This window comes from Salminus brasiliensis, chromosome 14 (assembly GCF_030463535.1).
Source record: "Salminus brasiliensis chromosome 14, fSalBra1.hap2, whole genome shotgun sequence".
NCBI classification, from domain to species: Eukaryota; Metazoa; Chordata; class Actinopteri; order Characiformes; family Bryconidae; genus Salminus; species Salminus brasiliensis.
Genome location: NC_132891.1, coordinates 16,447,892 through 16,562,980, shown reverse-complemented (window position 1 = coordinate 16,562,980; position 115,089 = coordinate 16,447,892). Strand labels below are relative to the sequence as shown.

At 39.4% G+C, this 115,089-nt stretch overlaps 7 protein-coding genes across 11 annotated transcripts; 6 read left to right on the top strand and 1 right to left on the bottom strand.

Annotated features, from left to right (window-relative positions):
- Positions 1–1,115: 1,115 nt before the first annotated feature.
- LOC140577461 (uncharacterized) lies at positions 1,116–17,462 on the top strand. Its single transcript, XM_072697448.1, is given in 24 exon segments — positions 1,116–1,227; positions 1,347–1,492; positions 2,263–2,373; positions 4,587–5,984; positions 6,374–6,453; positions 7,199–7,302; positions 7,415–7,524; positions 7,616–7,684; positions 7,806–7,949; positions 8,045–8,152; positions 9,288–9,428; positions 9,751–9,861; positions 9,976–10,042; positions 10,362–10,441; positions 10,975–11,087; positions 11,250–11,433; positions 12,560–12,644; positions 12,760–12,905; positions 13,085–13,175; positions 14,463–14,611; positions 14,772–14,857; positions 16,762–16,831; positions 16,954–17,075; positions 17,168–17,462. Coding segments are annotated over 24 exon segments (3,996 nt in total). The 3' UTR covers positions 17,337–17,462.
- Positions 17,463–18,394: 932 nt separating this feature from the next.
- cdc42l2 (cell division cycle 42 like 2) lies at positions 18,395–25,048 on the top strand. The gene is made up of 6 exons (XM_072697225.1): positions 18,395–18,482; positions 20,062–20,195; positions 20,346–20,418; positions 21,721–21,830; positions 21,934–22,131; positions 23,624–25,048. The coding sequence occupies exons 2-6, from the start codon at positions 20,091–20,093 to the stop codon at positions 23,711–23,713; spliced, it is 576 nt and encodes a 191-aa protein (XP_072553326.1). The 5' UTR covers positions 18,395–18,482; positions 20,062–20,090; the 3' UTR covers positions 23,714–25,048.
- Positions 25,049–25,798: 750 nt separating this feature from the next.
- On the bottom strand, positions 25,799–32,862 carry LOC140577307 (F-box only protein 6-like). 3 transcript variants are annotated; one of them, XM_072697223.1, is made up of 7 exons: positions 32,781–32,862; positions 32,336–32,481; positions 31,959–32,208; positions 30,763–30,877; positions 30,372–30,467; positions 30,156–30,291; positions 25,799–29,157 (listed from the first exon to the last, which is right to left on the bottom strand). In XM_072697223.1, the coding sequence occupies exons 2-7, from the start codon at positions 32,381–32,383 to the stop codon at positions 29,011–29,013; spliced, it is 792 nt and encodes a 263-aa protein (XP_072553324.1). In that variant the 5' UTR covers positions 32,384–32,481; positions 32,781–32,862; the 3' UTR covers positions 25,799–29,010. The 3 variants fall into 3 exon arrangements, with proteins under 3 accessions (XP_072553324.1, XP_072553325.1, XP_072553323.1); XM_072697224.1 differs by having other exon boundaries at positions 32,336–32,465; positions 32,781–32,836; XM_072697222.1 differs by having other exon boundaries at positions 32,336–32,857.
- A 7,328-nt stretch (positions 32,863–40,190) lies between these two features.
- LOC140577362 (sodium-dependent lysophosphatidylcholine symporter 1-like) lies at positions 40,191–58,583 on the top strand. Its single transcript, XM_072697301.1, has 14 exons — positions 40,191–40,387; positions 41,896–42,015; positions 44,452–44,576; positions 45,388–45,520; positions 45,906–45,984; positions 48,755–48,942; positions 51,014–51,104; positions 51,951–52,072; positions 54,013–54,096; positions 54,234–54,317; positions 54,467–54,579; positions 54,782–54,925; positions 57,907–58,083; positions 58,305–58,583. Exons 1-14 carry the CDS (start codon positions 40,316–40,318, stop codon positions 58,339–58,341), a joined length of 1,569 nt encoding a protein of 522 aa, XP_072553402.1. The 5' UTR covers positions 40,191–40,315; the 3' UTR covers positions 58,342–58,583.
- A 4,002-nt stretch (positions 58,584–62,585) lies between these two features.
- LOC140576894 (sodium-dependent lysophosphatidylcholine symporter 1-like) lies at positions 62,586–78,048 on the top strand. Of its 2 annotated transcripts, none has more exons than XM_072696576.1 (14): positions 62,586–62,909; positions 66,331–66,450; positions 67,535–67,659; positions 69,019–69,151; positions 69,611–69,689; positions 70,305–70,492; positions 70,986–71,076; positions 71,858–71,979; positions 72,141–72,224; positions 73,612–73,695; positions 73,844–73,956; positions 74,068–74,211; positions 74,673–74,849; positions 76,336–78,048. In XM_072696576.1, exons 1-14 carry the CDS (start codon positions 62,838–62,840, stop codon positions 76,385–76,387), a joined length of 1,584 nt encoding a protein of 527 aa, XP_072552677.1. In that variant the 5' UTR covers positions 62,586–62,837; the 3' UTR covers positions 76,388–78,048. The 2 variants fall into 2 exon arrangements, with proteins under 2 accessions (XP_072552677.1, XP_072552676.1); XM_072696575.1 differs by having other exon boundaries at positions 69,019–69,175.
- Positions 78,049–79,874: 1,826 nt separating this feature from the next.
- On the top strand, positions 79,875–88,113 carry fkbp1ab (FKBP prolyl isomerase 1Ab). Its single transcript, XM_072697141.1, has 5 exons — positions 79,875–80,025; positions 80,121–80,168; positions 82,458–82,570; positions 84,516–84,685; positions 86,500–88,113. Exons 1-4 carry the CDS (start codon positions 79,989–79,991, stop codon positions 84,642–84,644), a joined length of 327 nt encoding a protein of 108 aa, XP_072553242.1. The 5' UTR covers positions 79,875–79,988; the 3' UTR covers positions 84,645–84,685; positions 86,500–88,113.
- Positions 88,114–89,317: 1,204 nt separating this feature from the next.
- Positions 89,318–110,233, top strand: sdcbp2 (syndecan binding protein (syntenin) 2). 2 transcript variants are annotated; one of them, XM_072656356.1, is made up of 9 exons: positions 89,318–89,464; positions 98,593–98,644; positions 98,966–99,056; positions 102,861–102,961; positions 105,369–105,524; positions 105,684–105,859; positions 106,691–106,862; positions 107,316–107,407; positions 109,421–110,233. In XM_072656356.1, the coding sequence occupies exons 2-9, from the start codon at positions 98,594–98,596 to the stop codon at positions 109,473–109,475; spliced, it is 894 nt and encodes a 297-aa protein (XP_072512457.1). In that variant the 5' UTR covers positions 89,318–89,464; position 98,593; the 3' UTR covers positions 109,476–110,233. The 2 variants fall into 2 exon arrangements, with proteins under 2 accessions (XP_072512457.1, XP_072512456.1); XM_072656355.1 differs by having other exon boundaries at positions 89,320–89,464; positions 105,366–105,524.
- Positions 110,234–115,089: the final 4,856 nt, after the last annotated feature.

Below are 115,089 nucleotides of genomic sequence, written 5' to 3'. Positions count from 1 at the left end.
GCGGTGGTGGCGGCGCTTCAGTCAGACCTACCGTAAACAATAAGAAGTAGCTAGTACTAGTTAATCAACTAAAACTTGGCTGTTTGCCTTTAAACATATATATATATATATATATTTTATTTTGCTAAAGGCAGGTTAAGTGCCCAATAATGTAGCTAGTTACAACTAAACATAGCTAGCTAAATATAAACGGACACACCAACAAAACAAAGCGACTGTACGTACTTTGTACAGTATTTAGCTAGTGCTAGCTAGCTAGCCAACAAGCAGGACTTCACTGAGCTGGATGGCTAAATTAATTTACTATTTAGTTAAAAACAGCCCAAAAGACTGCTAGGTTTATTTTATTAAATGAAAAAAATGTTTTGTGAAATAATCAAGATATTTCAGTACATGCTGAAAGGAAATAGAGACGTTTAGTGAATCCAGTTTTCTCAGTTTTCATGCTTTCACTTTTCTAACTAAGCACATCATCCTTTTCGCTTGAGCCTCACTGTGACTTAAACAAAAGTGTTTTTAAAGCTTATTTAATCACGTTATTAAAACTGTAATCTAAACTGTCTTTTATAACTTTTTTTTGTTTAGTTTAGTTTTCTTACCTCACATCCATCTCTGCGAAGAGAATCAATTATCATCCGGGTCACCGGTCTGCCTCCCCCTGATTGGGTGAGGCTGAACCAGCGCTCCTTTTTTGTAACTTTTAGCGGTAAAGAGGCTCCAGTAAAGATACTGTGTTTTACAACCACGTCTGAAACCACAGATCAGATTTCTTAATATTAAAAGAAACCATAGAGAGTCCCGCTGCTCTCCCACTCAAAAGGATCTGGTACTAGTCACATGGCTGGTTGATCAACAGGACTAGCCATTCATTCAAGGATGAAGGACTTGCTGAGTGACTCGCACAACCTGCATTTCACACTGTTTGCAGATCATGAGTTAAGATCTATAATCTGAGATTATGGGAGTGTTTATTGAGTGATGGATAAATGACTTGACTGTACGTGTAAGTGTAGTTGTTCCTCTGGAGATTGACCCAGGGTGCTGGTGATCATTATTAGTGTGTAATGCTTATGTAAGTTGTGCATTTGTGTTTTTCTTTTTTAAGTTATGGAAAGATGGTGGTGAATAGAGGTCCTGGAGCAAAAGACCAGCATGTCTCTGAGCTGCTGGCCTGGCTCAATCAAACTTTACAATCCAGCTTTGTCAAAGTGGAGGAAACATGCTCAGGTATTGTTTAAATCACCAAATGTGTAAAAAAACAAAACAAAGAAAAAACAAACGATACAGTTAGTATCATCAACTCATCAACCTAAACATGGTCATCTATGTGTGTGTTATTTCGCCAGGTGCTGCTTACTGCCAGTTGATGGACTTGATCAACCATGGATGTATTGACCTAAAGAAAGTAAAGTTTAAAGCTGGAGATGAAAACGATATTCTTCACAATGTCAAGCTGCTTGAAGATGCATTCAGCAAGATATTCATGAAAACCGTGAGTTTCCTTGGATTATCAATGCAATATCATACAGTTGCAGTTGAAGTTATTAGGAAAATGTAATCACTAAAATTGTCATTGTATGTTGAACTGTTTGTGTTTAGCTATTTAAACTGTTGATTGTTTGATTGGGTTATTGCAAACAGCTAAAAGTTTGTACATTTTGGTAATAAACCTAATTTGCAATGAAGTCAAGTCAAATTTATTTGTATTGCGCTTTTTATAGCGCTTTTTTGTATAGTGTTGTCACAAAGCAGCTTTACATAATTAGTAATTAGTAAAAGACAGAGACAAAAAAAAGAAGTAACGTAAAACATAAAGGATCAAAGACCCCCAGGATGAATGAAGGATGAATTATTTCAGTCACAGCTGTATTTATTGAGAGATTGAATCCAGTTTAGTGCATTTTATTAGCTCCAACAGAAGTGATTCTACTTCATATTGGATGTTCTTTGTGTTTTGTGTTCTGGTGCTTGGTGGCAGATTGGCATGTTGTTGTAGGAAATAAAATATATGTAGGTTCACTGTGAATCAGCAACTGATATAAGCTTCAGCTATTTAACTGCTTATAATGAAATGTCTTTAGATATGCTGCTGAATTAAAAGAACCTATGCTCTTTGTAATTGTTGGCTGATGTTGGTGATGTATAGTTCTTAGTTCAGTTTTATTTGTTTATTATTATTATTAGTTTTTGATAAGACATTATTGCAACGCAATAGTCATTTTCACATAGCAATGTTTTTTGTTTGTTTTTCTTTCCCTACAGCCAATGAAGCTTGACCTGTTGGTCTGCGGCAACTTTGTAAAGACTTTCAAACTTCTGAAATGGTTCAAAACGTTTTTTGATCGAAATTTTGAGGGAAAGACTTATGATCCTGTGGTGGCACGAGGTGGACAGACCCTGGAGCCCTTCATTCATAAGAAACTAGAAGCTCACGCACAGCTGAACTTCTGTAAGTCTTTAAAGTTTCACTGTGTGGTTTATTTTTCACACTGCATTATTCTTCATTTAGGCACATATTTGACCTAATTTTCTGAAGGCATGTTACTTAGAAGCAAAATTGATTTATTTAATATGAATATTCAGTCATATAGTTATTATAGAGGATGATTAAATAATAAGTTGCTGTAATCATCACATAATGAGTTGTCTTGACCACCACAGTGTGTTCTATTATGGTTATTACAGACATCAACAAAGAGAAAGAAAGGGGGCAAACAAAACAAAACAAAGGAAATATACAAAAATACTCATATTTTAGTGCAATTATTTTTTTCTTAAACTATTTCTTAAACGTGGTGATTATTTAAAACTGATAGTTTTTTACTATTCACAAATAGTAATATGTTGGCTAAAGATGCCACATATTTTAAAGAATAAGTCTTGAAGTTCTGGTCATCAGAATATCAATGGTTTTGCCATGGCAGTTAAGCACCTGCACAGTAATAACTAGGGATGCTTGATTTATATTGAAATCATAGCAGCAGATAATTGCTTTAAAATGACATTAGACTCACATTTGGATTTGGATTATTTAAAAAACTATTATTTTAATAACATATTTGACATCTGAAGTATACATTGTACACACATGGCTTGATGTATAATAATATAATGCTTGGTTTTCACTGGGTTTTTGTTTTTTATGCATTTTGCTGCATTTGTAACATTAGAGAAAGCAATATGACAATATTTTATCGTATCGTGAAACATTTTGTTATCATGGTACACAAAATGCTTTTATAAGTGTATCGCATTTTGTCTACTTCACAAAATATTGCGACAAATATTGTATATAGTAAAAAATATCGTGATATAAAAAGGTACCATATCACCCAGCTGTAAATGTTATTTTTTAGTCTAATTGCAACAATTTTTAAAAGTTCATTTACCGACATTAAAAGATATGTACATAAAAGGATTTGGCTTACTGTGATAGTTCAGTCCTGTTAGTGAGACAGCAGAACTAACTTAGAAAAGTTACCAATTATACATATGAAAACCTTAATGATTTGATTTTTTTTATTACTTGTTGATGGAAAGTATAAAATAATACTTTGTATCACAAAAAGAAAAATCAGTCTGCTACTATGTTATTCTTTAAAATGCTTTCAGAAAAAAAAAATAGGGAATGATAGACAATCTATGCATATGTTAATGGATCGGGTATTGGCTATTTTAATCCTAATTCAGTTTTGAGTCTTTGTTTTAACCACGGTGTTCAGAGCGCCATTTGGTGTCCTCAAGGTGCCATTAACGAACATTATTGACAAGCTGGCAGCAGTGCGGACGCTCTCAAAAGGTTAATAAACAAGTTTAGAGGCTACAGCGAGCCACTGTTTAACAGCGGAACATGACAATAGACCATCACTGAAATGCTCTGTTTTACTAGTGGGAGAAATGCTAATGCTAATACACACATGCTATAAAAACCAATCACAGCAATTCACTCGCTATAAACCAGTTATTTCACATCAGTAGTCGACAAACAATAACAGATATCCGCTCAGATAGTGTACCACTATGTATCAGATTATCACTACTAGTGACTTGACTGCAGTGTTTTAGTGTAACAGGGAGCTGAATGATCAGGGAGGGAGTCAGACTCGTTAATAAGATGTGAAGCTATAAAATAAATCTCTACTAAACTAAATCAGCCAGTCCAGAATGTCTTATTTGCTATATTTTTATACAAACACAAAGATCAGATTGGAATCGGTTGACACTCAGTATAAAGAGACTGATCGGGAAGCAGACTATGCAAGTTAGGCTGGGCGATATGGCCAAAATTCTTATCACAGTGTATTTAAGTAGTAAAGTGTTGCAAAATGATCATTATAATCAGTATACTCAAAATGTCTGATTGCTTCAGTATTCATCACTGTATGTTTTACTATTTTTATTTTTTTCAAATGAATTAATTTTATTTCTATATGCAGGATGCTAGGTTAACCATGCTGTACACTGTACATAGACTGTTGCTGATCTCATTTTTTAATTTCTAATTACTTGATTCTTATTTCTCTGTAGCAAATGAAAGGGCAGATTGTCCTGAAGGTATGAATACTGCTGAAAACACAGATGGTGCAACGCTGCGTTTTATCAAAAGACACTGGCCGGCGTTCTCAGCCAGTGCCAACTCACTTGTTGCAAGCAATGCAACCAGACTAGTGCTGGGCCAGGCATACCCCACTGACATCACAACAGCCTGCATTCAGACTCCTTATTGTCTGTATCTGTACAACACAGTAGAGCTTGTGGAAGGGGAGAAGGGAAGTGTAATCCTAATAGGATATTTTGACCAAGTTGCTGGAAGGCATCAAGTCAAGCTGCTTGACGTCATCCAACCTATAGAAGAGACAAATGCTGCTTTGTTGACCTGCCTAATGGACACACTGAAGAAGTTTGAAATCCCTGTGGTGAATCTAGCAGCATTTTATTCCAATGAAGCAGATCCAGCGGAGCTTATTTCTGGCCTAAAAGCCCTGAATACCACAACTGTGTTTCTGTGTAGCCTCACCGATCTTGCAGGACGAGCATGTCGCAGTGGTATCATGGCAATGAAGCTGTCAGAACAGATCCAGGAACTTCTCAAAAACATCCACAAACACTTTACCTCTCTTCCAGCCTCTCTGAAGAAACAGCTCCGCAGTATGGAGGAGCACAACTTCACTGCATCCTTGACATCCAGTTGTCTTCTCTTGAGAACGGTAGTCCATAATGTGAGCATAGTTTGGTCAGACTTGGTGCAATACTTCAATTCTCTGGATGCTAGTGGCAATGTAAAGGCCATTTGTGGTCTCCTTAATGATCAGTGCCTAAAAGTGAGCTTCTTATTTCTTAGTCACGCTCTGCAGCCTCTCTGTGAGTTACAAGAGAGCATGGATCGTGATGAAGATTTGACAAAAGTCCTTCAAGATGCTTTTGGCTTAGTTCGGCTTTACACATCCAGCTTCTTGCAGCCTAAGGCCGTGGAAAACTTCCTCAGGAGAAGAAATGGGCTTTCCAGAAGCGACTTGAAACATCTCCCAAGAAAAGAGATGAAGCTTGGTGAACAGGTGTCTGAGTATCTTCGACAGAACAATGCCAAACTGACTGCCCATCTAGACCTCTTCTGTAAGAGCGCAGTTTCATTCTACATGGCAGCCTCCTCCTGTATTGTCAAGAGCTTGCCCTTGTCTGACACTGTCCTCAGAAACGTGGCTCTTATCTTGAACCCAGCGGGAAAACTGGAAGTCACTGGAAAATCCGTAATTGATTTAGGTGTCCAGTTTGGGGTTTGCCAATGTGCGGGTGATAGTAACTTGTTAACGGATGAGTTTTACGAGTACCAGTTTGCCGAGCGGGAAAACACAGCTGACCAATCAGTGGAGCAGTACTGGAAGACGGAGCTAAAAATTATGGGAAAGACGTCCATTTTTCGAAAGCTGATCCTGAGGCTCTTGGCCCTGCCTGTAACCTTGAGAATGGAAAGTGTTTTTGCACAGGTGAGTAGCTACACACTGAATAATCATCATGACATTACATGCTATGTTAAATCTGATGATGAGGCGATGGAAAATTAGGATGGATCTTGGGATGTATTACCAATTTGCTATACCTATACTATGAATATGATTGGCTAAATCCTGTAATCTAGTCATTCTTATACAAGCAGTAGTTTAAAATCAGATTCAGAAGCTGTGTTAACATTTTTAAATGAACAACCTACATTGATCTAATTACATCTGATACATTTGTCATTAATTCTAATGCTAAAGGTTGTTGTTGTTGGACTTGATCTCAGGTGTTTAGAGGTGCTGGTGATGATAGTCTGAAAAAGAGAGAAATCATTGAGAATAAGTGCTTGGAAGAGGAGGAGGAGGAGGGTGATGATGATGATGATGATGATGATGTCACTGACAGCAGCTCCTATAAGAGTGCCCCATCACACCCTCTCAGCCCAGAGACCAGTGAGTGTTTAACACCAAATATATGAAACTCCTACTAAAATGCATTATTGTGGGGCATTGCAATTTAGGCTAAGCGATATGGCCAAAATTCTTATCACAGTGTATGTTTAAAGTAGTAGATGGTATGTTGCAAAGTTGTCATGGTATAATCACAATTACCGATGGTATAGATCACCGTGTTTTTAATATTTGTATTTTCTTCTAAAAAGATTTACATGCATAAAGAACTTATACAGGATTTATCACTGGCCTTAGTTGCAGACAGTCAGCCAAGAGGTGTTTGATTGCTGACATGCTTCTTTAGTATATATCAGGAGATGCTAGTTTAACCATGCTAACAAACGCTGTACATGGACTAACGCTGTTTTATTTATTTATTTGGTAAATACATATTGAAATTAAAATTTACTTGCTTCATACATTGATTGAAAAATGTATTCAAATACCAAAAAAACTAAGTTGAGTACAACAACATGGACATACCTTATTTAAAAACATTAACACTAAACACTAAAACTGGAACAGTTATTTAAATTTCTGCTCCAACATTCTGTTGACAGAGAATTTATTTTAGTTTTTATGGATGGTTGGATTGGATTTCATGCAGTTCAGCAACTGATTTGTTGTACTTTTGCTTTTGTGAGCAGCCTAGCAGGCTGTGAAAGAGTCCATAGACCTAGATACTAAAGACATTGTTGGTGCTTTTAGAAAAGCTTTCTTTTTTACACCATTTCATGACCTAAACACAGAGTTTGATTTTCAGATGTTATTGACTTGACTGAAGTGGAGGAAATCATGGATACAAACACCAATGCCCCTGGTTCAGCTACAGAAGCGAAAAGGAAAACAAAAGGTTCAGTAAAATGACTACATTTGCCAAATAATGATTTCTCATTAATATGCTTTACACACCTTTGTCCTTTTAGTGCAAAGTCTTAAATTATTTATATTTTTATACTTGGCAGAAAAGCCTTGTTTTTCAGAATCAATCGTAATTGATGACGATGATACTGAAGATGATAATGATGACGATGATGGTACTGATGGTGATGTTATGTGGATTGATGATCCAGAGGTATCTAGTGGTTCAGTTTTTCTTTTCAGAATATGTACTGTATTTTTTTTATTGTTGAAACACATTGTTGAGTATAATTTCTTATTTGTAGCCAGTTAACAGCTTGGTGAAAAACATCATTCCAACATCTAACAAAAAGCAAATGGATCGCTCATGCCAGGTACACTGAATTCTTGTCTTTGCTTTAATTAGTGCACAATAAAGATTAGATTACTAAAGATTAAATTACACTGAGGTATTCCTTTAGGCACTCACCTACTGTGTCTTTTCTCTACCTGTAGGATGATGAGGGGTTTGCTCCAGGGGACATGGTGTGGGGAAAGGTGGAGGGCTTTGCTATTTGGCCTGGTCTGGTGCAGGAGTGGACTAGAAAGGAGGACAGAGAGTGTAAAATTTTGTGGTTTGGGGATGGTATGGTCTCCAAGGTAAGAAAAAGAAGAACCTGTATGTTATGTTCTGGACTCCTCCAGCTGCTAGGATTTGAGATGCTATTTTGTTTTTTTTTTTGCTGTCATTGCAGACCCGGACAGATGGTCTCCAGCCTTACTCTGCATTTTCACAGTGCTTCTGCACTAATTCCTTTGCAACTGTGACCACATACAAGGATGCCATCTTTCGATCTCTGCAGGTTAGATATACCATGTTGAAAAGGTCACTAAAGTCATTTTTTGTGTCTTAAAATGCCTTTAATCTCACTCTTTCCTATTGTGTAATTAATTACAATTCAATAAGATCCAGTCAGCAATTAATTGTCATTAAATTACAAGCACAATTACAATTCAGTAAATTTCAACAATATCTATTGTCAGTTCACACACAAAACTGAAAGAATTATGAATAACAAATACTAAATAAATGATCCTTATCCACTTCATTATCTCTTAACCTTCTGGTTGCTTTTTAAGAAAATTACAGAAACGAATCAGTGTTGAGTCAAGCTGTTATTAGATTGTTCAGTTTGTTGCATGAAGCTTTTATTTCATCATTATTATTATTTTTTTTTACTATTCTAATGGAAATGTACCTTTATGGCATTGTATATTGAACTGGCTCTCATATACAAAAACATTGTTTCTGTGCTTGTCAACCGACATCATTATATTGTGATCTCTGCCTAGTGAGAGGCTGAGTCACCTGACTGGAGGACCATGCGAAACTCTGTCATACTCGCAGGCAACAATGCGAGTCAATCCAAGCGCACCAATAACACCCAACATACTACTTCTCTAAACCCGAGTCTCTTTGGGTGGCAGAGTGCTCCTTCCAAGCTTCAGATTTAAAACACATCTTTGTAATTAATCACCTCAAGATAATTATGATAGATAAAAAATATCTCAAATCAAGTGATTAAGTGTGGCAGATGTTAACTAAATATCACTGTACTCCGAATGAGAGAGTATCTGAATAGTAGTTATTAAGAATCTGTCACTATTGATGTATTTTGTGTATGATTCCATGTATTTTGTTAAATATTGTGTGTCTTGAAAATGTCTTTACATTTTGTCACATAGTGTATGTGTATATAATTTTTGGTAGTGGATGTTGAGATTTTTGATTATTATGATTTTGATTATGATTTTGATTATTATTATCAGAATCAGAATCTCTTTATTTCACCAAGTATGTTACCCATACAAGGAATTTGTCTTGGTGAGAGCAACACGCATGACAAGTAACAAAGAAACACAGGACACAGTCTTAAACTAAAGGAAAATGACACTAAACAATAAAACAATAAAATTATAATTACTGTTTTCCTACAGGTGGCTGCTAACCGCAGTGAAAAAGTCTTTTCTCTTAAGTCGGACTCCAAGAATGAGCTACTAAGAGTTCTGCTGGACTGGGCTTTCGGAGGCTTTAAACCTGCAGGCCCAGTTGGATTTAAACTTCAAACAAAACAAAATGCAGCACCATCACTAGAAATCGGTACTTTACTTTAAACATCCCCACCTTCTTCCATTTTTTGGGGAACCCATCTGTCTAATGTCTGTCCTTTGCTGTTATTGTTATTTTTCAGAATGCAGTAAAGTTTTCAATTGGAGCCCAGAAGAAGAGAAAGCAGAGACACATGTGAACAAGACTCTACGTTGTGGGAAACCTAGAAAGTCATTCAGCTTGAAAAAGGCGTCTGTCTGCTTGAAGAACATATCCAAATCTGTGGACCTGCAGAATGGCTGGTTGAACCTAAAGGATGAAGACGTTAGCAAAAAGTTAAACTTGAAGGAGAATTCCTCACAATCTGTGAAGAATTCGCCTCTACCTGACAGTCGGCCAGCTCCCAGAAAACAAAAACCAGTCTCCAAGAACAAAGATCCGAACAAGAACCAAAGCCTCAGAGTACAGAAAAAGCAAAACCAGAACAGGCGTATGTATATTGTTCCTGCTGTCTTTGTAACCTTTCACAAAATCTTTTTTTTTGTTTACAATGGTTTATTCAGATTTTCCATTAAGCTTTCTTGCATGCTTCCTGCAGATCAAATGGTACATGAGGTCTTGGTCCAAGGGAAGAATATTGAAGGTGAGGAATAGTTTATCATATTTTTCACAGTGCAGTTGTTTCAGTGGTGGCTCAGCAGTTAGAGCTCCAGGCTATTGATGACAGGGTTGTTGGTTCAATGCCCGGGCTCGGCAGGCTGCCACTGAGCAAGGCCCTTTACCCTCTCTGCTCCCCGGGCACCGCAACAATGGCTGCCCACCGCTCCGGGCGTGTGTGCTCACTGTTCACTGTGTGTTTCACTGGTGTATATGTATGTGTTCACTGCACGGATGGAATAGAAGTTCCATCAAAAGATTGTCTTGTCTTGTCTTTAACTTTTATTTTTGTTTTGCATTTTAAGATTTCTGCCTTTCGTGTGGCTCTGGATGTGTTGAGATCTATCATCCACTGTTTGAAGGGAGTCTGTGTTTAACATGCAAGGTAAACTTCTGTAAAAATGTTTTGATGGGAGCATTGTGAAATGTTCATGTTGGAATTTTGTACTTGCAGTTTTTAATCTAATTGAGATACAACTGCATTTTTGCATCTTAGGGATTGATGGTTTTATTGTCAATGCATGCAAGGTTTTAAAGAGTTCAACAAACATATTGCTTAAACCGTTTAGGATTAACAGTGTGATTATCTCAGGAAGGTAGGCATAGAGCTTCTTAGTTTGGTAATTGGTGTCTATGGGTTCCAGACCTAATGCAGCCATTGACTCCAAAGGATTTCTTGATTGTGTAAAAACAGCTGCAATTCCTAAATGGCTAATGCAACATTTGGTAAACCCCTTGAATTCAATATGAAAATCTATTATCACATCTCAATTACTTAATTTCCAATCCATTGAGATGGTGCACAGAGGCTAATGGCAGTCATTTTGACTCTGTCCAAATACTTAGACAACAAATTGTCGAAATATGTATGACATCACTGTATGCCTCTTGTTAAATGTGTGGATGTGCCTTGTGTAGGACAATTTCACAGAGACGCTGTATCGGTATGATGATGACGGCTACCAGTCGTATTGCACTGTTTGCTGTGCTGGGCTAGAAGTGATCCTGTGTGGACGTGGCAGCTGCTCTCGGTGAGTTTAGGGTCAAAAAATGCTTCATGCCCTCAGTTTAAACATTTCTCTGATTTGGACAAATAAACTATTCTGTAAACATTATATATATATATATATATATATATTTCTCTCAAAACAATAAAAGCAAATATCCGAGCTTGTTTTGTCTCCTGTGCGTAGCTCCTACTGTGTGGACTGTGTGGACACCTTGATTGGTAAAGGAATGTTTAACCAGCTAAAGGACCTGGACCCTTGGATCTGTTACCTGTGTGCACCAGAGAGCAGCTCTGGGGCTTTAAAACCTAGACATGACTGGAGTATCCGCGTCCAAGGTTTTTTTGCTAACAACAGCGCTATGGAATTTGTAAGTGACTGTTTTCTTAATACTCCTCTGTCTTTTTACTGTGCATTGTAGAGGTTTACATGTGGTTAGATTCTTAACCCCTTAACATTAATTAAAACATACAATAGAAATACATTTGCACACACCTGGTTGAATCTTGTAAAACAATTGATCCTAATGCTAGAGTGACCATCTTTTTTTTTTTTTTTCAACAAAGAGGATATTGTGGACGTTGGTATCCGTGGCTGGGGTGTTTCAGAGGGCCTAAGTTGTATGTTGAAATGAAAAGAGATAATTTGGTAATTTAGGCTATTTATTGGTCTTGTGGAATAAGTTTGTTTATGTATTAATGCATACATTAACATACTAAAGTTGCATTGTTTGAGAGGTATTTCCATTCTCTCACATACGCATTGCCACGGTCCTATAAGTTAGGCTTTCTTGAACCTTAAGGTGGATATCAGTGTGTACCATACCGACTAAACTTGCATGAAACCAGTTCCTCTCACATTACTAGGACACACAGATAGCAAAACATACATGAATGTGTAGTAGCTTACTGCTGTTTCTCCCAGAGTTGGAACTTGCACAGAAAATGGGTAGAAAACATTTGGGTAAGGATGTGAGCTGTAATCAGGGTTACAGGTGGTATAAAGTCATGCATCATAGCCTTGACATTTTCTGTAACGTATGAACACTCACTCATCTCTCATGCAGTCATAGTTTTGGCTCCTTTGGCTCCCATGCCAAAGTAAAAACACTAAGAGCATGCCTTTGCTTATTCTCTTGCTGCTAGGTATAAGCCCTATTTGAGTCCTATTGGAACTGAATACTTTGTTACTTCTCTAAGAATAAAAATGTCATTTTACCTCCGTACATATTATCTTCTGCCAAGTTGCTGCACACTTTAATATATTTTATTAAAACACCCAACTCTAATTAATTACAGAGTAAAATTAAAATGTATAAGGTCAGTACTATGCATGAGATACCACACACCACAACACAAACCATTAAAATATAGATTTTATAGATATAAATAATAATAATAGGACCTATATTATCTATAATAATTGCACTATTGCAGTAGTGTTATTTTGTGCATTCGGTTTTTGTCACCTCTTTCACCGACCTCTGTCCTCCACAGGAGCCACATCGTGTTTACCCATCAATCCCTGCTAACCTTCGTCGTCCAATCAGAGTCCTCTCATTATTTGATGGCATTTCCACAGGTACGTCACAAGCCTATTGAATGGTTCTGTTTGTTCTAGCCTTTCATGATCTAAAAAAATGGGATTCCCTACTTTGTGATGTTTGTAAAATAACACTGTGTGTATCCTGTTGTAGGATATCTTGTACTAAAGGATCTGGGCTTTAAAGTGGAAAAGTATGTTGCGTCGGAAATAGATGACGAATCCATCGCTGTCTCTATTGTCAACCATGATGGAAAAATCACTCAAGTGGATGATGTCCGAAAAATCACTAAAAAACATGTACGTTTACATATTAATTTTTGTAAGAGATCTTCTCTACTCAACTGAAGAGTTTTGGAAGAGGGAGGTTAAATGAGCTGATCAATTGACCAGTAACCCTTTTTTTCTTGCAGCAGTAATATTTATTTGTTCCATTTATATCTCACCTTTCTTAAAATCATCAAAACTGTGTTGTTCAGATTGAGAAATGGGGTCCATTTGATCTTCTTATTGGAGGAAGTCCATGCAACGACCTGTCGATAGTAAACCCTGCCCGGAAAGGCTTGTTTGGTAAGGCACTTACACCTGAAAACGTAAATCTGTCACTTCTCTGTCTGTCTGTTTAGAATCTGATCCTACTGATCTCTTCATGTGCCTGGGTGTGGGACTTTACCTGATATGTTTCGTTTTTTTCACTGGCAATCTGCCCATATCTGCTATAATAAAAGGAACTTTTGTTTCCTTTTATGGTTAGAACCCCTTACGTTTATCAAACCAGTGAAAAGGCCCAGGATAGCTTTCCTCACTCTTTACTTAATGGCAAGTGCTTGAGAGTGCCACTTTCTTTAATTAATTTAGTTTATGGCATAATCATTTTAAATGCATTTAAATGCACAAAATTATGTTTACATTAGAAACTACAAACCACCTCTGCTACAAATGAAAACATAAACTTTTCTTTCTACTACGCACTGTTCAATTCAGCTGTGCAAATGTAATAACTCAGGGTAAGTCTGGTAACTCGATGCCAATACAATTAATTAATCAGATTTAGAATCTCTTTATTTACACTAAGAAAGACAAATACACTAAACGATACATATAATCAGAATAAAATGTCTAAAAAGTACTAAAGTAATAAAGAGCTGTAGAAAAAAAATTATCATAAGTGTGTACTTGTACAGGTATGAATATTGCATATTCATATGTAGCCTGAGTAGACATCTATATACAAACTATTATGTACAGATATAATGATATATACATCTACATTTATCTGTACAGCTGTGCAAACAATCATAGTTAAATTTAATTCAATGTTAAAATAATGAAATATAATTGTATGTTGTTTAAGCAATACAAGCTTTCCTTTCTCAAAACATAACTATTACATATGTTTGTTAAATGTAAAAATACATTGCATTTTTACATGACCTCTAATACAATTTAGCTGAATCTGTATAAAATGCTCAAAAATATAACTGCTTTAATTTTTGTATGAGGAATATGGAGTTTATATGCTTATATAAGTGGTACTATGTTATAGAAACCAAGAGGGAGATCAAAATAATAATTCTGTGAGCTATACACTATGTAGTAAACTGAAAAAAACGATGATAAAAATGACTATCGGCCCTCTTGAAGTCTCTTACTGATTGCTGTCAAAATCAATAAATTACAAACAAAATTATGCTTCTATGGATATTTGTTCATGAGTGCTCTGCTCTCGCTCTCTCTCCTTTGTGCTCTACTCTCAAGCTAAATTTTTCATCATCTCAGTTAATTAGCGGATATACGTCACTTCACACACTACACTGTACTATTTCTTTTTGTGTAAACCTTTGTAAACCCTTGCAGAGGGCACAGGCAGGCTCTTCTTCGACTACTATCGGCTGCTGAACATCATGAAGCCGAAGGAGGATGACCCGCGACCGTTCTTCTGGCTGTTTGAGAACGTTGTTTTCATGAACACCAGTGACAAAGTCAATATCTGCCGTTTCCTAGAGGTGAGGCATCTAAATAAGCTTGGTTCCTATTTTCAGTATAGCATGTGGTAAAGTTCAGCATGATGTTTATGTTGAAACTAAAGATATAATTTTTCGGTTGTTATGGTCTGGGGATGTAGATGTGGTAGAATATTGAATCTCTTTTGTGTTGTGTTTACAGTGTAACCCGGTCCTTATTGATGCTGTTAAAGTGAGCCCAGCTCACAGAGCCCGCTACTTCTGGGGGAACATCCCAGGCATGAACAGGTGTGTGAATTTTATTTCTTTATTTATTTTTATTGTTAGTTTTCCATCATTGTATGGGCACTCAGATCTGCCAATCTGCCACAATTTGACATCAGAATAGGGAGCTATGAGCTAGCACTGAAAAAAACAAAATAACAATCAATGATGACAGATTGACAGTCTCTCCCATGTTACCTAACGTTCTTGAGTATGCTCCCATGTCTCATTGGCAGCCTGGCCGCTTTCTTTAGTGTTCTTGCTAATGCACTGTGTGCTTGCTTCTTTACTTGTGTTTTATCTTTAGCTTGTAGTATAGGCTGGTTTTTGAATATACTTTTAACTAGATTCTGCTAATACTCTTGTCTTTGGGTTAACATAGACGCTTGGTGCTCATTAGTTGATTCAGGTGCTGATTTAGGTGTAGTTTCAGGTCAGCTAAAAGTGTGCATTGCAGAGGAGGGGCCAGCAGCCTAATTCTTGATAAATTAGGTGTGTAGCCACTCAGAAATCAGTGTGCTGGCTTTTACTTGGGTTTCATCTTCAGCTTTAACGTTTCCAAGTTCAGCCATGTCACTTCACTGCTGCGTTTTCTTCACTGGCTTCCTGTAGCTGCTCGCATCAGATTCAAAACTCTGACACTGGCCTACAAAGCCAAGAACGGACAAGCCCCTCCGTACTTGATGGTAATGGTCAAAAGCAGATCTGCACCAAGAGCTTCAAGCTTGGAGCTTCAAGTACGGCTTTGCTCGATCCGCCATCCCTTAAAATCCATGGAAGACAAGCGTCCAGGCTTTTTCTGTCCTTGCACCGAAGTGGTGGAACGAGCTTCCCCTGGGTGTCCGAACAGCGGAAACACAGACTGAAGACCCTCCTCTTCCGAGAATACTTGGGCGAAAAGTAGAGTACTATGGTCTCCTTATTGACTTGTGTTTAGTAGGGGTATCTTTGAAATTTTAGCCTGTTCAAACTAGCTGAGTTTTTTCTTGGGTAAATAGCAAAGCACTTTTGTAAGTCGCTCTGGATAAGAGCGTCCGCTAAATGCATTAAATGTTAATGCACTGACGCACTGATGACTATTGTCTTCTACCAAGGTAAACGGAGGCTCTGATGCTGTTCTCCGTTCACACAGGACTACATATAGTGCAAAAACTACACCGTAACTTTATGTGGAAACTGCATGTAGTTTATTTTGCAAAATGGGTGCAGTTCTGAATAAATCCATTGTCAGTCTCTGAAACCATGGTTATCGTTACTCTGCCGTTATCAAATCCCCATTTCTTCAGATGCTTGAATTTTTATCCTAAACAAAAAATTAAACAAATTAAATGACTGCAATCTCTCATTCCTTCCTTGGTGGTCCAGCTGTTTAGCTTGTTATTCCTCTGAGTGTCTTCACAGGTCATGGAAGAACTTGTAGAACATGTACATATAGGAGTTCTACATGCATATGAACGAATCAGTTTCCATTGCTTTTCATGTAATTACTAAATAATAATCCACAGGATGTAAGAAGTCAGTCCAAGACTGTCTCCATCCTCCCCCTGAAGAGCTACCTTTCTGCAGGTTTCAGCTCCAACCCTAATCTAACACACCCCATTCAGTCAAGCAGGAATGTCTAAAGGCAGTTATGAGATGGATCAGCTGGGATTGGAATAGCGCTGGATCCAAAGTCTGAGAGAAGCTGGCTCACAGACATTGACCAAAGGATGTTTGTTTGTCAGTATATAAAGTTGTGTTTTCAGAAGTTAGTTTCAGGTATCTTTCATGTAGCTACAGCATCACATTCAGACAGATTATCGTTCAGGTTGTTACATTATCTTACATCTGTTAAAGGTCTGTCCCCCTTTAGGCAGAATTGCATGTTTTTATTGTTGTTGCTGAGCATTTTACAGAGTTTTGTAAAATGCTATTTCATTTCTCTCCAGACCAATCATTGCCTCTCAGAAAGACAAGCTGACCCTCCAGGAATGCCTCGAACCTGGCCGCACTGCTAAGGTCTGGCACAGTATATTCATTTATTATAGGATTGAAAATGAATTTTTAGGACCATTTGTTCATTTCAAAATAAAAGACACTGCTCTAATTCTCCACGTTTCCATTTCTGATTTACATTTTAGTTTCTCAAAGTACGGACCATCACCACACGCTCAAACTCCCTTAAGCAGGGGGCCAACGACAGGCATTTCCCCATTTCAGTGAATGGAAAGGATGATGGCATGTGGATCACCGAACTGGAGAAGTGAGTCATTCCCTCTTCCACTTAAATCTAATGCCAACCATGCATCCTAATGGTGAACAGCGGCCCTAACAGTGTTGTTGTTCTTGTGTCAGGATTTTTGGATTTCCCAAGCATTATACAGACGTGAAGAACATGGGCCGTTTGCAGAGACAGAAGGTGTTGGGTAAATCCTGGAGTGTCCCAGTGATCAGACATCTCTTTGCGCCGCTGAAGGATTACTTTGCCTGTGAAGAGGTTCCGTCAAAAAATGCAGAGCTTTAAGAGAACTTAAAGAACTTGGTCACAGATCAAGACTCAGGAACTGATTGATTGTAACTTGTGATTTTCACATTTTTATATTTTTTAAATAATGATTTAAAGATACTGATTAAATTTTATCTGCTGTATCAAATTGGTATTTTATGGTAATGCAAAATGATTTTTTAATTGCTTGACATTTGTCTTTTAAGTAACCAATTTGAAGAGCGTGAACAAAAGAGCAATTTAAATAAAATGGGTAAATGTCTGAAGGGTTGTGTGTCAGTTGTGTATGCAAGCCTGTGTGTGAGGTTTTGTAGATACATCGATCATAACATTAACTGAAAGGTGAAGTGAAGAACATTGATTTTCTTCATCTACAGTGGCATCTGTCAAGGGGTGGCATATATTAGGCAGCAAGGGAACAGTCAGTTCTTGAAGGTGGTGTGTTAAAAGAAGGAAAAATGGGCAAGCATAAGCGCCTGAGCCTCTTTAACCAAAGGGCCAAATTGTGATGGATAAACGACTGGGTCAGATCATCTAAACGTCAGGCAGGTTGTTGTTTTTGTTTTGTTTTGTTTTTTTGGTCAGTACCTACCAACAGTAGTTTGAGGAAGGAGAACCGGTGCATCTAAGGATCTACGGAGGTTCCACCTCACAACTTACAGAACTTAATGCTGACACCTTCAGAGGTCTTGTGGAGTCCATGCCTCAAATGGTCACATCTGTTGTGGCGGCACAAGGAGGACCTGCTCCTCACACTGATCAGCCATAAAAATAAAACCACCTGCTTAATATAGAACCCTATAATACATAATATATTCTATAATTAAGGTGACCATGTTAACCAGGGGTCGGCGGTCACAGGGACAGGAGAGTGTTACAGTGCAGACATGAACTTTTTCAAATAAAAGCCAGATCCCAGACTTTTAAGGCAACGTTTACCTTCAGCCTTTTTTTTTAAAAAAAATTTATATATCACATTTTCTTAAATCCGCAAAATTGGACAACATGTCCATATTCTGTTAAATATGATAATCACTTAACGACAAGGACTTTTACTTTGGAGACAGTGTTTTTGGGCGGTCACTCCTGAGGCTGGTGTACGTTTTCAGGCTTGGGTTCACAGCTAACCGCCGCTCACAGTCCACGATTAGGTGGAAACGACTGGTAAGAATTAAACCCACTCATTTTTCACTCAGTCGCTCAAACTTTTGAACCAAATATTGATTAACAATCTACTACGACTACGCTTTTCCTTTGGAGCCCGGCGCTTGTCTATTTTTTCGTTAGCTAGCTAATAGGAAATTCGCCGAGATAGCTCATGGTAGCTAGTTCGCTAGAGCTAATGCAGTTAGCCGGGCCGCTGGCCTGGTCATCTTATAGAGGCAGTGAGCAGAGCTCTGTTTGCGCTTGTTGCTTGCTAGTGCTAGTGCTAGTGCTAGTGCTAGCTAGCTAACTAGCCGCGATGTCTTAGCGGATATTAACCCCGACATAACGCAACAGATATTATTACCGAGCAATATTATTTCATATAGCTGGAGTACAGTCAGTCAGTTAGCTAGCTAGCTGGATCACCGTGTCGCAGTCCGTTATGTTGGCTGTGTTATTAAACGAATTTAGTTTATATAGCTATCTAATGAATTATATAAATGTTAGCTAGCTTGTTTAGCAGTTTTGGCCCAGCCAAAGATTTAGCTAGCCAGCCAGCCAGCGCGGACTAGCTAGCATAGCTAGCTGAAGCGTTATTTGTGTGCGAGGGCATGATTGATCTCCTGAACATACTGAAAGAAGTTATACATAAATATAGATAGATAGATAGATAGATAGCTAACTATCTATCATCTTCATCGTTACACCACTGTGCATGGAGTTATGTCCCCATTGTATATTGACAATTTGTCTAAGAAGCTAGCGCTAGCTAGCGAGGTTCGTTTCCTGCCTTTACCGTCACAGCAGCCTCCCATCCTAGCTAGCTTACAGACTGGAGGTTTTCATTAACACCTCCAACACACACACACACACACACACACACACACACACACCGGGATTTGGTGCCCGTACGTTTCCTTCCCTTCAATATCTGCGGATTACGTCGCTGGGTAGCTAATACTATGCTGGGCCCCGTGTTTTGGCTAGCTAGCTGTCCTCTCCCAACATAACGGTCTCGGCAAAACATCAGGCAGGTCTTATTGGGTTTGCAGTGGTCAGTACCCACCAAAAGTGGTTTGAGGAAGGAGAACCTGTGCACCTAAGGCTCATTGATGTAACCTGGAGGCTCCACCTCGCAACTTGCAGGACTTGATGTGGCGTCCATGCCTTGAATGGTCAGATCTGTTGTCGGCAGCACACGGCAGGTGGTATTAATCTTTTGGCTGATCATTATATAAAACCCTACAATACATTACACTATTATTTAGGTGATTGTGTTAACCGGTCACAGGGACAGGAGGGTGTTACTGTGCAGACTCGGTGTTCGGTGGGAAAGCCAGCTGATGGGCTTAAGGGTTAGGAAATGGAGCTCAACTGAAACGACAGTGCATTAATCAACCAGTCAAAACTACAACCTACAAAATCCTCTTGTTCCAAAGGCTGTTCCCTCTGTTGGGCAGAATAGTAGATTTTTATTACCTTCGTTTGCAATCAGATATACCCAGGTTTTTGAACATGACTGCTGTCTGAGACTGTGTCTAAAAAAATGTTCATCAAATCTATAACCACTGACATTCTTCTCCTTCTCCTGTTACAGAGGCCAGAGAACACACTGGAAGTGCAGAAATGCAGACTATTAAATGTGTGGTGGTTGGGGACGGTGCTGTGGGTAAAACCTGCCTTTTGATTTCATACACAACAAACAAGTTCCCTTCGGAGTACGTACCGACGGTAAGTACACAAAATATGATAAAAAAAAAAATATATATATAGGCTGTGTTAGAAAATATGGGTGTATTTCAATATGTCTGTTTGGAAACCTGAACGTGTTAACAGCTCAAACCTGCGTTGTATTTTCTTAATATTTATTTTCTTCTTCAGGTGTTTGATAACTATGCCGTAACTGTAATGATCGGCGGTGAACCGTACACTCTTGGACTTTTTGACACTGCAGGTATGGAGTTTTCCTATTATAAAAACATGGATAAAGGTTTACACACAGGGTGTGGTAATACACACATTTTCATGTTTAATGCAGTTCTTGATTTTGAGGACAGGATTTGGTTTTCAGTATTTTGGTGTTTGTATTTTACACACTCTGATAAATGTTTATAATCTAAAAGGATTCATTGTTGCATTTTGGTAGTTTAATGTTGATGCTCTTTTGTCTGTGTGTATTTATGTATGTATGTAAGGGGAGTTTTTCTTGCCATAGTCGCCTTTGTTTTGTTCACTGGGGGTCTTAAGTTTTTATGTCATGTTGATGTCTTGTTCTCTTACTGATTACTGATTTTGTAAAGCTGCTTTGTCACAACGCCAGCTGTAAAACATCCAAATACATTTGCGTTGATTATCCTGTAACAATGGCGTGTCCGGGTCTAGGATGTGGAATATATTTGAGGTTAAGAAAACAGTTGGTTCCTGGCGACGTGTTGGCGGTGAAAGAAGAGAGAAATGGGCAGGTGTGAAGGCCTGAGAGGACCAATTCATTGTGGCCAGCTGGGTCAGAGCATCTCTGCAACAGCAAGGCTTAAGGGGCGCTCCTGTTCAGCAGTGAAGGATAACTATCAATAATGTGCAAAGAAGTAAGACCACAAACTGGTGACTGGGTGTTGGGTGGCCAAGGCTCATCAATGCGTGATGGAAAGGAAGGCTATACTACCTGGGTTAAACTGACCGAGGGGCAACTGTGGCACAAAAAAAAAAAAAAAAAATTGTAATAATAACTTCAGAGATGATGATGTCACAGTACAGATTGGACATGGCTCCCGTGCTAATATGAACATCAGAACTGGACCTTGGAGCAGTGGCTGAAATGCACCTGGTCTGTTGAGTCCTGTTTTTTTCTTATGGATGGCTGGGTATGTGCTGTTTACCTAAGGGAACAGATGGCATCAAGATGCGCTGTGAAAAGAAGCCAAGCCAGTGGAGGAAGTGTGATGCTCTGACCTGTGTTCTAGTGGGAAACATGGGGTCCATTTACCATGCAATATATCTCAGACCTTGACATTGTTACTTGATAATGAATGTTATTTGCTTCATTTGTGAGGGGTCATAATGATCTGGCTTATCAGTATGTGTGTAAAACCCTTAGATCATGGTGCAACAAGTGGTACAAACAAGTGCTAGAGATTTTGTTTATATATAGACTTGTTCTGCATGTTCAAAGTGCTGTAGATGGTGAGATAAAATGTATGCCTTTCAGCCACTAACACCAAGCGATGTTCTCTCTCTCTCTCTCTCTCTCTCTCTCTAGGTCAGGAGGATTACGATCGGTTGAGGCCACTGAGCTATCCTCAAACCGATGTCTTCTTAGTTTGCTTCTCTGTAGTTTCACCCTCATCCTTTGAAAATGTCAAGGAAAAAGTAAGTCCTTTCAGTAGGTTTCCAGCAATTTGATACTTCGAGTGATTTATTTTGTTTGCATAAGTTTATTCACATTTTTTCCCTGCTTTCCGTGTGCATGCAGTGGGTGCCTGAGATCACCCACCACTGTCCAAAGACCCCGTTCCTGTTGGTTGGAACTCAGATCGACTTAAGGGACGATCCTTCTACTATCGAAAAGCTCGCAAAGAACAAGCAGAAGCCCATCACTCCCGAAACAGCAGAGAAACTAGCACGGGACCTGAAAGCAGTGAAATATGTGGAATGTTCAGCTTTAACACAGGTGAGAAGAAAACTCGCAGGCCTTAAGTTTGTTCTTTGCCCATGGGGCCATGAATATTGTTGATGGTGGTGTTGGTCACTGGAGGACATTGAACTGTCTCCTGGCATGATTTGAGCAGTCTGGTTGCAGGATTAAACATCGCACAAGTAATCGGCATAGGAAATTTTATTTATATCTGAATTTTATCCACAATGTTTTAACCAAGCAAAGTAGATTTGCTATGAGGCTGTGGATTCAACATTGTGTTTTATTTCCCCATTTACTTAAATATAAATACAGTGTACAGTAAGTTTCACTGTATTATCTTACATATCTGACATACAGGAGGATTATTTACATGCTAATGCTGGGTTAAATGAACAGACTAGGAACTTCAAAAAGTAAAGAATGTGTGCAAAATGATACCACTTATAACACTTAACAGAATATATACATAAAGCACTGGAGAGAAAAAAAAGTTGGAAATTGAGGGAAGATAATTGGTCAAAATCAGTTGAAATGCTTTGTGGTATATGTAGTTTTTTCACTTTTTACACTCAGTAAAAACAGTCTTGTACCGTTTATCTTTTTATTAATTTTAATGTCACGTGTCCACTGCACGCGATGCAAAATTCTCCGTCCGCTCCCTTTGCCAGCACGTTAGGAGCATGTATGCTTACAACGTAGGAAGCGAAGTTGTACATTTCAGATTAATCTTAAATTAATTCTATTCTCAAGTAGACTACTCTTGTAAACTTGCTTCTTAAAAAAAAGACATTTTTTGAATGAAAAATTTCTGTGAAGTCTGACAGTAGTTGAAATATTTCTCATTAAATTTTGACTATTAACAGTAGCATCCAATGACTTGCATTCCTGCTCAAATTTCTGTTATTATTTTCTGTACTCCGCTATAAATATGGAGATCAAACACACAAAATTAGCTACACCAGAGAAAGAATTGTTTCCGTACTTTCTGAGCTCATGTCCATGTTCTGCAAACTGAACTGTGTAGAATAACTGAGTGTAGGCCATAGACAGTTGATTTTGCGGCTGCGTGTAATTTGCAGATCATGTTTGTGCCATCCGCTATCCCACAAACCCTTCCACATTTGTTTCGCTACTATCCGTTGAATTGGGCTGCAATTTTAGATGCATTTTTAGACAAATTCAGGAGTAGTGAACATGTACTGTTGCTGTTAGTGGGATTTTTACATCCATAACCAGGGCTGCTGAAACTGTGGGTCTTCACTGTGCAGCACTATAGCCAGAGATGCTATCCTCACCATAAACATATGTAGATACAAGCCTTGGGCCCTGTACAGTGCTTGCCCGTAATAATGTGAGCGATGCCTTGATGAACAATGGACACCATCACAAGCCAGTGTGTTAAAATTACCTTCCATTGCTGTTGTTTTTGTTTGCCTTCATTCACATTCTGCATTGTTTCTTAATTAGACTGTCAACGTGTTCTTTAATATCCTTGTTCTTTTTTCTTTTTTTTTATTATTTGCAGAAAGGGCTGAAGAATGTATTTGATGAGGCCATACTAGCTGCCCTGGAGCCCCCGGAGCCTAAGAAGAAGCGTAAATGTGTTCTTTTATGAGCTCAGCCTTTAAATAGGTCCTTTCAGGCATAAACGCATAACATAAGATCTATGACTATTTTCCATAAACATAAGAATCAGTTTTGGTTCTACCTTAAACTTTTATCAGGAAAGGACTAACTATTGCAAATACTTTTTTTTTTCTTTCTTTTTTTTGTTTCCTTTTTTCATATTTGCCTTGATATTATGTCAGCTGAATTAAGCAGAATGGATAGGATGTGTATTGACTGTAAAACAAGTAAGATATTTTGCAAAAAAAAACAAGCAGTTATGTCTCTTATGATTATCTTGATTAGTCAAATTGTGTCATGATTGTACGCTTCTAACATGGAAGTGATTCACTGCAAGGCTTCCTTAGAGCTAAAGAACGCTTTTGAATTCAGTTATTTATTCACGGTTAAAATTCTGACTATGTTGAGTTGAAATATCCTATGAGAGACTATTGGAGAGTTTCATGCATTTCTGGGATGGCTGCAATAATGATAGAAAAGGAAAAAAATCAGTGTTACTATATCTGACGATGTGTATTCAGGCTTAGTTGATGCATCAGCACAAAGAACATGGTGGCTGTAGTTCTTTTTAGGATACAGGCCACAGTTTATGAACTGGATTTCTGAGGAAAGCCAGTTTGTGATCCATTTCGTGGGATCATGCCTTTTGCGCTACCCTACAGTACTTTGACAAACAAATAGATCCAAACATCTCCATCGCAAAATTACAATGACCTTCCCTTTGCACAAACTTCACTCATATGTGTAAATCATGAGAACTGTGGTAGTGTTCAGTTTTACCCTGGGCCCATTGCTGATCAGGTCATGATTTCCATTTGAATAACATCCAGATTTTTCTTTCTTTTTTTTTCTTCTCCAGTTTATTTGGATCAGTCAGTTTTGAACTTGCGTAGAGTGATGGATTCCTAAGTAACGTTTTTTTATTTATACTAATGTCATTAGTCTTTGTAAAATTATAATTGAATTTGATTATAACTGTGTGTGAAGGTGATCCTTTAGTATTCAGCCATTCAGATACAGCCTGTGTATGTTTTTTGTTTAGTTTTGTTTTATTTCTTTTTAATATATTTTTATATGGAATGTTTCGTTACAGAAAGGAAATATTACGTGTGTGAATTACATTGAAATAAACATTTCCAACATTTTGAACACAAACATAAACAGATCATTTACACGATATATATATTATTAGTAGATTTCCATATTTGTAATTCAGAAAGTCCGGATCAAAGCACATGTCGCTGCTGTCCAGTGCCAAACATGTATCTCCATTTTTGTCTATCGTTCAAATGCTGTAGCGGATTTTATATATATATATATAAAACCTCTGGATGAACAGACCAATAGAAAAGCTCTAAATAACTTGGAATAAACTCTTATTTTACTTTGACTTCCATTCAAAGTTCAGAACGTTTTTGCCTTCTCCTGCAAAGCCACCATTTTGGAGATGCATGTTTTTCACTGGACAGTGACTATATACATCATATAGTCAGTGTGGACTAAATGAGCATTCTGAATGGTGATTCTCCACTGAAAGTGAAATTTAGTCTAGGATTAGGCTTAATCCCTTTTTGAGAGCCATGACTCAGCCCATAATGTTTGTAATAATTCTGATAATGGCAGTTAGACACAATTTTAACACTGCTGTTGGTGACCCGTAATACATATTGTCCGGCTTTGAACTGACTGCCATGAGTGGTGCATAGTCGTCCCTAATGACGTGCAGGATCTAAAGTGGAATATTGACAAGATAAAGAGGTGAGAAATGATACCAGATGTGAACCAAATCAAACTTTTAACCAATATAATTAACAAAGATGCAACACAGAGGCTCCAGGTCAAATGCAATCAAGTCATCCAGAGACCTATAAAAAGTGTGTGTGTGTGTGTGTGTGGGTGGGTATCACACATCATCAGTGTTCTCTGGAATGACAGTGCCCTTTTGAGATGAGGTGAGGTGAGGTGAGGTGGTGGTTATCCCAACATCCTGCCCTCTGTAATGCTCTTGTTGCTGAATGCAATCAAATCCTCACAGTAAAGAAAGGGTTCCCTGAGACAGTTACTCCAACAAAAACTGGATACACTCTATTTATTGTCCTTGATTTTGGGCAAAACAATGAATGAGCAGGTGGCCATATATGCCATGCAACACTTTACGCATACACATTTTAAAGAAGGTGATCCCGTGTAAGCTGGTTTAAAGAACAAAGCTGTGTAGATGTTTTCAACTCCATCACCAGCTCACCTCTTAAATGATAAAGCACTGATTCGCACGACTAAGCGTTGAAGGTTAATAATAATAATATTCGAATATAATATTAAATAATACTAGACTTCCCTCAGGAGAGCTTCTGGAGATGTTTAAATGAACACAAAACTACTGCATCCATGAGGTGCCCCCCCTCTCATTGTGTACACACATATACATACACACATACACAATGGAACGATGCACAAGTTAGACTGGTTCACCAACAACGTCACATTTTCTTGTGCTGTACACTCCACTATATTTCCCATTTCTGATGATGAAGAATGTATCAACATAGACCCCATGAGCATGTGGTGGTATTCCAGGCAATGGAGGAGGCATGTGATGACTTTCCAAGCAGGTGAATACCAGGGATGGATCTGCCTGGCATTTTTCCCCCTGCTGCTTGGCTAAGGAAAGCATTGCACCAGACGGAGGTGAGGTCAATTGATTGTGTTGCCATTTGTGTTGGATACACATACAGTACTGTAAATGCTATTGTGGGACAGAGAACCCTACAAGTCACCAAAACGTCTACAAAAGTTTCACACACCTGTGAGCATTTGAATATGTAACATGGCCTCATGATGCCTCGTTTTTGGAAACGAGTCTATCCATTTGGGAAACACTGGAACGTCTTTAAGGGCTGGTTTCCCAGGAGAGATTCACTGTGACCTTAAACAGAAATGTGGTTTTCTCCCCTAGCAGTACCCAGCATGCATTACACAACTCTGCTACATGTCCAAATGTTTATGGACACCTTGTCTAATGAATTCAATCATTGCTGACACAGGCTGCTTCACTTGGAGAGCAGCTGGGGGTTATGTCCTGCTGGTTCAGGGGACGCTTTTCTAAACTTGTGCCCCATGTTTTTAAAAATCTCAGCTGACAAAGCCAGGCTCAGCGCTCTAACCGCTGACCCAACACTTGCCATGTTGCCACCACTATCAGTGCACCTGATAGCCGAGAGCTTCTCTTATCCATATATGTTGTTTATTGAACACTTGAGTATCAACACAAGAGTAAAACAGCCTCAACATTGTCAACCAAGAAAAGTCCTTCAGTAGCTTCGTTGTTAAGCATCGTTATTTCTGATATTTTACGTTCTGAGAGACAATCCAGGGGCGCACCATCACAGCCAAGGTGTCGACTCAGCAGACACGTATCTCATAAATCTCCAAAAATTGTGCCCCAATATATGCAGCCCACATGTAACTCCACAAATTTCTATCCATATAGACGTCTTTGCCTGTGTATTACTGCATTTAAAGTGCTGTTAAAAAGTACTGCCCCCGCTGGAGTGTCTCTATAATTCTACATTTATCAGCAAAACAAAAGTAAACCTACTGAACACAAAACTCACTTTTTATTAATGTCTCGTTTTTAACTGTCTGTCGCCACAATGTGTTTTACTAGAGCCAGAGTGGGCATTCTGAGGGCCGTAACCATAGGGGGACATTACGAAGGAGAATTTTGTGGAGTACTTGGGTAGCAGGTCTATAACATAAGTATATATTAGTATATAGTATATATACCATCTTGACTAACATCCAAAGCAGTCAGAGTCATGAGATGTTGTGATTACATATATATATATATATATGTGCAGTCTGAGAGGGTGTACTCAACAATGAGTATAAACAGTGCAACTGGTATATTAGAAATGCATGACATTACAATGGTACATCACAAGCTATAAACAGGAAAAGTGCGTTTGCCAGTATTATCAAGGTTTTTGCTGAGCACACGGTCATGTATTAAGTATCTACATCATAGACATACAAACTAACAACTATACAATGCATAGTTTGGCTAGAATTGACCTTACGCTTTTCATTTATTAAATATGTCTCCAGATCAAAAATGACTCACATGCATGACTTCTTTTCTGAAACTTGATTACGAGTCCTTTTACAGTAACAGCTTCAGTCTGTCGGGGAAAGATTTATGTCCATTTTAGCCCAGTCCTCCACTTTATATCCATGCGCAACAGCGCTAACACTTCAACATTCCAAGAGTACGAACACAAGTAAGGCACATACTGCAAGTCCAGATCTGAAATAGGCTCACATCATACTTTAGTTTTAAGTTTGTGGAAGAGTAGACTACAACAGACAGAACTCGCTTCAGGAAAGGCAAAGCGGTCATTAAGACAAAGGGAACTCAGTCACCTTACATTCAATTACAAATACATTTTGCTCACATCTTTGATTTCTCTCTCGAAAGGTTGAAGGCACAATGATCTCATGGGAAATCACGTGACTGACACCTAGCTGCACCCCTGCGCCCCAGCTCCACCCTGGAAAAAGTCTCAGCTATGGCAGATGTCCACTCAGCCTGATTGCAAGTTACCCAACTGACCAAATAGGGGTGACACTCAAACCACTTTGTGATTTTATGTGCCAAAAAGACTTAAAAGGTATATTTTCTAAACGCTTTTTAATACCTTACAATTAACAGGATGTTGTCGTTAATGTCCCTTTAAGACTGATATAAGTAAATGAAATCTATTCTGACTGGCTATTTATTAATATTACAAGTCAAAGTCAGATATAAACCACTGTGTTCTCTGGCTGTTCTGTATTGCGCTTCATTCAAAAGACATTCTGGCATGAAAAATTCCTTTCAACATGAATGAGTAGAGTTATGCCAGTAGGCTAAATAAATTGATATATGGAAATGTGCTGACTTGAGTGACATTGCAAAAACACAAAATATATAGTTTACATATATCTATGTTTTTAAACTTTGATAAAGACTACATCACCCTCTTTTATTAAAAAATAAAGAGTATTGTTGGACAATGAATTTTTAAAACAAAAACAAAAACAAAACTATGTGACAGTTAGCTAGCTAACATGCTTTGAATGTGCTTAAATGTCCAGAGATGAACCAATTACTTATCTAATGTCAATGTTAGCTATCACACAAACACTTAGCTCACCAGTCAAACTTCTTACAGCCTGGTTCTGGAGCAGCCAGATTTTCCTGTGGGAATTTCCTTCATTTGCTGAATCAAGACACACATGCGAACATTACGCCTCTACTGCCGGGTAGACTTCCACACTACTGTTAGTGACTCGTATTCCGTACCAGCCGGCCCAAAACTGTGTGTCTTTCCCTCCGTGAGTGAACCGGACATAGCGAACACCTGGTCCATAGTCCTTGAAGACATGAGTCATCTACAATAAAACAGGAGAATATTAAACAACGAACTTCGGCTAATAATTCAACAACTACTAAAGCACATTCCATTAATAACAATGAAGTCTAAGATCCACCAGAAAAGGTTTGTCCAGCAGGAATGTAGCGGAACTACAGCATCAATTAATGAACTGTCAATGATTTACCAACTATGGAGCCTCCATAGATGAGTGTTTCACAAATGAATCAACTGAATGGTTAAACTGAATGGAAAGCCTCTGAGGTATGCAATGACAGCATTTCTGGTAAAGACTGTTATCAATAAACTGGGTAACTGTGACCATAGAAACAGCCTGGGGTTCAATTAAAATTAAATAATTGCTACTATATGGAATAATATATTTTGAGCCACTATATTGTTGTAAATGACACATTGCTCAACTAGCCTTATTATCTGCTGAATGGAAAAAAAAAAGTATGCGATTACAGCATTTCGGTTTGAGACTGTCGTGGATCTTTCCAAATCCCACACAAGTCAATAACTGAGTAAGTAAACAAGGTGATTCAAAGTGTATATGTATATATATATATATATATATATATATATATATATATATATATATAATTTTTATATAAGATTGTCTTTGAGTAGTGTGTACTAATGTGTCAAAATATGAAGTATTTTAGCAACCTTGGCGGTTCTACAGGTTCCTGTTCGCATTACGGATATACAAACTTGTGTAACCTACATGCTTACAGTTTACAAATTTGTTTTGGTTGACACACTAATCTGTTAATGCCCAGCTTTTTTCCTCTGCACTTAATCAAATATGGCTTTGGGTCTGCCATTTTTATTAACCAGATTTTTTTTTACTGTACAGATAATGTACTTCTTGCAGCCTTGTCTGGGCCTATAGTTCAGGAGCGGTTCTCATTTGAGTGACACAAATGTTTGGTGGGTTTTTTTTCTTCTTCTTTTTCTTTTTTTCACCTGAATATTCAGACAGCAAAAGGAGACAATCGATAAAACATTTACCTGGTTCCACTGCTGATCATTCCACTGTGGAAAAGTGACCAACTCTGGTTGAAAGGTTTGAATGGGCTTCTTTTTGTTATTGAGCAGCTCCACACAGATGTGATATTCACTACCACAGTCCCACCTTGGAGCATACCTGTACAAAAGGAAGATCCACTTTGTGACATAAAAATAATGCCATAAGAAAGAATTCAGAAAGACCGGATGAATGCTCACCAATCTGATATAATGATGTCTGGCTGTATTTCATCCAGGAGTGCAGGACTGTAGCCCTCTTTCTCCAAGTTGATTAGCTGCCTCTTGATACATGCACTGGAATATATATCATGGATTATTATTAAGGAACGCTTACCCTTTGATACACATAAGTTTCAGCGTTGTTTTAGCGAGTTTTATTTAATGGCTTAAAAGCTTATAAACCTATCATTTATCTACGCCATCAGGTAAAACTGCATAAAAAAGAAAGAAGGAATGCTGTGTTTAGCCTTGCATTCATGTGCAACAATATGCTATAAAATGTGTAAAACATGTTGTATATAAAATGTCATGACTAAATTTTTTTGTTAATCGAATGCACAGAGCATGAAATAACAAAGTCAACACTTACAAGTAAGAGGTAACAAAGCATTTTGTTACTGTTTCATCCGGATGAGGCGTGAACATTCCTTCTATATTCCACTTGTGGCCTCCGTTTTCTATGATGTCCCATCCACGATAATTCTCTAGAGGTGAGACTTTACTATGAGTGAATTTCCCCACTGTGGGACTAATAAACAATCATCTTAGTAGCATTATAATTAATTTAATTAATTTAACAATTATCACTGGGATTTGGGATCTGCAAGCTGGTGTAGCTAGTGCATGCTTTTTTGTTTTACTCAATAGATTCAGTCAGGCCAGTGAACCAATCAATGTATTTTATGCATATATATATATATATATATATATATATATATATATATATATATATATATATATATATATATATATATATATATATATCAGGTCCTTCCTTCCTGCTGCCGTCAGACAACCAGCACTGCTCCCAGCGGACCACATACACACACACTTAACTACACACACATGTTCAGGGAAAAGAGGTCCCTCAATGTAAAAATACCATATGCAATACCCCCTCCCCTCCCACATGTGCAATTAAGAGTCATTTGCAATAACCTGTAAATAATATTGTTATTGCTTTTTAAATTTTATATTGTGTATATAGTGTAAATTATTTATCTACATTTTTTGTAACTGAGTGTCTTGCTATCCCTTTCTGCTGTGACACTGCATTTCCCCACTGTGGGACTAATAAATGATTATCCTATCTTATCCTATCTTATATATATATATATATATATATATATATATATATATATATATATATATATATATATATATTTATATAGTCTTTAGATTGACATATTCTTTCACAAACGTTGGAAAAGGCTGAGTGTTTGATTTCATACACCTGACCTGTGGCAATGGGACTGAATTAAACACCGGAATTCTATTATTAAGACGTGTGTCCCAATACTTTTGTCCACAGACTGTATCTGCAACTGGACTTTTCACTGCTTGAAATGTAATTACAGATAAGAGAGGGTGAAATCCCATGAGTAGATCAATGGTACGAGCAGCCGGAATGAACGTCATATATCAATAGATGTCGTCATCTGTCGTCTTGGTAACATGATTAGTCCACCTGATATCACTAGTAACAATGACATAGTCCCTAGAGCTAATATTTACCTGAGTTTTAATAAAAGAATAAACGAATACTTTAATAAAAACGTGTCTCACCTTCAGCTTTGGGATTCTTTAAAAGGTTGCGGCGTCTCTTACACAGCCAGTAGAAGAGCTGCCATTCTCTCGCACTTCTGTCTGCGTGGCGAGGCTTCAGCCCTTCCCTGCGACATTTCTCTTTCCAGAACGAAGCGCTGTCCACCACCAGCCTCCACTCACGACACACCAGCCGACACACGCACACGACCTGCTGCATGGGGAGGTTCAGGAGGACTTCCTCAATGACAGCAAGGGGAAGACCCGGGCACTGAGGCAATGAACACCAGAGAGAGGAAGACGGAGAAGAGGCCATTTCTGTTCAGCTGCTCAGAGTCGTCGCCCAGTCAGAGCTGAAGCAAATATCAGTGGACTGTTGGACTCGGGGCACAACTTACGTCTGGACTGCTTGCTGACTGACCCATTCTCACCCTCCTTCTTTTCATTGACGAAATACCAGAGATCTCACAGTATTAGCCGTAGTTAGAGCAGAAAAGGGGGGCCGACAAGCTCTAGTAGACCCTAAGACTTCAGTTAGCACAAGCTAAACAACAACAACAACAACAACAACAACAACACTCCGAATTAGACAGATAACTTATTCAGTTACTCAAATTCACTTTAATTTAGCTAGCTAGCCACCATCCAGCAGTATTCAACAGGCCCATCTGTTTCACTGCTTAACTTTCGCTTTGGTTGTGGCATGGGTGGGATTGTTTACACCCATATCAGTTGAGGGTATCTAGCTACAATGGTGTACCAGAGAGCTGGAACTAGCGATGCTAGCTAGCTAGCTCGCTTTCTTCTAGATATCTGTGAGTAAGAGGTAAGAGTGTCGCGAACCATTAAAACACGAAGGTTGGGGGGAAAGTGTCTACCATCGCATCCGTCGTCGTCTTCTTTCTGCTTCGTCTACTTTAATAAGCGAGCTGGAAATCTGCATCATTTGCTGCCACCTGCAGAGCTGGAGGAAGAGAATAAAACCGAAACTAAACCCTGTGGTCCAGCCCTGTGTTCAAAACAGGTCGTTATACTTATTCTTGAAGCTTTATTAAATAATGAGAGTTAACTAATGAATATACTCTGCAAACTTTAACATTTTTGTAACGCAATTTAATCATCTTACCAAGTTTGGCCCCAATTTCCTCCCGTAGGTCACTCTGTTTACAGAGCCTATAGAGGCGTATTAGCGGTTTTAGCTTTAGGGATGTAAACACAGCTTTGCTACTGTTGAGCTCAGAGAGTAGATTGTGTTTTATTTATGCTGAAATATGGATTAAATCTCATAATTTACTCTTATTCTCTTACCCCCCCCCCCTCTCTCTCTCTCTCACTCTCTCTCTCTCACTCTCACACACACACACAGGGCTGCTCCTCTCTCAGTCCAACCCAATGACTGATCATCCATGTATCCATTTATCTGTTAAAAAGTTGAAGTTGAATCTTTTTCTCTATTAAAGCTTCTGTGTCCGAGCTTCATCATGATCAATAAACCTACAAAAACTACCCTGAGATATTATAAGGAGAAAATAACATAGATTCCTCTAGCCAATTTATTAGTAATACTAAATATTATTAAAATATATATATTAAATATTTGTTATTATTTTATTATTTAACACATTTATTTGTTCTCCTGTCCATTAATTGTATTTTAACTTGTGATTTTTTAGAATTAATCACAGAATTGTTTTTTGATTGACGCAATTAAACTGTTGAATAGATTGACACCACTAGAATAAAGCATTATGTACTGACAGTTTGTGGTACCTGGAAGTAACGTACCGTGAACCTTAAACGCTGTTGTGTCCTCTTTTAAAAGCATAACCCAAGCAAGTAAAACAGAGCTGTAAAACAGGCCACTTCCAAAACCTCAAAACTGTCACATAAGAGATGAACTGATTCATTATATTTACACCCCCAAAATATGCTCACACTCAGCCTACTAGTGAAAGCTATCGAGGCTAAACGCAACAGCTGGGAGAATAATTAAGCAAGGCTAAAAGTTAAGGCTAGCTGAGTGAAGGAAGCATTGCTCGGAGAAGATCTGACTGAAGCAAATGCCGCTGCGAGTATCTGTGTGACCGCCGGCCAGGAAAAGCAAACCACGTGTCACGGGGAACCGAAGAAGCTAGCCAGGTGCTAGGCTAAAAGCTATCCCTACCAGACAATACCACAGTCACTTTCTCGTAAGCCCAGTGTAAAATCAGTGTGTTTCCTTCTGAGGCAAAAGAGTTAATTCCAAGATATTTATACATCAAAAATGTACAAATGACTTAATTAATAATTGCTTAAATACTTGAACTACTTGAGAAATGCAATATGTGGCAAAACAACCTGTGCTTTATGTGCTAGCACAGCTTGGGATAGGGCCTGAGAGGAGGCTAATAAAGTATTAAGGTATGCATGCTAAAGCTAATGAGAGGGCGTTTCACTTTTAAAATTGAAAGAAATAATTCACCCATCAATTTTTAAAAATACGTAAGCAAGCATGACACTGTTTTGAAACTGCTCTTTTTTATGTTATCACTTCAGACACACTATGGATTTTTGAGAAAGTCTACATCTAAAAAATTAGAAGGATCCCTTTTGATACTTTCTGTTTAATCCACAGCGTCAGTTCAGTTCCTCCTGCCATATAAGGGTAGCTGTGGCCTTACAATTGGAGAAGCAGGCTTGGGGCTAAAAGGTCACTGGTTTGACTCTCCCTTAACATTCATAGCTGGGGTGCCTTTTAATAATGCACCAAGTCTGAAGTCTGCTGAAGTGGCTGCCCACTGCTCCAGGTATGCATACTCACGGCCCCATTCACTAGTATGTGTGTGTGTGTCTTATCTGTTTATGGCCTCACTTAAGACTTTTAATAGATAAACCACCATCTTGCTTAAGAGATACTGGTGATTTCCTTCAGCAATTATCTGGCACCACTTCAAATAATAATATCTTTTTAAATACACTTGATACCATTATTCTGTATACCAATATACCTCAATCTGATCATTTAGAGGCCTCAAGATTTCACATCTTTCTACAAATTCAGGGCACAAGTCTAAGTAACATTTTTGCCCCTGGTTATGCTTAAAACGTATTTACAGTACTTCTGCTCTTATATTCTGTCTGCATCCCACATCATTTTTTGCTTTTTTATGATTTCTCGGACACTCGGACTGAAGCAGTGTCGAATGGCGTGAATTCAATATTCTGTACTATCAAATAAACTGGTAGATTTCCATGGCACTCCACTCCATTACACTTACCTCTTTGTATTTCAAGCCTGCAAACAGAAACAACCTTTTGCAGGCTGATAGTCACACATCAACTTCCTTAAAGTTCCTTAAAGAAGTAGCCTTTAATCCATTTCTATGGGTCAATAGCTGGCACTTCATAGGGATGGGAAATCTCACTCTAACCAGCTCAAGCTAACTCAAGCATCTGTTGCACTACTTTCAATCCTATGAGTAAGCCACTTCATAAGAATCTCATTAGAACATGTCATTTTAGATGCAATTGGAAAATATGTTTTTTTCAGACCTGCTTTTATTTGGCCATTTAACCCCTTAATAAAGCCTATGAAACGTGTTATTACAAACTTCTATTACCAAGAAAAAGCCCCACCAGTTTGTACAAAGGTCTCAGTGGTTTACTGAGTAATTGAGTAATGTGACTTAGTGTGTAATAAGCCTTGCTGCGTTAAAGGGTTAAGAGAAAAAAAAATTGGTTCATGCTGGTATGAATACATCCTCATGTGGTCAAGAGAGGAAATTGCAATGTGCAGAATTGTCTTCCCCCTGTCACCGCTATGCATCATGTCACAATTGCAAGAAGGTGAACACTTTAGCTTTGCTACAAAACAGATCATTTATCTTCTCTTTTGTCCATGTAGTCTCCAATACATAGATGAAACAAATGGCTACGTACCCAAATGGATGGACATCACAGTTCATAGGGTAGGCCCAAAGTCCCCTGAGGCTAGAGATAAATGATGTAAAGATATCCAAAAATGAAAACTATATATATATATATATATATATATATATATATATATATATATATATATATATCTGTGTCTGTTTGACTTAAACAAAGTGCTAAATGATTCATTATTGTGTTTAAGAGTTGATGCATCCTGAGAGAGCATAATTGGCCTTGCTCTCTACGAGTGGGTAGATGGCTGTCTCTCTCCACACATCACTCCGGTGTTATACAGATGCATCAGAGCTGGGTACCCGGCACGTTTTACCTCTGATGGTGTTGGTTGCTGGGTGATGTTGCATCTCCAGCAGTTCGAAAAGAGGTGGTGGCTGGTTGTGCGTGTGTCACAAGAGGCATGTATCTAACTAGTGGGTTGGGTAATTATCTAAATCTAAGAAATAAGAAATTACATGCAGTTCAATGTCAAAAAGAAATTTGGGGCAGATATATTTTTTATTGGAAATCCAGACATTATATCTGCGACCTTAGAAGTTCTGAATTTGCTAATGAAGCATTACACATTATGTTTACACATGACTACATAGACTAGGGTTGGATCCGAAGTCGGTGGGGAGGTATATTACATTGTTTAGCATTTACATACTGCTTAGAATAAATGCACTAATAACTGAGCATTGAACTCTCTGTAACTGAGCACTGTACTCCCTCAAGAGCTTGTACGATGGCTCTAGAGACACTATGTTCTAGATACACTTCCCCCCAGTTCTTCTCAGATTGTGCAACTTGTTGCATAATCAATGCTGGATTCATCAAGGTTCACTAGATTGAGAGCAGAGAACATCCATTTTCCACGTAATCATAGATCCTGATCCCTTCTTGTGTTGTGAGTATCAGTATTATATCTGGATATAATATCTGAACATAATAGCAATGATATAATGCAGCATGTGGCTTAAATCGTATCAAGAATCTAAAATAAAAAAATACTCTCATGTTTATTCACATTATTCATGACATGTCCCTTTTAGCTGCTCATTAAACAGCTACTTCATTACTGAAACACAGGGCAACAACTGTCCCATAGAACAGTAACTTCACCCCTCTGCAAAGTTTGTCTCAAAGCGAGGTGGTTTCCAGTTAAAGCACCAGTGCACAGGTAGCTTAGTCCTGCAGAAAAAGGCCATTAGTACAGTGGTTCAACCCCTTAAAACTCCAATTATTGCTTATTACACACTAAGGTGTATTATTCAATAACTACAGGGACTTCTGTACAAACTGGTGGGGCTATTCTTTGGTGATAGATGTTTGTAATAACACTTTCGGCCCGTCTGCGGGCCATAGACTTTCTAAGGGGTTAAGCCTCTATTGTTAATGTTTTTTTTTTGTATCTGAACAAACTGCAATTGCCCAATTGTATCTGGCATAATGCCATGCTGCTTTTACCTAGCACCATAAATAATTTCCCAAGGCATGCCTTCTATAACTAACTAGGCTAATTTGCTATAGACTATATAGTTTTTCTGTATGTATGGAGCCCCAAGGGTGACATGGTGATTATTTTCCATAAGGTGTGGCCACAAATTAAGTTTCTAGTCTATGTAGACTACAAGGTGATATGTTATTTTGTGGTCTCGGATTCCTAAATAGGACTGTGTTGTTTACACAGTGCTGGGTAGTGTTTGTTTGTGTAGCCCAACGGCTGAGTTACTGTCTTACAGAAACGACCTAGGTGATGGGTTAATTTTCAACATTATTTAACATCACCTGAGGAAGGTGCAAACAACAGAATCAAATCAGAATCTGTTAAAGAGCTTTTCTTCAGGCAGCATGGATGACAGGGACCAGTAAATAAACTTCCACAACATATAGATAGTATATCTGTTGAGTAAAATTATTCTAAACTGTATTTTTGTGTTTAAACTGTATTTATCTGTTGTTGTGCGACTGATGCTGATGTCCGCCTGCTATGAATTAGCTGTTAATTAATTAGAGCTGTCTTGGTAGGTAGCTGACATTAACCTACCAACTGAGTTACCCCTGTAACCTAGATAACCAAACAAACCTGGTTAAACTAAACATAACACCCCTACATTGAGGTGTGTGGTATGTGATGTTTGGCATATTATTTATATATATATATATATATATATATATATATATACACACATATATATATATATATATATATATATATATATATATATATATGTACAGTATATGTATAATATTTCATGCTACATGTCAGTACGCTTTTCTCATCTTCTCTGTACAGGCTGGAACAAACATGTCATCCTCTTAAATAGCTAATTCTTTTGTGTAGGATATCAGCCATGTCACTCCGTCGCTGCACACCCTTCACTGGCTTACTGTAGCTAGCTTACAATGCTAAAGTTAAAAATGGACCTTCAGAAGTCAAAACCCAGTCCATGCCTAGAGCCCTTCTAACCCTGACAAAGCTTGACTTGCCTTCCCTCCAGACACATAGAAGAAAAGCATCTAGATTTTTCTCTGCCTGGGCACCAAGGTGGTCATACAGTGACAGTGCTGCCCACTGAATCTGGCAACCCTTAGTTCAGGCTCAGCAGTTTTGAAGCTTATTAATAGCACTGTATTTGAAGTGATTATAGCAGTTCAGTTGTGGGGCAGCCATGTTTTGAGTACTTTTTTTGGAATATTTTGCTTATTAACATTATGAATGATGGAGGGATAAAGTGTTCAAATAAATTGCAGGTAAAAAGATTATAAAAAATATAATTATACAACTTTATTCAAGTTTATTCAGTATTATTGTTGGGTATTGTCTCAGAACACAGTCTTTTAAATGATTGAACACTTAGAAATACTGGTAAAATGTGGATACATGAGTTATATCTTGAGAATATCTGTAAAGGATTTTTAAAAGTGTAACATTAAGTATGTACATGTTCACAATAACATTTTAATGCTGTGGGGACATTTGTCTGGTTCCAGAGGGTCAATTAGCACCCAGCTAAAATAGTATTAACCAAACACACACCAATATCACAGTCATTACACACCAACATCTGTGCAAATATATCTTGTGTTGAGAGTTAAGAGCATGTTAAATCTGTGTTAATCAGGTAGTGCATTGCATACAACCGAAAAAGAAAAGCTAACTTATTTGTTAAAACGTTGATTTAAAAATAATCATTTAAGTCAATTTTTAACCTTTTTAAAAGTTTTTTTTTCTTTTTTTTTTTTCCCCTTAAAAGTGTATTTCTACGTGTTTGGCTGCCATTTCCCCCAGGCGTTTCATCAAACAAAGCCAAGTTACCTGAATTTGCAGACTATGAATGGCATAAAGTCACCCTATAGCAATGTGAAAGCCTAGTGGAGAACCTGTCATGACAGGAAAGCTGTGACTGGCCGTCAGCACTGTATTTGAAATCAAGTGATTACAGCAGTTCAGTTGTGGGGCAGCCATGTTTTGAGTATTGTAGAAAACTTGCTTTTTTTTTTTTTGAATATTTTGCTTGTTAAAATGATGAATGATGGAGGGACAAAGCGTTCAAATAAATTGCAAGTAAAAAGATTATAAAAAAAACTATTATTATACAACTTTATTCAAGTTTATTCAGTATTATTGTTGGGTATTGTTTCAGAACACAGTCTTTTAAATGATTCAACACTTAGAAATACTGGTAAAATGTGGATACATGAGTTATATCTTGAGAAAGCCTGGTGGAGAGCCTGTCAGGACAGGAAAGCTGTGAATGGCCGTCAAGGTTATTTCACCATACTGATTTCTGAATGCTCTCAAAGTTCAAACATTATTACTGTGTTGTTTAAATTTGAATAAAAACTTCTTTGCGTTATAATTATTATCATAATTTCTTTGCATTATTTGAGCAGTTGTTTTTGAGCAGTTGCCATTTCTGCAAATAAATGCTCTAATTAGCAATATTTTGAATAGGGATTTAGGGTTTTGAAATGGTTTATGAAATAGATTGCAAATGTTAATAACACACTGTAGTAAATCAAGAGAAACTGATAATGTATGGTTGGTCTCTTTTTAATTTTTATAATTTGTATATATATGTTATATGTATTATATATATATATATATATATTATATATTTTTATATATGTATATAATCTGTATATATTTATGAAAGTATGGATGTAAAACAAAGTAAATGATGGCTGGTTTATTAATATATGTATGAGAACTGGTTTTGGGAAAGGAGAGGTGTTATTGCTTCAGCCAATGAAATCACAGCAATGCCGTCACGGGTGTTTTTCGACGTCCAGCCGCTGTTCTTGCGCTCTGTAGTTTGTGTTCGAGCTCTTCAAGTTCTCGTGCACTTCACCACACAACATTAGCTGCTTCTGTGAGCTACAGGACGACACCCGTGTAACGAGTAGAAGTGCAGAGAGTTGTAGGTGCCGGGGCTGGATGAGCTGTGCTGCTGAGGAGGACCAACATGGCTCGAGACAATGGAGATGCGCAGCTGAAGGAGGCTTCGAGCGCCAACGAAGAGCCGAACCAGCAGCAGGTAAGCAGGTCACACCGTTAGAGGGGCGTTTAGGGGACCCCGTTTCAGACCACCGCAGTGTTCTGTTCTTGTCGACTCAACTTCCAGACTGGCAGCGTGAATCTTTTTTGTCCTTTTGTCTTTGTCCCTTTTGTCTTTTTTTGTTTGCTCTATTGTCTGCTCTAACGTTTGACAGTAGAGCAGATTTCTCCAGCAATGTCAGCCGGTCACGCTGCGCCGTTATTTGAAAAGCCAGTAATGCAGCAGTGAGACAAGCTGCGCTGACCGTGTGAAGTGGTTAGTGCCAGTCTGTGGTGGGGCCAGTAGCCTGACCACGCTGCACACATTTCCACTGAAGTAATGACTCGAAGAAGCGACCAACTTGGCATCTTCAGTAAGGTCCAGAAGTGTCTGCTTAAAACTCTTCTCACATACTGAGCTCCTAGCTTCAGTGGAATTCCTTCAAGTCTCACCAGCATACTTTAGCAGACATATTATCATTTGAAAATACTAATATTATAATTGTACTTATGTTAGAGATGAAATATCATAACAGTGGGTATTGGCATTAAGCAAATATTAGCAACAAATTCCGGATCCAGTATGATGCCAAGTAGTCTAGTCTGCTAACTGTGTAGTTATCCCAGTGGGTGAGTAGAGTTTTTAATAGCATGATCATTATAGCCTGCATTTGGATATTGGATATTCATTGAAAACACTTGACATTGGAAACATTTTACATGCAATTCCAAAAATAGTCGATTCTTCAGCACTAGGTGTTATGGTGTGAGTGGTGTAACAACTTCAAAGCTTTGAACCGGAGTGTAGAAGTACTCTCAGAGTCAGAGTAGATCGATATTCTGATGCCTGAAAAGTACATCCTTCCACACACCGATTTGGGAAATTGCCTTTTGATTGCCTTGCATATTGCCAACTCTGAAACATCTACCAACTTAAAGGAGCAGATAAGAAAAGAAAAGAATCAGGTATGTTTGAATGGTTTAACTAGCTAAAGTATTTCAGCTGTAGTTATCTTAACAAGCTTCCTTGTTGAGGTCATATAGTCCACATAATTACCATAATTACTGGTTATTCATACTATTAAGCATAATAGTGTAATATGGGCTTAATTAATATTGTATGGGTTTTTTTGTCCAGTTCTCCTTTCTTATGTCTTGATTTTTGGAGTCAGCTTTTTTTTCTATCACTTGGAATCAGACTCAACACTAAAATGTAATACATTGATACAGCCCTCCATTAAAACCTACTAGTTTTTTATAGAGAAAAAGATGTCAGTATTGGCTGAAATAAATCCAGTTTCAGTGCTGGAAAAGAAAAAGTCAAGCCCATGGAACTGATTAACAATATCTCCTATCCAGCTCTGGCTTCACATGATTCAGCCCACAGTTAGCCCTTAGATGCCACCTTTTTCACACTATGCTGTTGAAATGTGTTCTACCCTGAAAAGTTTAGGAGAACATATGCATGAAAACATCTGTGATTTACAAAGATGTTTGTTTTGTTTGCAGAAACCTTCAGGAATCCCCCTGTCGAGGAAACTATGCTACGCTGTTGGCGGGATGCCCTATCAAATGACATTAAATGCCAAGGCCTTTTTTATGCCTATCTTCCTTCTGGACGTTGTGCATGTAAGTCCAATATTGTTGTATACTTCGAAATCTGGGATAGGGACAATTTGGGGTCAAGAGTGCAGCAGAAGCTCCAACAAGTGTGTTATTAGTCAGTGTCCAGCTTTCAAACACTCAGAAGCACATATTTCTCAGAGACTCTTTACGGAAGAGCTTCATTACTGCATGATTTGAATATGTTAAACACTATATTATGGTGCAGCTGTGGGTTGTACATTTATCAGTTCGAACTGTTAACGTCATTTTTCCACACTAAGGGCTGTCTCTGGGAATTAATTTGCACCCTAGTAATTTAGGTGTCCACTTTATCGACAAGTTGTGCCTCATGACAACAGGAGATCACTTACCTCACCTTATGAGTTTACAATAAGAGTCTTTGTGGCTATATTTACTGTAAAAAAGTAGATATGGCAGTTTCAATCTACTTTTAAATGCTTAAGTAAAGTTTGTCAGATAAAAACAGCTAGTTCTACAATTTGACGTAAATTACATCACATTATATAAACATTTTGTAAAACATATATTGCAAATCAGAATGTAAACATACAGGATTGCGGTACTTCCAGGTGCATAACTCTCATTTGATCAGCTGCGTATTTTCAGTAGTGTTAAATATGAATAAAACACACTCTAATAATGTGTTGTAGGCTTTTTTTCCATGTCCCGTCATTTCTGGAGTATAGAGGTACCATTCCAGTGAAAGTTATTTTATTTATTTTTTATTTTTAACCACAGGATACCATAAAAACACTGTAGAAAATTCTCAGTCTTGCTGTGTGGGACTGTAATTCATTCGTAAGTTTTTCCCATTGTCCAGTTTCATCTCATGCAGTTTATGCATATTATGAAACACTGTGTATTGTGAAAGTCTCAGTACCAGCAACCTCTAGTTAGCAGTGTTAGAAAAAAAAGCAGTACTCTTCCGTCTCTCCAAATAATGTTGAGTTGACGCTTTTCAAACCAGATTTGGAAAAAGTGGTTATAACGATGTTTCACAATGTTCAGTCCCAATTTCATCATATCCAATAAAACACGGAATTCCGTGCTGTAAAGCGAGCTGTATTTGTCATTTTTGGAAGCTGGACTGAGATACAAACGGAAGGAACAAAATGGAACATTGCAGTGCCCCTGAATTTTGTCATTTCAAAATAGATGGTAGTTGGTGTCTTAAGGTGTTCCTGTCAGCTGTCTTAACTTCCTTTGTACTTCATAACTCTGTTGTAGAAATTGCATCTGCACTCGGTTTCTCAATGTAAGCCCAGTCATCAAAATTCTGAACAACCACAGATGAGAAAGAAAAGGATGCATAATAATTACATTTAAACTTGTTTGCAAGAACTAAATGAACCCCCCCCAGAGCATGTTAGTGTATTCGGGCTAAACATGCAACAGGAAATAGCATATCATTAAGCAAATGATTGCTAATTTAAATGGATTGCATTTGGCTTAGCTGTGTTGTGGTTCCCTGGATATATATCTGGGGGGAGAGCTCTTAGAGCGAACAGCTAAAGTCTAAATGTACATCGGATAACATCAAGGAAACAAGGACTCTTGCATAAGAAGACCTGTAATGCCCTGCGTCTGTCCTGCTGTGAATATTTGCATATATTTTCCGCAATGGAGATGTTTATGTTAATGCTTCCCTAGAAATTGAATGACGTGAGTGCCCCTAGAAATGTAGTTGTTTACCCCAAGCGTTTGATTGTATCCACAAGTTTAGGCACCCCTGGTCAAGTTACATTATTTTAACGTTTTTAAATTATTTTTTCCTTTATTTAACTAGGGTAGTATCATCTCTTTTACAAGCGAGCCCTGGCCAAGATAGCAGCACATATAAACACAGAAACTACACCCTAAAAAACAATTAGAGAATAGATAAACATACACATACATACAAATACACTTCACAAATACACAAAAAAAAAATTTTATTCAAAGAAATAAACCACTCCAATCTAAAATGTTTTTGAAGATCATTCCATGTGAGAGGTGCACTGTCTTTCCCAATTCAGACTGAACTATTGGAAAATCCAATTTTATACAGTTATTTGAACGCAATTGATAGAAAGACCTATTTGTTAATATGAATTCAGACAAATATGATGAAAGCTGACCAATGATTGCTTTATACACAAATATAACCCAGTTTATTTGATGTCACACAGAAAGTGGAACCCAATCAGTAGGTTAGTGTATATTGGGTAGTTTTGTTGCACTAAAAACATGTATGCCCAAATATGCCTCAGATCTTTGCGTACAGTGGTACATTTACAAGAGAAAAAACATTTTTTCACAATTTGAAAATGGCAAGATTTTTACAATGTGTCAAATTCTTAAATGCTACAATATAAATGCTCCAAATGTACTAAAAAAGTCTTTTACATTGAGACTCAAGGTATGTTTTTTGCACATTGTGGACATATTGTGTTGTTTCAGATGAAGCCCTTCTACGTGTCCATAATCCTTTTTCTTGGGCGGGCGTGGGATGGCGTCACTGACCCAATGGTGGGCTATGCAGTCAGCAAGAGTGGTCGCACTCGCATTGGCAAACTCATTCCCTGGTAAAATATGACACCATATACAGACCTTTCTGTATAAGAATGAAGGAACTATAATGTACATTGTTTCAGTCTTAATACTTTACGTTTACACTATATAGTTCCCTTGACTTTCTTGCCTTACACAACAACTAAACCTTTTAATTAACCTGAAGAGACAGAAACTGGAATTTGCACATTTTGTACACCACCTCAGTGGATTCAAGATTTAGGCAGTTTAGATGAGAAGTGAAGACTTTTCAGCCTTAATGGGGGGCATAACCATTTAGGAATTATAGCCATCTGTACACCCTCTGTTTTAAAAGGGCTTAAAAGTAATTGGACAAACTAACAGAATTGTAAATGTAAGGAGTATTTTAATACCTTGCTGCAAATATGAGCTTAAGACAGTCTTTGGTTGGTTTTGCAGTATGCTTTTCATATTTAATTATTCATCTGTGAACTGTACTGTGAAGCACCATCCTGTCAGTTTTGCAGCATTCACTACATCACTATCTGAGCAGAAAGTAGATCTCTACGCAGAATCAGAGATACATCCAGCTACTTCACCTTACGCTCAAAGTTCCCATTAATCATTTATTATTGAAATAATGAGGGAACAAGGCCACACCTGGCTGTAAAACTGCTTATTAGTCTTATCAGTTGTCCAGATACTTTTGAGCCAGTGATAATGGAGGGACTATGTAAGAAATAGTAAATGTAATGTATTTGTTAACTCCCTTGAATTGAAACTGGCATTTTATACTTCAATCACTTCTAATTGAACTGTTGCTGAGTAGTATATTTTTCTCTGATTTTTTCTCTCCTCTCTCAGGATTGTCTTCAGCATGCCTCTGGGAGTGATCTCCTACGTCATGGTGTGGTACAACCCTCAGGACAGTATGTCTGCTGCCTCCAGCTTCTGCTGGTACTTCCTATGGACCTGTCTTTTTGACACTTTCCTTAGTGTAAGACCTCTGTCATCATCACCCTCATAACGACAGTCCCTGCACTGTCCTCTGGGCTTACATGGGGCTTACGTGTAGTAAGAGTAAGAGGCAATAGGAGATTGCCGCACATGTAGCGTATTTACTGCTGAGTTCTATTAACGTTTTAAATAAGCCTATGGGTTGCTGGCAGGCCAAAGTGTTAGTACAAACTTCTATTACCAAAGAATAGACACTAGTTTCTTCAGAAGTCCCTGTAGTTAAGGAGTATGGAGTAATACACCTAAGTGTGTAATAAGACTAAGAGTGTTAATATGCGGTTAATATGGCCATTTGGTTCTAGAGGATGGTGTACAGCCTCTATGATCCACTTAATCTGTGTTGTATTGTGTTCCCTCTCTCTCAGTGCTACCATGTGCCCTACTCCTCCTTGAACATGTTTTTGGGAGGAAATGAGAAAGATCGAGACTCTGCTACTGGCTACAGTAAGATACATACTCAACACAAACTCATAATTCTCCTCTGCCTTTTGTTTATGTTGAGATGTTTTATTACAATCTTTGGGCTCTACTGGTCAAAGGTTTTAGAATACCCCCAAGTTTATTCTGTGGTCCACTGGCAGTGTTGCATGGCCCCGGCAATTGCTTTGTATGGCCTTTTCCTCACAGTTGAAACTAAGATTTGGTTAGTGTTATGCTGTGCCACAAGGTGGCGCTGCCAGTCACACAAGCTGTTGACTCTCAGAAACTTGTCTTCTTATGCTGCTGTGGATCTAGGTCAGCCAGACCTTTTCCTTTACTAAACCTCTTCAGTTTTCTCCATTTTTCAAGAGTCTTTTGATGGTATACTCACCACACTCTGGCTCTATTTGTATTTTCTCTAAAGGAAAAGGCTAAACATTTAAGAGTTAAAATAGTCTATCTGGGTTTCTTTGTTAATTTTCTTTTTCTAGACATGATGATAATAATCCACATATGCACTGTTGTCTAAATACTCTGGTAGAGTATTACTGCAGTCTATTCCAACACTGCTTTCCTAATTACAAATGGTTTGGAAAGTTTGGACATCTGAATTGTTTGCATACATGTTTAAAGCTTAATTTACTTCCAGTGGTACAGATAGGGCTGGACGATATGGTAAAAATACTATATCAAGATATTTATAGACTTTTTTCATGATACACAACATTTAGCATGATACATGTAATCACAGACGAAAAACATTAGTAGCTACAGATTCTTATAAACTACTTCAGAATTATAAACTACTATTCAGTACATCGTACAGCTAATCCGACCGTTAATTATATTTAAGCTGCTTAATAAAAAAATACACTCTCCTTAAACTGCGCTGAGAAGGGTGCGTACGATACACTGAACTTCATAGAATGTGCAGGTCCAGTAAGGATCTCAATTCTGCGGGCTCAGACTTTGTTGAGATGCAAAAGTAACATTTACTTGTCACTTGACATATATATTTATTGGTCACTTGTTTGGGTTCCACACTGTGTGGGATTTATTAGTTACAGTATTTTCTACTTCTAGGGCTGCACAATATATTGTTTCAGCATTGCCTCCGCAATGTACACATGTGCAGCAGTTGCATCCCAGGGTGCTGCTTGATGCAAAATTAATGGAAAATTCATATTCGTCTCATTTTCCATGACATGTCTACCAGATAATCTGCCAAAAATAATTGATTTTACTCCAATCTTGGATACATGGGGTCCATTATTAATATCATGATGCCATGACTGGCTAGATCAATGACAGGTAAACACTCGCAGGGACGGTGCGATGCAAGACTTTAATGAACCAAACAGGGGTAAACACAAGAATGCAGCAATAACACAGGGGATAATGATTAACCAAAATACAAACGTGACAAACAAACATGGGCAAAAACATGAAAGCCACCTGAGGCTGGAGGATAGCCAGGGAGCTAGGCGTGATGGGGCAAATGAACAAGGGGGGTGAGGCTAGACCAAAAAACCACTGGCAGGGACAGTAAAAGAAACAAACGACCCCCCCCCCGAAACGCTCGTCAGGCGCAACTAAAACTTCCTTGACGTGAACAGGAGCTTAGAGAGTAGTCGCCGAATCCTCAAGGCGACCACGTAGCAACCAGAGAAGCAATATGCAAATGAACTTGACGGACTCTCTCAGACGTCCTCGTGAAAACCACAACTTAGACCAAGGATATCAAGCACGAAACACCAACCCTCCAGGTTGGCTTAGCAAGTGTAGACAGCCGCCGACACTCCAGGTCGGCTTCGGAACTATAATTCTCGGCGATGGGGAGATCCCATTCACTCCCTAAATACCCCAACTGTCAGGTGAACCAAATAAAAACATACAATGAACGTAAATGAAACACACGTGAACATGGCGTGGTACATGAGAGGGTTGTCAACATAAAAGTCCATGGTGAATGACGTGAACATGAATACAGAACTAAAAGTCCGTGACATGAACATCAACATAAGAGTCCTTGAACTTGAAGCCTGTGGACCGCGGCTCGGGACCGCCCCCGGGGCAGGCACGGCGACGCGGACCTGACAGATGAGTTCTTGGATTCTGGTGAACATTCCTGTGTTTTGTAATATTACAAAATGCAGTGTCCATTTTTCCAGTTTCATGCAGCCCTGCTCTGAACATTAATATAGTTCATGAATAGGTGTATTGGGTCTTGTTATTATATTACAGCTCTAATAGAGGCTGTATGTAGAGCTGAGAGTTACTGTTAGTCAGTATGTCAGTGGCCCAGCTGTTTTTTAACAGTCAGAAAAAGAAAAGTAATTTGCTAGTCAGCCAGCTGATGTACACTTGTGCAATTCTCTGTTAGCAAACCTAGACCCCCATGCTGCTTTTTAAAAGAAGTGGACACCATGCTGGATTCAAAAATGGATCAGGATGTCCCGAGTTAGTAGTAAGTTAGTTGTTGAAGATTTGGAAGAGAAAAATGCCTGTTTACATTAGTATTAATAATAGTTGCCATAGTGAAAGTGTATAATACAGTGTTTTTATTTTTTTTACTGGGAAAACTGTGACCACACCTGTTTGAATTGTCTGCTCTTTATCAGTCAGGAACAGATGTTTTCCTGGCCCCAGCCCGTCTGTCTCTCTCTGCTTTACTAGTGTAGGAAACTGGGAAATAAGATATGGTCATTTAAGGACAGTTCTCTTTTTTCATTTGTTCTCATGTTATTCCTCATTGGGAATAGAACAAAATCCATAATATCTTTCTTCTCTATAGGAATGGGGATGGAGATGTTTGCGACACTGTTGGGAGCTGCTATTCAGGGGCAGATTGTGGGGGTCTACCATGCTAAGAAAGCAAATGCCTGCAGCCAACTAAATGACAGTGAAGCACTCACTGGGAATTACTCAGCTGCACTGGACCACAACTTCACCTCCCCTCTGTCTGACACGCTGCAGAATACAGTAAGCCAAACACACTCACATGCCTTTTTCTGGGGATTGTTCTGGTAGAGAATCTGTTAGTTGCATCGACCAATGCTGCTCCAAAACCAATTGTGAAAACGCTGATAGCATGATTTTGCATGGTTGTTGTCGAATAATGTCTGGGTTTACTCTTTAATTAACACTGTTACAGAACATCCACTTCTTTGCCTGATCAGGAGTCATTGCAACATAAAAAACCCTAGTAGTTCTAGTAAATCTTTGTTGTTAGAAAATGTGCTTTGCGTTGTTTTGCCTGTTACACTTGCCCTTGAGAAATTTCACATCAAACTATGTAAGTAACCCCTTTTAGGTTGGCATGCTCACACATGCATTATTATGTGGACAGATAGAGAAAAAAAATACCTGATAGTGTTAAAAAATACCTGGATACTTGTGGATGGGGCCTAAGATCTAAATAGTTTGCTTGGAGTCCATTGTGGAAGTTATTTGGGGTGTTTTAGCCCAGGCTGCTGTTTTTCAACTAGGCACAGTACAGAACAGCCACTCAGAACAGAGCTCATTTACATAAATGAGAGATGATCATGTTAAAGTAACATATACAAACATTCAACGTCAACCTCAGAGGAATGGTTTTTAAATAAAGCACATGGGCCCTTTCAGTTGAGCACCTTACAGTAGACTATCATGCTCAAACTACTCAAGTAGGCCTGCAACGGCAATTACATTATCAACATCTCATACAATAAGTGGATATGACCTTTTTACTGACCTCCATATTATCCATTGTCAGCTCTCCATCGGAGACAACATCTATCCTGTAGGAAAAGAGAGTGTAGAGCATTTAATGACATTTGTATGCGCACACTTGTACCTTGGATTGCAAAGAAAGATAAACTGAAACTGCCTTGTGATGCTTGTATGTCGTATGCCTAACCTTGCGCACGGCTGAAGAATTGCAGGATTTTTTTCTCTTTTTCTGATCCACAAAAACATTAGCAGATCCGTGGTCTGTTCTGAAGGTCCTCTGATATCCAGTTTAGGTTGCTCTACTGTTATCAATCAATATCAATACCCATCAATACCAACATGCCATCTTTACCAGTAATGCATCTATCTCTTTAAAGTTAAAGTTCTTGCATTCGACAGAAAAAGCTGTTTTATTTGAAGTATTTTCCACTCAGAAGTCAATTAAACAAACTGTCACAGTTTTTTTTTATTCTGTCAAGCTTTGTCATGTTGCTCCACCATCAGCAGCCGGAGCCCAAGAGAGCACAATTGGCCATGCCCTCCCTGGGTGGGTCAATCATCACTGGCCAATGAAAAAATGTAAATGGTAAATTGACATGCGAAGGCAAAAATGTCTTTAACTTTGACGGTGTAACGATTCTTGTTCTACACAGTGTACACAGCAGCTACAGCTACCATGGAGAAAACTAAAAACTGACAGAAATGGAGATACATGTCAGAAATGTCAAAAGTGCAGACTTGAATGTGATACTAAATATAAATCATTTGAAAATGTACTTTTGTAATAATTAGTTTAAAAGTTTACCCCATTTTTAACCCACTCTGGAAGGCCAGTCACCCAAATCAAACTGCCACTGATGCAGCATCACTAGGTAGCCAGCACATTTAGAATAAAGCGCAGCTCCCCAGTTTCAATACAACAGACTAACAGACACCTGTGCTGTCCAACATCAGACTAATTAGGATGTGGGGAGGACGTGCCATGAACCCACCTCTGAGAGAGCAAGGCCAATTGTGGTCTTTCTGACTCCGGCAAGCAGACCCTTCCATAATTTTTTTTAAATTTTGTTTTGCTCCTGAGGTACAGTGTATGAGGCCTTTTTGCCAGTGTTGTTTTCGTCTTGCAGCTGCATGTGAAAGTTTGTCATCTTCTCTCTGTTACACCAGCTTGTGCCTGACTGTGTTTAAAGAGGAAATATGTGTCATATCTGAGTTTCGATACGGCTTTGTGTGTCCTTGCTCTGGTTTTGCATGTACTTTGCATGCATCTCATGAGAATCTCAGTAAAAACAGAGCCATAATAACATGATGTGTAATGACTGTCTGTGTTCTTATTCTGCAGAGGAGAGCATATTTGATTTCTGCCTTGGTGATAGGAGCTCTCTATTTCCTTTGCTGTGTTGTGCTCTTCCTTGGCGTGAAAGAGCAGTTGGGTAAATATGAACGTCTTTCTTTAAATATCTGAAACATCTGCAGCAGTGTGAGGTTATCATATGGCTAGCGTAATCTAAAATAGTTGACTATTCGGGGCATGTTTGTTGTCTGATGTTTGCTTCTTTAGTTTTATACTGGAACTGTGAGACTAAAAAGCTATACAGCTAACAGATAATATAATCTCATACGCTTCCACTAAGCATTACTCAACCTGCATTTCTAAATCATTACACACACATACCAACATATCACAAAAACACAAAAACAAAAACAGAAAAACTTTTCTGTAGGTTTGCCCCACCCATTCACACTGAAGTTCCAACTGAAGTTCAAACAGATTGTGATGAGTAGATACCTGGGTCAGAGCATCTCTAAAATCTCTGGCAGGTCTTGTGGGTTGTTCCAGGTATGCAGTGGTTAGTACCAAAAGTGCAAAGCGAAGTGGCAGAGATGAAGCATGTGGCTCCCCTGTCAGGTGCATTCTCACAGAATAGCTAATTCTGCAAAAACTGGCTGTGTATGATTTGTATGAAATGTATGAAATGAGCCCTTTAAGTCTGCACCTGTACGCCTCTTATTACAGTGTTGGAAAGCACTGGATAAAACAACCCTCACAGACCTGAATTTTACCATGGTTGCAAGAACTTGTCATTCACTTTTGATATATTTTACTCGATTGAACAGAAGAAAAGTACACTGGGAGGGTTTTAAGATGAGTACTATAAGCTGGCACTTTCGCACACATTCAGATTTAAAGCGTGGATATCTTGACAGCGGTCTGTATTTTAGAACTGGATGAATTACTGATAAAATCTCTGTATGTCTTTGTGTGCCTTCGTCACCAGCTCCACTGAGTAAGCTGGACCGCATACAAGTGTCGTACCTGACTGGCATGAAGATGATTTTGAAACACACCCCGTATCTGTGGCTCGTGTTTGGATTCTTCTTCTCTTCGGTTGCATTTCAGGTCAGACACTCTCAACATACACTGTATGTCCAGATGTTTGTGGACACCCCTTCTAAGGAATGCACGCTGGAGCAGATATAAACATAAACCTGTTGGCACCATGCCTAATGCCTGGCATGGGCTAGGGGGGTAAAAAGTCAGTGGAACTGTGTTCTCTGGAATTATCCATCTGATACCTCTAGGATGAATTGTGGAGTTTGGGATGAGGTAGGGTGGTGATCATGTAACATCCTGACCTCAGGATCTCATCAGCTCTTGTCGCTGAATGTAATCAAATCCTTACAGCAGAGCTCTAAAATGTAATACAAAGACTTCTCTACACAGCAGGGACAGTTACTCCAATGAAAGCAGGATAAACTATTTTTAATACCCTTGACTTCATAAAAAACAATGAATAAGCAGGTGTGCCAATATTTTCGTCCATATAGCGTACATGCATTTTGCTATTATAAGGACATTTATAGACAGTTTTTGGGACAAAGACATTTTTATTTGCCTCTACAAGCCACAGATTGTACAAAAAATGCACATTTTACACATTTAGCTCAGCTGTCTGTTGCACTACCGCTGTGGTCTAGAGATTGCGGGTTCCCGAGCCATGCAACCTTGCCATCAGTGGCCGGAGTCGGAGAGAGCAAAATTGGCTGTGCTCTCTCTGGATGAGTAGATGCGCTCTCTTCCCTCATCAGTCTAAATGCATTGCTGACCAGCACAGGTATCTATCATCTGACTTTGCGTGTATTAGAGGAGGCTTGTGCTATGCCTCACCCTCATAGTGTCTGGAGCATCGCTAGTGCTAGGAAGAGCTATGTACGGGTGGGTTCATTGGCACTAACAAATTGGGAAAAACTACAGTAAATACAGCTTATGCTGTCAGCATGAGGACTATAGTAGTGACAGCCACTATTAGGCTGACAAATAACAATAAAACAGTAAGTGGCATCAACCAGATCTAGGCCTACCAAAATCAGCTGTTTGGAACATTATTCATAAGAAGGAAAGAACTGGTGATCTTAGTAAGCATGGCCTCCAACCAGGCCTCCACGGCTGATGACAGAAGAGTTTTCACAGTAATGAAGAAGAATCACCAAACACCTGTCTGTCAGGTCAGAAACACTCTTCAGGAGGCAGGGGAGGTAAGGATTTGTCAGTGACTACTGTCAGCAGAAGAACTGTCATGAACAGAAACACAGAGGTTACTCTGCAAGATGGAAATCACTAGTCAGCCACAACAACAGGATGGCCAGGTTGCAGTTTGGTAGAAAGAACTTGCTATTGCTCTGTTGCAAGGCAATCTTGGTCTGATCTGTCCACAAGACATCTAGTGGTTTGCATCAGTTTTTCTCTTAATTATGATTCAAAATATTCTTGTATCATCTGTGCAGGCCTACCGCTCGCACTACTACTGACACAAGCTACGACTCCTAGCATGTGCTTCCTCTTAGTCACACGAAGCCAGCCAACCACATTTCAACCATCGCTCCCAATCTCCGTTAACTCTCTGGGAGTGATGGAGGAGAGGGAGGGCCACCTTACATACCCAGTGAGAGCGAGGCCAATTATACTTTCGGACTCCCAGCCACGGCAGTCTCCTGATAATGGTGTCAGTGCCTAAAAGGCTGCACCAATTGAGAGACTTCTGACCGGTGTCTCTACTGTTTTACTGCGATTTGTCAGCCTTAAAATGGTGTCCTTGACTTTTTCTTTGGCACAACTGTGGTCCTGATGCTGACAAACAGCAAAAGCCAACTCCAAGGTCAGACTCCAAGGATGAATCTAGACTCCCTAGAATGTTAACACATGTCAAGCCCACTGTCCCAAATGTTGTGGTGCCTTGAAATTAAGTGGAGGTGGGTATACACACAGTAAATATTCCTTTGTCCCAAACATTATGGAGACCAAAGTGTCCTTAGCAATAATTCTATAATTCTACATTTCAGCTGTCTCAGGGAAACCTTGCTCTCTTCTGTACGCATGCAGCCGGAATGGGGGCATACTTTCAGCACCTTGTGCTCATATTACTGGTGAGTGGTCTTCTCCGAGCATGTAGGTTTAACATGATATGGTTTGCAGGGATAATTAGGGTTTTTGCATTATGAATTATTAAATTATTTGTTGTATGCACATTATTTAATCAAATTCATTTTCTTTTGCTGTGTAGTTTGCAGCTACTCTGTCTATCCTTCTATGGCAGATGGTACTGGTCAGACTGGGCAAGAAGACCACAATCTTCATCGGCCTTTCAGTGAGCTTCACTGCACTTCAAGCGCACACTAAGAGAGATGTTTTTATTAAAAATTTAATGCAGTCAGAAGCTTGAATTGTGAGATAAGTGGTCCTCATGACCAAGATTTAAAGCAAGAATCAGTTTTGTGTTCTTTCATTTTTTTGCAGATCTATATTCCTGCACTCATCATTATAGCCACTGTGAAGGGCAGTTTTCCTGTCTTTGCCCTGTCTGGCATTTTAGCGGGCACCAGTCTAGCAACCCTTTTTTTACTACCCTGGTGAGTGAGACCTCAGCCCTTTAGCTAAACTGCTGATGCTGAAAAATATTAATAAAGCTTGTTTTGATTCAGTGTTAAAAAGAAGACATCTGCTATTTACTCCACACAGCAGCCTCATGTGATGTGAAGAGACACCAATTGGTTAGCTGCTACTTGTTCTCTTTTTTTATCGTTTTATAGTGTTTCTCACTTCTGTTTGCAGGTCAATGCTGCCAGATGTGGTGGACGACTTTAAGGTGAAGAACCCATCATTCACAGACCTGGAGCCCATGTTCTACTCCTGCTATGTCTTCTGCAACAAGTTTGGAGGAGGACTTGCAAACGGATTCTCCACTCTAGCGCTTCAGTAAGAACGTCATTCCATCAGACCAACTTCTTGTGGCTGTGGCTGCTGGCCTGAGTTAAGCCTGATACTATATGTGGTTCTGATGAAACCTACATCAGTATGATTCAGTGTTAGTGGAGAAAAAAAACCCAAGAATTTGATCAAATCAACCTTATTGATCCTCCTACCAAAAATCTACCTGAAGAGCACCACTGTGAACAATTCTAACTTGATAAGTTTCACCAGAACACTTAGTGAGCATTTCAAACCGACCACTCTGAGTGACTTTAAGCATTAGAAACATTTGAAAAATCTATGAAATTCCCATCCAAGGTTTAGCTTTAATGTAGATCAGGGGTGAGTACTTTGTAAATTAGTTCTTAAGAACATTTGTTAATTAACAAGTGTTGTCCTAAATACCTGCTAAACTGAAGTACCAATGGAAATTGAGCACTTGCAGATTCTCGAGGAACCTGACCTACTTGTTATTCACAAAGTGCTCCTTTAGGTAGGTTTTGCCTGCAGTTCATAATATCTGTTGTGTGAGAAATTAATGAGAAATTAAATACTTTTTATTTTATTTATGTTGCAATGGGTGCAACCTAAAGTAGCTGAATGTGTCCATTATCTACATATAATGTAATAATAATAATAATAATAATAATAATAATAATACAATTAAAATAGCATTTTAATTATTTGTGCCATTTTAGGTGATTAATAAGGTTACATATGTGTCTATAGGAGTATTTTACTTGGTTAAGTTTCGGTTCGTGAAGCTTTTTGGGAAACCCTCGCAGAACTGACTCCTCCTTTCCTCACATCCTTCCTTTGTTCATTATTCGCCAAGGTCCGGACGCTTCTGGAAAACTCATATCCCAACCAGAAGTAGAGAATGACATGCTTTGAATTGCTGGAGATTCGATGTCTCAAAATACAGGTGTAAGCAAGTCAATACTGAGGTGATGGCAACCTCCTCAGGCGGAGAGGTGGAACACCAGAGCCATTTGTGTCACATTAAAAGAGAAACTGTTTTCATTTCTACAGTGAATGAATGCAGACATCGATAGAAACCTACAGTGAGTCCAAGAAGTATTTGATCCCTTGCTGATTTTCTTTGTTTGCCCACTAATAAAGACACTATCCTTCTGCACTTTTAATGGTAGATATATTCTAACATGGAGAGACAGAATATCAAGACAAAAATCCAGAATATAATTTTAAAGAATATATTTTAATTAATTTGTATTTCAATGAGGAAAATAAGTATTTGATCCCTCTTGCCAAACACACTCAATACTTAGTGGCAAAGCCTTTGTTTGCAAGCACAGCGGTGAGACGTTTGTTGTAGTTAACCACAAGTTTAGCACACACACCAGGGGGAATTTTGGCCCACTCTTCTTTGCAGATCCTCTCTAAATCATGAAGGTTGGTGGGCTGTCGCTTGGCAACTCTGACCTTCAGCTCCCTCCATAGATTTTCGATCGGATTGAGGTCTGGCGACTGGCTGGGCCACTCCATGACCTTAATGTGATTTTTCTTGAGCCAATCCTTTGTTGCCTTTGCTGTATGTTTAGGGTCGTTATCATGTTGGAAGACCCAACCACGGCCCATTTTCAGATCCCTGGCAGAGGGGAGGAGGTTGTCCCTCAGGATTGTGCGGTACATGGCTCCATCCATCTTCCCAGTGATGCGGTGAAGTAGCCCTGTACCCTTGGCAGAGAAACACCCCCAAAACATTATGCTTCCACCTCCATGCTTGACGGTGGGCACAGTGTTCTTGGGGTCATAGGCAGCATTTTTCTTCCTCCACACATGGCGGGTGGAGTTGAGGCCAAAAAGTTCAATTTTGGTCTCGTCTGACCACAAAACCTTCTCCCAATAACTTGGTTCATCTTTCAAATGATCATTGGCATACTTGAGGCGCGCCTCCACATGTGCTCTCTTCAGCAGGGGTACCTTTCGGGCACTGCAGGATGTGAATCCATTGTTGCGCAAAGTGTTGCCAATTGTTTCCTTGCAAACTGTGGTCCCAGCTGCCTTCAGGTCATTTGCTAACTCCTGCCGAGTGGTTGCAGGACGATTTCTGACTGTTCTCAGCATCATTGCCACCCCACGAGGCGAAATCTTCTTTGGAGCACCGGGCCGAGGTCTGTTGATTGTCATGTTATACTCTTTAAACTTTCTGATAATTGCACCAATAGTTGTTACTTTCACATCCAACACCTTACTAATCTTTTTGTAGCCCATTCCAGCTTTGTGAAGGTCAACAATTCTGACTCTGAGGTCCTGTGACAGCTCTTTGGTTTTACCCATGTTGGAGACTTGAAATCTGTGTGATCTGTCTGATTCTGTGGACAGGTGTTTTTCACACAAGTGATTAGTGAGAACAGGTGGCTTCAGGTCAGGTAACAAGTTGATTGGGAGTGTCTAACTGGTCTGTAAAAGCCAGAACTGCTAATGAATACTAAGGGATCAAATACTTATTTCACTCCATGAAATACAAATCAATTAATATATATTCCTTAGATTTATTTTCTGGATTTTCTTTTTAATATTCTGTCTCTCCATGTAAGAATACATCTACCATTAAAAGTATAGAATGATCATGTCTTTATTAGTGGGCCAACGAAGAAAATCAGCAAGGGATCAAATACTTCTTGGACTCACTGTATAAGAATTAAGGGTGTTTAACTATTCTAAAAATATCCAGTCTCACTGTGTGCCTGTATAAAGCCTGTGTATGTGTGTTCCTGTCCTACACATTCATTGGCCCTGCTTTTTCCAGCATCAAATACAGGTTCAAATATACTACAGTACTGGCCAAAGACAATATTTGGAATCACTTGGAATCAATTCTTAAAAGGAAACCTCAGAGTCAAATGCAAAAGTACTTCAGTATCAATCGCCCATCCCTCTAGTTTGGAGCTGATAGATCTCCAGTTTAAGACTTGGTCATCACTGCTCTAACACATGTACAATAATGCACTTGTAATGCTCAGCTTTGCAGGCTACCAGCCTGGAGCGTGTAGGCACGACCCCAGAGTGATCACCACACTGAGGGTGCTCATCGCCCCTGCTCCCATCGCCCTCCTGCTGATTGGCCTGGTGCTGTTCTTCTTCTACCCCATCAATGAACAGCGGCGCCAGCAGATCCAGACTGAACTGAAGAAAGCAGTGTAAGTGAGGCATTATGGTTGATGTCTGATCGAATCGTTGAATGATAATGAATACTAAGAGAGGAGCTAAAGCATTCCAGATTCACGATGAGTTCTCTATGTCCAGCATCTGCTGGGAGCATTTTTTTATGTTTATAACTGGCATCTAAATGGTGCATCAAACAGAACTGCTTAGCTCATGATGTGACTATAGGTTGTCCCTTTCATCCCCTGTTGTACAGAGCCAAAGGAGAAACACTGCAGGAAGTTTATCTGTGAAGAATTCTCACCGAATCGGAATGGACATTGTATTAACTGTGAACATTTATTGTTACATTGACATTTTGAGAAAAATAATGGACATAAACTTTTTATCTGTAAGAATTATTTTATTCTATTAATACGGTTGTTGTAGCAAATACATTTTTATGCTTGTTCCAAATGTGCACATATTCAAAGCTGATTGCTACTTTGAGACAAAACACTTTTATAATACATTTATTAAATTTTTTTTAGAAAAACCCTGTATTCTCTAAAGCATTCAATGTCAGAAGCACCCTCTGATGATCTGTATTACTCAGTGTGTTCTTTGCTCTAGAACTTCCTCTCTACACCTTATTCATTATAAATCACAGTACAGCGCAACTGCCTTCAGATAAGCTGTAAGAGGCCAATGTACCACTGTTTGCTCAGCTTGACAATGCACCAGCTCTAGTCAGTGGGCTGTTAGGCTTGAAGGAAAAGTATGAAGTTTAGTAGAAGTGCAATTTTTAAAGCGTCACTCTCGCTGTCCAACACTGTTAAAAGTATAAGATCCTTGAGGAACTTTTAAAGGTTCTTCAGATTGAAATTGTGGAGGAACCTCTTAAGGTGCCTCCAAGAAAAGGTTTTTAGATGAAAAGGTTCAGTGAAGGTTCCTCAAAGCATCTTCAGGGGTCTTGTGCAGTCCCTACCTTTAGAGCTGTTCTGGTGGAAGGAGGGAACTTACACTTACAGGAACTTACACTTAATTAGGCAGTGTATATATACAGTATAAGCTCCACATGTGCTCTGACATGGGTTCATTCATCAGAAATGATTTATTTCAAGCCACCTTCACATACAGGCCAGTTGTAGCAGAGCTCTTAACTGGTGCACCTTCACTTCAGATTCAACCCCTGAACTTTGTAGCCCCATCAGCATGACTGTTGGTATCTCTGAGTCTTCTCATAGAAGTACCTTTCTTTTCTGATGCCACGTTATTGGACATTATTTTGTAGCCGCTGCCTATTGTAACTCTTACATCTACGCCAGCAGATCAGTTTCAGGTGAAAAATCATTCATCGGGAAGATGTGAGTGCATTTTATGGCAGCAGAAGTGCCGGTTTTGTGCCATTGATCCCTCTTCTTTAATATCCATATAGTTTAATAAAGGACAGAATGTAGAGAAAATATTGTGTGTATGCATATCAAAACCAGTATCCACTTTAACCTTGTCAAAGTTTGATGATAAAGGAGTTTAGATGAAACAGACAGCAGTATCTAGGCTATTCCTTTTAGCATTTGTCAAGATTCAAGAAACATGACCCCCAGCGGTTGAAGGTAAACACACACTTTATATATATATATATATATATATATATATATATATATATATATATATATGTGTGTGTCAATGTAAAAAGAGAGAAAACGAATAAGTATAGTATATATATATATATATATATATATATATACTATATATTTTGTACTTATTTGTTTTCTCTCTTTTTACATTGACATTTACTTTAATATATATATATACTAAAGTAAAAAAAACACTAAGTAAAGAAAGTTAGAGTACAGTACAGTATGGACACGTGCAAGTTGTTTGAAAAACAGCACCAACCTGACACATTTAGCTTATTGATTTTAAATTTATAAACCTATAAACAATTAGAATACGGATCATGACAATTAGCTGCTGTGAAAATAGTCAAGTGTATTTGCTGACCAATAATTACTTGTAATGATCTCGCTTGAGTTTATCAGTCACTACCTGTGTTAGTTCGCTACAGCTGAGCAGTATTCCATATATTTCTCTGAAGGAGGTCTCACCCAAACATCGCTTTACTCTTCTCTCTTAAGTGCTAAAAATTCGGCTCAGTGCATTATAGTGCAGCTGCACCTGTAGCATTGCTATTTCTGCATTTTCAGTTTGGGAAAAAAAGCACTTTCAACGTTTGCTCTAGTTTGCTTTGCATGTTTGTTGTCGTGGCATTTTTGGGCAGCTCAGCCTGTTTTTTTTTTGTTTTTTTCCTAAAGCAATACAGAGTCCTGAATGGCTTCCTCCAGATGTGTTTTAGCTGAAAAGATAGACATGTGGGTGGACTATCCAATTCCTCCCTTGATCCATACAGATGATTAGACTAAAGAACTTAACAGCTATTGGATTTGCCTTCTGTGCTGCACAGTGTTGCCAACTATACGACTTTGTCGCTATATTTAGCGACTTTTGAGACTCCTCTAGCAACATAAAAAAAAGGCGAATAGCAACAAAACTAGCATCTTTTTCTGGTGCAATTGTAGACTTTTCTGAGCTGAACACACATGTTCTTCAGTTACTGTCCTCAGCAGCGGTGCTAACACAGGTAGTGACTGATAAACTCAAGCGAGATCATTACAAGGAATTATTGGTCAGCAAATACACTTACAATACAGTGATTTATTGTTAGTGTTGAGGTGAGTGAGTGAGACTGTGTAAGTTAAATACAGTGGTTTATTGTTAGTGTTGAGGTGAGTGAGTGAGACTGTGTTAGTTAAATACAGTGGTTTATTGTTAGTGTTGAGGTGAGTGAGTGAGACTGTGTAAGTTAAATACAGTGGTTTATTGTTAGTGTTGAGGTGAGTGAGTGAGACTGTGTAAGTTAAATACAGTGGTTTATTGTTAGTGTTGAGGTGAGTGAGTGAGACTGTGTAAGTTAAATACAGTGGTTTATTGTTAGTGTTGAGGTGAGTGAGTGAGACTGTGTAAGTTAAATACATTATTGGTTTATTGTTACTGTATTTAACTTACACAGTCTCACTCACTCACTCACTCACAATAAACTAAAAAAAGAAAGAAATCACTCTGCAAAAGTGTCTCTTTTAAGGTCACTTTGCCAGTCCCAGGCCCAGATAAAGGTGGGGGGTTGAGTGTAGAGTAGCAGTTCCTCCCCACATAACAGTATTTAATGATTAAATTTTATATGCTTACATTTCAAGTGTAACAATACAGGACAAAATTGATTTATATAATTTATGTAAAAATAATTTATGTAATGTGGGTCTAGACAAAGAATTAAAGTCATGAAGTTATTTTGAGAAGTGACGGCATATTTAGCTAAAAGGCACAAAAAAGGATCAACAGGAGTAGTTCATTTATTCGGAGTTAATTTGTAGTTCTAACATATTTAGACAATTATGCAAATTTGGACGAGTATGCAAAATAGACGATTACGTCATGTAACGACTTCTAGCTACTTTTAGGACAGCCAATAGCCACTTTCCCACTGAGGAGTTGGGACGTTGGAATATTTCAGTCTTTTTAATTAACGTTTTTATAATGACAGTCAGACACGACCATGAACGTAAATCAGGGATGTCTTATGCAACAAAAAAAAAGTAAAAAAAGTTATATAAATGATGTATTTGCTAAGATGATGCATTTTCTCTGTGAGGTTCCCTGTATTATCTTAGCGCTAGCTAGTGGTTTGTTGGTATGTGATGTAAAGTGTAGCTTAAACATGAACGATTCAGGCTCGTAACTTTTATTTATTGTATTTTCAGTTTTACAGTCAGTTAAAGTTAAAATCTGAACCAAGCCTGTCTCAGTACTACTGGAGCTGGTTAGCCTGTTAGCGCTCTGTTGAGCTGTCAGACTAATCTCGAGGCTACAGAGATTGTAAAATGGAAAAACAACTAATGATGAGTTCACTTAAAACGTAAGTAATTTAGGTCACTGATTTTAATCACAATAAATATGACTGATTTTTTTGTACGCAGCTGCAGACAGTTCACACATGGTTGCAAATTTGACAGATGTCTTTCCGGGACGCTACGTTTTCAGATCCAGAACCAGACAAAGACTTGAAGAACTGCACACGCACCTTTTCAGACCTTCAGACGTTTTTGCTGTTAATTAGACAACAGAAAATTGAGAGAAGGGTTTGTATTACATTGCTAATTTGCACACACATCTCCCCAACATCATATTTATTCACAAACTACGAAAGGATCCACTGTAAAATCTTATAAACTATATAGCCTTCGAGCCTCCACGGCACAGGGGACGCTGGATAAAAAAAAAAAAAATCAAATATATTTTTACTTTACTTTTAACCATTACTTTTATTATTTACATAATTGAATTAATTTGTTATTCTTTTTACAATAAAATATTACAGTACAAAATATAAAAATGTCACTAGGATATGAATGCAAGTGAGTGTGTGTGTGTTGTGGCTAATTGCCAGCCTCCCTTAAAACCTTTTTTTTTTTCAGCCAATCAAATCACTGCAATGTCGTGACGACGTTCCACGGTTGAGCCTCTGAATTCACGCCCGTGTCCAGCCGCTCTTCTGGAGGTCGGAAAGATGTTATTGTGAGAAACCCACCGACTCCACTAGACAGCTCGTTAGATGAACCTAACAGTAGTTCAGTGAGTTATTCAAGTCCAGTCGGACTGGCTGTTTTCACTCTGTTTTAACTCTAGTGTAGAAGTGCAGAGAGTTGTAGGTGCTGGTGTTGAATGCACTGTGCTGCTGAGGCGGACCAACATGGCTCATGGCTGTGGAGGGGCACAGCTCAGGGAGGCTCCGAGTGCTAGCGAGCAACCTGACAACCCACTGGTAATGACTTTACACCACTTCACAGACACTTTTATATTCCTTATGCTAAGTGGTTTTATAAGTAGCCACAAAAAAAGTGCAAGGTTCATGCTAAATTGGGCTAGCTTGAAAAATAAAGCACTGGCTGAAAATGATTACCAAAAAAATATTTTTATTATTATAATTTTTTTATTTTACCACAGTCAGTAGGGTGGTTATAATCTGATATTTTCACAGCATGCTCACTAAAAATGTCACAGTATGCAATTGGACAACACAAACAAAAAGGTGCTGAAAATGAAAGGTAAAATATTGTGAAATATAAATATTATTATAATCAGTGTTACATATTTCATTTCATTTCATCATTTAAAATAAGGCATTTTATCCCTTAGTTTTGAACAACTTACCCTTTTAACAGAACATGTTCAGATAGGACCTTTAAAATTCATTTATTACACCCCTATGCATGAAACAGTTAATCAAGGAGAATATTGAATTCCTTTCTACGTTGACGTTATTATTTATTTTATTTTATTTTATTTTTTCCTGATGTTTATGGTGGTGGTACTTGTGTGGTTACAACTGCGTCATTGTGGACTGAGACAAATCACTACCTTTACATAACGTTACATCATTATTACATTACATCATTAGATTTACATGCTGCTAAAATATACACAACAAGCCCTGAAGTGTGAAGAAAGCTGAAGGTGGGTTTCAGTGTTATAGTACCTTATAGTACAGTGTCTGAAGGGATACACATGTCTAGATTATCTGTGGGAAGTGTATCAGGTTGGCTGATGCTAATGCACATGGGCTCTTTGAAAAGGTTTATTTATTTATTGTTATTTGTTTTAGTCTCCCGTCCGGTTCAAACCTGGACTCTACAGTTAAAAGCATAGCATGGTTGTTGGTGCCAGGTTTGAGTGTTTCTGTAACTGCTGATCTGTAATTAGAGTCTGTCAGAATGCTGTCACAAAAAAAGCATCCATTGTGCCGCAGTTCTGCAGACGGAAATACCTTGATGAGAGAGGTCAACCGAGAATGGCCAGACTAGTTCTAACTGACAGTCTGTGCGAACTCAAATGACCACTACAACAGCAGAAGACCACGTTGGGTTGGGTTGCTCTTCTGTCAGCCAAGAGACAGAAAGCTGAGGCTTGATTTCTGAAGTCTTGATTTTTGCTGAGGCACATAGATGGTATGGTCAGAATGTAGTGCCCACAGCATGAACACACACTTTGGGCTTGTGAAGGCCAATCAGTAATTTCTTCAATGCCACAGCATATTGAAGTGTAGTTGCTGACCTTGAGTATCCCAAATTCTGGGGACGCCATGTTCCAGATGTTCTTATTTCAGCTTCAGGTAAGTTTGAAGCACATTTTGGGTTTGAGATTTTTACTGGACCATAAAATCCTTAACGTACAATGAAAACAAAGCACAGCAGAATCTGCCGACACAGCGTTTGTGGTTTCTAACCTTAAGCCATTAGGTGTAGGACAGTCAAATGGTCAGATCAGAAAAATCTATCAGGGATATAAAGTCCCTGAATGAGCTGTAGTTAAATGTCTTGCCATATCCAGTAGTATAGGTTGCAGTATAGCAACACATTGGAAGGTGAAAGGTAAAAGCTATAGTATAGGGGCTGTTTCATGACTTTGTGATGCCATTTTATCTCTGTGCCAAAAAAACTGTTGCTGCTGGGTGTGTGTCATGTCCTCATGCAGTTTTTCTTGTTACATAGTGCATTTGGGGGAGAAAAATATGTGTAATTTGGATCAACTTGTATAAATAAATGAGCTCACTACCACAGCCGTTCCTGTCCGAAGTCATCAGTGTTTCTTGGCTAGAGCTTCAAGATGGAACCCATAAACTTCAAAGATGTGTCTTTAATAGTGGCCAAGTCCTGGTGGGGCCAAGCTTGAAGGGGGAGCTCGTTCGGAGACTGACGCGTATTGCACAAATAGCCAAATTTCCTTTGCCTGTACATTTTGTGAAGTGTGATGTGGTGTTGAACGTCCCGCCCTAACACCTCATTTAAACTTCACTGTGCCCTTCACTTTACCTTCAACTTGTCGGAGGTGAAAGGAGAAATGGTTAAATAAAATGGGAAGGACACTTTGGACCATTTGGCAGGGAAACTGGGCGGGGCTACCTGATCATTTCAGTGACCAAAACACTTTGGTCTCTTGAAGCTACCATAGTAATGCTGATGCAACTACCAAGCCACAAGATCCAGAGAGCATTGATGGCCTAGCCTTAAACCACACCCCAGGGATGTCCTGATCTGATCCAGTGAATCGGGATTGTGGTTGATCCAGGCATGCTTTTATTGATTGGGTATCAGTTATTTTAAGGCCTGATTAACTTTTATTTTTGTTGTTTTTTACTGCTGTGTTCTTCTAACAAAGAAATTAGTGTTCTCTAATGTCACTAATTATTCAATTATTATTCAAGACTGTTCCAAAACCATCAGAAAAACACTACCGCTGTATTTTTATAGTACAAACTGTTACAAACCATTACACACTGAACTATCACCACAGCGCTTTATTTCACTAGCAGGTAAACTGAATGTTTTTCTTTAGTTCTTCAGCACTCAACAGTAAGTACAAACCTGACAGGGATAGACACACACTTTGTAGAAAACATTCAGAGACTGAACTACTATATACACACACAAAGTCATTTTCACTACAGCGTTTTAAAGTAACTGCTGGCTAAGATATTAAACACACTATAAAGTAGTTATGTAACTAAGTCCACATTGCACTACACACATCAGATTACATACACTGTTAGTAAAAGCAATGTGATTTTACTTAAGTATTCATTGGCGGCACATCTCACAGAAATTGTAAACATGACTATCAGATCAGTATTGGCTGATAGTCCACATTACCACTTCCTTCCCTGTTAAAAGTAAAAGCTCCTTGAAGAACTTGTGGAGGTTCTTTGATTTGAAACTGTGGCAGAACCTCTTAAGGTGATTTGAGGAACCTTCAAGAACAGATGTTTAGAAGAACAAGGTTCCACAAATCTCCTTAAAAGGTTTCTCCATAGTTTAAGATGGAAAAGCTAACTGAAAATTTCCTCAAGGAGCTTTTGCTTTCAACAGAGTACTGCACACCACACTATTAGAACTTTATTGAACTCTAAAGTAAATGGATATGAAAAAAAAGCTTGACTAAAATGAGATAGAGTATGAGGATGAATCCATTAGAAATAAACTTAAGTAGAACTAAATAAAAAATCATTTGAGCAACTTGAGTGTAAGTCAGTCCAAACTGTACTGATGTACAAACTGAGCAAATGGGAGAAGTTACAACCCAGCACTGATGGTTTAAAATCCTTCACATATTTGTGTACAGTTTTGGAATGCTGCCCTGAAGATGTTTTATATGAAGAATTTCAATACAGATGCTTTTGGCTTTTGCAGAAAGGCACAGGGATCCCACTGTTAAGGAAACTATGCTACGCAGTTGGAGGAATGCCCTATCAAATGACAACAAACAGCAGGTCCGTTTTCCTGCCCGTCTTTCTACTGGACGTTGTGCAGGTAACAGGAGACGATGCTTTGTGTACACTTTGTGGAGTGGATACTGTGATGCTCCTAACTTTTCTTATCTTGTTGCTTTCAACATATACAACTTTTTAATACCATAAAGCTGTTGGGAATTTGTGGTGAACACAGTTAACAGTCAGCAATGCAAAATAGACTCCTGCAGTGTGTTATGATTCAGTTTGCTACCCCAGAGCAAAGAAACACCAAAAAGGAGATCTCCTGTAGTTTCCCCTAAAGAACAATGAGATTTTAGCATGCATCTCCTGCTGCTCAAACGTGCCTCCTGAGATAAAGGCCTCAGCAATCTCACGTGTCTCATGTTGAGTTTTAGTACCTATCTCAGTAAAGTCTTGCACGGTCTCAACGTAGACTTAAAGATTTCTCATTCAGAATGAAGAGCCTTTTCAGTTCGGATGCTGTTTAATAGGAGGGTTTTTGTGCTTTGGGATCTACGTTGAGTTTGAGGTTACAGTGATTGACTAACGTTACGAGCTACTGACAGACTATGTTTTACCCCCAGCGCACCCACTAATGTTTGTAACTTTTCCGTAGGTAACAGGTAACCTTTCTGTACTGTTACTGGTTTATTTGGTTCATTTTATTCACCTTTATAGCTGTATATAAAACAAAAATGAATTTCTATTTAATTTGAATAAAATAAACCAGTGGTTTTACAGTATCTTCATCAAATTGATTGATTTTTATATGTTTTTGGAATGTTACATAAAACGCTGTTTTAGTCTGTAGAGCATCAGGCATTCCATTTGGAGGGTTAAATCCCTGTTCAAGTGAGCCAGTAGTTTCTTTGTAAGGGCAGTGGTGGCTCAGTGGTTGGAGCACCGGGTTATCGATGACAGGGTTTGTGGGTTCGATACACAGATTGAGCAAGGCCCTTGTATGTGCGAATTCACGGCATGGATGGGTTAAAGGCGGAGGTCAAATTCCATTTGTGTTGTCTTGTCTTGTCTTGCCAGGTTTTTATTGTGCATATTTTATTTTAATGACATTTTCCAACTAAGAAATACTTAATTCAGGTCATTGTGAGGTCATAGATGTAACATTCTTTTTCTTGTTTTAGATGAAGCCTTTCCATGTGTCCATTATCCTTTTCCTTGGTTGGATCTGGGACGCTGTTACTGACCCGATGGTGGGCTATGCAGTTAGTAAGGCTGGCCGCACTCGCGCTGGCAAACTTATTCCCTGGTAAGGTACAGCCCTGAATATAGGACTTTCTGTTTGTTCTGTTTCTATAGGTGGTTTACATTGTCTCAGGCTACAAAGCAGCTTTTCATTGCTGTGCAACAACTGAAAATGCTGTGGAAATGATTACCACAGAGTTACCAGTGTTCGTGTGACAGCTGCTGTATTGACCGAAGACTTAATGAACAGAGGTATGCTTGCAATGTAAGCAATGGGCTGGATTTGGTCAAATCTGTCTCCCTGAACTGCGATTCTGATTCCCAAAGCAAATGAAGATCAGAGAGAACATTAAGTGTCAGACTTCTTTTCAACAAACATGTCCAGTCCTTGTTCAGTCCAACAAGAACTAGACTGAAATAAGTAGCCAGACTTTCTTTAAACTGTTGAATGACAGTTGAATGATAACTGAAATGGCCAAAGAATAATATATAAAGCATACATTTTACAGCTCAGTGTTTAATCAGTGTTTTTATTTATTTATTTATTTTATTTTACATCATAAGAGAACTTGTTTTCATACCCATCAAATATACATTTATTCAGAATAAAAGACCCCTGTATATCCCCTGTAAGTACACAGACACACCTACTTATGAAACTTGCAATTGAGCTCCTGTGCATCCTACAACTGTCAATGGTCTTTGAGATGCCTTTAGAACTTTAGAACTGCCTAACTGGGCATAATTAGAGGAAGTCCCACTCCTGTCTGTATGAGATCTTACAGTTGATGGTTTATGTCACTGTGTACAGCTAGCCATGACGTTGAGAGAATTGTTGGTAGACCTACAAGACAGGATTTCCAGCACTTATCTGCAGTGTTGACACTGTCCAAGAGCACAGTAGCCTACATCATTCTCAAATGGAAGAGAAATTGGAACCACCTACAGTCTTTCTACATCTGGCCACCTAGCCAGACCGTAATCAGGGCCTTGGTCAGACAGGTAACCAAGAACTCAGTGGTCACTATGGCCGAGATGCAGAGTTCCTTTGTGGAGATAAGCAGACCTTATTGAACCATCAGGGCAGAACTGCACCAATCAGTCAATATACCAAGATGTGGATACAGACGTTGACGCAAAATCTTGCTTTTTACTTTGTCAGTTGCATTATTTTTAAAACCCTGTGTATTGCTGTAGGTTCAGGAACTATAGAGGTATTGTGTATGTTGTCGTTGTCCAAGGAAAAACATGTATGTTTAAAATGGTGACTTACATACATAGTATACTACATGGTTCAAATGGTGGAGATGCATGGTTTTCATTGGACAGCAGCGATATAGGCAGATTGAATATGAACTATTCCCATGTGTTGAGAAGAATTTTTGGTTCTTGGTGTCTCTGTATCTTTTCTGTCTCCTCTCAGGATTGTGTACAGCACACCCGCAGGACTGATCTCCTACATCATGTTGTGGTACACCCCTCTGGGCAGTATGTCTGCTGCCTCCAGCTTCTGTTGGTACTTTCTATGGAACTGTCTCTTGGACACCTTCCTGAGTGTAAGACTACTGTCAACGTCCCTGGTACCCTCACACCCCTGATACTGGGTCCAGGATTTGGTTGCATGCTTCCACACAAATGTTAAAAACTATGATAGGGTGCACCTTAAACTAGCTGAACTCACTAAAAAGAAGAGGTCATTAATGGACCACAGCAAAACCAGTACAGAATTATGTAGAATACAGGCATTTCCATATTAATCTAGGTTCGCAGTAAGGCTCAAAGAATGAGCTCAGGAGTACATATTCCAGTTACTAAGTGGGAGAAGCAAATTATAGGCTTACAAAAAGGTAAGCCTACAATTTGCTTCTCCCACTTAGTAACTGGAATATGTACTCCTGAGCTCATTCTTTGGCCACATGTATATTTACTGTTACGTCATGTGATCTCTGTGCATTCATACAACAAAATTAATGTACACCGCCCATGTAATCCATTTAATCTGTTCCCTTTTTCAGTGTTACCATGTGCCCTATTCCTCTTTGAACATGTTTTTGGGAGGAAACGACAGAGACAGAGACTCAACCACTTGCTACAGTAAGATACACAACACACACTTAGTGCTGTTTCTGTTTTTACCATGTTTAGGCGTAGTAAAATCTGAACAAGCTTGTAGGTGGACCTAGAAAGACGTTTAAAAAGAATGCTGTTATTTTATTCATGTTTTATTTATTTATAAATTTAAACATTTTTACATTACATATTTAAAAGGAAGGATGTAATTGCACACTATTGTTATGATATTAATTATCACGCTATTATATCATCATTATATCAATGGCATAACAGGGTCTTTAAATGACAATAATAATAATAATAATAATAATAATAATGGGACAATGGTTATCATGTTATCATGACAGGCTTACTAAACTTCACGGCACATATCGTGTCCCAGCTAATTGTGGCTCAAGTCACACATGCGTATAAGATAAAGCTTTATATCTGAGAGCACAAAGATGAGTCTGGCACATTATCTGACTGGTTCATACAGGTTTGCTTACTTTGGCTTTCAATCGAACTCATCGATCATCGTCAAATCTATCACTCCCATTCGAATACAACTTTGTATAGAACTCAGTTTAGTACTGCTGTTATTTTTGCTTTTGGTTTGGTTTACCCTGCTTAATCCTCTCTTACCCTCCCCCATAGGGATGGGGATGGAGATGTTCGCAACACTTTTGGGAGCTACAATTCAGGGTCAAATTGTGGGGGTATACCATGCTAAGAGAGCACATGCATGCGGCCAGCTGAATGATAGTGATGTGCATGCTGGAAATTATTCAGCTGCACTGGACCACAACTTCACCTCACCTCTCTCTGACACTCTACACAACACAGTGAGTCTTGTAAACCCATGCTATATAATATAATATCTTGTGACACAATGCAGAATATTACCTCCCTTTGAAACGTAGACCTACTTTTAGTTGAGTGTCAGCAATTTATAATGAACGGCTACTACTAAATTCATATGGAACTGATTTATTTATGGAAGTGAGAAGCTGAAGTTCAGACCCGTGTACTGGTCTTTAGTTTAACACGCATAAATGAGTTTTCTTAGAAATCACTTAAACAAGTTTACATGCACTTCATAATTCAATAATTACCAGATTTTGACAGTTATCCGATCATCACGTTTAAATGTGTTATCAGATAGTAATCAGATTGGAGTCTTGCTTTACAACAAGCCAATAATCTCACAGAATAAGACGTGACGTAAATGTCATGTGAATCTTAGTTTCACATGATACTCACGTATTTGAGTATACTTTATTTTGAGGTTTACCAGTTACGTCTTACACTGTAACGAGAAGTGTTCTTGTCCTACAGAGAAGAGCATATTTGATTTCTGCCTTGGTGATAGGAGCTCTCTATTTCCTCTGCTGTCTTGTTCTGTTCCTTGGCGTGAAGGAGCAGTTAGGTAAATATGGGCCTTTACTTTTACTTTTTTGAGTAATACTGTATAATTAATAATAATTAATAATCTGTAGCAGTGTCAGAGCGAACAACGTCCTGCAAAGGTTTGCATTCCAACAAGGCAGGAGCACTTAACAACTTAATCAGTTGTTTGCAGACTTATGCTGCATTCATGTAGTGTCTGTTTTCTATGAAAAAACAAGTTTCCCAACATCAGGCACTACATGAACACCTTTCGAAACTGGGTGATAAAGTTTGGTATATGAAATTTGTCAATGCAGCACAAACTAGTTGTGATATCAATTTTAAGCAAATGTAATTACCTCATTTAACCTCATTTCTGCTTTGTTTTATTCTTAAACATAAAACCTGGATGTTACCTGTTAAAAGTAAGTTTCATCAGGTGTGCTCCAGCTTGTTTGGAATGAAAACTGCCAGGCATACCGGCCCTTTGCTGATAAGATTGGACACCCCTGTCCTATACATTTTAACAATATTGAGTACATTGGGCCTTCGAGGCCATTAGAGAAATATGTCTGCTGCATGGTTTGATGCATTGCACTGTTGCCATATGATGGTTGATTAGACAATTGCATGAACATGTAGGTCTATGCATTCCTAATTAAATGCTTGGTGAGTGTATTATTATGGGGAAACTAGCTATTCCTATTATACTATTATACTGTATGCAACTAATAAATGGTCTTAACTATGTTACCTATTTCATAGGGATGATTAATTAAACATATATAGCCCTCTGTGAGTTTATGTGTCTTCATTACCAGCTCCACTGAGTAAGCTGGACAGGATACAAGTGCCGTACCTGACTGGCATGAAGATGATTGTGAAACATACCCCGTATCTGTGGCTTGTGTTTGGATTCCTCTTCGTTTTTGTAGCTTTTCAGGTCAGAAACCCCAAACCAATGTGAGCCACTTTGGCATTTCAGTGTTATGTATTATGTCATGTCAAGTCATAGCTTTGCTATTATGAAAATATTTTAAATTATTAAATGAAAAGACACAACAACAACGATGCACATGATAACATGATGAATTTACATTTCAGATACCTCAAGGAAACTTGGTTCTCTTCTGTACACATGCAGCTGCAATGGGGGCATACTTTCAGCACCTTGTGCTCATATTGCTGGTGATTGGTCTGTTGTTTGACACAATATAAATATTTTTTTTCCACTGATATAAATGTAATTTTTAATATATATATATATATATATTCACAGTGATATTAGAATATTATGACCGCTCAGGACATTACAGATGACAGCCACCTGATAGAGTTTCCCAGCCACGTTGCCTACGATTGTACGACATTGTTACAGCAATCACATCTGTTGTTTTGTCCTCAACATTAGGTAACATTACCTCTTGGTGATTGGACTACTTTTTGACAACTTTCCAAAATTCCAGTTATGTTCCATTATCCATTTGCTGACAATAGAACACATCATAAATTTTACAACATGGTGTATGTTAATAGTCAGCCTTGTCAGCATTAAAACAATAAGTTATCACAACATTGTCATAACGTATCCATGTTTGGTAGGTTGCTGCACGTATAAATAAGCGAGCACACCAGTCAGTTGTCATGGGTAAATAATGTGACTTGACTGATGTCCAAAAGGGCAGAATAATAGGGTACCGGGTGAAGGGTTGTGGCATCTCAGAAAGTTAACTTTGTGAAATGAGTTAAAGCTGTCGCAGTGAAGGTGTACAGAGAATGGACTTCCTTGCACATTGAGTGCCTCCCAGTGGCGTAACCATGGTTCCCCATGGACCATAGCATGCCAGCAGAGAACGACAACTCCAGCGGGTGGTACAGAGCAATCAGTGTGCCACTGTGGACCAGTTAACCTCCATAATGATACCTAATACAGCCTAGTGTCACCCAAGCCATGGGTGGATGTTTCCATTATTAGGTAGATGGTCATGATATTCTGATATGACTGTGTGTGTGTATATATAAAAATAATATAAAATAATATATATATATATATATATATATATATATATATATATATATATATATATATATATATATATGTACACACACACACACACACTATATTTGTGCATTTGTGTCTGCAGAATATTTTACTAAATCAGAATAAGGATGTTGATGCACTGATAAATCTGATGCTTGAGTCCAGGTATCTTTATCTGCTTTCTTATAATCTGACAATGGGCCTCATTCACCAATGTCTTCCTAAGAATGTTCTTACATTTGTTCTCTCCTAACAAAAGTCTACATTAGATTCATGATGTGTTTTTGTTCACAGCTCTGCTCTTAGAATGATGGAACCTGTTGAACAAATCCCAAAGAAGAAAATGTTACTGACTATTAGAATCTTTATGTAAGTGGCTTTTTAGCAAAAAAAGAATAGTGAGTGAGGCCCAGTGATCATGATCCTGTCTTAAGAAATCTATGTATGCTGTCTGCATACATAATTCGGCTGCCAAAATCTGATATTTCTTATATGAACATTATTAAATCAAATTCCTTGTCTTTCGGTGTATAGTTTGCAGCTACGCTGACCATCCCTTTGTGGCAGATGCTGTTGGTTAGACTCGGCAAGAAGACCACGATCTTCATCGGCTTATCTGTAAGCTACACTTCATTCCTCCCAATTGGTTTCTTCAAGCACTCCAAATAGCTATAGTTCGTTTAAATATTTAACATATAGTCAGTAGCTCTTATTGGTTCTCATTACCAAGAGTTGAATCATCTTGTGTTCTTTCATTTCTTTGCAGATCTATATTCCTGCTCTCATCATTTTATCCCATGGGAAGGGCAGCTTTCCTGTCTTTGTCCTGGCGGGCATTGTAGCGGGCACCAGTCTATCATCCGTTTATTTACTGCCCTGGTGACGGACACATTGGCCTATAAAACACTGAGCCCTAAAGCAATAGAGAAATGAACGTTAGCTATTATTTGTCATCTTTCTCATCATTGTGTTTTTCTCTTCTGCTTGCAGGTCAATGCTGCCAGATGTTGTGGATGACTTCAAGGTGAAGAACCCATTGTGCACGGACCTGGAGCCCATGTTCTACTCCTGCTATGTCTTCTGCAACAAGTTTGGAGCAGGCTTGTCAAGCGGAGTCTCCACTCTAGCACTACAGTGAGAACCTCCTATCATATATAAGTTTGCAGAAGAATATTTTTGTTTGGTTCATGCTGAAAATGGTATCAGCTGGGGATCACCTCCTGGTCATCTACCAGGCTTAGATTCTTCTCCTATCTGTCTAATTAACCTTAATTCTTACAGATTAAGACTCAACACTTGAAATCTAGGTGTCACAAATTGTTGTTCAATTAAGCAATCCCTTGTCACTGTCCTTGGGTAACCTTGAACGTTTTAGCTGTTTTCCAGCTCTTACACGCCCACTTAAATTAAAAAAGGCCTTGTTTATTCGCTGTTTAGTTGGATTAGGTGTGTTGGGAACAAGGACCAAAATATTCCACTTCAGGACCAGGATTCGTCTATGCCATTTTTTCAACATTTTGCTGTTAAGGAGCAAAGATTTACTTTCATTAGGTGCTTTAAGACATGTTGTAAAGCCCTGCACCTGGCATCTTCAGCTTTGCAGGCTACCAGGCTGGAGCGTGTAGGCAAGACCCCAGAGTGATCACCACACTGCAGGTGCTCTTCGCCCCAGTTCCTATCGTCCTGCTACTGATAGGCATGGTGCTGTTCTTCTTCTACCCCATCAATGAGCAGCGGCGTCAGCAGATCCAGACTGAACTGAAGAAAGCAGCGTAAGTGACATTGTGGTCCAGGATTTGTCGGTAGATGGTGCTATTGCTCCATCTGGCTTAGGTTAAAGAGTGTGATCGTTTTTTGTGATGGAGTTGTGTTGACACAGTGGCAAGAGGACATTTTCTTTAGGTAGGAAACTAATGGACTTTCATGAATCTACTCTTGCTCTGTAGTACATTTTCTCCTCTGATGGACCAACAAAACTTGCAGGTTCTGGTCTCTAAACAGTATCTAAATGGCCTGTTGTCACTGTCACTCAAAAATCTCCAAAATGTCAACTTTACAGAAGGAAAAAATCCTTTTGTGGAAGTGCCAAATTAAGGCCCCAATAGCCTTCTCAAGCACGACATGAGAAACTCCATTTTTGTACCTCCAGGTTTTATTGGTTAAAACAAAGGGGACATGTCATATTTCAATCTCCAGATTATGGCAAAAGCATTGAACACCTTATCATTCACCTTATCATTTAATAGGCGGCTCATCCTTTCCCAGAGTGACCCTAGTCTGACTTCCTGTCTTACAAAAATACATCACTCATTATTATTCCGGAATGGAAAATTCACAGGGCATTCAGAACAAGTCGAGACATATGTTGTTTGTTTGATTTAAATAATATTGTATAAGTAAAATTTACTCTCTTTCTATCTGTGAAATGTCTCAAACCATATCGTGCTAGACCTCAAATGAAATGTAAAAAAAATGGCTGTTAAGGGATGATTATCAGAGTTACTGTTTATTATGCATAGTATGGACTTATGAGGTCTTCTAAATTCTTGCCATCTAGAAGCCCACTGACAATTATTCAGTGCTCACATGAGGTGTCCTACAACTTTATGAGGTTCCTTACATCATACTTGAAATCAAAGGTGCAGATTTGGTTTGACAAGCGGCGTGGACCACCGTGGATATATAAGCATTGGGTACCAATGACCCTGTGGCCGGTTCACCGGTTGTCCTTTCATGCATAACTTGGACCTTGGGAACACCCAACATGACCTGGCCATCCCAATTTGACCATTTCGGCCCTTGTCAAAGTGGCTCAGATCCTTATGCTTATCCATTTATCCTGCTTTTAACACACCACCTTCAAATACTGACTGACTGACTTCACTTGCTTGAGAGATGCCACTGTAGATGGTCCACGCTTCAATCCCCAAAACTGATCTTTCAGATGGTCATGGGCACATTGATGAATGTGCTTTTTCATCATTGCAATCTTTGAAAAAAGATTTAAAAACATTGAATTGGATTTTTTTTAATTACGCAGCGACCCTATGAACAGTTTCATTGTTCTAATGCCAAAGCTTCTGGCACTTTGTACAATGAAAAAACACTTTTATTTTGTAGAAAGACTGTGTTGACATTTCATAGCTCATTCTTTGTTATCACTGACCTCATCTTCATTGGGGCCCACAAAAGCAAACAATTTCAACTGCCTTGCTTATTTTGTGACCGTATGTTTCTTTTCCTCTTCCTGTTGTACAGAGCGGAGAGTGTCTTTGAAGACTTCACGCAGGACCTGAATGCGCCTCATTAAGCTTGAGTGATTATGCTATTCACGTAGCTTTCTGAACTGTAATAAATGCGTCGTTAGTCAAGTCAAGTAAGGTTTGTGCGTTAAAGAACGGAATAAAGTTCCTTTAGGGCACAGTGCTACATTTAACACAGAGCAGAAGCAGACAACAGGGTGGTTCGGCAACACAAAGGACAACAGAGATCCAATATAAACTATACAGAACACAGTACGATTAACTATGCAAACCGGACATACCGGCTTGCAGGCAGTACATACAAAATGAGGACAAATGGAGCAGATAAAAGTGCAAATGTTAGCAGAAAAGCTATTATAGATGTACAGTTGCTATCAAAATGATTCAACTCTCATTGCAAATTCTTTTGTTTCTTAGCTAATTTAGCAAACAAGAACCATTTAAACAGCTCAACCCAACTAACAGCCAAATTCGGCTCAAAATGCTAGTTTTAATGTCTATTGTAGTCTCCGAACTATTCAACCTCTTCATGACAAGTGTCTTAGCACTTGGCAAAGCACACTTTAGTTGTTATGACCTGCTGCAAACATGATGCATAGCCAGACACCAGCATCTGGCAGCATTCCTGAAGAATCTTTGCCTGTTCCTCATGGGCAGGTGACTCCAGTTCACTAATATTCTTGAGTTTGCTAAAGGGGTTCAAGTCAGACGACTACTCCAGAATCTTCCAGAACATATTCTGAAAACAGACCTTTTCTGATGTGTGATTAAATTCATCTTCACGCCCTCTACATGCTGCAGGTTTCCAATACCAAAGGAAGCGAAGCAGCCTCAGAACATCACAGAGTCACTGCCATGCTTCACTGTAGGCAGAGTGTTCTGTTCAATGTATGCTTCATTCTTTCTCGTCCAGACGTTCCGCTGACCCATAGGCCTGAAAGTTCCAGTTGTGTTCCACCGCTCCACTGAACAGAATCCCACAACTGTAGCATATTTATTGGTTTTGAGCAGATTGGAGCAGACTTTTTTTGTGCTTTTGGGTCAGTAGGGGTGTGCGGTCATGGAGACCTTCAGTGTTGAGGTTTGCTTCTTACTGTGCAAACTGAAATCTCAGTGCCTGCTGCCTCCAAATCTTTCTCAGGAATCGGATGGCAGCCGATGATGGCTTCCTCTGTCTGCCATGTCCAGGTAGCGTAGCCAGTATTCCTTTATCTTTTAACTTGTTTAGCCGTATTTCTAACATGCAGTCAAACGTCACAGTCAGCAAACTCCTAGACAGTCCATGTATTTGATGTGTTTAATCTCAAGCACACCTGATGCAGCAAACAAATCCATTGATTTGCCAGGATTCTATTCAAGGGACTGAATAATGCGAGGATTGCAGTAGTCATTAAAAGTGTCATTGTGTTGAACATGGAGAAAGACCTTGTTATATTAGTTGAGTTGAGCTATTTAACAGCTGAAAGTTTGTACATTTTGCTAATAAACCATAATTAACAATGAGGGTTGAATAATGCCGATTGCAACTCCAAGTATTCCAAGCGTCAACTGTAAACTTCGCCCTGGCAGCATGTTAAGAGTGTCAGAATACAGACATTATGTAGACAGGTTGGAGGAAATACTGGACAATGTACAAATACTGGACAATGTTCTTGAGTTTGCTCCAGATGTTTATGGTTCAGTGATGTGTTCTATTTTTAAACAAAGGTCTGGAATAAAGTTTCTTTATTTATGTGCTCATATGCCCTCCCCTCCCCTCAGTCTTTTTAAAGGCCTTCAAGGTCAACAATACCCTCCGCTGAGGAAGTGTATTGTTGAGTATGTCCTCGCACCACAAACCTCTCTGTCTGTCTCCAAATCCTTCTGCATTATAAATCACACTACATAACTGGCTTCAGAGAAGCTGTACCACTTTGCTCAGGGCGCCCACGCACCAGCTCCAGCCGGTGGGCTTACAGAGTGGAAGCTGAAGTATGGAGCGTGTTATGTAACAGATTAGCTGACAATATAGCATAGAGAGAGGGGGACACTGCCGAGAGGTGTAAATTCTCTGAAACACAACACTCGCTGTCTGTCAGTGTCCTCTTTAGATAATTAAACAATTAAGAGATGAGGAACTTGGCTGCCAAGTGGCACAACTGTGGAAGTGTTGGCACCACCGTTGGGAGATCATAGGTTCATAGGTCAGGGGTGGACAACTCCAGTCATGGAGGGCCTGTCTCCAGCTAAGTTTGGTAGGTGGCCTATTCAAACACACCTGATTTAACTCCTCACTTAATTACTAGACAAAGTGGGAGTGTTTGAGTAGGGCAGATACCAGACTTTGCTGGAGACCAGCCCTCCAGGACTGGAGTTATGCCCCCCTGGGTTAGATCCACAATGATGCCACAGCCATTCAGGAGAGCCCAATCGACCTTGTTCTGTCTGAGTGGGTAGGATGGCCCTCCAATCACCACCCCACCCCACACAGAGTGATGCAGGAGTGAGTACGGGAGTCTGTTTGCTGATGTAAGAGCAGAGGTGAGTAGGAAAGACAAAAACTGAACTCGAAGAAAAAAATGCTAAATAATAACTTTAATATTATTATTTAAAACAGAAAAAGTAAAAAAGTATCTAGTAAATGGACTACTCAAGTATGAAAAAAAAATCAATAATTAAAATAGGACTGAAAAAATATATAAAAATATACAAAAAACATCAGATATATCCAAAACATAATTTATCTATTTTATTAGCTGTAATAAATTCAATGTAAACTTGTAATTTCTAAACTTAATTAATAATTCATATGCCCTGAATTCGTCCAATGAAACAAAATGACAAGAATACCTCTGCTCAAGAAGCAAAGCCTACATAGCTCAGGAGGCAAGCAAACTTACACTATAGAAACAAATGTATTGGGACATATACAGATATAAATGTGTTGTATTTATTATTTGGTTTAAATGACATCGCTATTCATATACAATGGTGCTTTACACTAGCCAGATCCTTTTGGATTTTAGTAAAGTAAGTAAGTAGTAATAATGTAAATAAAAAAATCTAATTGACTGAATGAATGAATGACAGTCCACTAATCTCTGTCTCACTCCCTGTTACTTGGTGGTGGTAGGGGGGGCAAGGGGTATCACTCACGTGACTCCAAAAAAAGCCCGCCGTTGTAACGATGACAAGTTTGATTCAATTTACTAAACCGATTCTTCCTCAATGACTCGAATATTCAGTTCAACGATTCATTGATTCGTCCAAAAAATTCAGTCAACTTAATTTCTTTGTTTGTACAGTAAAGAGAATCCGCACCAGCCGATACGGATTCCTAAACTCACTAATATCTCACTAATATTGGGTCCAAACAAACGACAAACAGTAAAGCAATCTGCTGGGAGAACATGTAAAAAATAAATAAATAAAAAGTTGTCATTGCTTTTATTAGTTTCTTAAGTATAATCACAGAGGACTCGATTCAGTCACTTGCGAATCGGTTCTTGTTCAAACGAACCGATTCACGGTAGCGATTCGTTCAGGAGTTGGACATCCCTACGGCGGTGGAGAGAGCAGAGAGCGAGGGAGCGAGCGAGCGAGAGAGCGAGCCGCTGAGGAAAAACCAGATCGCTGGGAGACTCTTGAAGGAGAAGGCAGACGTCTAAAATGGGAGTCGAGATTGAGACCATAACCCCTGGCGACGGTAAATAACATAAAATTAATAACATTTACTCTGTTTAAACGTGTCCTTAGGCTCTGAGGCTTTTCTCTTTTCTCCCTTCGCGCTCCTCGTCACAGGAAGGACTTTTCCCAAAAAAGGACAGACCTGTGTGGTGCATTATGTTGGTGAGTTGAACATTTTCCTCCCTAGTTTGCCTCCTGGCTTCCTGCCCTTTACATGCGACTGGAAACCGCGCGTTAGTTGGCGTTTAGCTACATCAGTAGGAGAAGTAGGAGTAGTTTTGGACATCCGGCAGACTTCATCCGCACATCCAAACGAGCAGCGGCTGGTGGTGAGGGGGGTGAGGGGGGAGGGGGGGTTCTCGGTTCACGGCAGCAGCTGCAGCAGCTGTAGCAGCAGCAGTAGTAGTAATAGTAGTAGTAGTGAACAGGGGCAGGTTTAGGATTGTGCAGTTCTGTCGTGTGTGTGGTGGTATAGCTGGTGCTGGTGGGCTCAGTCACCTTAGACAGGCGAGAGGGGGGTGTTTTTAAGCCCTCGTCCCATCCCCTAGCTTTACTGGACAGAAGGGATTAGCTAACACTGTCTGTCTGTCTGTCTGTCTGTGTGTGTGTCTGGACTGGACTGGCTCTCCTGGGATGTTGTGTGTTTCGGTCAGCAGTCTGTCTGCCCAGCCAGTAGTTAGCAAGCAAGCTAGCTGATGAAGTACTGCACATTTCTCACACTTAGACAGATCACAACACAGCAGCTGGGTCTGGCTCCATCAGACAGGGAACACAGACTGTGCTGATATTTGATTAGATAAGTCTGTCATGTCTCAGCTGTGCAGATCAGCCCCCAAATCATTTCAGACTTTCATCTTCAATCAGACAGTACTGTAAGGAGGTCATATTTGTGGGGTCCAAATAGCAGCAGTGTCTCCTGTGTGTGTGTGTGTGTGTGTGTGTGTGTGTGTAACAGGAGGACATGTCCTTACAGGTTTAACCACATAAGGAGTGATGTGGGGACAGTGGTTTCTCTCTTTCTCTAGAGGTGGACAGAGACCCCATCATTGGTACACAGTAGAGACCCTGATATCCAGTGTAAGACAAATGTTTGTGGACACCACTTAGTGATAGGAAATATACTTTTTAAGCTGCACCCATTGCTGACACAAATGTGCAAATGCACACACACACACACATAGCTTGTCTAGATCCTGTAGGGAAGTATTGCTAATAGAATAGGACTCTCTGGAGCAAACAAACATGAATCTGTTGGTGCCATGCCTAACGCCAGGTGTGGGCTACAGAGGTATAGAGGGGCATTGAGCTGTGGAACTGTGGAACTGTGTGCTCTGGAATGATGGTGGTGCTTCATCCAATACTTTTGGGATGCGTTGGGGAGTTGGGGTGAGGTGGGGTACCTCAGTAGCGCTGTTGTTGCTGAATGCAATCAGATCCTCACTGCTGACCCCAAAATCTAGTAGAAAGTCTTCTGCCCTGGACAGTAGAGACAGTTACTCCAGCAAAAGCAGGATAAACTCTTTGATTAATATCCTTGATTTCGGAAGGAACTCTGAATGAGCAGGTGTCCCAATACTTCTGTCCATATAGTGTATAAGTGTGTATGTGATACATTATAAATTATACAGGAATAGATGCACCCAATGGCCCAGTCTAGGTACACTGTGTGTCCAAGAGACCCTTGGAAGAATGCAAGGGGCGTATAGGTGGTAGAGTTCATTGCGTTCAGTTTGATGCCATACTGTAGAAAATGGTCACTGTCATTCTAAAACCTTGTATTTCCAATATCTGGCAGTTTTACAAGCGAGGTTTCAAAGAAATTTCAAAGAGATGTTTTTTTTTTGGAGATTTTATTGCAAGTCATTTTGGAGCATTTCTATTGGCCTATTCATTACGCGATTTTGACATAATGTAAAGAACTACGGTCAGAATCGAATTAAAAAAATTGAAAAACGGCAAAAATGATGATACAAGGCTTCAATTTAATCCACTTCCAGTGTTCTTTAAGGAAGGCAGCGGCTTGTGCAAAGAATGTTAACGCGTGAACTAAGACATGTAAAACACAGGACTGCTTGAATGACTTCCTTGTGCTGTCTTGGACATGTAACATTAATTAGCGGCTCAGATGTGTCTGTTCTGTGAATCACTGCTGCTAAAGATGGCCACACACAGCCAGATTCGTCTGGAACAGCTGCTAGGGCTATTTCAGTGGCACTAAGTGGAATCCTTTCATACGTTGCCGCCCCTGAAATACATTAAGGGAAAAATCTGTGTAGCGTGTATTCAGTATTGTTGATGTACATTCTTGATGAGAGCACAGTTCTCAGGATTAGGTCTCTGATGCATTATATAATAGTGGCCTTAAGGGTTTGCCAGTTTTATGTTTGTGTGAGCGGAGTACCATTCTCTTAATAAAAGATGTCTCTCCCCCTGTTTCCTCTCCACCCCCAGGCTCCCTGACGGACGGACGGAAGTTCGACTCTTCCCGTGACCGTGACAAGCCCTTTAAGTTCAAGATTGGTAAACAGGAAGTGATTCGTGGCTGGGAAGAAGGTGTCGTGCAGGTGTGTGACGGTCTGGGGTGATGCCAAGCCAACCACTTTAGCCTAGGGTGGAAAAAATATGCAAAAAAAAATAAAAATAATAAAAAGGAACAGCACAGTTCTTCATACAGTATGCAGTATCCTTCCCACATAACTGAACCGTCTCTTTCAATATCGTAGAGTGATTCTCACCAGGGAACACATGCATGTTTTACTGGCTTAACCTACATCAGCAGTGACTTCCTTTCCTGGAATACATGAAACATTTATTGCAGTCACAGTCCTCCTTTTTGCTTGTTGTGATTCATGGGTGCAGTTCTGCTGTTGGACTATCTGGGGTCAGTAATGAGTCAGTGGGGCGTTTATGTAATGTTAAGAATGATGCAGTGTGCTGCTTTCTACTGTGAGAGTGCTCTTTAGTGTCCACTCTAGTGGAATAACGCTAGAGAAGTGCTCAGCCCTTTCAGGAGTGCCTGTTATTTGGGGCGATCTGGTTACTGACGTAAGGGTATTACAGTTTTGCCCATATATGTCAAAAGAAAGAATATTAAGTTGTGTATTGATTAAATCCAAAACAGGAAGACTTATACAAGGGTGTTCTATCTGTAGAAGGGCATGGGCACTGGCACTGGGCATGTAAACCTTTTGTACTATTTAAATATCTAATTATTGAAATTAATATCCTACCAAATATATTTGATGGTATTTCAAATATCCCTACAAAAATATTTAATATTTGTATATTTGTATAAATAGGCATGAGACCAGAAATGTGATAGGCAGTACAAATACCACTACAATTCTTTGATTCTCAATATCAATTGCTGTGACAAACGATATAACCAATGACATCAATATATTTCATAAAAACGTTTATTTTATAATAACCTCATGGGATTTGACTACTAGGACCCCTTGTCAGTTTGCAGGATGTTTGGATAGTTCTAAACTTATTCACCTAAAATTACAAAATATATTTATTTATAGGAGACAGTCACACATGATAGATGTTATTTTCAGGAGATCCTAGGATACTCAGATGTGTTCATTTAAGATGCAAATATTAAAAGAATTCAGATTTTTGCATGAATTGTGGAACTGTGAAAACATTACTTTGCTTTTGCATATTCTTTGTTTAGTTTACATGTAAAGACTGCAAGACTGTTTATGTCATGAATCTTGTTGGAAATTGGTAACATAGAGTGTTTATGAGCTGAAAATGCAGTAATTGTCCATTATTTGTATTGTTATTTGTATTGATTAGATGTTAGGTATTTATGTGCATGACATTCGCAGAAAGCAGCACAAAAAGACGTTTGCACTTAAAACAGCAGTATGCAAGAATGGGTATTTCTTGCTCCTCCTTGGGCTTTGATCCGCCCCTAAAGAACACACTCTGCACATGCATGTCTGGACATGCTGAGAGATACAGAACCAGCACTGAAAGTAAAAGAAGCATGTACTAAGTTACTATTACATGATTTTACAGAAGTATAACTCTGGGTACGCAGTGTTACACAGTTCTCATGAGTATAGTCCTACCAGCTTCATAGTTACATAGTGCAGTTAGCAGCAATGATAGTAGTAATGAAGGAGGCGCTGTTCTCCATTGTACATGTTAGTGGGGCATTACAATGAATCTGAAGCTGTTGTAATGTTGCTCTAACTGTATATCTGCTGATATTTAGATGTCTTTGTTGGCTTTGATGGCTCACTGCTGCAGGCTGTGAGTAGTGTCTGCTTGTGGTACCTCTACAGCAGAGTCGCAGCACAAAAAAAGAAACAAATGTTGGGCTTAATATAGCAGGTTAGGCCATAATGAAGCAAGCAAACATAGTCTGTGACTCAAAGGGAGTTCATTTGTCTGGCTTTAAGGGGACAGTTTAACAACGTGTTTTCTGATGTTAGTATGTGCTGAATAAAGCTGACCCCTCTGTTCTCTTCTGTGTGCATGTATGGTTTTCAGATGAGTGTAGGCCAGCGAGCAAAACTGACCTGCTCTCCAGACTATGCCTATGGCAATAAGGGTCACCCTGGAATCATCCCACCAAATGCCACCCTCATCTTTGATGTGGAACTTCTTAGTCTGGAGTGACACCACTTCACTGCCTGTCCTTATTCATGCTTTATTATTTGGTAGGTATTACATCTGCTGTGATTTAGCATTCCTTTATGAAATCAGAATCAATAACTTTTCCATCTGACTTTAAGGAATATTTTGGTGAAAAATATTACTTAATATTTAATAATCCCCAAAAGTAGCCAGCCAAGACATTTGGTTTGTGAAATCTGTTACTTTAGTGTTGCAGTGGAGGATAATGTAGCTAACAAGTAATGGAAACTTATAAGATTGATAAAATGCAGACGAAATTTAGGCTAACTTGCTCATGCTATTGTTTTCAGGTACTCATTTTATTACATTTTTTAAATTTTGTTACATTTTGTTTATAAAAGCATGTGCCCTACACTGTCCAAACCACATAAGCAATGGTCCGGAACTCCCATTGCAGATAAAATTGTTCTTTTTTCTTATTTATATTTATTTAAAAGTGTAAATAGCAAAAAACATACAGGAAATGTGACTGTTCAATTACGATGTGGGCAACCTTCATATATGGTAATAAAATCCAATACATATCTGATACATAGCAATGAGACATCTGTCCGATAATTGGAGTTTGTGCAACTTTTATGTCAATCCCGCTTAGTCCTCATTATGACTTTGTGTGCTCAGGAATAGATGCATCTATCACAGCTCTTCAAAGCTCTTCAGGTTCAGTTTTGTCTCTTTGCTAGTTTTCTTCTTGACCACAGCTCCCAGCTCACAAATGTTGTCACAAAGCAGCTTTACAGAGATTCAGGCCAAGGATCGGGAGCAGGTCAGCATTGCAGCAGGTAGAAAGGCAGTAGAGAGCCAGATTGGGCAGCACCAGGACAGAACAGTAGGTACAGGGCATGGGAATGAGAGAACGATGAAACAAAGAGGTTAGGAGAATTGTGTCAAATCTTGGCAAGTTTACACATAGGGAGAGTCTGGACCAGGGGGTAGGCAGGCAGCAGCAACCAACCATGAATGGACTCGTACCAGCATTGAGCAGACAGCAGGGGGCAGCTCGGGACATGGGTGAGAGAGAAGAAAGGAGAAAAGGAAGAAGTGAGTTAAGACTATAATTAGTCCTTTCAAGGACCTGTAAAGGAAGTAGTTAGAAAGACTACAGCAATTATGAGCTAAACCTGTAATGAGAGTAGTAGTACAGAACAACAGCAGAAAAAACAGTAGCTTGTAATGAAGGATTTACCGAAGGCCTGTGTGGAAAGGTATGTTTTCGATTAAGCCTGGACAACAGAGCATTCTGAATGGTGATTCTGCACTGAAAGTAAATTTTTGTCTATGACTGGGTTTAATCCCTTTCCCGGAAACCAGCACAGAGAATGTGTCTGTTTCCTCAGCTTTAACAGGAAGGTTATTCCAAAATTGGAATTTCAGAGAATTCCTTGCATTGTTTGTACGAGACTGGTTGTAGGATTTAGAAACCCCAAGATACTGCAGGGTCAAACCATCGAGATATCAGATGACGTTAAAAGAACCATAGAAAGTTAAATTATTTCAGAAATACTTTTTGTTATGCTTTTCTGTACATTTTGGTCACTGTTGTCATTTCACTGTGTGCTGTTTGTCCCCCAGATTTAAAGTGGTAGTTTGTACAGATAAAGAGTCACCGTATTAATCTTAAGGAAAGCGAATTGCTTGTTAGCTGCATTAAACTCATAGCGGCATTTACTCACCACATGTATCTTGGCCAGTCAGCTACATTTGGGAAAAGGTGGTAATTATGTGAGTTCATTTTTTAGCCAGTCTGTTACATTAAAACATGTTTCATGTAAAACATTTATGCACATAAGCTGCTCTCACTGACCATTTTAATCAATCTGTTTTCCCGTCCTTACAGTTTGTCTACTATCTTGGACATGGAGAAAAGCTTGGATCTGTGTTTGATTGCAGAAGAGTTTTCTTGAGCCTATTGTCCCACGCTTTTATTAACTACTTTAATCACTCCTTACACGTGTGATATTGCAGGTGACTGACTTTATTTGTATTCTCCTCAACTTCCTTGTTGTACAATCTGTGGTGGTGGTGGTGGCGGTGGTCCTGAGTTCCAGTCTTGAGGGACGTTTTTTTAGCAGGGAGGTGTGTTTTCTCAGTTTTAACACCCCTGAATTTAAATTCTCAGCTAATAAAGGCTCTCCCTCTGGTCTGCCAACCACCCATCTGTTGAACAGATCCCACAAGGTTGTCTACACTAACCCAAACCCAGTACTAAATGATGTGTTATTTTGTTAGAGGTTGTACATTATCAGATATGACAACAAATCCTTTTTAGTATAATTGTCACTCACTTATTTGCATGTTATAATTTAGAATTAAATAATTATGCCCCTCATAAATATTGGTGATGCTCTTTGAGGTCAAGTATTTGTGTGACTGAGCAAATGGAAAACACACGCCTCTTGCTGAATACTAAAGAAGCGAGAACTACTAGAATACATACAAACAAGCACCTGCTGCTAATGCACAGCACTCTTGAGCACTTGGGCTTGGCTAATGGACTTTACTCTAGTTCATAGTCGTGGTAATATTTAATAGGTTATATATTTGACACCCTTTCACAGTTTTGTTATGATTAAAAGAGGCTCATGCTGCGTAATACGCCTACAATGCGACGCTACCGTGACACAAGAAAGCATGTTAAGAAACTGCTGTCTATTGTTTTAAGAACGTTGCTCTTCAGATGATCTGCCTGTATGTTGGGCGAGCTTGTTTTACATTAGGTCAAGCTGATGTGTTTGATTGGCACTGAATTATATGTAACAGTTCAATTCTGTTTTCCATTATTTTATATTTTCCCTTTTTTCCCTAACCCATTTCTGACCCTTTCGCAATGAGAGACATTGGCGTGACTGCAGGGTGCATGTCATTTGTAGACACGCTTGTATCTGTAAGGCACTTCTACACATCGTAGCTTATGATTTTCTGCCGTTTTAGCTGCTGCATTTCTCAGCAAACCATCATTTTGCAAAGTGTTGAGCACTGTGTGCACACATGAAATCGGAGTGATGCTTTTACTAGAGTTGTGAAAGAGGTTGCGATAGGCTACAGCTAAATTGCTACCTGCTACTACTAAACCTTTTGCATTAATATATATTTTTCAAATGCCAAGTTTTTAGAGCTACACTATTGTAGATGTCTGTACTTATTACTTAATGAGAACTGCACTGCCTAGATAAGCACTGTGCTTTGTTGGGTGTGGGAGTGATAGAGGCAGTCCTGTTTTGTATGAGTAAATAAAGTTAAAAAGGTTTTGATGTTAAAGCAAATCTTTGAAAGCAGTGAAAGTTAATGCCCCCCCCCTTGAATATTTCTGCCGTTTAAGAATCAAATGTGTGGCTTTAATTGTCCTGAAATGCAATGTATGTTTGTGTGCCGAGTGACATAAACTGTCCGTAACCAATGAACAAGTGAAAATGCGCTATTGCAATAAATGTTTTTTTTTCTGCTTTGAGGAGTTGAGGTTGTCGCCTTCCTTTCTTTTCCCTTCATAAAATGTCCAACGCACACTGTATGTCTAAAGGTTTGTGGACACTTCCTCGTGTTTATGAATACAGCTCCTTTGAAGTGCACTTGTTTCTGAAACAGGTGTTGAAATGCACAGACAGATGGTTTAATCTCCATAGAAAAGCTTGGCTAATAGAATGGGAGTCCCATTCTATTCCCAAGCATTGCCTAGAGGGCTGTAAAGCCTCTGTAGAGCAGCAGACTTGTGTTCCCTGGAGTGATAATGATCCGAACACTAGTTGAAAAACTTTCCTAGAAGAGTAGAGGCTGGTTCTGCGGCCTAAGCGGCAATTTTTGCATGAAACATTGGAAACGCAGGTGTCCACAAACTGGGGGGGGGATTTCCTCTGAACCATTGTTCTATAACGCCACGAAAGGGATCCACTGTTGTTCCAAGTCAAGGAACCTTTTTCAGAACTTTTTTGCTGAGGGTGTCCGGGTCCAACCCCTCTGCAGAATTTGTTGTGCTGCACAATGAGACAATACATTGGTGAATATTGCGTCAGTGAATGTTTCTGCCTAACATTAAAATAAACATGTGCTGCCATGTAAGGAAAATAAATATCTCCATTGATTGATGTTTATATTGCTCTGTACATGGTGTTAAAATTCCATGATGAACTTGGCCATAGAGGGATTAAGTCTAGAAGGGTATGAAGCCCCCCAGCTTTGAGCTGTGGAGCAGTAGAACTGTGTTCTCTGGAATGATGGCCGGTGCTCCATCCAATACTTTTGGGATGAGTTGGGGAGTTGGAGATAAGGTAGGAGGATCCTGACCTTACTAATGCAACCAAATCCTCATATCAGTGCTCCAAAAGCCTTCCCAGGACACTAGAGGCAGTTACCCCAACAGCAAACTCCAAAAGCAGAATAAAATGAGCATGTGTCCCAATACTTTTGTCCAAAAAGTGAGTTAAGGTGCGTCTTAGGATCCGTTGGAGTGGCGAAGTCGCGGCACTGGACCTGGAAACGGTGTCAACATGGCACTGAGCTCAGTCTGTAGCTCTGTAGACTCTTCCTTGCTCCGTGTATGCCATGCTTTTAGGTGTATAATAATAATAATCATACGTGAGTAATGGACTTCTTTGAGCTGCTCAGCTGATGGGATGTGGGCAGTCAACAAGCACGTCACGTAATGAACAGGAAGCTAGCGGTTGACTTCCATTTCTCAGAGAGTCGCTCAGTTCAGTTTCCTCAGCGGGGAGCGAAAAGTGAAACAGGCTTTGTCTGCTCTGCCTAACGCGTTAAACTCCATTCCCGTCTCCGTTTCTTCCCGAAGTCGCACTTCCAGGATTACACAGGTAAGATCTGATGTTATTGGCTAATAAATCTTATGAGTCTCATAAAGATCGGGGCGGTTTACATTAACGTTATTCAGCCAACGATAACCTAGCACAGCTACCCTAACTGATCCTGGCTAGCACTAAGTTTACATCGTTAAACTAGCTAGCTAACGTCAACCAGCTTCTTGATAGTAATAGTAATAATAATAGTAATAAATTAGAAAATAATTCTGGAAATAGCTACAGCAATTATTATAGTGCTAGCTAGCTACCGATAACATGCGCACGAAGAAAAAAGTTGCTTTGGCGATGGGTCTTTTCGATAACTGTCGATGTCCTCCCTCAATAATCGACTTATTCAGGTAGTTATTTATGCTAAGACTTTCTGAGAAGCATATATAATAGCTAACTAGCTTTAGATAGTACTGCAGCGAGAGTCGTCATCTATATCTAGCCAGCTAACGTTAAAGAAAACAAGCTAGAAATAGGGCTGTGTTTCCATCCCAGCCAATGGAGCTAGCTAAGGCTAGCACTAGTTAGCTAGCAGCGAACTGGCTAGAAAACGAAGAACCTTAGCTATCTAACTAGCTGAAGGGATAGGAATGTATTGGGATTATCCGAAATTATTTGACGTTAGATATGATAGTTAACTAGCTAGAGTTTTGAGTTGGATTTTTATAGATATGTATGGCAATCTCTCATAGCTAGAAGTGGCACATCCAGGTCCGGAAGGTAAAAATCCACCCCAGGATTTTGTTCCAACTGCCTGGTCGGCAGCCGCGGCAGTTGGAACAAAATCCTGGGGTGGATTTTTACCTTCCGGACCTGGATGTGCCACCTTTACTCATACCTAACTGTTATCTGTACACGGTCAGTGCTATGTAACTAATAACAGCTGCGGCTGAAATAAGGCTTAAATGTGTAGTCGGTGCCTTTTTCTTTTTAATTATAGGCTTAAAACTATATATAATAGAGCTTATTTTTATGACTAACGCTTAGCCATGTTTAGCAACAGTGTTTGTTTTGATTTTTTTGATATCTGACAACGGAAACTGCTCTGGAACTGGTGCAAAGTATCTATCTATCTATCTATCTATCTAGCTAGCTAGCTAGCTATCTGCTAGAGTGACTAAATCTAGCCTTTAAACCACATTATACTCGCTCTACACAATTATATTTCGCCAGTAGTGCTGTAAATGCACCCATTTCATCAGATGACTGCCTGTCTAAGCCAGAGAGAATACGAATTACAAGGCAATAAGCCTGAAACGTGGGCTTAGCTTCCCAAGCGGATCGATTTTTTTTAGGAGCTTAAAGAAAGGAGTGAAGGGGATTTCCCCTCAACGACGTCATCTGATCCAGTGACGCTGGACAGCTGACTGACTATTGACACATGCATGTGACTCACTGCTGTTATTTATTAGTTTACGGTGTGGTTAAAGGACTTCAATAATAAATCAAATAATAAAATACTAAAATGGGCTAAATCGCGTCCACTGCGATGCCACTGTCAGTGGGGAGCCGCTCCATAGGTTGTTCTTTGGCCTGCTTTCTTAGACACAGACCGTTGCCAGGGGAGAGCCATTTGTCATGCTTAGCACTCATTCAGCCTCACTGAAATGGCTATAGCTCAGTTTGGCCCATGCTGAGGACTGAGGACCCACCCACTACACTGCAGTAGGTGGACAGTGTTTGCTGGGGTGTCAGAGATCGGGCTGTATAAGAAGAGATAAGATGCTTGAGTAGAAAAAGGCATTTCCTGAAGAGTTACACTGCAGAAGTGGTTCCCACTTCCGGGCAGTTTCTGTGGCGTGTGCTTGAGTGCTTGCTAGATGGATGTTATTCTGTTGCAAGGTGATTGCTATGGTATTTCAGATGGTTGCCATGGTGTTGCTAGGTGGTTGCTAGGCAGTTACTATGGTATCTCGGGTGTCGCAAGTGGTTCCTGGTGTGCCCCAGGTTGATGGTTGAGTGCTACTAGTGTGTTTGTATTATCGTGACATTTGCAGGGTGCACATGTTTTGCACCCCATTCGTTCTTAGGGTTAAAAAAAAAAAGTAGCGATCAGTAACGATCTCAAAAACTGCGGGACAAGTAGAGTGACAAAGCCGGCAATAAATAAATAAATACATAATTATAACAAATGTGTATCAATATTAGTCTGATTCTCATGTGCCTTGTAGGGACTGTGTAACGAAATGAGTCCTAACTGTCTCCCAAGGCGAGTCATTGGTGATAATGGTGTACTTGTCAACTGTAGAGAACTCTCTGGCCCCAGACAATGAAAGCATACATCTCTCTTAGAGACACGGCAGTGCATGATAGTTGAGCATTTGTGAAGATCCACTGTGTTTGTCCATTCAGCAGAGTGCACGTAGTTGTTCTGATGAATGATGGTGGTTGCAAGTGTTTAGCAGGGGGTATACAAGTGTTTATACAGTATAATATAGAAATTTGATGATTATTTTAAACAGAAAAGGTTGATTGTGTTGGCAGTAGCTGACTCACTGGCCCTCACAGACCTTCCAGGAAAAAAACACACATATTCTGCGTATGTAGTTTCACACACAAATGTGTCGTTCTTCACACCCACAGAAAATAAACTTGACCTGACCTGGAGGCCGTGCGTAATGTTGAAATGTAAAGTGCTGTTATTGTCGTAGTTTGCTGGTGTTTTTGGGGGCTCTGGTGGTGGAGTTTAGTGAAATGTAAATAAAAAAGCTCAATGTGTTTGCAGAAATGTGAACACTAGGACCGTAGGGCTGTAATTCATGAGGTTCTCTTACTAGCAGAGTTGCTCAAAGTAATGGAAGTTTATTACTTTTACTATTTTATTATTATTATTATTATTTAAATAAGCTTTTATTTAATTTTTATTTAATTAAGTTTGTCATTGACAGAGTTACAAACAAATGCTATTTAAGCTGTAAAAGTTCTGTGTTAAATTCAGTCAACTTTTGAAGCCAGGTCTTGGTTTTGGTAGCATTCTAGGAGTCCTCGTCTGATCTAGTGGTTTGGGATTGGGCTCGATTCAGGCATATTTTAATCCATCGAGTAGCAACTGAGTCTCATTAAAAAAAAACAAAAAAAACAAAAATGAATCCTCCTAGCCAATACTCAGATCAGATTTTGGCATCCAACTCTTAGTTTAGTAGCCACAGTCCCTCTAGAACATGAAAGAGGCTGTATTTGGAACCGCAAATTCTTCCCTAAAATCTGTTTTGTGGGGACGCATCTAATCTTTTCTGATTTATTCTCAGCCACTTTTACATGTGATCCTAAATCAGATACATATTGGCAGTTTCAAATATCACTTTATGACTGATACATATCCGATACCAAGTCATGTGGGTGACCCTAATGTGGGTGGTCAGGTCAGGTCAGATCAGATCACCGCCCCCTCTCCTTGTGATGCTGGTCTTCTCTCACATGGTTTAACAAATGAGTTGTTTGGTTCTGTGCAGAATTATTCAGTCAGAGCTCAAATCCACCAAGAAGCACCACCGCTAAAAACTTATGTTTATTAATGAAGGACAAAGTGCATAACAGACCTGGTAATCCTGCGCACAAGACTCACTGCTGGCAGTTCTAACTCTGGTCATGTTGAATTATATATTCTTGGAATGGGAATTCATTTTGACAGCAGTATTGTGATGTATTGTGTGGATAGGATTGCCATGTGGGAGGAAAGTTGTTCTGCTTAGGCGGCTTTGAGGGAGATTATTCATGAGTGTGTGGGAGAGTGTTTTTGGGTGTTTTTTTCTTTTCTTTTCGTTATGTGTGTGGAGAGGCCTGAAAGAGTATGTAGCATCCTAAGCAATGGTGCAGGCTCTAGGAACTTAAACAACAACTGCTTTGACTGTGTATTTACTCTTACACACTGTACTCGAAATGAAACGACTGCTAATAATGTGCTGAATAATCACCTTTATTATGACTGTACTGTATATAGGCATATAGGTTATTAGTCAGTTGGCTATGCATTTGCTTCATCAGTTCATACTCGAAGCCAACAACGTTCTAGAGGATTTTTTTTGTGGCGTCGTCGTCAGGAGTCTAATTTGGTCTGATTTATTTTTTCCCTTCATTTAGACTTAAAATTAGACTAATTCAGTCAGAGACACATCCGTTCTTTTAGGTGTGTCAAAAGCCACTGTTTACTCTAGTGAGCTTTTAGAGTGACAAATGTGGTTGACCTGAACACTGTCCGTTTACTGACTTCACTGCACATCCAAATGTCTGAACACCTTTTAATTGGGGTGAAGCAGAACGTGTATTCGACCAAAATTTGTCCAATATTTGAGTGGCTGTTACGGGTCAGTGCATGCAGCTGTACAGTGAATACTTACCTATTTAATAATGTTCATGAACATAAACTTATAGCGAAGTTTCCAAGTGCATGTTCCACCTGGAAAGTTTCAAGCATGGCTAAGATTAGCTCAAGCTGATTGGCGTCTGACTAAGGCGAGTGCAAATAACACACAGGAGGGAGAAGACTCACTGCTTCTTTTGAATGGTCTCTATGGGTGGATAATATCACAGCAATGGAGAACGAATAGTGGAATGGACGAGGACTGTGGCTCTCCCAGCTACCTCATGGGGGGACTATACGACACTACAGTCTACCTAGGTTAGACTTATGCATTTGGGGGTTTTGATGCTTTTTACCCCCGTTGTACCGAACCCAGGCTATGTCCACAGGTGTCCACATATTTTAAAAATATTGATTTAGCCAGAAACAGTCATGCTTTGGGACGTTAGCATTTTCATTTACCAGGTATTTAAAAATGTTGATGGTCTCTCAAAATAAGGACGATATTTCAAAGTTCTGATGCGTCTGATTTCTGATCTGTCTGTCTAGTTCTCGGACAAATAAGCTAGTTTTTGCCAACACCAGTGGCAAGTTTTTATGGTCAGCGCTTGTCAGTAGCTCAGCAGTTGATCAACAGCAGCTGAACTGATACTCTGTGGATCGCTAGCTCTAGCTTAATGAGGGAGTCTACAGATCCAAAACCATGGGGGAATATATATATATATATATATATATATATATATATATATATATATATATATATATATATATATACACACACACACACGTGTATACATACATACAAAAAAAAAAATATAATGTATATATATATGTGTGTGTGTGTGTGTGTGTGTGTGTGTGTATATGTATATATATGTGTGTATATATATATATATATATATATATATATATATATATATATATATATATATTGTGTGTGTGTATGTATGTATTACACTTACAAATGTTTATATATATATATATATATATATATATATATATATATATATATATATATATATATATATAAACATTTGTAAGTGGATTTTCTGTCAGTCAGACGTGAATTTTCAGATTGTTACCCTGCTAACTAAGCTAATGCTAACCAGCTTCTCTCTCCTGATTCAGTTTGCAGTCGTTGTCAGACTGATGATTTAACGGGAGCGAACTGAACTTTGTATTATTGATCATTTTTCAGTATTTGAGTGTTTTACCCTTCGCCCCCGGTAATACCGTATACCACGGTATAATTTCGTTGATATCGCTCCCAACCCTGCAGGAGGCCAAAACTCTTTTATTAGGCTGCATTGAAAGCCCACAGTTTGTAGTTCTGACTAGCACTACACATTTAAGAAGCTCTTATTTTCTCCACTGTTTGTAGTGTTCAATGGTCAGGATTTAGGTTGGATCAGGAGTCTCCTTTCTATATCTCTTCTATGTTCCTGCTTCCCTTTGCGCCGTTTTACACCCCGTGACCTATTCTCACATGTCAGTAATCGTGATAAGGAAGTATCCCTATGTTTTATTCAGGCGTATATGTGAGGCCTATGTGATAAGGTCTTGGTAGCTGGATTTTTCCATTGCAGGCAACTTTAATGTTGAACCCGGTCATTCCAAGGTGTGCCGAGCTTTGTGTTTGGTCTGTGATTTTGTGAGCGTGGAGTATGATGATGTAAGAGAGCGAACTGGTTACAAAATGCCAAAAGAGGGCTGATGAATATTATATAGTGTATAATTATTAGCAGTTTTTTTTTTATCTTTATTGCATGTTTTATTGCACGGTTTATGTTTTATCTTATTGACCCAAGCTAGTGTACAGTGGGTAACACTGAGAGACACTCCTGTTGCTCCTGAAGTGTGTTACTCATTACAGTCATGTGCTAGGAATGACGTATGCCACTGTAACTTGCCTTTTCCCAGGTTCGCCTTTACATTTAGTCTCCCTCTGTTTATCTCTCTGTGTGATGGATTTGTGATTACTTCTACCTCCTGTTGCAAATCCATTTGGAAGGGAGGGCTGAATCATACTAGAAGAAGTAGATGTTCTTTTTTCTATGTTTTTTTTTTTTTTTCTCCATAGTTTAAAGTTGATCCTTAACTCTGTGCTGCATTCCACACTGTATGTGTCACTGTGTTTTGGATGAGAGTGCCTCAGGCATCTTAACTTGTCCTTTTGTTGTGCTACCATGACTGTAGATCACCATATCCAACTGCTTTTGCACTAGAGCTTGTAAAACCAGAGTTGCCACAAATGCCAGTGTGCATATACACTGAGCAGCCATAACATTAGTACATTAGGGTAAAGTGGAAAACATTGATTATCTTCATCTACAGTGGCATCTGGCAAGGTGTGCAATTACATTAGGCAGCAAATAAACTATTGGACGGCTGAACACGCTTGGAGGAGAACAGTCACGGTCAGTAATTGTCTTCTGTTACGTCAGCTGACTTGTTGGGGGGGAGACAATGAGGCCAGTTATGTTCTCTGGGGCTCCCAGACGCAGATGACTGTGGCATCTCTGGGGATCAAAACCATCAAGCCTATATGGTGTCATTTTTGTGTGTATGTTTGAGTTTGGTTTTTCTTAAAGGAGAAAACTAACTGCATAAATACTGAAACCCATAAAAGTTTCCATCTCAACTCCTGTGTGTAGTCTCTGGCTGTGTATTTTATACACAATCAAGCTAATGCAGTCAGTGTGACGTACCGAGCAGCAACAGCAAACCTATTGACTTACAGTGTGTTAAGTGTCATCAGTGGAAAAAGTATGCCTGAGAGGTCCTTGGAAAATACTAATGTGGTTGCAAATTTCCAACAAACACTACATGCAATGCAGCAAATACAAAGTAGTTAAGACTACGGTCAGTTGGTTTTGGCTTTGCGAGGCTTGTCTCATGAGAGAAACTGAGTTAATTAGGCTTAATCTTGTTCCTAAATGTACCCTACAATAGAAAACTATTTACTTCAGCATACTTGAATAATGAATGTTTGGTACAAGGACGTGACCGTTGTGGGCCAATTCCCAACCCCCAGAACTGTTATCTAACAGACTTTTTATTTTTTTTAATAAATATAAATAGCCCCCAAAATGTACATACACCCAGCCCACTAGTCTCTGGACAAGTAAAGCTGCTGTGCAGACAAACACAACAGCCACTTCAGGAGAATTTGATGATGTTGATTCTTGGAGTATTGAAAAGCAGAACGTCCCCTCTTGACTTGACTCTGCTAGTTATGGGAAAACTGGTTGCTGTGTCAACCAGGCCTCATGACTGCGACATTTCCTGTGCTGGTGTCCTTAGAGAGGCAGACGAGGAAACTCAAAGCTAACCCTAGCTGACTAGTTTTACCATCTCTTCAGCTAGCTAACTACACACTGCAACACAGGATCTCAGTACAAGGCCAATTTCCCCCCTTTGGGCTAGCAACATTACCAGGGTTCGAACTAGCGATCCTCTGCTCATAGTGGCAGCGCCTTATTCTGCTGGACCGCTCAAGGGCCCTCCTGAAATGGCATCTTTAACTGCTCTACGGCTGTAATTATGCCTGGTACACCGGAGTGTGTAGCAGATGTAATGAGAAAAGCAGTGTTAATAGGTAGCTTGTAGTGTTGCTGTTTTTAGTTTCTCTGGTACACAGATGGTGTCACAGGTGGGATGGCTCACAACATGACTGCTACATTTTACAGTAAACCAAACGCCCGCGGGATGTGTCTGATAAAATCATAAGGCCTATGTGTGTGAAGAAATCTGTGCAGAAAGTGGAGCCTTGTTGTTTATGTCTGATAGAGAGTCAGTGCTCTGATCTGTATATGAGTGGCTACACAGCCAGCTGGCATGGTGTCCAAACAGTAGAGCTGATCTGCTGGGCTCTCTTCTAATTGCGTATTAAAAATGCCTCTCTCTTTAATGGTTGTTAATGGGTTTCCAGAAGTTGAAGTTGGAGAAATATCCGGTTGTCTTGACTCTTATCTTCGGATGCTTTTAAAGTGATTGACTGGCTGGACTCGGGGTGCTAAATCAGGTTTGGATATAAGCATTACCCGGTGGTAGGCCTTAAGAACCTGAAGCACACATTTACTACTGTCAGTTGCTCACTGAGTAAACTGCTTGTTTATGTAGGAAGGTGTTTGCTCTAAAATAGTGTTGGCACAATGCCATTATTTTAAACCAGCATTATTTACAGATCTGATTTGTTTACTCTTAAAAACAAAAAAAAAAATCAACTGCTTTTATTGAAAGCTCCTAAAATAAGTGTCTTAGGATGTGTTTAAACCTGTGCACTTTGGTCTGCATCTGCCCACTTAACCACGGGTAAATCTCGGTGCAGACCTGCCCAGGTTTCTGTGCTTTAACTTCTTCTGTCTGATGCCTTAGTTTAGTGGGGCTGTGTCCCAAACCACACACATCCACACTACAGTGTTTCAAACAGTTTGTCAACTAGTCACCATTAGAAAAAATGGTTTTCCTGCTAGTTATTGCGTGGATCGCACAGGACCGCGGACATACCTGCCTTATGCAAATCTCTTCTTGCAGCCTTCTGCCATACGTGCACCATACATGGCACCATACCACACAAACCAAACCAGGACTAACATGTAACCATGCATCATTTTCTTGTTTAGTCCGGACCAAGGGAACTGAACTACAAGTATAAACACACCCTTGGAGTAAGGGATCATACTTTTGACTACTCAAACTTACTACATAAGACTGTTTAAGCCTGGGCCTTTTATGAAGAAGATACATTCAGAAGAGGCCTGATAGCATTTTACTTGCATCCCTTCCCTGTTTTGCAACTGACATTATCTTTCCCCTTCCCCCCCACCCCCAGGATGTCTCTGTATCCGTCACTGGAGGACCTGAAGGTAGACAAGGTCATGAGGGTAAGCTTATGTTATGGAATATTCTTTTCTTTTCTTTTCTTTTTATTTATTTATTGATTTTAAACAATGACTGAAATTTCTATCACTAATATGAAAAGTTAGATGACAGTATAAGCCTAGATAAGTTTGGGTTAGTTTATCAGGGACATGCCTGTCCAAAATTCAAGTCAAGAGTCAAGTGTTGATAAATAGCATTATGTAAATGTATGTGTTGTATTTGATAATGTATTTTTCCCTAATTGTTGTTTACTATCCCTCAGTTGTTGCTATCCCGCTGTATATGCTGTTTCTTCAAGGTGCTTTCTCCCTTCTCTCCTGCAGGCACAGTCCCAGTTTGCCCAGTCTGCCTCCTCTGCCCCGGCCATCACCGAGGGTGCATACCAGCCAGTCACGCAGAGCATGCCGAGCTCAAGTGAGTCCTAGGCTCTTTCACTTCACTTCCCAAGAATCCAGATGACTGCACGTCTGCCGTGTGTGTGTGTGTGTGGGTGTGGGTGGTGTGTAGTGTGTTGTTTTTTTTTTTTTTTTTTTTCTCCTTCCCCCAAAATCCTCTGACCCTCCTCCCCTTCCTCTTTTGTGCTGCTTTCATTTTGTGTGGGCTGAGTGAGGCCCTGAGATGAAAGCTTCGACAAGGCAGTGCTGCGGTTGTACGATAACAGATTAAGGCATGCCTTGGGAGCTCTGGGACCCTCTCGCCTTAAAATGCACAAGTCTCCTGCTTTCTTTCTCTCTACACACTTTCCTTTTTTCCTCACTTTGGAGCAAGCCGAGTGTGCATGCTTCGGTCCCATGAGTAAAAATTCACTCAAAAGAGAAAATGAGAGGCAAGAGAAAGTGTGAAGGCTAGGATCAAAATAAATGGACGATTTTAAGAAACAAAGTGGATGGAGCGTAAGGATTTGAAGAAAGTATGAACAATGAACTTTTAATAAGCATTCAGAGAATATTATAGCATAAGTTTATGCTTAGATGTGGTTTTGCAAGGCTATTTACAACCCTGTTACTTTGCCTCAGAGAAAAAAAGCACTGTTTACAGCACTGTGACTGCTCACAGGAGCCATGTAGCATAGCATAGTCTAACATTGTAACAGCTAAGATGTAATTGTAATTACTTTTTGTAATTATTTCCCAGTCTATATACACAGTGTTGCTGTCCTCTCTGTGTCCTCTAGGTGCGGTTATCTTGAGATTGTAGCTGATCGACTAGGCTTAGCTTAGCTTTTAGCCTAGCATGCTATTATCACTTGCTTTCTCCATGGGTTTGTCTTTCTTATGCAGTGCTTTCCCTTCAAATATGTGGAGGCTCTAGTTTGTTCATGAGCTAAGGTAGTCCAGTACCTCCATGTATTGAACACTCATTATTCAATCATGCAGAAATACAGTTTTCCATTCGATGGCACCTTTTAAGGGTGTAGTTTGTTTAAGAAGAAAACTGCTTCCAGTGGAGGCATGAAATCATCTTTTCTTTAATGGAAGGCACCCAGTTTTTGAAACTTTCTTTCATGCCTACAAGTCATGGGTTTACTCTTTCTTCTCCAAATCTCTCTGAAGCTTCCCCTTTTGCTTTCTCCTTGCTTTGTCATTCTCTCCCCTCTCCCTCACTCGCTCTCTCTTTCTATTGGTGTTCACTTCTCTCCCATGCTCCTGCAGGATTGGCTGCCCTCAGGGCCCGAGGGGCTTTTGTTTACTGTCAGCCAAAGTAATTTTGCGTAGTCATGGCGACCTCCTTGCTGGCACCACGTATGAGCGAGGGAGGGACTGCTTTTCGGGCTTGCGATGGTGTTGGTGGGCTAGGGCCTTTGGACGGGAAAGAAGGGGGAAAGAAAAGAGCAGCAGGCGGAGGTCTTGGCTGAGCTGCGAACCAGCGGCGATGTCACCATTTCCGCTTGAGTCTCTTACTCTCTTTGCTCACTCTCTCTTACTTTGACCTATGCCTGTTCTCTCACTCCTTTCCTGCAACAACCTTCTCCTACCCTCTGCACTCCTCCCGTTGGTTTCCACCCTAAGCACACCAGTTTCCTGGAGTGATTGATTCACTGCCATTAATACTTTGGCCACGGTCCACTCAGAGAGGTCTCGGAGGCTCTCCGGTGTCTGGCAGTGTGTTACAGTTAGGGAATTGTAATAAGATTGGGTGAGATTGAGCTTCAGGTCAAATAAAACCGAGACAACACACTTGGGGAGGAGGGGTGGGGGGGTGAGTAGTAATAGTAGTATTTGTTCTTGATGGTCCTGTGGGGAAAGCTATTTGGGAAGTTTTTAGTGTGTGCAGAGGCTGTATAACCTATAGAATGGTGCAGTGCTTTATCCCAGACAGACTCGAGGAGAAGTCCTGTGAAGTCCTGCTTCACAACCATGCAGAAGTGTGTCCGTATTACTGAGACACAGCCAATTTAGAAGAGTATAGTTCACTCGATGAAAAGCGGTCTCTGGAAGGAAGAAGAGCAGTTGAAAGCTGAAGCTTGTTGATGGAATAAGCCACATTTTGGCTTTAAGAATGACATTTAAAACCATAATAAACTGTATGTTCAAGCTTTTTACATACATTTTTTTTTGTTCATTGCAAGATGGTGTAAGATTCTCGTCATAAAAATTGTTGCATACCACTCTGTTTTCGTCTGTATGTCAATTATTCACATCAGACATCCGGCATTATTTGTTTAGTCATTTAATACGCCATATTTCCTGTTTAAAATGCTAGTGAAATTGATTCTGCACAACAAATATGAACAGCAATGTGGCAAACATGCTAAATACATAATGGTGTTAATATAACACAACATAAAGCAATTCTCAAATATATCGCTAATACCAAACTAATCATTATGTGGCCCAGAAATGTGCATAATGCGCATGTGTAGCAGCATATTTCACTGGACACCAAAAAAAAAGTGACCGATTTTGAAACCAAAGACTTCAGTATTATTTACAACATTGATGCACCAGTAATGCACTCACCAAGTAATTTACTAGGAAGTCCACACTAATACAGGGTAGGGCCTATCTTTGCTCTCAAAATAGCCTTAATTCATAATGGCATGGATTCCACAAGATGTTGAGGCGTGCTCTGTTGGATTTACGTCATTAGTAGGTTATAAATTGTGGCCATGAAGGGATGCACATTATCATCAACAGTAATCAAATAAGCTGTGGCATTAACAGGCTTTTGTGGCCAAATCTTTGGCCTTACCATCAGCAGAAATTGAGATTTTCCAGTCTCTTAGCTGTCCAGATTTAGTAAGCCTGAGTCCACTGCAGCCTCAGCTTTGTGTTCTTGGCTGACAGAAGTGGAACCCAACGTGGTCCTCTGCCTTTTTAGCCCCTACGCTTCAAAGCTTGACATGTTGTGTATTCTGAGATGCTTTTCTGCTCCTGGACAATTGTACAGAGTGGTCATCTGGTTTCTGTCAGTTCTGTTATGTTTTTCCATTATCACAACATTCTGAGACAACTCTAGACACTGTTGTGCTGAACACCCCAGCAGATCGTACGTACTAGAAACACTCAAAGCAGCCAATCCTGGCACCAACCACCATGCCACAAGTCACGATTTCCCAAATGCTGATGGTTGAAATACATGGCACATGATTGTGTGAATGAATGGGTGTAAAAGGTGTTCCTAATAAATTGCTCAGTGAGCGTGTAGTGCACTGGCTGGCTGTTTGGCACATTCCATGGCTCGTGTTTTCGTTCTTCCCATAAATGTGTATGTTTACTTAAGCTGTATTTGTGTGTGCTTTTTCCGTACTCCTTTACACGCCCTAGCCCAATGAGCAGGTCCGTAGAATTGTGTTTGGTCAGAATGGTGGCCTCTGCTCTCCCATTTAAAGCTTCATGTTGTACGGCAGTGGAAAAGCCGAGGCAGATATTTTCCTATCTGAGCTCATGTTGGCTAGTGGTAGGCGGGGGCCCAGGAACATAAAGCCAGGAAGTCCTTGCTAAAGACTGTCTCTAAACATTTACAGGCCCAGAGGTGGAAGAAGGGACCAGCACTGTTGAAACTGAAACATTAAAATATTTACATTACTTTAAACAAAGCTAAGTTTCATTAACATTCGCATTGATTTAGCTTTGTTTAAAGCTTGTTTTATTGTGTGTGTGCAGTCACTGTGACATCCAGTTGTCGTTTTGAATTATTTGCATATTCAAGTTAATACACTGTTGCCTTTGCTATGCTCTGTGTTTTTAAAGAAACTTCATACTATGTCTCCCACAGGTCTGTACCCAAACCTGGAGGAACTGGGGGAGTACATGGGACTCAGTCTTAACAGCGATGAGGTGCAGAGGAACCTGGCACTTGTCCCAGCTGCAGATAACGTAAGTGTGTGTGTGTGTGTGTGTGTGTGTGTGTGTGTGTGTGTGTGTGTGTGTGTGTGTGTGTGTGTGTGTGCACGTGTGCCAGCTTTGCAGTAACATACAGCAGTGTGCAAAAGTATGTTTCTTTGCTATTGGAAACCTCATGTATCAGTACAATACATAGAGTACAGGTAACTGTAGGTGCTGGACTTCGAGGAGAGGTAGACAAATAGTTACATTTAACACCCACACGCAATTAGTGTTTTGTTAATTTGTAGTTATTCTATTATTTTTCTTTTACTTAATGCATGATGGTGTTTTCAAACTATGACAATTTTCCTAAAATTAGGTTTTAAACAGTTGCTTGCAGTTGCAGTTTGTTGCTGTCAGAAACTTTTTTGACTCTGAACTGCCCTCATCCATGCCAACAAAAAGGAAGCATAGAAGTATGTGCGCAGTGGTGGCTACATCGCTTAAAAAGCACATATTCATTGTTGTACATAAAGGGATCATAAATAAGCCTTTAAGGTTTTAGATGATTGTATTCACTAATTTGTTAGGAGTATTTCCACAGCTAATTCTATTATAAATAAGAATTGAGTCGAGCTGTGTCGTGTTTTTTTTTTTTTTTTTTTTTTTTTTTTTTTACCCAGGACACTCCTGAAACAACTTGAGCAAGTGTTTAAAAGAGCATCCCCCTACAGTGTTTTTGTTTATTATAAAGCTAAATAATTTAAACCCAATCACAGAAAACCGATTTCCAGCTGCCTTTATGCTGTTATTTCTTCCCAGTCTGCCTCTGTCTTGTGCTGTTTTCCATTCAGACATGTCAGCCAAGTCACTAACTACATAAGAATGTAATGGAGCTGGGGGTAGAAGACTGTAAATGCATGTGTGGTTTTAGGGTCTGTCTGTGTTTTTTAGGCAGGATGACTCAAACGGGCCACAGGCTGTCTTCGCAGTCTATAATTCTATGCAGTACTGTGTTCTTGGTAGGAGAGCGGACACAGGACTGACTCATAGAGAGAGAGAGAGAGAGAGAGAGAGAGAGAGAGATGGGCGAACATTGGTGGGTGGGTGTTTGTGTGGGCATTTGTGTGCATCGAGACTGAGATGGAGAGTGTGTGGGCACAAAGCTCGCCTTTGCACTGACACGGACTCTGGCTTTGCCCATCTGCACTGACTGCTCTCCTACATTTCCATTTGCTGTTGTTATGTAATCATGTCATAGCTGCTTGGTTTTAACGGAGAATGATAAGATTAGTAACCTAGTGCTGTGTTGTGGCTACGTGTTCACAGGCTTCCATGTGGCCAGTCTCAAGTCAGTTCGTTTTTTATATCGAGCTTTTTAATAACCTGATGTCACAAAGCAGGTTTACAGAAATGCAGAAAAAAGCCAAAAGCAACTAAATCAAAATGTGCAACTGCAAGTAAGCAATGGTGATAAGGAAAACTCCCTTGAAGCTTGGAGGATGAAACCTTGGGAGGAACCAAGATTCATATGTCTCCTTTGGTTAAAACCACTTATTAATTATTAATAAATAGTAAGAGCTTGATGAAGGCATTGAGGCATTGAAGAATTCCAGTCCATTTTATTCTGACTGTTTTGTTCAGAATCTGGTTATTTTACAGTCGTGCAACCTAGCATTATTCTAGATGGTTGTAGCAATAGTTAGCAATAGTGGTGTAGCTGTACACAAATGTCACGGTTTGGTAGAGCAGGGGACCCCCCCTCCCCAACATCGCAGAAATACTCATTTATTTTCAGTCTTTTCGCAATAAAACAGAACAGTGGGGTCAAAGAGAGGTTAAGCCCGGCATGTGAGTCACTCGCTTCCTCCACACAGTGGCAGTGAGAGGAGGAGGGAACAGAGTAGGAGGGGAGAGGTGGCAAACAAGACAACAGTTACCATCAGTTGCCAAAGTAATACATCTAAACCACCACAGTTCCTACAATACCATTCAGATCCTTCAGCTTACAACATAAGGTTTCCGGGTAGTATTCTCATTGTGATCTCGTATACGGAAACTTGTAAGCTGAGCCTGCAAAGCTGCAGCTAGATGCCTCTCAATACTACTGTCATTTTTGTGTATTTTAAGCAACAGTTATTTTCAGTCACGCAAGCTGATTGGTTAAGAAGCGTTCTAACCATACTTTTATTTGGCTATGACTGAACTCCACTGAATGCCATCGAATGCCCTGAGCAAAAGAATTTTTGTACTTGAAATCCTTCATCACAACACAGCCGTGTTGTTAATTAACGAGATCATTTTGACCTTGAGTGTTCTAATGATTTAATATATTTTTAAACAGTTAAATCAGTTGATATCACTTAATTGTGGTCTGTAACCATGACACCTGGGTTTTCTGACACTGAGCCCCCTGACTCGCTTTCCCACCTGCCCTCTTTCTGTCTCTCTGCAGCAGGTGGCAGTGTCCTCAGGTGTAGGTGGCATGGTGCGGCCCGTGACTGGTGCTGACGTGGGAATCAGGAGGGCCGAGATCCGCCAAGGCCTGCGGGAGGTCATCCTCTGCAAGGACCAGGACAGCAAGGTTGGCCTCCGGCTGAGAGACATCGACAACGTGAGTAAAGCTCATTACAGACCATGGGACAGAACTCTGAGCCTGTCTGTTGGTGTAGTAGCAGACAATAAACAGCTGTGCTCAATGCTTTCAACAGCCAAAGTGTGGTAAATGCCCTGTAGTACCAGTTTCAAACCAATCTCTCCCTCCCTCCTTCAGGGTGTGTTCATTCAGCTGGTGCAGGCGAACTCTCCCGCAGCGCTTGCTGGCCTGCGTTTTGGGGACCAAGTGCTGCAAATCAATGGGCAGAACTGTGCCGGCTGGAGCACTGACAAGGCCCACAAGGCTCTGAAGGCAGCAGCCGAACAGCGCATTGAGCTGGTGGTCCGTGACAGGTCGGTTATGCTGAATCTGCTGCACAGATGAAGCTAGAGCTTGTTGTAGATAAGGGTACAATGAAGTTAAAGGGGAATTCAACTTTGAGACTTTTTTTATTTGCTAGCAAATGTGAGCAGTGAACTTACACATGTAATGGAGGAAATGGTCAAATTGTGGCAATTCTGAAAAACTGCACGCTGTACATCATAAAACTACTGGAAAATAATGTCTCTGGCATCAGGCAGCTTATTTGTAAGTGTATTGCTCATACTGAGGACAATTCTGACTCTGACTCAATTCTGAAGAATATTGAGTTTCTCATCAAGCCACTCTGAATTATTTTCTGTATCTGTCATTTATTGAATTGTGCACAACCTGATTAAGCAAGGACTCACTAATGTACTGAAGTTCTTTTGGACAAAGTAATTCTGTAGTTTTAATGAGAAGGTTTGGCAAAAATCCAGCAATACAAGATGAGTAATACTGCGCAGATTTGGCTGTTGGAAACAGCTAGCTCTGGCGCCTCCCTGTGGAAATCTTCAGCATGAGCAGCACATTTGCAGGGTTCTCCTTTCCTACTAATGCTAAATCTAGATCTTCAAAAGTGCCAATATATACAGGTTTGCCTGTATTCATGCTTGAGATTAATGAAGAGAATTGAGAACCCACAGTCATGCACTAATAGCTGCTTTAGACTTAGAATCTATTAAAATACAGAACTTGTAAAGATGTGAAGTTATAAAGAGTGCGTGAAACCAACCCCACGTCTTCTGTCTGTCATGTCTGCATGCACCACTCACATTCCCCTGGTGTGAAACTGACATTTTTTTCCACTGTTGTGCTTACAGGCCCTTCCAGCGCACAATCACCATGCACAAGGACAGCTCTGGCCATGTGGGCTTTATCTTTAAGTCTGGCCGCATCACTTCTCTGGTGAAGGACGGCTCTGCTGCCCGTAACGGCCTCCTCACTGACCACTACATCTGTGAGATCAATGGCCAAAATGTCATTGGACTGAAGGTGAGAGAGAGGCGCTGATGTTGTACAGTATTCTGATTTGTGAATTACATTCAGTTGTAACTACATTAAAGAATAAGACTGGTGGTTGGATGTAGTATGGATTTATAGAAAATATAAGCGTGCTGCTCTCCCCAGGTGGCGGATGAGTCTATTTAACTGCCTCTCCCACCCATTTAAACTGTAGGGTGCTCTAGGTTAAAGCATCTTCCAATTGTGATTACGTTTAAATAAGGACGTAGCTGCGGCTTGGCTTTGCTGGCTTTGCTCAGTTGGTATAGCTTACTACAAAAATATAAGACAAATATAAGACAAAAGGAGAGTTTTGGCAAGATTCCCAAATGATTGGACATGATTGGATCGTTAAAGTTTGTCTGGAGCAGTGCGTCTGCTGAATGCCCCTAATCTATAAATCTATGCTTTGATAATACCTACTCTTGCCTATTGTGTTCCTAGGACCCACAAATTAAAGATATCCTGACCACATCTCCAACTGCCATGACCATCACTGTTATGCCCAAGATCATCTACGAGCACATGATTAAAAGGTAAGTACACTCACCACACTCATAGCCTTTTGATCTCATTTATTCGGATATTATCATTATTCATGTTGACCACAGGGTGTCCAATTTTACATGAGCCCAAACAGTCTTGTCCAGATGTGTGAGACATGCTCTCTCTTAAAACTAGGCTGATTTGTATAAGAATGTCAAATTTCAGATCAAAATCAAAATACTATTATACTAATATCATATCTACTAATATAATTTAAAATACTTTCAATAATATTCAAAATAACATAAGTTATTTCTTGAATTGTGCAGACATTTAGAAAAATGGGTGGAATGGGGATATTAGTGGTGTCCTTTGAGTTTGCTCAGGCATAGAAAGTCTGGTAGAGATAAAGGACCATAAAGATGCTTTATTAGCTTCTGCCCTGAATTCCTTGATCTGTACTGAACACATCATATCGTTGCTGTAACACAAAAACCTTTTATTTTATAAAACTGCAACTTTACAGGAGAAGGAAATAACCTTCATTGAATGGAAGTCAATTTAAAAAGATTTTATTCCAAGTCATTTAGGAGGATTTCTGTTGGTCCATACAACATAAAATGTTGACACAATGTCAACACTGCCAGGGAAAAACTTAAAAAAAAAAAAAAAAAAAAAGTCACCAATTGTGCAAGTTCTCCCACTTAAAAAGATGAGAGAGGCCTGTAATTGACATCATAGGTAGACCTCAACTATGAGAGACGAAATGAGAAAAAAAAATCAGAAAATCCCATTGTCTGATTTTTAAAGTATTTATTTGCAAATAATCGTGGAAAATAAGTATTTGGTCAATAACAAAAGTTCATCTCAATACTTTGTTATATATCCTTTGTTGGCAATGACAGAGGTCAAACGTTTTCTGTAAGTCTTCACAAGATTGGCACACACTGTTGCTGGTATGTTTGCCCATTCCTCCATGCAGATCTTCTCTAGAGCAGTGATGTTTTGGGGCTGTCTGTGGGCAACACAGACTTTCAACTCCCTCCAAAAGTTTTCTATGGGGTTGAGATCTGGAGACTGGCTAGGCCACTCCAGGACCTTGAAATGCTTTTTTCTCATTTTGTCTCTCATAGTTCAGGTCTACCTATGATGTCAATTACAGGCCTCTTTCATTTTTTTAAGTGGGAGAACTTGCACAATTGGTGACTGACTAAATATTTTTTTCCCCACTGTATATCCACCCCCGATGGTGTGTGGGAGTTCGCGTGATTTGGTTAAAATTTACATGTGACTACTTTGACTTATTGCAAAACCTTCCCCAAGAACGGCTCCTTGCAAAAAGCAATACACTCATGAACCAAGGCCCTACTATTTAGCAAAAAGGCATGTAGAACAGTGACATTAGAAATTGCGTAGTTGATCTATGGTTCATATGGAATTCCTCTGTGTAAAAGCAAACCAGCGATAATGAGCCCCTCCTCCAAATGAGCCCGGAATCAGTCCTGGGTACAGACTACTGTATTATGGGAATGTAAAAAAGCCCTTAATGGCCTCATGTATAAGCTTTAAACTAATGGAAACTGTTTTGCAAAGCTGTGGATTCTTGGTAGCCTCCCCTGTATATCAGGAAAAATACAGCTAAAGAAAACAATGCCCCTGATTTAATGTGCTGCTGACTCCGTGTTGGAAATCACTACTGGATCTAGGAATGTTCAGAACCTTTCATTTAAAGCCCCAGTCTGAGATTTAGGACAATGTAGTGGCAGCTTTGACAGTGGATTTTCTAAAAAGGCTCAAGGAGTTTGGGAGGCTTTTCGCTCTCATAGAATTCATCAGCGGGGCACTAGAGGTGAGAACCAGCAGTGAGTGGAATAAAGAACCACATTCATCAAAAATATGGCAGCAGAGCTCAAAGCAAAAGGAGTTTGATCATGCAGCTCTCTACCTCAAACCTAGCTTGTGCTAAGAAACAGTATGTTGGTTAGATGTTTTCAAAGTGTTCGGTTTAATATTTGATCAAATGAAAGAGAAATCACAAGTCCCGTCATTCTGTCTATCTGCAGGATGTCGAGCGGCCTGCTGAGGTCAGCCATGGACCACTCCGTGCCTGAGGTCTGAGCCTCTCACATAGCGCTGCCCCCTTTCCAGAATGCCTACAATCTCCAGCCTATCCATTGGACCCTTCTGCCACATGGGGGTGTGTGTTGCTGAGCAGATAATCCTCTTCAATCACACTCATTTATAACATTATAAGAAAAAATGCCTTTTTTCTACTATAGGTGTCGAACATTCTTGTATATCTAGTTCATTTTTTCTATCTTCCTTGTCGCAGTTGCCATTGTTTAATTGTTGTCTTTTATATGTAATGATGATAATAATCCATCACTGTTCCGAGTATTACAGTCTAAGAGTTTTACTTTTAACACTGCACCTTTTTTTAGATTAGTTAGAGGACAAAGAAATAAGAGACAGGCGTTTGCTCCAGGGCTTCCAAGGAATGGAAAAAAAAAGGATTGCGGGCATTGATTTATAATTCTCCAAGACTTTTGGACTTTTTTCTTTTTTGGTGTCTCCTACTATGCACAGGTGACCACAGTCTCCCTTTTTAGAATTTCGGAAGATAACGCCTATGTGCCAAGATGGGCTTGCGCTGCCAGACTTTATACAGGGTCAAACTGATTTCTTTTTTTTTTCTCCACAGCATATCAATCCCATAATTCACATATATTTTATCTGAACTTGTGCTTTTAAAACAATATCATCTTTGATAACATGTTCTGCCATCTTCTTGTAAATTCATTGACCCTTACACATTTCTATACGAATGTAGCCTCAAGATACTGTAATTATTATTAAAAAATAAAAAATAAAAATCACACTGGTGATGCAGAGTGCTATGAGGTGGTATATTATGGATATTAATGGTCTAGTTTTGAGTATTGCAGGTCATTTGTAAACAGTGAAAAGCAGTAAAATAAAGAAAGAACAACAACAGAAGAGAGGCTGAATATTTACCATGCTGTTTAATATAGAGCTTTTGGTTTATACAGAGCAGTGAGTGAAAAATGAGTATTAGCTATGAACAGTGATGACTGTACACTCTACTATTGCTAGTAAAAGAACTGATTTACAACTGTATATTCTCTCACTGATAATGTGAACAGACTTGAATACACTTCCCTACTGGGGTGTTTTGACAGAAGCCACTTGAATGAACCCATATCGCTAACATTGACAGAAACAAAGCACTTAATATGATCCACACATCTGAAAGAGCAACCGAACTCCAAAATAAAGAAACAAACACAAGAATCAAATAAAAATAAAGACCCTAGGTTCCTGGATGCGAATAAAATTGTTAATACCAGTGTAACATTCATTTGAAAGTGTGCAGGTATGAGGAGTTACTGTGTGTGTGTGTGTGTGTGTGTGTGTGTGTGTGTGTGTGTGTGTGTGTGTGTGTGTGTGTGTGGGGGGGGGGGGGGGGGGGGGGGTAGTAAACATTAAGCTAACCCCTCACCCCAAGACAGATGATCAGTCTTCTCAATATTTTTTTTTTATATTTATTCAATATCTTGCCAGATATGATCTTTGAGTTGCTAGTAAAGATATAGGCCTCCTTTCTCAGATGTGAATTAGGCCTAATCACACTGTGACTTAAATGTCGGAGTGCCCTCAGAGAACCCCCTTTGGAAATTTATTTTAGTCTAGGCATAGGCTTAACCTGGCTCTGGGAAACTGGCCCATAAAGCTATACCTGTGCAAGGTGGCATCTATCAAATAGAGGTGTATGCAAAATTTTGGGCTCCCTTCCCCTTGGCAAAAAGAGACATTTTCTTTTTTCCCCCTCTTTGAGAAGTAGTAAACACAACCTCTGTAGCTAATCAAACATAAAACACAGTGACCCTCATTCACCAATATCTTTCTAGAAATGTCCTTAAATTTGTTCTTCTGAAAAGTCCTTTAAAAAAAGTCAATGTCGGATGTGTTTAAACCACAGAATTGTTCACATATCTGCTCTTATGATGATGGATCCAATTGTCCTTGTAAACTGAACAGATTCCACATAACCGAATACTGGTGAATGTCAGAATTTGTAAAAGCTGTGTGTTATTTGTACTGGTTGATCGGTTGGTGAATGAGGCCCAATATTTTAATCAATTCCTTTTACGAACAGTTACACTCTTCAAGCATAAAAGTAAAAATCTAAATCAACGTGGACTTGATTGTACTTGATGGACTATCTGAAAAGAGACCAACCTAATCTTTTTGAATGGTTCTCATAGTTCCCTGACCTAAAAATCATAGAAGACCAGTGAATAGACCTGTAATAGGAGCTACAAGAACTGAAAACTTTTAGCTGCTTTATGAGCTCTGATTTATGCCTAAAAAGATGTGTCTGTAAGATCACAGACCAAACATTTGCACAAACCACATTGGTCACAGAGGCTGTGTTTACAAATTCTTCATAAAAAAGAAATGACAAAATGTGTAATTTGGGTGTATCAAAGGGTTGCCAAACTTTTGCATGACACTACATTCTGTTTTAATGGTATAATCAGGTAAAAAAAACAATAAAAATAATAAACTGTAAAAGTTAAAGCTTGGTCTTTAAATGAAAATAAAGTTCGGCCTACACCATGCCCCACAGTACATCGGTATAAGCAACACTGGACTGCCTTTTCTGAAAAGCTGTGCAGTATGATCAGCCTATGGTGAATGGGACTGTATATAATAACCCCGATTTAAGACGTGATGATTTGCGACTCTGTGCTGGTTTACAGAAGCCTGGCTCCTGGTTATGAATGACTGCAAATACAGCTTTCACTGGGGCCAATCCTCACAAAACAGTGATTCATAAATCTCTATGTGGTTATCATTCAGAGGTTGCATCCTGGGAGAAATGAGGCATTGAAGGGAACAACAAAAAAAGATTTTGTCACCACAAAAATGTCATTAAGCATTTCCAGGCTTTACCCAACACATTGCACGCGCACACACACACATACACACACACACACACACACACTAATAGAGGTCCCCCAACTACGAAACTGGGAAAGCTAAGTATTTTATGACTCAGACTGACCAGAATGTAGGGTCTACACACACACCTCCAGTAGAATATGGCTTTAAGAAAGCATGTCAAGGCTTTGTATGTCGCTTCAGTACAAACTTCAGGTTTTGCAACAGCATTGAAGGTCATTTGTCACTTGAATGGCTCTCATGAGTGGAGGTAATGGATTGCTGTTAGCTTTTTTTTTAAAATTTTTTTTTTTTTGATCACCTTAGGACAAATAACGAATAACACAAAGGCCACTCTTTCACAACCTTAACACTGAAAATATACATAAATTTTGACATTTCGTAATCTTATTCTGTACGTTCATCATCTCATACAATCACACGTAAGTGCTAGAATAGCCTGAATGGGTCAGGCGTCGGGTGGAAAACGTACATCTGAAGAACCGGTGAATATTCTATCGTTACACAAAGCACAACATAAAGATTGTCATGTGCTTTCAAGACTAACAAAAAAAAAGAGAGAGAGAGCATTGACAGAAGCTTGAAAACCCTGTAGGGCCACACTCACTTAATGTACGCTACAGTACATAAAAGCCAGCGGACAGAAAAACACTAAAGCGACAGACACTCCACACGTAACAGGGAGGGGAGTGTAGACTTAAAGGCAACTATTACTGATGGTTATAAGAGAGAAAAAAGTAAAGTCCAGTGCATTATGATTTCTACTAGACCGTTTGAGTTGATCCTTGTGTTTAAGAATATGTACATCCATATTAACCTGTACTTTTACTCACTGGCCACTTTGGCCTCTTTTAGACCGCAAGGCCGACCGGTTCTGAGCATGGAGGTTAACCGAACCAGTGGCTTTTCCACATGGACCAGACAGAGGCCGGTCTTCATAGCAGTGTTAGCTAACTGTGCCTGGGGTCACAGAACCATGGCAGGCAGACAGGCCTAATGACATAGGAATCTACTGATTGGCTCCAAATCTGCATCACCTTCATGCTGCAAGATTCGGGGTCAGTACAGAAAATGGTGGAGTCAATATCTCAGCATGTAGCTAATGCTGTGTTCCAGTGGTGTCGTAAACTGGGAAACACTGTTGTTACCACTGGAAAATTACACTCCAATGCTCAGCTGACTAATATTAATTGACTTTGATATTTCTGAGGGTTTGTGGGTGACTCAATAACGCTGTTTTTCTGATATCGTACGGGTCTCCATCCTTAGTGGGTGGATCTTTCAACAATCACCCGAATGGAGTGAGGTTGTATTTACTAGTTAGCCATCTAATATATACAACCTTTCATTCAGCACTATATAAAACATATACATTAGCATAGTGTTAGCTGCATTCCGAGGTCGTCACCCCCTCGTACAGTCAAACCTCAATGAGTTAGTTTCAAACAGACTTGTTTAAGTGGATTCCAACATTCTTTGGCATACTTATTATTATTATTATTATTATTATTATTATTAGGAGATTCCATGCACATCCTGGTTCTGATTTAACAACAGAAAAAGAAACCACAACTGCGTTAACAGGTCCATTTCAGCACAGAACGGTATTTAGGCCTTTATGACCACCTATATACAGCTGCATACTGTCGTCCATCTGTCACAATACACTATTTGTCACCCCCTCGATCCTTTATTATCCACTGGACTGTTGTTGACTAATCATGTGGTGGTGGTCCATTCTCAACACGGATGTCAAAAGGATCGGTGACAACACAAGATTTAACACTGACATGGTAGTGGGTAGGGGTGTAACGGTACACAGCAGTCACAGTTCGGTAAACGCCACGCTTTGAACCTTATGGTTTTGTACAAGGAGTACAAAGGCAATACACGGAAAGCAAGGGCTGTGTCCCAAACTGTGCCCTAGTCTCTATACAATGCACTAGAATGTGGTTCCACAATTTTTGTAGTGCTGTCTGAAAACGTTGTGCCACTTTTCAGTGCACTGTATCAATCCCACAATGCACTGCAACATGTAGTGTATAAACGATCGAACCTATTGAACATGGAATACCCATAATTATACGGGGTGGGGACAGGGTTGGAAACGGCAGCGAGCTGGAAAACATTGCAGCAAGTGGATGAAGCAGTTGCGGGGAAGCCATCTGTTTGGCCTCCCCTCCTAATTGCTTTAGTTGCTGACCTCTCCAGCGTAGAGGATCCAGAGGTAGAGGGGGAACCTTTTTCTGACTGTGCCCATGAAGAGGCAGCGCAGGAAACCCAGTCTTGGAGCCTGTTTACACCTGACATCAACATCGTTTTTGGTGATCAGATCACGGTCGGATTTCACTTGATCACAGGTTTAAACAACCCCAGGATGCACTGTGATGAGATCGGTGACAATCGGATCACTCAAACTACATTCGGAATGTGTTCAGAGACAGATCTCATGCACATTTAACAGATCGGATACATTCAGATAAGTGGAAATACATCTGTCAAGTATCTCTCCCTTATCACTCTCTCCTGTGCGTGTTTGTGTGTGCACTTTCATGCTTTACCAGTAGATGACTGCAGTATTATAGAGTGAGACCCCTTGTGGTTTAAATAATCCTTCATATTTTTTGATAGAGCTGTGACCAGATTGCGCGGCCCATCTATTATTCCACTGCATTGAAAAAGGACCATGACCGTATGTCTTAACTGTTTAACCTTCCAGAGCAAAACACATGTCAATGCCAGGTGT

Coding starts and splice junctions, on each gene's coding strand:
- LOC140576894 (XM_072696575.1), top strand. CDS start 62,838: ATGGCTCATGGCTGTGGAGGGGCACAGCTCAGGGAGGCTCCGAGTGCT. Junction 73,957..74,067: donor TCCGTTTATTTACTGCCCTG/GTGACGGACACA, acceptor TTCTGCTTGCAG/GTCAATGCTGCCAGATGTTG. Junction 74,850..76,335: donor ACTGAACTGAAGAAAGCAGC/GTAAGTGACATT, acceptor CCTGTTGTACAG/AGCGGAGAGTGTCTTTGAAG.
- LOC140577362 (XM_072697301.1), top strand. CDS start 40,316: ATGGCTCGAGACAATGGAGATGCGCAGCTGAAGGAGGCTTCGAGCGCC. Junction 54,097..54,233: donor ACCTTGTGCTCATATTACTG/GTGAGTGGTCTT, acceptor TTTGCTGTGTAG/TTTGCAGCTACTCTGTCTAT. Junction 54,926..57,906: donor TTCTCCACTCTAGCGCTTCA/GTAAGAACGTCA, acceptor TGTAATGCTCAG/CTTTGCAGGCTACCAGCCTG.
- sdcbp2 (XM_072656355.1), top strand. CDS start 98,594: ATGTCTCTGTATCCGTCACTGGAGGACCTGAAGGTAGACAAGGTCATG. Junction 98,645..98,965: donor AGGTAGACAAGGTCATGAGG/GTAAGCTTATGT, acceptor TCTCTCCTGCAG/GCACAGTCCCAGTTTGCCCA. Junction 105,860..106,690: donor GAGCTGGTGGTCCGTGACAG/GTCGGTTATGCT, acceptor TTGTGCTTACAG/GCCCTTCCAGCGCACAATCA.
- cdc42l2 (XM_072697225.1), top strand. CDS start 20,091: ATGCAGACTATTAAATGTGTGGTGGTTGGGGACGGTGCTGTGGGTAAA. Junction 20,196..20,345: donor CTTCGGAGTACGTACCGACG/GTAAGTACACAA, acceptor TTTCTTCTTCAG/GTGTTTGATAACTATGCCGT. Junction 22,132..23,623: donor AATGTTCAGCTTTAACACAG/GTGAGAAGAAAA, acceptor TATTATTTGCAG/AAAGGGCTGAAGAATGTATT.
- LOC140577307 (XM_072697223.1), bottom strand. CDS start 32,383: ATGAAAAGAAGGAGGGTGAGAATGGGTCAGTCAGCAAGCAGTCCAGAC. Junction 32,209..32,335: donor AGTCAGCAAGCAGTCCAGAC/GTAAGTTGTGCC, acceptor TCATTGCCTCAG/TGCCCGGGTCTTCCCCTTGC. Junction 30,292..30,371: donor GACATCATTATATCAGATTG/GTGAGCATTCAT, acceptor CCTTTTGTACAG/GTATGCTCCAAGGTGGGACT.
- fkbp1ab (XM_072697141.1), top strand. CDS start 79,989: ATGGGAGTCGAGATTGAGACCATAACCCCTGGCGACG. Junction 80,026..80,120: donor GACCATAACCCCTGGCGACG/GTAAATAACATA, acceptor TCCTCGTCACAG/GAAGGACTTTTCCCAAAAAA. Junction 82,571..84,515: donor GGGAAGAAGGTGTCGTGCAG/GTGTGTGACGGT, acceptor TATGGTTTTCAG/ATGAGTGTAGGCCAGCGAGC.